At 44.9% G+C, this 141527-nt stretch overlaps 10 protein-coding genes, 1 long non-coding RNA gene and 2 pseudogenes across 27 annotated transcripts; 5 read left to right on the top strand and 8 right to left on the bottom strand.

Annotated features, from left to right (window-relative positions):
• The first annotated feature begins 4931 nt into the window (after positions 1-4931).
• LOC123405910 lies at positions 4932-5866 on the top strand (annotated as a pseudogene).
• Positions 5867-14823: 8957 nt separating this feature from the next.
• On the bottom strand, positions 14824-18921 carry LOC123402686 (annotated as a pseudogene).
• Positions 18922-25866: 6945 nt separating this feature from the next.
• On the bottom strand, positions 25867-30886 carry LOC123404524 (putative disease resistance protein RGA3). Of its 3 annotated transcripts, XR_006611831.1 has the most exons (5): positions 30512-30886; positions 30337-30406; positions 27547-30180; positions 27223-27312; positions 25867-27128 (listed from the first exon to the last, which is right to left on the bottom strand). XR_006611831.1 is itself a non-coding variant. In XM_045098451.1 (3 exons), the coding sequence occupies exons 1-3, from the start codon at positions 30813-30815 to the stop codon at positions 27612-27614; spliced, it is 2943 nt and encodes a 980-aa protein (XP_044954386.1). In that variant the 5' UTR covers positions 30816-30886; the 3' UTR covers positions 27401-27611. The 3 variants fall into 3 exon arrangements, 1 of the variants encoding a protein (XP_044954386.1); XR_006611832.1 differs by lacking the exon at positions 27223-27312; XM_045098451.1 differs by lacking the exons at positions 25867-27128; positions 27223-27312 and having other exon boundaries at positions 27401-30180.
• Positions 30887-37139: 6253 nt separating this feature from the next.
• Positions 37140-42900, top strand: LOC123404052 (putative disease resistance protein RGA1). 2 transcript variants are annotated; one of them, XM_045097970.1, is made up of 7 exons: positions 37140-37566; positions 37659-37944; positions 38041-39097; positions 39185-41798; positions 41977-42046; positions 42127-42227; positions 42304-42900. In XM_045097970.1, the coding sequence occupies exons 1-4, from the start codon at positions 37275-37277 to the stop codon at positions 41771-41773; spliced, it is 4224 nt and encodes a 1407-aa protein (XP_044953905.1). In that variant the 5' UTR covers positions 37140-37274; the 3' UTR covers positions 41774-41798; positions 41977-42046; positions 42127-42227; positions 42304-42900. The 2 variants fall into 2 exon arrangements, with proteins under 2 accessions (XP_044953905.1, XP_044953904.1); XM_045097969.1 differs by having other exon boundaries at positions 38041-41798.
• A 1128-nt stretch (positions 42901-44028) lies between these two features.
• On the bottom strand, positions 44029-45351 carry LOC123401777. Its single transcript, XM_045095630.1, has 5 exons — positions 45241-45351; positions 44944-45065; positions 44754-44807; positions 44514-44583; positions 44029-44368 (listed from the first exon to the last, which is right to left on the bottom strand). The coding sequence occupies exons 2-5, from the start codon at positions 44998-45000 to the stop codon at positions 44319-44321; spliced, it is 231 nt and encodes a 76-aa protein (XP_044951565.1). The 5' UTR covers positions 45001-45065; positions 45241-45351; the 3' UTR covers positions 44029-44318.
• A 12215-nt stretch (positions 45352-57566) lies between these two features.
• Positions 57567-63053, bottom strand: LOC123401254 (splicing factor 3B subunit 2-like). The gene is given in 20 exon segments (XM_045095004.1): positions 57567-57911; positions 58004-58073; positions 58158-58249; positions 58346-58385; positions 58543-58601; positions 58713-58806; positions 58895-59040; positions 59123-59185; positions 59294-59413; positions 59521-59622; positions 59756-59842; positions 60134-60226; positions 60386-60463; positions 60716-60750; positions 61256-61301; positions 61304-61363; positions 62150-62212; positions 62343-62468; positions 62591-62704; positions 62793-63053. Coding segments are annotated over 20 exon segments (1770 nt in total). The 5' UTR covers positions 63003-63053; the 3' UTR covers positions 57567-57839.
• Positions 63054-68267: 5214 nt separating this feature from the next.
• Positions 68268-69704, top strand: LOC123406151 (cilia- and flagella-associated protein 91-like). Its single transcript, XM_045099629.1, has one exon. It carries the CDS (start codon positions 68339-68341, stop codon positions 69527-69529), a length of 1191 nt encoding a protein of 396 aa, XP_044955564.1. The 5' UTR covers positions 68268-68338; the 3' UTR covers positions 69530-69704.
• A 260-nt stretch (positions 69705-69964) lies between these two features.
• Positions 69965-74566, bottom strand: LOC123406150 (sucrose transport protein SUT4). 2 transcript variants are annotated; one of them, XM_045099627.1, is made up of 14 exons: positions 74051-74566; positions 73388-73453; positions 73195-73293; positions 73042-73106; positions 72865-72949; positions 72708-72741; positions 72517-72616; positions 71998-72073; positions 71532-71888; positions 71283-71426; positions 70828-71061; positions 70679-70742; positions 70546-70589; positions 69965-70449 (listed from the first exon to the last, which is right to left on the bottom strand). In XM_045099627.1, the coding sequence occupies exons 1-14, from the start codon at positions 74276-74278 to the stop codon at positions 70282-70284; spliced, it is 1764 nt and encodes a 587-aa protein (XP_044955562.1). In that variant the 5' UTR covers positions 74279-74566; the 3' UTR covers positions 69965-70281. The 2 variants fall into 2 exon arrangements, with proteins under 2 accessions (XP_044955562.1, XP_044955563.1); XM_045099628.1 differs by having other exon boundaries at positions 73042-73081.
• A 1460-nt stretch (positions 74567-76026) lies between these two features.
• On the bottom strand, positions 76027-80183 carry LOC123406152 (probable prolyl 4-hydroxylase 3). Its single transcript, XM_045099630.1, has 7 exons — positions 79657-80183; positions 79467-79548; positions 77884-78079; positions 77435-77564; positions 77152-77339; positions 76830-76925; positions 76027-76419 (listed from the first exon to the last, which is right to left on the bottom strand). The coding sequence occupies exons 1-6, from the start codon at positions 79932-79934 to the stop codon at positions 76852-76854; spliced, it is 948 nt and encodes a 315-aa protein (XP_044955565.1). The 5' UTR covers positions 79935-80183; the 3' UTR covers positions 76027-76419; positions 76830-76851.
• A 19458-nt stretch (positions 80184-99641) lies between these two features.
• Positions 99642-101460, top strand: LOC123404049 (putative ALA-interacting subunit 4). Of its 3 annotated transcripts, none has more exons than XM_045097963.1 (3): positions 99642-99989; positions 100104-100484; positions 100591-101460. In XM_045097963.1, exons 2-3 carry the CDS (start codon positions 100116-100118, stop codon positions 101077-101079), a joined length of 858 nt encoding a protein of 285 aa, XP_044953898.1. In that variant the 5' UTR covers positions 99642-99989; positions 100104-100115; the 3' UTR covers positions 101080-101460. The 3 variants fall into 3 exon arrangements, with proteins under 3 accessions (XP_044953898.1, XP_044953899.1, XP_044953897.1); XM_045097964.1 differs by lacking the exon at positions 99642-99989 and having other exon boundaries at positions 99998-100484; positions 100591-100880; positions 100966-101399; XM_045097962.1 differs by lacking the exon at positions 99642-99989 and having other exon boundaries at positions 99998-100484.
• A 4055-nt stretch (positions 101461-105515) lies between these two features.
• Positions 105516-111015, bottom strand: LOC123404391. 11 transcript variants are annotated; one of them, XR_006611776.1, is made up of 8 exons: positions 110863-111014; positions 110654-110690; positions 109733-110523; positions 108846-109000; positions 107945-108155; positions 107541-107664; positions 106542-106624; positions 105516-106442 (listed from the first exon to the last, which is right to left on the bottom strand). It is a non-coding gene; the product is annotated as an uncharacterized LOC123404391 (long non-coding RNA). The 11 variants fall into 11 exon arrangements; XR_006611772.1 differs by having other exon boundaries at positions 109733-110690; positions 110863-111015; XR_006611774.1 differs by having other exon boundaries at positions 110654-111014.
• Positions 111016-125646: 14631 nt separating this feature from the next.
• Positions 125647-127095, bottom strand: LOC123405909 (AAA-ATPase At3g28510-like). Its single transcript, XM_045099423.1, has one exon. The coding sequence runs from the start codon at positions 127093-127095 to the stop codon at positions 125647-125649; it is 1449 nt and encodes a 482-aa protein (XP_044955358.1).
• A 2626-nt stretch (positions 127096-129721) lies between these two features.
• Positions 129722-140905, top strand: LOC123401746 (plant intracellular Ras-group-related LRR protein 6). The gene is made up of 21 exons (XM_045095600.1): positions 129722-129888; positions 130463-130526; positions 130606-130742; positions 130829-130915; positions 131264-131339; positions 131482-131556; positions 131651-131720; positions 131807-131884; positions 131970-132030; positions 132131-132209; positions 132697-132787; positions 133069-133129; positions 133223-133293; positions 133452-133525; positions 138814-138951; positions 139068-139172; positions 139697-139821; positions 139897-139993; positions 140079-140153; positions 140415-140470; positions 140617-140905. Exons 1-21 carry the CDS (start codon positions 129824-129826, stop codon positions 140690-140692), a joined length of 1761 nt encoding a protein of 586 aa, XP_044951535.1. The 5' UTR covers positions 129722-129823; the 3' UTR covers positions 140693-140905.
• Positions 140906-141527: the final 622 nt, after the last annotated feature.

Raw genomic sequence — 141527 nt, 5'->3', positions numbered from 1 at the left:
AGGCATCGTGAGACAGGTGCAACTCACGGCTGAAGACATCATTACTTAACATAATAAAGGAGGCATTAATTCTTCCCGACATAAAAAATGGTAATCCAGCAACGTTTATAAGTTACAAGGAGACATTCTTCTGAAATGGTAGCACACCAACATCTAACAAGTTGATGAGGTTCATGAACAGCATTTCACAGAAAAAGAAAGACTGACAAGAAACGCGCTTTTGCCACCGACCATGCTGCTGAAAATAAACTCGGGACGACAAACCACCATCAATACTTGCCCCTGGATCCTCCTTTGTTGCATAGAAGGTTCATAAAATGGTCAAGCAAGCAGTGTGTGGACATAGCTCATCCATTGCGCCTTCAAAATGGGGTTGTTTGTATTACCAGTGAGCATGCAGCCGGGTTTGCTTGGCTTGCCTGAACCCTGAACATGAAACGGAGATGACCAGGAACTCTTCCGGTCGGAGGAGTCAGGTTCAGAAAGTACGTCTTCTGGCAAGGCCATCCCAAATTTCTGACTAAGTGTGATACGAGTTCGATCAAGCATATTGGTCTGGTCTGATTATCAAATTCCTATCCCAGCATGTCTGGATCTGTCTCCTGAGTGCAGTCAAGGAACTGAAAATAACCATCTTGTTTTTAGTTCAGAACATGTGGTGAATAATAAACAGAGACGGAAAAAAAGCAGGTCTACCTGTTGAAGATTTCAGATTTCTGATATGGCAGCACAATAGTAGGTAGGCTTCTCCGACATGGCGGCATAAATCTCCAGTTTGTTTTCTGAAATCCCAGCAACTGGAGCAGAGAGGTATTGATTATCGAGACATCAAAATCAAGATGGCCACATGGGTATGAGGTTCTGGTTATCAACTGACCTCCCAGCGTTCATCTATCTTCACCGTTCTCATGACCGCGTGAGGACGATGTTCTCAAATGAAACCGAACCTGTTCACATCACAAAAAAATAAGTTAAGCATTTTCCCTCCCAATCAAATATACAACTAATGTAATAGGTGATCCAGGACAGGGATGGCCTGGGTAATCCCTTCAGTAGCATATAATTGTACGATTTTGGTGTTTAGTCCAAAAAAAAAAACTGGGCATGTACGGTAGAAGTATACCTTGTTAAACATATTGTGTATGCGTGCGTGTTGGGTATAGAGATAGAGATAGATGTTCGGTTAGGTAGCTTAAACCTCCTTGTCATCTCTTTAAAACCGATTGTACTCTATCTCTATGTTTCCTTACTCTCCAAGATTGTAATCTCAACAACTTGTACGCATATCCCAGGGATCAGCTCCTGGCTATTTAACACGCAACCGTCGGCCTCAACAGGTACGACGTTCCCACAACTTCCACATACCTTAGAAGGATATACTTGGTAATCAGTCAACATAGTCCCCACCAATTTTGACCTCTAGCTTGCTTGTTGCAAGTGATCTGCATCCTTCTAATTACTCGTCGCTGCAGTAGTAGATCTCCAGTTTCTCCAGCGAAGGTGGGAGGCCCTTCTTCAGAAGACCTGAGATGCAATTACAATTTATGATCTTCAACGTCTTGAGGGAAGGAAGGCCTGGCAACCCCACAGGAAGATCCACGAGATCGTCACAATCCTCAAAGCAGAGCTTTTGCAGGGAACTGAGGAGCAGAAGCGCTCTCTCTTGCTCATCTGTTAGCCTCGTTGCATCCAAATAACTAAGTGTTAGGCTTCGGAGGCCCTTGCAGAATGACGTCTTCAGATGAAACAAGTCACCAGTCTTGAAACTTTCCAGTGCAGGGAATAACTCTTGGCTATGGCTTGAAATCCCCACAATTGGGGAACTGACTATTTCCAAATGCTTGAGGTTCACAAGGGATCGCAAGCCCTCTAGTGTGACGAGCGAACCACAGTCACAAATATTCAAACGTTCCAGCGCCATACATGAATTCAGGTCTAGAGATTGTAACATTGAGTTATTACTTAATACCAAAGACCTGAGGGTTCCAAGCGATTCCATGCCCTCTAATAGGAAGAGGCATTCACACCACTGAATATTCAATTCTTCCAAGGCCGTACATGAATCCAGCTGTAGATATTCCAAACTTCCTATGCTTACTTCTAACTTTTTGAGGCACGTGAGATTACCCATAAAGCAGGGTCGCAGAGTTTTTCGGGAATAATTCCACCAAACAAGTTGTTCAAGTGATTTCGGGAGGAGACATCTCCCATTCTCTTGGCTGTCTTTCTGAACCTCCTCCTCAAGGGAGGTAAATCCAGCAAAGCCTTCCTTAGTCTCGTCAAATATTAGATGAGGGCATCCACAAATTTTTATCTTTCTGAGATCCAATGGAATGTGCACGATTCCATCTACAACTGAGATTGGCCGTGCATCAGCTACATATCCTGATGATGCTCGAACTGAGCTTCGTAATGCATCATCTAGATGCCGCTCTCGCGATCTATCTGATGCAGAGGAGGTTCCTTCTCATCGAAGATGGGCAGCGGTTTTTGAAGATTCTACATCTGCAGTGCGTCTGCAGCGAGTTGGATCCATTCATCTACATCTAGCATCGCGCTGGGTCACAGTTCGGGACGAGGACAACGACATTCTGGCCGGCAGATTTTTGCAGGATGGTGAAGATCCGAAGGTTGGGGATGGTATGGACATTGATGGCTTTCTGTTGATAGTGGGGGATCTGCGGGAAGTAGTTCCAATACATCGAGACATACCAAAGGTTTGTGTTGATCTTACTACTGATTCACCCCGTTTTGGCGGTAGATTTTGGGTTCTTGCAGATAGGGACGATGTTGACGACGAGGCGGAGGTTCATGTTGCCGAGGCATCACAGACCGTTGAAGCATCAGGCTCGTCGCAAGATGGTGTTTCATCACATGTCGAAGAGGAGCATTTGAAGGCGTCAGCACCTTCGTCACCATGCACACCTTCCCCATCCATGGAGGAGCTCCAGGATTGCAAGACGCGACGTGATCCCGTTCTGGCGAGGAAGAAGATGGAGCTTCCTGCTCGGAAGCCTCGGATTGGGCCGCTCCCAAAGGTAGTTCGGAACCCTATTTCGTTATCAGATTTCATCACACCTAAGTGTTGGATCAAAGCTCCCAAGCACGAACACCACGCTCGCAGGGTTCATCAGCGATCGGCAACAACGCTGATCCCGGGTTTCCAGTGGAATTCGCGGCCTACGGGCGCGGAATCAGTGCGTGATTTTCGGGACAACTTTTTAAATGTGCTGAAGGACATTGGGCCTGAGGTGGCCTCGGTTTTCAGGAAGTCTCAAACGCCTATAGCTGGGTATATGGCCCAGGACGTATCGGTTTCGGTTTTACAAGCGGACCTGGACTCGGTTTCGTTGGGGTATTTGGCCCAAGACGCACCCGACCAGGGAGTCCCGTCTGTCCTGACAACAAGCACCGGTAGTGCGGAAGAGTTTTCTCACGCCAGATGCTTCCAGCCGCCACGAACTAGGGTTCGTTCATCAAAACCAGGCTTCCCACCGCTGGGATCAGGCAGAGCAACCAGGATCCCGTCGCCTGTTGCTCCTGCTGGGTCTGCTATGGCGGGTCGGGGCTCCAAGCCATCATCTCTCCAGCGGCACTCGGGGCAGCACATAGGGCAGGGTAACATGCCAGTGGATAAGCCATCGCCGACGGTTGTTGCGCAGCCAGGGAAGGCTGTCCCAGTGACGGCTTCGACTCAGCAGGGAAAGGCCCATGTCCCTGCGAACAATGGGAGAATACCCAGTGGTGCAGCACTGCAGGAGAGGGAGTCGTTTCACAAGAACAAACAGCACAGTAGTTGGGGCGATGATGGAGTCGGTGGCTATGGTGAGGGGTACCATCGAGGGGGTGCTTCTGCTAGAGGCGGTCGAGGACAGACCTGGCAAAACAATGGGAATGCAGGCTATGGGTTTAATGCACCTTCGGGGCAGTTCGTTCTGGGACCTTCGGGACCTACGCATCCGAAGAGAGGAGGCTTTAGGCAAAATTGGATTGGCAGAGGCGATGGTAGGAAGCCACGACCACCTATGGCTGCTCCTGAGCAGTCTGCTGACCCTATTTCTTCCTTGGGGACCCAGATGGAAACGATCAAGGAAGTGACGGATTGCTCAGTGGCTGATCAGAGCTTGGTGGGTGCTAAGGGAGATGGGCCTGAGAGACCGTCTAAGTGGGCACGTAAAAAAGAGAAGATGGTGTGTTACCGATGCAGTGAGGCAGGACACTTCGTCTCGGAGTGTAAGGCGGAGTTATGCGTGTACTGCTCGAAGCCTACGCATGGTGCCGCTAAGTGTCCTCTTACGATTGGGCCTATGCCAGTCGTCACTATTTATGGAGTGTCTAGTCAAGACTTGATGTTTTTTGAGTCACCGGCGGCTTCTGCAAACATTCATGCCCCTGATGTTGGCTTCACGGGTACGGTCACAGTGACTAGGGGGGTGCTAACTGTGGAGCAGATTGTACAGCAACTTAAGGAGCTAGTCTCTTCAACCTTCCGGTGGGAACCGGTTTTGATAGCGGATAATGTCTTCAAGGTTGTCTTTCCTACAAAGGAGGATCTAGCCCGCCTGCTTAAGTTTGGGATGTGCAGGGTTGCTAGTACGAGTATTGTGCTTGAGTTTGATGCTTGGAAAGGCGAAGAACCTAAGGGGAGACCGCTACCCCAGATCTGGGTGCACTTTGCAGGAGCTCCATCCAGAGCGACCAACGATTTTCAGGTGACATGGAGTTTGGGCTCGCTCATTGGTAAAACGGAAGAGGTGGATATGGTTTATACTAGAGCCAAAGGTGTTGCCAGGATGCTGGTTAATGTACTAGATATTGAACTAGTTCCAGATGAGGTTGTTTGGACCTTTGAAGGGATGAGATACACCCTCCAATTGGAGATTGAGAGTCCTACTCTTTTTTATGTCCCCGACTCCGATAAATATACTCATATGACTGATGGTGATGATGCAAGTGGTTCCAAAGATAATGCAGAGGGATCAAAGGACACAGGTTCCAAGGATTTCCATAAACGCACTGCTACTCCACAGCAAAACCAGCCTCATCCTGGTAATGATACTGGTCCAAACAACACTATTGGGCACATGGAGTTGCGGTTTGGTGCTTTTGATCCCGCCTCCGCGCCAGCAAAATTTGGTTCTCGGGCGGAGTCGCCTAGACTGCCGAGATTTGTGGGGAAGACTTCCAGGATTTCCAAGGGAAGTGTGCAGTCTAACTCTACGCTGAAACCGCTGTCGTTGGGGGAGTATCTGCTAGGCGTCAAGGCCACGTCGTCTACGCTTCCTATTGTGCCTGGTGCACCTGTTACGTCGGCTAACGATGGACTTATGGAGGTATGCACTGCTGATGGGCTCGGTCACCCAAACGGACAGCCGCAGGTTGCCGATTTGTGTTCACAGCGGCTTGTGGACAAAGCAGCCGCCTTTATTGGCCATGCAGCTGCCCCTGCTCGAGTCGAGGAGTCGGCACATGAAGGTCTGCAATGCGGTGTAGTACCAGCGTTTGAACTGCCATCTTCGGTTGCAAGTATGGGAGGAGTATCAGTACATGAACCGACTCATGTTGAGGCTGGGGCGCTGGCTTGTGGCGGTGCGGTGGCTACCGCACGGACTGTCGAGACAACTCCCAAGTTGGCCATGGAGGTTTGTAATGTTGGGGAGGGCTGCGTTGCTGTTGTACCTCAGCATGCTATAGCGGCGGCCCAGGTTGTTACTGTCGACACGCTTGCCAGCGCAGGAGGGGCAGGTGCAGCCCTTCTTGCTGCTCAGCCTGACGACGCGGTGGATGTCTATACGGAGGGTACGCACATGGCGGGAACGGAGGTACCTACTGCCGTTGCACCAGAGTCGGGACCGATCTCAGTTGATGATGTCATAGCATTTGGAGGCGTTCCCAAACCGATGGGTCCGGATAGACGCTCTAGTCAACGGGTTCAGTCTCAGCCATATGTGGATGACTTGCAGATTGGACGGGCGATGCGTATGGCCAAAATGAAGGAGGTTCATAATTCGACAGGTATGACTTTTAATACTGAACACTCTATTCTTCATTTTACTCCGCAAGAGATTCTAGATAATGCGAAGGCAGTGGGGGTGACTTTGGGTGAGACTAGCCAACAAGTTTCAAAATCCATCAATGACTTATTAGACTTAGAAGTTGATAGGGCTTTGAATATTATTCGAAACTTAGCAGCTGTTCGACCTATGAATGATACGGAGATATCAACTATGGGGGGATTGAATTTATTATGTCAAAACTTAATCCCTGAGGAGGAGTCTAAACAGTCGCATGTACCGTTTGATGATTCCAATATTAGTAATTCACATCTTACTGATACGGCCAAAGATATTCATGGTTATATGTGTTGGAAATATGCCCTAGAGGCAATAATAAATTAGTTATTATTATATTTCTTAGTTCATGATAATCGTTTATTATCCATGCTATAATTGTATTGATTGGAAACACAGTGCATGTGTGGATACATACACAAAACACTGTCCCTAGTAAGCCTCTAGTTGACTAGCTCGTTGATCAAAGATGGTCAAGGTTTCCTGACCATAGGCAAGTGTTGTCACTTGATAACGGGATCACATTATTAGGAGAATCATGTATGGACTAGACCCAAACTAATAGACGTAGCATGTTGATCGTGTCATTTTGTTGCTACTGTTTTCTGCGTGTCAAGTATTTGTTCCTATGACCATGAGATCATATAACTCACTAACACCGGAGGAATGCTTTATGTGTATCAAACGTCGCAACGTAACTGGGTGACTATAAAGATGCTCTACAGGTATCTCCGAAGGTGTTCGTTGAGTTAGTATGGATCGAGACTGGGATCTTGTATTACGGAACGAGTAAAGAGACTTGCCGGTAAACGAGATTGAAATAGGTATACGGATACTGACGATCGAATCTCGGGCAAGTAACATACCGAAGGACAAAGGGAATGACATACGGGATTATATGAATCCTTGGCACTGAGGTTCAAACGATAAGATCTTCGTAGAATATGTAGGATCCAATATGGGCATCCAGGTCCCGCTATTGTATATTGACCGAGGAGTCTCTCGGGTCATGTCTACATAGTTCTCGAACCCGCAGGGTCTGCACACTTAAGGTTCGACGTTGTTTTATGCGTATTTGAGTTATATGGTTGGTTACCGAATGTTGTTCGGAGTCCCGGATGAGATCACGGACGTCACGAGGGTCTCCGGAATGGTCCGGAAATGAAGATTGGTATATAGGATGACCTCATTTGGTTACCGGAAAGTTTTCGGGCATACCGGGAATGTACTGGGAATGACGAATGTGTTCCGGGAGTTCACCGGGGGGGCAACCCACCCTGGGGGAGCCCATAGGCTTTGGGGAGACACACCAGCCCTTAGTGGGCTGGTGGGACAGCCCCAAGGGGGCCTATGCGCCAAGGAAAGGAAATCAAAGGAAAAGAAAAAAAAAGAGGGAGGAAGTGGGAAGGGAGGGGGACTCCTCCCACCAAACCAAGTCCAACTCGGTTTGGGGGGGGGAGTCCTCCCCCCCTTGGCTCGGCCGACCCCTTGAGGGTCCCTTGGACCCCAAGGCAAGGTCCCCCTCCCTCCTCCTATATATATGGGGCTTTTAGGGCAGATTTGAGACGACTTTCTCACGGCTGCCCGACCACATACCTCCATAGTTTTTCCTCTAGATCGCGTTTCTGCGGAGATCGGGCGGAGCCCTGCTGAGACAAGATCATCACCAACCTCCGGAGCGCCGTCACGCTGCCGGAGAACTCTTCTACCTCTCCGTCTCTCTTGCTGGATCAAGAAGGCCGAGATCATCGTCGAGCTGTACGTGTGCTGAACGCGGAGGTGCCGTCCGTTCGGTACTAGATCGTGGGACTGATCGCGGGATTGTTCGCGGGGCGGATCGAGGGACGTGAGGACGTTCCACTACATCAACCACGTTCCCTAACGCTTCTGCTGTACGATCTACAAGGGTACGTAGATCACTCATCCCCTCTCGTAGATGGACATCACCATGATAGGTCTTCGTGCGCGTAGGAAAATTTTTGTTTCCCATGCGACGTTTTCCCAACACGCGTACTACAGAGTGGTACGGTAACCCTGTCTTGGAGGTCATGTTGTTGAGCAACAGTGAACTTACGAGTTATGGAGAAAGCGATGGTGGGCACAGATTCCGAAAAATGGCTGGAAGCCATGAAATCCGAGAGAGGATCCATGTATGAAAACAAAGTGTAGACTTTGAAAGAATTACTTGATGGTCATAGGACTATTGAGTAAAGATGGATCTTTAAAAGGAAGACAGACGATGATGGTGATAAGTCACTATTAAGAAAAGCTCGACTTGTCGCAAAGATGTTTCCAACAAGATCAAACAGTTGACTATGATGAGACTTTCTCACTCGTAGCGATGCTAAAAGTCTGTTAGAATTATGTTAGTAGTTGCTGCATTATTTATGAAATATTGCACGTAGGATGTCAAAACATTGTTTCCTCGACGGTTTCCTTGAGCAAACATTGTATGTGATACAACCAGGAGGTTTTGTCGATCCTAAAGATACTAGCAAGTATGCAAGCTCCAATGATCCTTCAATGGACTGGTGCAAGCATCTCGGAGTTGGAATATACACTTTGATGAGATGATCAAAGATTTTGGGTTTGTACAAGGTTTATGAGAAACTTGTATTTCCAAAGAAGTGAGTGGGAGCACTGTAGAATTTCTGATAAGTATATGTGGTTGACATATTGTGGATCAGAAGTAATGTAGAATTTATGTAAAGCATACAAGGTTGTTTGAAATGAGTTTTCAAAGGAATACCTGGATTGCGCTACTGGAACGTTGAGCATCAAAGATCTATGGAGATAGATCAAAAGCGCTTAATGAAAGTTTCAATAAGATGCATGCCTTGACAAGTTTTTGAAGGAGTTCAAAATAGATCAGCAAAGAAGGAGTTCTTGGTTGCGTTGTAAGGTGTGAATTTGAGTAAGACTCAAAACCCGACCACGGCAGAATAAAGAGAATAGACGAAGGTCGTCTTCTATGCCTTAGCTGTAGACTCTAAAGTATGTCATGCTGAGTACCGCACCTGATGTGTGCCTTGACTCAAAGTCTGTTGAGAGGTACAGAAAGTGATCCATGATTGAATCACTGATCAGCGGTCAAAGTTATTCTTAGTAACTAAATAGACTAAGGAATTTTTCTCGATTATGGAGGTGGTTAAAGAGTTCTCGTAAAGGGTTACGTCGATGCAAGCTTTGACACTAATCCGAATAACTATGAGTAGTGAAACAGATTCGTATAGTAGAGTAGATATTTGGAGCATTTTCGAATAGCACGTAGTAGCAACATCTATAAGATGACATAAAGATTTGTAAAGAACGCACGAATCTAAAAGTTTCAGAACCGTTGACTAAAAACCTCTCTCACGAGCAAGACGTGATCAGACCCCATAACTATATGGGTGTTGGATTCGTTGGAATCACATGGTGATGTGAACTAGATTATTGACTCTAGTGCAAGTGGGAGATTGTTGGAAATATGCCCTAGAGGCAATAATAAATTAGTTATTATTATATTTCTTAGTTCATGATAATCGTTTATTATCCATGCTATAATTGTATTGATTGGAAACACAGTGCATGTGTGGATACATAGACAAAACACTGTCCCTAGTAAGCCTCTAGTTGACTAGCTCGTTGATCAAAGATGGTCAAGGTTTCCTGACCATAGGCAAGTGTTGTCACTTGATAACGGGATCACATTATTAGGAGAATCATGTGATGGACTAGACCCAAACTAATAGACGTAGCATGTTGATCGTGTCATTTTGTTGCTACTGTTTTCTGCGTGTCAAGTATTTGTTCCTATGACCATGAGATCATATAACTCACTAACACCGGAGGAATGCTTTGTGCGTATCAAACGTCGCAACGTAACTGGGTGACTATAAAGATGCTCTATAGGTATCTCCGAAGGTGTTCGCTGAGTTAGTATGGATCGAGACTGGGATTTGTCACTCCGTGTGACGGAGAGGTATCTCGGGGCCCACTCGGTAATACAACATCACACACAAGCCTTGCAAGCAATGTGACTTAGTGTAAGTTGCGGGATCTTGTATTACGGAATGAGTAAAGAGACTTGCCGGTAAACGAGATTGAAATAGGTATACGGATACTGACGATCGAATCTCGGGCAAGTAACATACCGAAGGACAAAGGGAATGACATACGGGATTATATGAATCCTTGGCACTGAGGTTCAAACGATAAGATCTTCGTAGAATATGTAGGATCCAATATGGGCATCCAGGTCCCGCTATTGGATATTGACCGAGGAGTCTCTCGGGTCATGTCTACATAGTTCTCGAACCCGCAGGGTCTGCACACTTAAGGTTCGACGTTGTTTTATGCGTATTTGAGTTATATGGTTGGTTACCGAATGTTGTTCGTAGTCCCGGATGAGATCACGGACGTCACGAGGGTCTCCGGAATGGTCCGGAAATGAAGATTGATATATAGGATGACCTCATTTGGTTACCGGAAAGTTTTCGGGCATTACCGGAAAAGTTTCGGGCTCATCGGTAGTGTACCGGGAGTGCCGGGAGGGGTGACGGGGACCATCGAGAGGGGTGTCACGCCCCAAGGGGTCTCATGGGCTATGGGAAGAGATAAACCAGCCCCTAGTGGGCTGGAATAAGTTCCCACTAAGGCCCATAAGGTTTGAGAAGGAAAAAACACAAGGTGGAAAGAGTTTCCAAGTGGGAAGGTGGAATCCTACTCCAATTGGATTGGAGTAGGACTCCTCCACCTCCAATTTCGGCCAAACCTTTAGGTTTTGAGGCTGCCTCCTTCCCTCCCTCCCTCCTATATATAGTGGGGTTTTAGGGCTGATTTGAGACAACTTTGCCACGGCAGCCCGACCACATATCTCCACGGTTTCACCTCTAGATCGCGTTTCTGCGGAGCTCGGGCGGAGCCCTCCTGAGACAAGATCATCACCAACCTCCGGAGCACCGTCACGCTGCCGGAGAACTCTTCTACCTCTCCGTCTCTCTTGCTGGATCAAGAAGGCCGGGATCATCGTCGAGCTGTACGTGTGCTGAACGCGGAGGTGCCGTCCGTTCGGCACTAGATCGTGGGACTGTTCGCGGGATAGTTCGCGGGGCGGATCGAGGGACGTGAAGACGTTCCACTACATCAACCGCGTTCACTAACGCTTCTGCTGTACGGTCTACAAGGGTACGTAGATCACACATCCCCTCTCGTAGATGGACATCACCATGATAGGTCTTCGTGCGCGTAGGAAAAATTTTGTTTCCCATGCGACGTTCCCCAACAATATGGACCTGGAGTATGCTTCGGATAAGCCAAAGAGGCGAAGAGTTTATCCAGTTTCGGTTGTTCGCAGGAGTGCCAGATTCAGGACTGCTAAAAAAATTTATGATGAAATATGAAAGGACTTTTTTGGAACAGCAGAGGTCTGAGAGACTTGGCTAAAATTAGGTTCCTTGCAGATTCAACGTTACAGCATCGTCTTGACTTCATCGCGTTGATGGAGACGGGGCGGGACAACTTCACATCACATTTCCTAAACTCCCTTTCCGGGGGAGTGGATTTTGAATGGCACTGTCTTCCTCCAAGAGGAAGGTCTGGAGGGATCTTACTTGGGGTTAGATGCAATACACTTCAACTGCGAGAAGTTATATTAGGTGACTTCACGGTAAAATTTAGAATTAGGAACAAGGAAGATGGGTTTCAATGGGCTCTAGTAGCGGTCTATGGTGCCGCACAAGCGGAGCACAAACCAGCTTTCTTGGCTGATCTGGTTAGAATTTGCGATGAAAATCTACCACTTGTGGTGGGTGGGGATTTCAATATCATCACGAGAGCTGCTGAGAAAAGTAATGATAATTTCGATGCTAGATGGCCTTTTATGTTTAACACGATTATAGAGAGTCTGAATCTACGGGAGCTTGAACTCTCCGGTAGAAAATATACTTGGGCCAATTCTCTACATAACCAGACTTTTGAAAAATTGGATAGAGTATTAACGAGTGTTGACTGGGAGCAGAAGTTCCCTTTGGTCACGGTTTGTGCTATGCAGAGGGCGATATCTGACCATACTCCACTATTGTTAGACTCTGGAAATGCCACTCACAAAGGAAAAAAAGATGCTTCCTCCTTTGAGGCTAGTTGGTTCACCCGTGAGGGTTTTTTAGACATTATTGCTAGAGAATGGAACAAACATACGGATGGGACATCTAGTGTTGACATCTGGCAACGCAAAATCCGACACCTTAGACAATTCCTGAGAGGATGGGCTAAGAATATGTCCGGACAGTATAAAGATGAGCAAGACCGTCTGCTTCACTTTATAGATGCCTTGGATCGGAAGGCTGAGACCGACATGTTGGATGAACATGAACGGTTGTTAAAATATGAGGCAGAACAGAGGGTGTGTGTTCTCCTCAGGGAGGAGGAAATGAAATGGGCTGTCAGAGCCAAGGTCAGGGCAATTGTCCAGGGGGACAACAACACAAAGTTTTTCCACTTGATTGCAAATGGCAAACATAGGAAAAAGAAAATCGTACAACTAGAGCAAGATGAGGGGACCATAGTAGGACATGAGAACCTAAAACTTTATGTCTCAGATTATTATAAACGGTTGTTTGGTGCTCCAAGACATAGCTTTGTGTCTATGGACGAGCATCAGACTGCGGATATTCCTCAAGTTGGACAGGCCGACAATGAGAGTCTCTCCGCACCATTTCTAGAGAAAGAGGTGTTTCAGGCAATTGAGGGTATGAAAAATGGTAAAGCTCCTGGTCCAGACGGGTTTCCAACTGAGTTTTATATTATTAAGACGGATCTTATGTCTATGTTCAACGATCTGTATTCTGGCCACCTTCAACTCTTTCATCTCAATTTCGGTACGATTACGCTTTTACCGAAGAAAGAGGGTGCTTCCAGAATTGAACAATTCTGTCCCATTTGTCTGCTCAATGTTAGCTTTAAAATTTTCACAAAGGTGGAAACGGATAGGCTAACTAAGATGGCACATTCGGTCATGCAATCTTCGCAGACAGCTTTTATGCCTGGTAGGAATATCCTTGAAGGGGTTGTCGTACTGCATGAGGTCCTTCATGAGTTACACTCCAAGAAACTCAATGGAGTTTTATTTAAGGTAGATTTCGAGAAGGCATATGACAAAGTAAAATGGTCTTTCCTACAACAAACTCTACGCATGAAAGGGTTCGGTGAAATTTGGCGCAAACATGTAGATTGTTTTATAAAAAAAGGAAGTGTCGGTGTTAAAGTTAATGATGATGTCGGTCATTTCTTTCAGACGCTTAAGGGACTTAGGCAAGGAGACCCTATGTAACCTATTTTATTTAACATTGTTGCTGATATGTTGGCGCTGATGATTAGGAGGGCAAATGACAAAGACTTGGTGGGAGGGCTTGTACCTCATCTAGTTGATGGGGGAGTCTCGATCCTACAGTATGCGGACGACACGATCCTTTTCATGGATCATGATCTCAATAAGGCCAGAAACCTGAAACTCATATTATGCTTATTTGAACAGCTATCTGGGTTGAAGATAAATTTCCACAAAAGTGAGCTCTTCTGCTTTGGGGATGCACAAGCAGAACAGCAAACGTACTATCAACTTTTTGGATGTCAGGGCGGTACGCTTCCGTTCTCATATTTAGGAATCCCAATTCATTACCGAAAGTTGACCATCAAGGAGTGGAGATGTATCGAAGATCGTTTTGATAAAAAATTAAGCTGCTGGAAGGGCAAGCTATTATCCTATGGAGGACGATTGGTTCTTGTTAACTCTGTGTTGACAAGTATGCCAATGTTCCTACTATCCTTTTTCCAAGTGCCTGCTGGGGTGCGGAAAAGGTTGGATTTCTTTCGATCTAGATTTTTTTGGCAGAGCGACGAGGTCAAGACTAAATATAGACTGGCTAGATGGGGATGTTATTTGTAGACCAAAGGATCAGGGAGGTTTGGGGATTGAAAATTTAGAGGTCAAGAACAGATGTCTGCTTAGCAAGTGGCTATTCAGATTGTCTGTCGAATCGCAAGGGATGTGGGTACAAATTCTAAAGAACAAGTACCTACAGAACAAAACATTAGCCCAAGTCACTGCGAGACCGGCCGATTCACCTTTTTGGAAAGGTTTAATGAGGACAAAGGCTGCTTTTTTTAACAGAACTAGATTCGTCATTGGTAATGGTGAAAGTACTAGATTTTGGGAAGATACGTGGTTAGGCGCGCTTCCTTTGGCTCTACAATATCCGCAACTATATAATATTGCACAACGAAAACAGACTTCCGTTGCTGCAGTGTTACGACACACTCCTCTTAACATTCAATTCCGTAGAGCCTTAATCGGAAATAGATGGGTTAGTTGGTTACATCTAGTCAGAAGATTGATGGATATCTCCCTGGCTGATTTCCCAGATAGTATTCGTTGGAGGCTGACTACCAATGGTACTTTCTCAGTGAAATCGATGTACGACCATATTATTGATACGTCGCCTATTCCAAAGTCTATGCATATTTGGAAGGTCAAGGTTCCCCTTAAGATAAAAATCTTCATGTGGTTTGTTCACAAGGGAGTTGTTTAACTAAGGATAACTTGGCTAAAAGACAATGGAAAGGAAATAAAAGATGTAGCTTCTGTCAGACGCTTGAGACGATTAAACACCTCTTTCTCGATTGCCCCATGGCTAAATTATTACGGCGCTCCTTACAGATTTCTTTCAACATTACTCCACCTACTAGCATTCACATGTTATTTGGGACGTGGCTAAACGGGGTTAATGTACTTTATGCCAAACTAATTCGGATTGGTACTTGTGCCATGTTATGGGCGATATGGAACTGCAGAAATGATCTAGTTTTTAACAAATTACATCACATTAACTTTTTGCAGGTCATCTTCAGGGTTACTGTCTTGATCCGCACGTGGTCCTTACTCACTCCTGTGGAAATCAGGGAGCCTTTGGTTACTGGGTGTGTCTGATGGGAGATGGCGGCATGCTAATAGGATTGGACTTTAGTCTAGCTTATCCGTGGGATATAGTCGGTCTTTCGGCGATCTGAGCGCCATGTAACTCTTTTTTTTGTGTCTTGAATTACCTCGCTTTTTTGTACTGCTCCAGACTATTTCGTATCGCAATAAAATGGTTGTATGCATCACTCGATGCAGAGGCCGGGGCTTAGCCTCCTTTTCGAAAAAAAAAAGATATCCTGATGACGAAGCCTCGGAAGCCGGGAGAAGGTTTTGCTGTATCTTTCCTTTCAGCTGTGGGCAGTTATATAACTCTAGATCCTTCAGGGTTGGCGAATGTTGCAATATCAGAGATAGCCACTTCCCCGTTATTCTACAATAACTAATACTGAGACTTTCAAGAGCCGGGAGAGCAGCATCATTTGCAGTTATCATGTCTTGATGGGTGTGTTCTGGCACATCATCTGAAGTGAAAAGTTCACTGCAGCTGCATATTGCCAAACTCTTTAAAGAGATGAGCTGACTTAATCCTTTGAATGAAATAGATGTTAGTTTTGTGCACGATGATATATCCAGTATTTGATATCCTTAAGATTATGGAATGCTAAAATGTTGTCGTCCAGTGCCATCATCTCATGAGAACACACACGCAAACGTATATTTTTGCCAACCTTAAATGTTTTCATGGAAGTTTCCTCCATTGTCATAATTGTTGAAACGCTGCTGATTGACAGTTCAGAAAATATGGCCGAAGGCGGAAGGGCGATCTGTACTTGCAAATGAGGACAATCACACATGATGAGTTTCTTCAGACCAGGCAACCATGCCGTATGCTCAATTTCATAGTTATGACCTTTCTGCAACAGATCAAACACCTCAAGTGCAGGGCAACTCTGGATCTCCAGCACCCTTAAACTAGACTTCATATCCCTCACAGAAGTACAGAAACATCTCTGTAAATCTGGCATTCCATCTAAAACCAGCTCCTCCAATGGCGGAACCAATACTTCTCTTACTCTCCGCATGTTGCTCAACTTCAACCTTTTAAGAAACTGAAGCATTTCCAGAGATGGAAGTATTCTCCATTCTCTGCAATCGTCTAGATGAAGCTTATGCAATGACTTAAAAAAGCAACATCCAACACTTGAAGATGGTAAAACTTGCTCAAAACGTGAGGCAAGGCTTTCTGCTTAGTATGAACATCATGAAATTTTAGATACCAAAGACATGTAGGATTTACCAATATGGGTATAGGCCCCTCCCGAGTATGAAGATCATGAAGTTTTAGATACCGAAGATGTGTAGGACTTACCAAGCTGGGTATAGGCCACTCCAGAGTATGAACATCATGAAGTTTTAGATACCGAAGACGTGTAGGATTTACCAAGCTACAAAGGAAGGAATTAAAATGAGCAGATGTTGCAGACATATGCAGCTGGCGCAGATTATGTGCTTTTCCAAATACATCTTGGAATGCTTTGAAGAAAAAGGAGTCATATTCCCCAATTAAGACCAATGTCCTCAACTTTCTCACTGATGTGACTATATTTTGCAAGAAAAATTCAAACTTTTCATTACGAGGTATGTTCCCAGTCTGATCATCCATCCGGTATACAGAATTGGTCACTATAGACAAATGATGTATAGCTGGAAAAACTTCAGTGCATTGAAAACCATCTAAAGTTGCGCACTCAGTTCTTGAGACTAGCCTTGCAAAATCATGCATCAGGCCACACATAGCATAAAAAGTTAGAGGTCGACCAGATAATCTTATAATTTCAACCTGCTCAAACATGCCTAGGTTCACCAAGCCAGACAGATACTGTTGTCCAATCTCCTCCAAACTCTTACTTGAATAGTCATGCTTCACAAATCCCTGTGAGATCCAGAGGCTGACTAGCTCCTCGGCAAGAAATTGATAGTTGTATGGGAATATAGAACAATATGAGAAGCATTGTTGTAGATGGTAGGGAAGCTCATCATAGGAAAGCTCCAAAGCAGACATGATACCACCAGTCTGTTGTAGGGATTTCCAATCCTCAGTCTTCAGAATGTTACTCCAATGATCAACAGTAAGATGATCTCTTAATAGTGCTCCAACAGTTTGTGCTGCTAATGGGTTTCCTTTCAACTTTTGTGCTATTTTCTGTCCTAATTCACTTAGACTAGCTTGCTCTTCGTAATTCTCATCACCAAATGCACATGATTTAAACAATAGCCAGAAATGATCACTTGTGAAACCATCTAAGTTAATTGGTTCAATTGTACCTCTCTTTTTGGCAACAGACGGTTTTCTAGTTGTAAGAATTATCATATTGCCATTTGCACCATCATCACACTTGAAAAGAGCCAACAATTTGTTCCACCGGCAGTCATCCATGACTTCCCAGACATCATCTAAAATAAGTAGAACCCTCTTTGATTTAATATGACCCTTCAAAACCTCCTGAAGCTTCGTAAAACTGCATAGACCATCATAAGTTTCTTGGGAGACACAATCTAACATCTCTCTTGTTAGTCTCATTTCATCAAAGTCTTTAGCCACCCAGATCCATATCTTGTGAACAAAATGACTTTCCACAGCTGGATCATTGTACACAAGCTGAGCGAGAGCCGTCTTTCCAACTCCTCCAATGCCTACAATAGGCAGAACAGTTACACCGGCAGTTGATTTGTGTTCTTTTATCAAAGTCTTGATGGATCCCCTCTCTTGAGCTCTCCCATAGACTTTTCCTTGAAAAAGACCTGATGTTCTTCGGCGTGGATCTGAGATTGTAGTCCGACAGTTACTTGAATTTGCACCAACAGAGTCGGACGGAAGTATCTTGAGAAGCCTTGTGATAACCCCGTGTTTCCCTTGCAGCTGACTAGTGATTTCTTGTATCCTTTCAGAAAATGCGTCCTTGTTCCACCGGCCGTTTGGGTTAGCTGCAGTGATGTGTGATGACTCCTGACCGGTTCGCATCCTTTTTCTGCTGCCAGTTACAACAGGGGTAGGAGTTGTAGTAGCATCGGCGGTGCTGCAATAAGAAACAAATAATGGATTGGCAGTGAGAACCTTAATAATACGCTCTTAACCAGATGTATAAAAGAAGGCTCCCCAAAATGTTTTGGTGCAAGGCATTAAATAATTTTGGTACCTTGAAGAAGGTTCAGTTGCTCCACGTTTCTTGGCACAACCTTTGCTCTTGAGATGATTGCGCAATACGGATGTCCCCTTATTGGTTGTGCACATAACCTCTGTTTTACAGTACTTACACCTTGCTCTGGCAGGCCCTCCGTTTTCTTCAAACACCGTGATGTCAAAGTGAATCCATTCCTTTGACCGTAACCTGCTACTCTGTACATCATCAGCATTTTCACCAGATCTCTCAACTTGTTGTGTCCCATGCCCGTCCGTTTCCAACAGTGTCTCTACGGCACAAGAAGTGGACCAGATATTTAGCAATTTGCAAGCAAATACTTGGACCAGATACTCAGCAGATACCTGGGTTTAAAATCGAAATGCATCACAAAAAATTACCTGGTTGGAGCTCCTGCTGGAGCCGGTGGCAGTCCAGCTCGTCGACCACGTCGTCGGCGTCGTAGAGCAGCTCCTTGACGAGAGCGAGAGATTTTCCCAGCGGCTTGTTCCTGGCCGCCCTCCCCTGCACAGCAGAGACCGCCATCTCCATCGCCTCGACCTCAGACTTGAGCTTCTCGACGTCGTTGCCAAGGCCAGCTTGGCGGATCCAGGAATCCAGCTTGCCTCCGGCTGGGAGATTTGCAAGGATGGTATCTGCAAGCCACCCAATCGCGGCCTCCAACGTGGTGTCCTCCACAGCCTCCATTTGGTATCTGCAAAGCAGCAGTGGGAGATGGCTAGGTGCGGAGTTCGATTTGGTAGCTCAGATGCAACAGCAGTGAGCGAGACTGAGAGAAGGCAGAGTGGGGTTTAGAGGAAGAGGAAGGTTGACTTGAGACACGTTCAGATTACTACTTTTTTTTTTTTTTTGAGGCAACGTTCAGATTAGTACATGGGCCATCATCTCAACGAGCCCACTCTGCCCCCATCAAATCTGCTTTCCACCACTGCAAAAAAACTCCTCCGCTTTTAATCTAAAAAAAATGGTTCCTCTGCTTTTGGAAATGATTTCGATTGAGCAGCGAAAAAGAAAAGTTGACCAAAATGTAGCTGATATTTGTGAACACAAAATATAGGAATAGGCACGGTAAATTAACCAGATTAATTACTCCATTACTCTTTAAGATATACTCCCTCCGTTCCTAAATACTCCCTCCTTTTCTAAATATAAGTCTTTTAAGCGATTTCACTAAGGGTCTACATACGAAGCAAAATGGTTGAATCTATACTCTAAAGTATGTCTATATACATCTGTATGTAGTCCATTAGTGAAATCTCTACAAAGACTTATATTTAGGAACGGAGGGAGTATAAGTCTTTTAAGAGCTTTCACTAAGAGGACTACATACGGACGTATATAGACATACTTTAGAGTATAGATTCATTCATTTTGCTCTGTAGGTAGTCCTCTAGTGAAATTCCTAAAAAGACTTATATTTAGGAACGGAGGGAGTAATTTAATACACTGATTTCACATCTATTCCGTTTCAAAAAAAGTAAGATCCCATCGATCGAAAGCCACATCTGAACCAATATCATGGTAATTAATCATAAGCTCGTACTTTGTAACTAATAACCAAAGCTTACTGACAAAGTAGATTAGTACTACTATATGGTAGAGTAAAGACTAAAGAATAACCAAAGCTCATCGAATGACACACTAATTAGGATTCACACACTCAGACAACACACACACACACACACACACACAGTTCGATCACGTTCTATACAGAATGCCGAAGCCACCAAGCGCAGCCACGAAAACCAAAGGGAGGATGGACACCCAAAGCACCGTCTTCCCAACGGCATGCCGCCCGTCCAGCTCGCCGGACACCCAAACACCGACCAGCGCCTCCATGATCCCGAAGACCACCACGGCGATGAGCACGGCAAAGTAGAGGTAGAGAAGCCCCCTGCCATGGTGGAGGAAGATACCTCCGGGCGCCTTGAACAGGAGGAGGCAGAGCGCTGCCGCGGCCTTGAGTACGCCGCAGGAGATGAGCGCCCGCGGGAGGTTCTTCCGATCGGTGCAAGCGCCGGAGATCAGGCCCACAATGTCGCTGAGGATGGCCATGGTGGAGAGGTGGTTTTGCTTGAACCGTGCTTCTTTGGTCTTGCAGAATGGAAGAGCCAGGTTGAGGGCATGGGTATTTATAGAGAAGGGCATGGACAGTGACAACCCAGGGAACCCGATGGAGCAGAACCCGAATGGCCGGCCATTGGCAGCGATGTGGAGAAAAGACAAAGCTAGGATGAAAAGTGTGTCCGTGTGGTCAGCAAGTCCTGCTTCCATGCTGGAAGCTGCCGCAGAATTTCGTTGGTAGCTGAAGAACCCGAACCGAACGAACCCGAACCGAACAAACCCGATCGGTGCAGTCGCCGTCGCCGTCGCCCTCTGCCGTGCTGGGACACTAAGCTTACTTAGTCCTTGAGTCCCCAACTTCTCTGTTACCGGCCAGCCAGTCTTTTTAAGCAAAGGGTAGGTCACATCTCAAATATTAGAATTCCAAAATGCAACAAGGGTCTCTACTCTGTTCTCTAAAATGTACTGATATCACATTTGACCCGGCCTATTTATCACTTTGGTAAACAGGATTTGGATTTTTCCCATTCTACAGTCTAATTTGTCCACACCCCTGCTTACCATCCCACAAATAACTTTACTCAAGAAATGAGATGTTCGGGTCGGGTTCGGGTTGGATTCATGGATTAGGTCAATGCGTCACATCTATGTCTTAATCGAAACGGCAAAGTGATGTGGGGTTTCCTTTCGGGTTCGGTTTGTGTTTGCAACTTTCCTGTTCGGGTTGGACTGTATAAAGCGCCAATATATGAAGTTTTTTTATTCTAAGCAGCTATTATCCAAGCTCAATACTATCTCAAACACCAGCCAATGGATTTGCTTGTCAGCATTTTGGACTTGATAATGCACAAACAACAGTAGCCGTCAAATGCACATCCAGTTTGCTAAAAAAAACTAGGCAATCGAGTGTTCATCACTACTTGTTTATTGTACAAGACAAAAAAAGGGGTCCAGTTTAAATGAAATAACACTATGATGATATCACTATTTAAAGGGCATTTCTGAGTCTGATGAGGAGTGAAAACTAATTGCAGCGCTAAGTATGCTTAGCATTCTACAAATAATCAGTTTGTCCAGCCAATAGGCCTGCGTGGTGTCCTTCGGGTTCGGTTCGGATTCAAGTGGCGGGGCATCACAGATATATAAAAGGTGCATTGACGAAAAGGACAAGCTGTGTCCCCATGCCATGTGTGACAAAGCTCAGTCCATGATACTTGATTACCTCAGGAATTTAGGAGTGAACCCGATCGGGTTCCATTCGGGTTCGAAACTCTGTGATGGCTTGTGAATGGTTTTCGTGTTTTGCCCCTTATTATTCTTGAATCAAGATGATGTTTGTGATGTCTGAATCAGCTTTGCGCTATTTCTTGTGAACGGTTTTCACGTTTTGCTCTTATTGCCTGATATACTTATATCCTTCGATTGTGTAAGGAAGATGTGTGTGGATTATGCGAATTTGCTATGCCAGTAAATCCTTAAGTATTTTGCAAAACCAGTCTGAGTAGTGCTTTCACCATTGAATCGTTACTCGTTGGTTGGTTGCCTCTTATTCTCAGTTATTTGCTCTGTTTTCAAACAGCTTAATGAAAATTGAACCTACATGAGTTCAGAGAACTGATTGTATTCTTGACTCATGTATGTCCAGCTGTTTGAATCATTTTTGAATCTCAGTTAATCATAATTTATTCTATTCTGTAGAATCTGAATAAATTAACAAGATTTTCTCTAGTCCTTGAATCTATTGTGTAATTATTGATCTTCTCACTGATTGTCTGATATTCAGAGAAATGGACTTTGTCTAGCTATACTTAGAATAATGGACCAAAAGAGATGAGAGAAGTCCATTTCTCTTTTGATCAAATGAGATCAAATGATGGATGTCACACGACACAACTGCATTGATTATTCTTGCACCAACTTTGCCAAAATAACACACGTGACATTCATATGCAGGATGTACCCTGTTCGGATGGCACAGCCGACTCAGCTACCTATCTAGTTCATCTTCCTCAGAACGACGAAGCCGCCAAACGCCGCCACGCAGATCAAAGGAAGGATCGACACGCAGAGGACCGCCTTCCCAGCGGCATGGCGATCATCCAGTCTCCCGGAAACCCAGCCTCCCACGGACGCCTCCACGAGCCCGAAGACGGCAATGGTGACGAGGATGCCGTAGTAGATGTAGTAGGCGCCCTTCCCGTGGTGGAGGAACACGCCTCCCGGTCCCTGGAAGAAGACGAGGCACAGAGCCGCCGCGGCCTTCAAGATCCCACCGGAGATGAGCGCCTTGGGCAGGTTCTTCCTGTCGGAGCACGCGGCAGCAATGGAGGCCAGAATGGTGAAGATGATGTCCATGGCTGGCCTTTCTGTACAGATGCGCGTGGCAAGGCAGCACAGCAGAGAGTGGTTCAGGCTGGGGCTTTGAGAGCTTTAGAAGAGAATGGCGCAAGAAGGCTTGCTTTTGCAGGCAGGTTGAGGAGCTATTTATACACATGCACACATGGCCGGTTTGAATGGACGTCTCGCAGTGCTGTGAAGGCAGAGAGAGGGGGGGGGGGGGGGGGGGCAACCCGATCCGATCCGAAGTTCCAAACCGAACCGAAAACCCGAAAGTTGACAGCCATGTGAAGGCAAAGGCAAGGAGGAAGGCGTGTCTAGCCAACCATTCCCATCGATGCAATCCCACAACTCCTACCTGACAGCGACCTCGGGCACACGCATGCATATGCGAATGGAGCCATCTCTTGCTCAAGACTTTTTTCCCTGCCAGCCCGATCGCAGAACCCGATCCGAACGGCGATTGCAGAACCCGAACTTTGGCAGCTATGTTAATGGTGGCCCACTGTTAGGAATAAGCCGCGGCTGGGCTCGGCGCGAGCGTGTGCGTGCACGCTGGACGCGTCGGGTGCGAGCCGGGGACAGCACCCGAGTGTGTGTGTGCGTCGGGTGCAGGCGTGCGTGTGTGTGTTAGTTGGTAGCCGCGATAGGGGCGGAGGGGTGACCGCGTCCAGAGCGGGAGTCTCGGCCGTGCGGGCGCGTGCGTGCGCGCCGGGCGCGCGAACTGGGAGCGTGGCGCGTGGGATCGTGGGAGGCTCGCGGCGTGTCTGTGCATAAGAGCTCCCCTTCCCTCCCGTGTATGGTGGCGGTGAGTGGAGTCCGTGCTCCGTTGAGAATATAGAAAAGCCGTCCGGACGGCGGAGGTGTTTGTGCGCCACCAAAGTCTCTGCGTTCATTCTCCTCCCCTCCGGTCTTGTCTCCGGCGATCACCGTCGACGAGGGGTTCCATTTTTCTGTCACTTGGTATCAAAGCCTCGGTTCGAGAACTCGCCGGCGGCGATGGCGATGGTGCCGCACGGTGGAGGCGGGGGTGGGTCGGTGTCGTTGTCGATGCCGATGCTCACGACGGATAACTACACAGTGTGGGCCATCCGGGCGCAGGCGGTCCTTGACGTCCACACTGTGTGGGAGGCGGTGGCGTCGGGCGATGCGGCGGTGGAGGCGCGGAAGGACAAGGCGGCGCGGGCACGGCTCCTCGGGGCGCTGCCGGAGGATGTACTGCTGCAGGTGGCGACGAAGCTCGCCGCCAGGGAGGTATGGGACTCCCTGAAGGTGAGGTTCGTCAGCTCCGATCGGGTGCGCGCGGCGAGGCTGGCGACGCTGCGGGGACACTTCGATCGCGTGAAGATGGCGGACGGCGAAGCTCTGGAGGTGTACGCCGGAAGGCTTGCTGGGATGGCGGCGCGCTACGCGAGTCTCGGGGAGACACTGGACGACGAGGCGCTGGCGAAAAAGCTACTGGACACCGTGCCGGATCGCCTCTTCCCCGTCGTCACCGGCATCGAACAGTTCTGCGACACGGCGACCATGGCGTTCGACGAGGCGGTCGGACGGCTGCGTGCGTTCGAGGAGCGAGTCCAGCGTCGGGGACAGGACGGCGGCGAGCGTGGCGGTGAACATCTCATGCTCACCATGGAGCAGTGGCGTGCACGGGACCAAGGGCGACGCGGTGCTCGCGACGACGACGACGACCAGCGGAGCGAGGCGTCGGGCGGCGGAAGAGGACGGCGTGGACGCTGCTACAACTGCGGGCAGAGGGGACACTTCAAGCGCGACTGCACCAGGCCAAGGAAGGAGGCAGCGGTGGCGGATCAAGCACTGCTGGCGAACGCCGTTGACGACCTCGACGGCCCTGCACTCCTCTGAGCCTCGGCTTAGGGGATGAATGTTAGGAATAAGCCGCGGCTGGGCTCGGCGCGAGCGTGTGCGTGCACGCTGGACGCGTCGGGTGCGAGCCGGGGACAGCACCCGAGTGTGTGTGTGCGTCGGGTGCAGGCGTGCGTGTGTGTGTTAGTTGGTAGCCGCGATAGGGGCGGAGGGGTGACCGCGTCCAGAGCGGGAGTCTCGGCCGTGCGGGCGCGTGCGTGCTGGGAGCGTGGCGCGTGGGATCGTGGGAGGCTCACGGCGTGTCTGTGCGCACGTATAAGAGCTCCCCTTCCCTCCTGTGTATGGTGGCGGTGAGTGGAGTCCGTGCTCCGTTCAGAATACAGAAAAGCCGTTCGGGCGGCAGAGGTGTTTGTGCGCCACCAAAGTCTCTGTGTTCATTCTCCTCCCCTCCGGTCTTGTCTCCGGCGATCACCGTCGACGAGGGGTTCCATTTTTCTATCACCCACGTAGTCGTAGTCACCCAATCCCAAGGGAGGAGGAAGCTGAAGTGCCGCCCATCTTCGGCCGAACCCAAACCTTCCATTTTAGTTTTTGGCTTCAATATATGAGTTTGAGAAATGAACAAAAGTCTGAAACATCACATAGTTGACTGTAGAAATACTCGATGGTTTCAGGCTTTTGGTTTACTCCCCTTTTCAAATGAAGGACGTGTCTAATTATCAGTCAACTGATTTTCATTTGAGTCTAGGTCGACTTTTTTTTACCAATTATGTGTTGACAGGTATGTGCTCTTTGTTTTCAATCCGTTTTGTGGAAAATTTTCATTGGCATCTGAAGCAACCCGAACCGAATGAACCCGATTGGTGTAGTCGCCGTCGCTGTCGCCATCGATGTTGCCCTCTGCTGTGCTAACAACCTAATACTAGTATACTACTTCAAGTGGTGGAGCATCACAGATGGAGGAAAGGTGCATTGACGAAAAGGACAAGATGTGGCCCATGCCATGTGTGACAAAGCCACCAACCAGGTCAAGACATGCGTCCATGATACTTAATTAATTACCTCGGGAATATAGGAGCGAACCCGATCGGTTTACCCTCGGGTTCTAAGTTCTGTGATGGTTTGTGAACGGTTTTCGTGTTTTCTCTTGGTATTTTTGAATCATGATGATGTTTGTGATGCCAGTATCATTCTTTGTGCTATTTCTTGTGAATGGTTTTCGTGTTGTGCTCTTATTGCCTGAAATACTTCTATCATTCCATTGTGCAAGGAAGATGTGTGTGGATTATGGAATTAGCAAAACCAGTCTCAGTAGTGCTTCGCCATTCAATCACTACTTGTTTGGTTGGTTGGTTGCCTTTGATTATCAGTTTTTTGTTCTGTTTTCAAACAGCTCAATGAAAATTGAAAATACATGAGTCCAACCCGAATTGAACCCGAGCGATGCAATCGCCTTACACCGACAAACTAAATCTGTCGTCATCCGCACACACGCAGACAACTGACTTTATCTATCTACTATGTCGATCCGAACTGAACCCGAACAGTGTAGCATTGTGGAGCCAAAGGCAAAGGATAGAGACACTTCTGGTCAATGATGTTTCCCCTGCTTAATGACACAGCAACCCAAACCAAACCCAATTGGAGCTATAAAAAATAATTAAACATACTTACTGATGGCCGCTATTTTTGCTGAAGCATCTTTCCTCCCAAATCCATCCCAGCACCCAAACTGGTACAACTTGTACGTCGGCACTCCTTGCTAATCCTACCCGGTCCGAACGTCTGTCCTTCCCATGTGACTCTATGATCTGGACCACCACAAAGCTCTGCTATGTGCTTCCCTTCTCCTACTGAAGACAGTTGTATTTCTGCACCATGTAAAGAAAAGATTAAATGTGCAATTATTTTTGGAATGTATCTTTACAGCAGCAATTTAGTTGCAAGAACAAGTAGCCATATAAATGCAAGAAAAAAGTTACAGCGTATGTACAGGAGCTCCACAATACATACCACTGAGGTGAAGACGCTCTTTTGTTCTTTTGATGCCATCGACATACAACAGCAACAGACTTTGCTGATACAGTTAACAGTCTTTTTTTTATATAAACGATGAATACTTGTTGCACTTCATCATCGTGCTCTTTTCATTGTTTTATGCTTAGATGATGGCTTCTGAAAATGAATTATTTTGTGTTTTTACAAAATAAAGTAGTTCATGTTCTAGGATATTTTAAAATGAAAATAACTTGAGCTAGGAAGACAATGGCTTGGTGAGGTAGTCGGCAGCCATAGGTTTAACTTTGGTCAGAAGATTTCAACTTCAGAAGACCGATCAAGTCTCAGACGGATCAAACTTTGAACTCCTCAGAACGTGACATTGCCATTGTTCACACCCAGGTCAGATCACAAAAGAAAACTATAACAATCAGAGACGGAACAACAAACGTCATCTTGAACATATGACAGGATGGAGATAAGAGTTCTGTGTACCGGTGAGTCCATCCTGATTTATTTTCTTTTCCTTTTCAAACCATTGTCCATCCTGTTTTTTTTCTTTTTTCAACCACTGTCCATCCTGATTTCTGAAGAAGCAAAACGTGAACTCCATCTATCCGAGCCTATGGATCTGGTATGCCTAACATTTGTGCATGGCGTAGCAAGGGGATTTTCTGACAGGCTTCTTTGTGTCGACGTGTGAACGGTCTGCAGAACGAGGTGCTCCATCTTCTGCATGCGGTGATGGGAATGGAAAATAATCATCTTCCTTAGCTTGGAACATCATATAAATAAAATAAGCAACAATGAAAGCACGCAGGTTTACCATTCACTGCTTTGGCTGATATGGCAGCGAAACAGCAGCCTTTTACAACATGGCAGTGACAGCATTACATTTAAATACTGGGTTTGCTTTCTGAAATCGCAACAGGTTGAGACTAAAATTAAGATTACGAGACACCATAATCACCAACTTGACAACATGAAGATGGGATCCTGAAGCATAATCAGACAAACGAAAGCCAAGTGTATTATATCATAACAGAAGGAATGTACATTTAGCTTCCTTTTTCTTTTCTTGAAACAGAGATGGCCTGAGCATTCCATACAATTCCTTATAATTGTAACCTGATACATAGAATGAGAATACCTTAGAAAGCAACACGCCGGTAATACGTTGCAGGTAGTAACATGTGCCTAGCAAGCCACCCAGTTTCAGTTCACATAGTCATCATCAATTTTGACCTTTAGCTTGCTTGTTGCTAGCAATCTGCATTGTTCTGACAACTCAACGCTGCAATCCTCGATTACCAGTTCCTCTAGTGAAGGTGGGACTTCCTCCTTCGGAATCCTTAATATGCTGCTACAGCTTTTGATCGTCAATTTCTTGAGGGCAGGAAGGCTATGCAGTCCTGCAGGAAGATGCATAAGATACCCACAACCCTCAAACAGTAGCTCTTGCAGGGACTTGTGGAGCAGAAGCACGCGCTCTTGATCATCTGTTAGTCTCCTGGCCTCGCAGTTCAAAAATTGAATTATTAGGCTCTGGAGACAGGTGAGCCCCTTGCAGATTGATGTGGTAAGGAGGGACAAGTCACTAATTATAAATAGATCCAGTTGAGATCCTAGGTGATAGCCCTCCCCTGATATACCACGAAATATTGAATTTTTGCATACATTCAAATGCCTGAGTTTCACGAGGTGAAGGCCCTCTATTGCGATGATCCCTCGGCAGTCTTCAATTCTCAAATCTTCCAGAGATGTGCAGGAATGCAGCTGTAGCCGAGTTTCCGAGTTGTGAGCTTTCTCAAACAGATCAAACACCTTAAGTGCTTCGCACTTCCGGATCTCCAGTACCCTTAAACTAGAGACCAGACCCGCCACGGAAGTGCAGGAACATCTCTCCAATTCGGGCATGTTAACTAAGACCAGTTCCTCCAATGACGGAACCAATACTTCTCTTACTCCCCGCATGTTGGTTAACTTCAACGTTGTAAGGAATGGAAGCTTTTCCAGCGATAGAATTGCTTGCTTTTCTCCGCAATTCCCTATACGGACCTTCTGCAAGGCAGGTAAAGTAGCATTCTCCTGAAGAGCAGAATCATCGTGCAAGTGAAGTTGAAGTGAGCCCCCCTGCTCAACATGGCCATCGAGTTTCAGATATCGAAGATGTATAAGATTCACAAAACTATACCGGAATGAATGGAAATCAGCAGATGTTGCAGAAATTTGCAATACACGCAAATTATATGCATTTTGGAATACTTCTTCGGAGAAGGAAGATTCATACTGCCCAATCAACACCAATGTCCTCAGTTTTGCCACTGATGTAAATATGCTCTGTATTTTTTCTTCAAACTTCTCACTACCAGGTATGTTCCCAGTCTGACCATCCCTTAGTATTGACAAATGATGTATGGTTGGCAACACTTCATTGTACTGAAGACCATCCATAGCTGCACACTCAGTTTTTGAAACTACCCTAGACAAATCATGCATAAGACCACACATAGCATAGTAGGTTTGAGTACGGCCTGAAGGGAGTTCTTTTCTTTCAACTTTCTCAAAGAAACCCAGGTTCACCAAGTCACACAGATAGTACCGTGCTCCTTCCAGTATCATACTTGAATGGTTACACATCACAAATCCCTGTGAGATCCACATACGTACCAGCTCCTCGGCAAGAAATAGATACCCGTAGGGGAATACTGAGCAATATGAGAAGCATTGCTGTAAATTGTAGGGCAGCTGATCAAAGCAAAGCTTCAAAGCAGACATTATGCCACCACTGAGTTGCAGAGATTTCCAGTCTTCGTCCTTCAGAATATTATTCCAATGATCAATGGTAAGATGCTCTCTTAACAATGTCCCTGCAGTTTCTGCAGCTAATGGGTTTCCCTGTAACCTTTTTGCTATCTGCCGTCCAAGCTCACCCAGACTAACTTGCTCTTCATAGTTCTCATCACCAAATGCACACGCTTTGAACATTAGCCAGAAATCAGCATTTTTCAAACCATCTAAGTTAATCGGTCCAGTTGTACCTCTCTTTTTGGCAACAGATGGTATTCTAGTTGTCACGAGTACCACGCTGCCCTTTGCATTGTTAGGCTTAAACGGTGCTAATAGATTATTCCATTGGCAATCACTTATGTCATCCCAAATATCATCCAAAATAAGTAGAACCCTCTTTGATTTAACACGATCCATCAAGACTTCCGGAAGCTTGGGAAACCTGCATTTGCCTTCATGTGCTCCCAGGGGGACAAAGTCTAACATCTCTCTTGTGACTCTCGTTTCATCAAAGCTGCTAGAGACCCAGATCCATATCCAGAGGTCAAATTGACTTTTCAAATCTTGATGATTGTATACAAGTTGAGCCAGAGTTGTCTTCCCAACTCCTGCAATGCCTACAATTGGCAGAACAGTTAGTCCAGCATCTGATTTGCACTCTTTTATCAACTCTATGATGTAACTCTGCTCTTCAGCTCTCCCATACACTTTCCGTTGAAGAAGACCTGATGTGCCCCGGCGTGGGTCTGAGGTGGTTGTACTCTGGCAGTGGTTTGGACCTGCGCGAGACCTTGGCCCAAGCATCTTGAGAACACGTCGCACGTTTCCTCGGATATCTCGCAACTGACCAGTTATGTCTTGTATCCTTTCCGAAATTCGGTCCTTGTTCCAAGGGCCTGCGTTGGCTGCGGTGACATCTGTTGAATCCTCGCCCCTTCTCCTTTTTCTTCTGGATGAACTATCAGCAGTTGCATTTTGAGTGGAGTCACCGGTGCTGCGACAAAAGTGCGTAGTGGATTGGCTATTAGAAATTTAGAATCGCTTTGGACTGTTTAGACAGATGAATAAAAACAGAGTCTTATAAATGTGCAAGGTCTTAAAAACAGAGTCACATTGGCTATTTAGAGTCTTGTATAAAGCATTTAGTTACCTTGAAGAACTTGGCGGCTGGTTGCTTGGTCCATCAATTTGGTTGGGATGATGGTGCCAATGCCATGGGCCTGCACCAGAAGAAATCATGGACACGAAATTAGCATGATGATGCTCGACAATTTTTTGTTTTGTTTTGGAAGTGGGGTAGTAATTAACACAAACAGATGGCGTGCCTCCGTGGAGCTTGTGCTGAAGCCTGTAGCAGTCGAGCTCGTCGACCACGTCGTCGGCGGCGTAGAGCAGCTCCTTGAGGGCTGCGAGGGATCTGGCCAGCGACCTGTTTCTCATCTCAGACCTGGCGTTCACGGCGCAGACGACCCCGTCGACTTGCTCGACCTCGTCCCTCAGCCCCTCCACCTCGCTGCCGAGCCCTGCCTGGCGAATCCACCCGTCCAGCTTGCCGAGGGTGGGAAGGATGGTGTGCAGCAGCCATCGAATCGCCGCCTGCAGGGATGTGGTGTCTTGTACCGCATCCATTCCGATTCCGTCGGCAGATTCCGGTAGCAGCGGACGGCCAGGGGAGAAGCCGGGGGCGGAAGGGCTAACAGTACTACCTTCGGCTTATAAGGCCCAGATCTATAATTTAACCAGCATAAAAATGAGTTGTATACTCTAAATATTATTAAAAAAACTCTTTAAATCAAACGGGCACCGCTTTGCGTCGGCGCACCGGCGCGAACGCTTCCGCCGGTCGGACAGCAGCCGTTCGATCCGACTTCAATAGCCATTAGATCTGGCATCTCGTCTCCCTTGTGTGTCGGTGCACCGCCCCGCGCGCCTCCGATCTCTTGTCACACCCCATCTTCTCCCCTCGTCGTCGTCGCTCGTCCCAGCACCCTCATGCCCTCTCCCTCCCCCCTCCGTCGCTCGCTGCTCGTCGCCGTCGACGCTCGTGCGTGCACAGGCTAAAGGATTTTCTTTTGCAAATTCGCCACAGGCTAAAGACATCCCCATCTGGTTGAACCAAACCACTTCGCTTTTCTAGACCTGACTACCTCGCACTCTCTTCCTCAAACCCATGTTCCAAAACCCCCCTCGTCGCCCGCCATAGTCATTGTCGTCGCTCCTGGCTTGTCCTTAGACACAAACTCAAGTTCACACACGATTTTTTCTTAATAATAATAAAGAGATGTGTCAATTGGTGTCACTAGAATCCCTGATCATATCGACTATCTTGCACTCACATGGGCTGGAGTGGCTTGACCCAAGAAAAGAATCTTCTTTCAATGGAATATTTTATACAATGTTTTTAGATTATGATTTCATTTTCCTTATCTATTTTAAAAACCAAAATATTAATATAAAATTCAAGCTTTTTTAGTATAAAATGTTCTTATGTTAGGAGATTATGGTAGATTCCGGTAGGAGCGGACGGCCAGGGGAGAAGCCGGGGGTGGAGAGCTAACAGTACTACCTTCGGTTTATAAGGACCTGTTTGTTTGAGAAGTCCCAGAATTTTTTTTAATCCCAACTAAAAAGTTCCTAACCCCTATCCGTTTGTTTTCAGGGATTAAACAGAAACTAGAGGTTATTAAATGACATGCAAAAGGATCATGATACCCCTAGTAATGTACAACAAGTTATTAAATGATATGTTAAAAGTAGGGGCACTGTTGGAAAAATGTCAAAAAAGTCTCAAAAAACTCTACCATAGGGACTTCTTACTTTAGTCCCAAATACCCCCTTTTAGTCCCTAAAAGTCCCCCCGTTTGTTTCACATGGGACTAAAAGTGACTTTTTTAGTACCTACACCAAAAAGTCCCTGAAAACAAACACCCCCTAATTTGACCACCATAAAATGAGCCGTATAGTCTACAAATTATACGAGTAGAAAAACTCTTTAAATCAATCGGTGTTGATCATGGAGAGACTCCCAGCATTGACCATCATCTCCGCTGATTTTTTTGTGACGGTTTGATGTTTCTAACGGTATATGTTTTGTGATATACTTTCTTCATTCCTAAATTTAAGTTTTTTAAGAGGTTCCATTAAAGAGGCTACACATGGATGTATATAGACATATTTTAGAGTATAGATTCACTCGTTTTACTCTCTATATGACTCTCTAGTAAAATCTTTATAAAGACTTATATTTAAAAACGAAGGGAGTATAACTTTATTACGTTGATCTATTTGTTAACCTAGATATACGTGTAAAATTTATAAATTGAAAAGAAGGTAGTGGTATCAAGGGGTTTAGAACTTTAGATACACCAGACCTGTGAGTGGTCGAGCAAGTGAGGGGTTCTGAGGAAGGAAAAGGTTTCATTGAATATTTTGTTTTTTCACCTCTACTACACATGAAGAAAAATTCATCTGAGATTATTGAATTTGTTCTGAAACTCACTTTGGTCACTCTAGTTTAAAATACCCAAAATACAATCAGCAAACTTGCTAAAGGGCTTCATATACTATTCCGGATATGTTTTGTGTACGTATTGGCTGGGCTTAGGTGCCACTGGTCAAGTGGTACGATGTGGCACTTGACTGGACATGTGATCAAAACAGCGTAAATATGCACAGACTAAAGGTTTATTTTCTTTTACAAATTTACCACAGTCTAAAGACACCCACATCTGGTTGAACCAAACCAGTTTGCTTGCCTGGACCTGAGTACCTCGCACTCTCCTCCTCAAACCCTAGTTCCCAAAACCACCTCGCCGCCCGCCATAGTCATTGTCGTCGTTGGCTGCCCAGACATTGTCGTCGCATGCCAGCCATTAACGCCGAGTGGTCAATGCTGCAAGTGCTACCACTCTTGGCTTGTCCTTAGACACAAACTCAAGTTCAAGGACACATTTTTCTTAATAATAATAAAGAGATGTGTCAATTGAGGTCACTGGAATCCCTGATCGTATCAACCATTTTGCACTCACATGGGCTGGACTGGTTTGACCCAAGAAAAAGCTTTTCATTCCATGGAATATTTTATACAATATTTTTTAATTATGATTTTATTTTACTTATCTATTTTTGAAATCAAAATATTAATATAAAATTCATGGTTTTAAATAAAATGTTCATTTATGCCGCAGCTCGCTACCCTTGCTCGTGAGGTCCTAGCTTGGCCTCGTCGTTCTCACTGCTCACATCGTCTCCGCCTCCGACCTCATACAAAGCAGAAATCAACTAACGACAAGAAAAAAAACCACGCGCCTAACGTTAAGAAAACGTGGAAAAAAGGATTAGCCCAACTTTTCTTGTTCAATGCTCAATTGAAATAATTTCCTAAAGTAAAGGAACACTTTGTGTTTAATGTTATTGAGATTAAAAGCAGAGAAGCATGGTGGGACCTCCTATGCGCCGCTCGTTGCGGTCAACTGCCGAGCAGGGGAACTCCTACCTGCCGCTCATTACGGCAGGCAGCCCTGCGCCGCACAGGGGGCGCCCTGACTGGGCCAGCCCAGTTTTGTTTCTTTTTTTCTGTTACTTTTTTCTTTCTGAGTTTATTTTATTTTTCGGTTCGTTTTTTCTTTCCGTTTTCCTTTTCTTTTTTAATGTGAAGAATTTTATTTTACAATTTGAATAAAAAATTTAAAATGTTTGAACAAATTTCGAAGGATGGACAATTTTTTAAAGCACGAACATTATTTGAATCTCGAGACCAAAATTTAGAAAAGGATTTTTTTTAAAACCCCCGAACAAATTTCAAAGTGCGACCATTTTTGTAACCGAGTACAATTTTAAAAATCGTGAACAAATTTGGGACCACGGACAATTTTTTAAAGCATGAGCATTTTTTGAATCTTGAGAACAAACATTTTAAAAGGAGAATAATATAAAAAAACCAAACAAATTTGAAAGCATGAACATTTTTTGAATCTTGAGAACAAACATTTTTAGGATTTGAAGAATAATATTTGAAAATCTCGAAGATTTATTGAAACTAGAAAAGAGGTTTTGAATTTTTAACAAATATTGAAATATGAACTAATGTCAAATTCACGAACAAAATTATAAAAACATCACCATTTTTTGAATCTGCAAAAATATTTTGAAACCATGAACAGTTTTCAAATTGTGAACAAAATTTGAAACACGAATTAATTTCGAAACATGAATAAATTTCAAATTGTGAACAAAACTATAACATTCTGAACATTGTTTCAAATTCCGGAAGATTTTTTTGAAAAATCTGACACATTTTGATAATAATTCTAGAACAGTTTTTTAAAATTCTGAAACATGTTTTCAAATTCCTGAACATTTTTTCAAAATTCTGGAACATTTTTAAAATTTTGAAACATTTTTTCAAATCCAGGACCATTTTTCAAATTGCAGTACACTTTTTAAAATTCAGGTACATTTTTCAAATTGCGGTACACTTTTTCAAATTGCAGTACACTTTTTAAAATTCAGGTACATTTTTCAAATTGCGGTACACTTTTTCAAATTCAGGTACATTTTGAGTACATGATGGCCATGAAAACTTTAACAGGCCGGCCCAGACCCATCGTTCGCTAGCACCTTCTGTGCGAAGCCTCTACAATCTGCCGCAGAATGCGGCAGATAGGATTGTCCGAGCATGGTACTAGGATAGGCGATTTAATGGGCCAGAGTGGGCTCGTTTGAGTAGATGATGGCCCATGTAAGAAGCTAGATCTAGTGTAAAAAGAAAGGTCATGATCAGAATTGCTTGAGACGACCTTGTTACTTTTGTTTGTTTTTCACCTAGGGAATTTTGCCCAGTTCTGGCAATTTTCTTGCCCACGTCTCTTCATATTTTCTGCCTGATCAGTGTAAAGAGTTGCAGAGAAGGTTGTGTTCTTCACGATTTGTTGCCCACAATCTTTTTCAACCTCTTGATTTCCCTACACCTTTTTTCCTACCGTGTGTTTTATTGTGGGAAGAGGAGCTTCCCAGTGCTAGGACATGGCATGCAGCGGCGGGTGGAGGAAGAAAGAGAGTTGCCGAGAGGGGGATGGGTGGGAGATCACGTGAGGGGTGGGGAGTTTTTTTTTTTACTAGCAAAATGGCCCGTGCGTTGCCACGGAAAAAAAATATAATCTTCAATGATGGTGACCACATTATGTTCATATATCATCGCTTGATTTTGAAATTTTATGCACAAATGCAAGAAAATGTTTCTTCTTTTAAATTTATTGACAAGTTGAAGCAATCTTTACATTTTCAAAACATATATATCATGGTTGTCAAAAATCTTGATAACTCAATGATTTATTCTGAATTTTAATAAAAATTTTAGAAAACATACAATAATAATTCGATCCATCCAACAGTTAATTCTTCAAAATTCACACAGTTATACTGTCACAAAGATTTAGAAGCATTAATGTTTAACTACATACATTAGATCTTTCGTGAATAATTTTATAAATACGGGAACAATTTTAAAATTGAGAACATTTTTTACAATTTACAAACATTTACTACAAATCGTGAATATTTTTTATTTTTCGAACGGGTTTAAATATTTTCTTTTGAATTGGCGACCAATTCAAGAAAAGGCCAACATAATTCTTTATGTTGGAGGATTTTATTTTAAATTCACAAACATTTTTTGAAACACATGAAGTTTTTCTAAATAAACAAATATTTTTATAAATCAGTAATATATTTATTAAATTCATGGACATTGTTATAAATTAGTAATATATTTATTAAATTCATGGACATTATGTTTTCGTCAGTATTTTATTTCAAAATTCCTATTTTTTAATATGCAAAAGTTTATGTAATTCTAAATTATTTAAATTAGAAATAAACAAAAATGGAATGGAAAATTTTAAATAAAAAAGAAACTATCAAAACAGGCATTAGCTATTTTTGAAATTTTAGGACATTTCTTAAATGCATTAACATATTTTCAATTAGAAAGCATTTTGTTAAATGCCTTTAATAATTTTTAATACATGGAATTGTATTTGAAATCATGGACTTTTCTTATTGTATAAATATGTTTCTAAAATTGCAACATTTTTATTGTATATGCGAGCATTTTATACAAAACTCCGGCCAGTTTTTGAAGTCATAGACATTTTATTTTTTAAATATGTTGATTTATAATTATCAGTTTATTGAAAATTTAAAGATTATTTGAAGTTCTAAATTATTTAAAATAAAAAAAATAAAACGAAACTGAAAATAAATAAATAAACGGAACTAAAAGCAGACGCCTGTGCGTGGGCCGGTCCATACGGTGTGCTGGATATTCTCCCAACGTGCAGAGCGTAATATAGGAGGTTTTTACATGGGCCGGCCCAGTCCAAGATTTTTTGTTTTGTGAAACGTTTTCTATTATTTACCGGTGGCATGGTGGGTAATTTATGCAAACTTTAAGGGTAATTTCTATGACGGACGACCAGAAACGCTATTTGCTTTATTATTAGGGAGAGATTTTGGCGGGAGATGTCGGCACACGAGGGGGATGGCAACTGCCTTTTTGGCACATGCGGGACTGGGGAAAACTTTCCTAAATAGTCAGCCGCGAGATCCTTCCTCATAGCGCGCGGGCGTTAGGTAGCAGCGTCCTTTGCTACCACGCATCATCAACGTCATTTTTTGCTACGACCACGTTGATATTTTTTGCTATAACTATATTTTTACGGCATTCGTGGTCGAAATTTGCTATATCACTGCTTATTTTTGCTTTCGTTGGTGATTTTTACTGTATGCATAGATTTAAACCAGATTCGATCAAGTGAATCGGGCACAACAAAGGTGAACGGGAAGCATCCAGTGGTGATGCCTTTTAACTTTTGGACGGCACGACAAAGAAAGGTGAACGGGCAGGGAAAAGCAGCGGCCAGGACAAATGCGAGTACTGTTCTGAACCTTTCCTCTTCCTCTCAAGACACTGAACCCCTCTCTCTGCCTTTTCCCACTCTCACTCACTCACTCGCTCACTCACTGCTGGTGCATCTGCCCATCTCCTGATAGTTTCTTCCGCGGTTCCGCCGGGATCCAGATCTGACGATGGAGGCGGTGGAAGACGACACAACCCTGGAGGCCGCGATTGGTTGGCTTGCCGACACCATCCTTGCAAATCTCCCAAGGATCCACCAAGCAGCTGGCCTCGGCAACGACATCGGGAAGCTCAAGTGTGAGGTGGAGGCGGTGGAGATGGTGGTTTCTGCTGTGCAGGGTAGGTCGGCCGGGAACAAGCCGCTGGCCCGATCTCTCGCGGCCGTCAAGGAGCTGCTCTACGATGCCGACGATGTGATCGACGAGCTCGACGGCTACAGGCTGCAGCAGGAGTTCCAACCTGGTAATTTTAGTAGTATCTGCTGAATTGCTTGCTAATTTTGGTATCTCTTTTTTATTTACGCTATGCTGAATATCTGGCCCACTTTTTCTTAGAGACACTGCTCCAAACGGATGGACATGGCACGCTGCAAACTCATGAGAATTCCAGAGTAAATGCTGATCATGTGCAGAGTAGCAGTAATAGCAGGTTACGGTCCAAAGAATGGGTTCACTTTGACATCATAGAGTCTGAACAAAACGGAGGGCCTTCCAGAGCAAGATGCAACTACTGTGAAAAAGAGATTATGTGCACAACCAAAATGGGGACATCAGTTTTGAGCAATCACCTCAAGAGCAAAGCTTGTAGCCGCAAACGTGAAGAAACTGAACCTTCTTCAAGGTACCTAAATTATTTAGTGTCTTGCACCAAAACATCTGGTTAAGAGCGTATTATTAAGGTTCTCGCTGCCAATCCATTATTTGTTTCTTATTGCAGCACCGCCGATGCTACTACAACTCCTGCCCCTGTTGTAACTGGCAGCAGAAAAAGGATGAGAACCGGTCAGGAGTCATCACACATCACCGCAGCTAACCCAAATGGCCGGTGGAACAAGGACGCATTTTCGGAAAGGATACAAGAAATCACTAGTCAGCTGCAAGGGAAACACGGGGTTATCACAAGGCTTCTCAAGATACTTCCGTCCGACTCTGTTGGTGCAAATTCAAGTAACTGTCGGACTACAATCTCAGATCCACGCCGAAGAACATCAGGTCTTTTTCAAGGAAAAGTCTATGGGAGAGCTCAAGAGAGGGGATCCATCAAGACTTTGATAGAAGAACACACATCAACTGCCGGTGTAACTGTTCTGCCTATTGTAGGCATTGGAGGAGTTGGAAAGACGGCTCTCGCTCAGCTTGTATACAATGATCCAGCTGTGGAAAGTCATTTTGTTCACAAGATATGGATCTGGGTGTCTAAAGACTTTGATGAAATGAGACTAACAAGAGAGATGTTAGATTGCGTCTCTCAAGAAACTTATGATGGCCTATGCAGTTTTACCAAGCTTCAGGAGGTTTTGAAGGGTCATATTAAATCAAAGAGGGTTCTACTTATTTTAGATGATATCTGGGAAGTCATGGATGACTGCCGGTGGAACAAATTGTTGGCTCCTTTCAAGTGTGATGATGGTGCAAATGGCAATATGATAATTCTTACAACCAGAAAACCGTCTGTTGCCAAAAAAAGAGGTACAATTGAACCAATTAACTTAGATGGTTTGACAAGTGGTCATTTCTGGCTATTGTTTAAATCATGTGCATTTGGTGATGAGAAGTATGAAGCACAAGCAAGTCTAACTGACTTAGGACAAGAAATATCACAAAGGTTAAAAGGAAACCCATTAGCAGCGCAAACCGCTGGGGCACTATTAAGAGATAATCCTACTGTTGATCATTGGAGTAACATTCTGAAGACCGAGGATTGGAAATCTCTACAACACACTGGTGGTATCATGTCTGCTTTGAAGCTTTCCTATGATGAGCTGCCCTATCATGTACAGCGATGCTACTCATATTGTTCTATATTTCCCTACGGTTATATTTTTTTGGCTGAGGAGCTGGTTCGCCTTTGGATTTCACAGGGATTTGTGAAGCATGATCATTCAAATAAGAGTTTGGAGGAGATAGGGCGGTGCTATCTGACTGACTTGCTGAACCTAGGCTTGTTTGAGCAGGTTGAAAGAAAAACATCCTATTTTGTTAGTCAGACTTTCTATGTTATGTCTGGCCTGATGCACGATTTTGCAACGCTAGTCTCAAGAACTGAGTGTGCAACTTTGGATGGTTTTCAATGCACTGATGTTTTTCCAACTGTACATCATTTGTCTATAGTGACCAGTTCTGTATATCAAAGGGATAATCAGACTAAGAACATACCTCGTAATGAGAAAATTGAGTTTTTCTTGCAAAATATATGCATATCAATAAGAAAGTTGAGGACATTAGTCTTAATTGGGGAATATGACTCCTTTTTTTTCAAAGCATTCAAAGATGTGTTTGAAAAAGCACATAATCTGCGTCTGCTACAAATGTCTGCAACACCTGCTGACTTTAATTCCTTCTTGGGTAGCTTGGTAAATCCTACATGTCTTCGGTATCTAAGACTTCATGAGGCTAAGCAAAGGGGTTTACAAAGCTTGGCATATAGTACACATGTTCATACTGAGCAAAAGGCTTTGCCTCATGTTTTGAGCAAGTTTTTCCATCTTCAAGTAATAGATGTTGCTTTTTTGATGCCATTGCATATGCTTCATGTAGAGGATTGCGGAGAATGGAGAATACTTCCATCTTTGGAAATGCTTCGGTTTCTTAAAAGGTTGAAGTTGAGCGACATGCTGGGAGTAAGAGAAGTATTGGTTCCACCATTGGAGGAGCTGGTTTTAGATGGAATGCCAGATTTACAGAGATGTTTCTGCACTTCTGTGGGGGATATGAAGTCTAGTATAAGGGTGCTCGAGATCCAGAGATGCCCTATACTTGAGGTGTTCGATCTGTTTCAGAAAGGTCATAACTATGAAATTGAGCATACGGCATGGTTTCCCGGTCTGAAGAAACTCACCATGCATGATTGCCCTCATTTGCAAGTACAGATCGCCCTTCCGCCTTCGGCCACATTTTCTGAGATATTTATCATGGGAGTTTCAAAAAATATGACAATGCAAGGATCTTCCATGGAAACATTCAAAATTGACGGAAATCTACTTCCGTATGACCTTTTTGGTGAGAGGATAGCACTTGATGACCAAAATTTGGCATTCCATAATCTTAAGGATATCAAATACTTGAAGATATCAATGTGCACAAAACTAACATCTATTTCATTCAAAGGATTAAGTCAGCTCAGCAGCTTAAAGAGTTTGGAAATATGGAGCTGCGGAGAACTTTTCACTTCAGATGATGTGCCAGAACACACCCATCAAGACATGATAACTGCAAATGATGCTGCTCTCCCGGCTCTTGAAAGTCTCAGTATTCGTTCTTGTGGAATAACGGGGAAGTGGCTATCTCTGATATTGCAACATTCGCCAACCCTGAAGGAACTAGAGTTATATTACTGCCCACAGCTGAAAGGAAAGATACAGTCAAACCTTCTCCCGGCTTCCGAGGCTTTGTCATCAGGATATCTAGATGATGCATTACGAAGCTCAATTCGAGCATTATCAGGATATGTAGCTGATGCACGGCCAATCTCAGTTGTAGATGGAGTCGTGCACATTCCATTGAATCTCAGAAAGATAAAAATTTGTGGATGCCCTCATCTAATATTTGACGGGACTAAGGAAGGCTTTGCTGGATTTACCTCCCTTGTGGAGGAGGTTGAGGAAGACGGTCAAGAGAATGGGAGATGTCTCCTCCCGCAATCACTTGAACAACTTGTTTGGCGTCATTATTCCCGAAAATCTCTGCGACCCTGCTTTATGGGTAATCTCACGTGCCTCAAAAAGTTAGAAGTAGGCATAGGAAGTTTGGAATATCTACAGCTGGATTCATGTACGGCCTTGGAAGAATTGAATATTCAGTGCTGTGAATGCCTCTTCCTATTGGAGGGCATGGAATCGCTTGGAACCCTCAGGTCTTTGGTATTAAGTAATAACTCAATGTTACAATCTCTAGACCTGAATTCATGCACGGCGCTGGAACGTTTGGAAATTTATTACTGTGGTTCGCTCTTCACAGTAGAGGGCTTGCGATCCCTCGTGAACCTCAAGCATTTGGAAATAGTCGATTCCCCAACTGAGGGGATTTCAAGCCATAGCCAAGAGTTATTCCCTGCGCTGGAAAATCTCAAGACTGATGACGTGTCTCATCTTAAGACGTCATTCTGCAAGGGCCTCACCTGCCTCCGAAGCCTAACACTTTTTTATTTGGATGCAACGAGGCAAACGGATGATCAAGAGAGAGCGCTTCTGCTCCTCAGGTCCCTGCAAAAGCTCTGCTTTGAAGGTTGTGAGGATCTCGTGGATCTCCCCGCGGGGCTGGGGGGCCTCCTTTCCCTCAAGACGTTGATGATCAAGATTTGTGATCGCATCTCAGGTCTTCCGAAGAAGGGCCTCCCACCTTCCCTGGAAAAGCTGGATATCTGGTGCTGCAGCGACGAGTTATCAGAAGGATGCAGATCACTTGCAACAAGCAAGCTAGAGGTCAAAATTGATGGGGACTATGTTGACTGATTACCAAGTAGTATATCTTTCTAAGGTATACTTCTACCATACATGCCCATTTTTTTTTTTTTTGGACTAAACACCAAAATCGTACAATTATATGCTACTGAAGGGATTACCCAGGCCATCCCTGTCCTGGATCACCTATTACATTAGTTGTATATTTGATTGGGAGGGAAAATGCTTAACTTATTTTTTTGTGATGTGAACAGGTTCGGTTTCACTTCAGAACCTTGTCCTCAGGCGGTCATCATAACGTTGAAGATAGACGAACGCTGGGAGGTCAGTTGATAACCAGAACCTCATACCCATATGGCCATCTTGATTTTGATGTCTCGATAATCAATACCTCTCTGCTCCAGTTGCTGGGATTTCAGAAAACAAACTGGGGATTTATGCCGTCATGTCGGAGAAGCCTACCTACTATTGTGCTGCCATATCAGAAATCTGAAATCTTCAACAGGTAGACCTGCTTTTTTTCCGTCTCTGTTTATTATTCACCACATGTTCTGAACTAAAAACAAGATGGTTATTTTCAGTTCCTTGACTGCACTCAGGAGACAGATCCAGACATGCTGGGATAGGAATTTGATAATCAGACCAGACCAATATGCTTGATCGAACTCGTATCACACTTAGTCAGAAATTTGGGATGGCCTTGCCAGAAGACGTACTTTCTGAACCTGACTCCTCCGACCTGAAGAGTTCCTGGTCATCTCTGTTTCATGTTCAGGGTTCAGGCAAGCCAAGCAAACCCGGCTGCATGCTCACTGGTAATACAAACAACCCCATTTTGAAGGCGCAATGGATGAGCTATGTCGACACACTGCTTGCTTGACCATTTTATGAACCTTCTATGCAACAAAGGAGGATCCAGGGGCAAGTATTGACGGTGGTTGTCGTCCCGAGTTTATTTTCAGCAGCATGGTCTGCGGCAAAAGCACGTTTCTTGACAGCCTTATTTTTTTCTCTGAGATGCTGTTCATGAACCTCATCAACTTGTTAGATGTTGGTGTGCTACCATTTCAGAAGAATGCCTCCTTGTAACTTATAAACGTTGCTGGATTACCATTTTTATGTTATAAGTAACTAGCAAAAGAGCCCGTGCGTTGCACCGGGAGCATATACAAATAAAACATCGGACCCTAATACTCCTAGTGTGTCGGCATATCGGGTATGAGGAGTCTAGAAATCACAAGCTCCTCCTCGTCCTAGGAAACAGTGAGTTCCTCCGCGTCCGTTGGAACATCCCCGGTGTACGCATCTGAAATTCAATCCCACGAGACAGGGGATAATTTTCCGTTTATCCTTTAAATGCACCTTCCCGCTGTAGTTATTTAGGCTTCTTGTTGATATTTCAGAAAACATGTGATCCTATATATACTGGTCGAAATCTGTATAAAAGAGCGAGGTGGGATTGTGTAACTTGAAAAAAAGAGGTGCATCCTTGCTGCTAATAAAGAGAGAAAAGGTTCCTAAAAGAAGAGGGAGAAAAAAAGTGTTAGACTGGAGGTTCGAACCTAGTTCTTCTTGGTATGATGTCTTCAGCCGTAAGTGGCACCTGTAATTGATAGTTTAGCTGACAAGGCATGTTTTTTCGAGAGTTTTGCGAAGTTGCCCTGGCAGCACTTGTCTCATGATGCCTTTGATTTGATACATTTAAAGATGCTGTTAATTTAACACTACAAAGTTCAGTATGTTAATACTATTGAAACAGCGCCTACCTGAATGTGTGTTCCCTGCTTACTGGCATACATCAGAACTGACCTTTCAAAGAAACACAACACAGAACTGCAAGTTGGTCGGGCCAGTTTGCAGACAGACAAATGTACGATTTCGTCTCTCTGGGCAGAACTCCGAGGAGCTTCTCGTCGATGCGTCCTTCATCTCTCATGTGACACGTTAGCCCGAAAAAATCCTGCACTAAGACGCTAAAGCTCATCAGATCTTATTCTTCCCCAGCCCTGATGCCTCTTCTTAGGTGAGTACAACACAATAATTTGCCGATACAGCTTCACTCACATGTTTCAGACTGACACTACCAGCTTAATTTGCAGTTCACAACTCTTACAGACAGCACCAACATTTAACATCGGATTCACAATAATCCAAGGACACCATCCAGAACATTAAAAGGAGAATTAAATGTTGCTTTGGTTCATCACATCCATCAGTAGCAGTGCACCGGCAATCGGATGATGGAATGAAAGATCAGTTAACAGCACTAAACCGAATGACAAGTCACACACAAGACTCCACCTGAATTTAGTAATCCACCTGACCACTTTGATAACAGAGCAATTGTCAAAGCACAGCAAGATGGCACTATAGTCTCATATCCATTCTCCATGTTCATAAAGAAATGATTCGCCTCGCACTCATAAACTAGCAACCAGCTTGTAACAACACCATTATTACACAGAAAGCTATATATATATATATAAGTTGCACGTTGTCTGGTACTCCTAAGACACTTGATTAGAGAGGATTGATCCGCAGAGGTGGATGAATGAAGTAGCACAAGTCACAGTTTCAAATTTGTTGTGGTGAACCTTCATGCCTGATCCAGCTTCTGCAGCTTCGCCTTAGCAGTATCAAGTTGCTCTGAATAAGAAATTGGAGAAAGCAGAATCATGTTATCACCATGAATGATGCACACATAAATAAAAGAAGACAACAATTAACACCACCAATTTCAACAACAACAACAACCACAACAAGAAAAGCGAGTGATGAGCATCGACCGTACTCTGTTGGGACGCCACGGCGGATTTGATGTCCTTGCGGAAGAAGATGTTGCAGGTCTTCTGGTACGCGGCCTGGGTGCAATCAGACAGGTGGTAAGTTGTCAGTTGTTACTACCTAGCAAGTATCAAGCCATCACACTAAAACAGCCCAATCGAGCATCGCCCAAATTCACGCAGAAATTTATCGTAAAAATAGCTCACCCGGGTCCGGGAGGAGGAGGAGGGATAATATATATACTTACCCTGGATGGAGGCAGGTTGTTGAGCTCCCCAATCGCCACTTGGTGCGCTCTTACCTGAACCGAATAACACACACATGCAGGTTATATAAGTACATCTCTTACTGTCGTCGAAGAAATCGAAAGAACAAGGACTGCATCAATGTAATGTAGAGAAACATCCATCAGGGGAGGGTACAGATGGCCCTAATACCTCCTTCATAAGCTCCATCTTCTTCATGTCCACCTCCTTCGCCTCCGCCGCCGCCATGTCTCGCCAGGTGCCGGAGGCGGAGGTCCGATTCAGCTTCAGGACACCTCAGTCACTACCGACGCCTGAACGAAAGGAACAAATCTGGTTCATACTCAATGAGAAGGACACTTAGATTAAGGAGAAGCAGAAGCAAGCGAGGATTCCAGGAGCTGCGGCTACGAGAAGGGAGAGGGGCGGGAGTTGGAGAGGGTTCTAGCACGAGGTTCCAGAGAGGGGGAGAGGGAGAGGAAGAGAGACCTGACGGAGTGGCGGCGGTGCGGAGGGGAGGGCGGAGGACGACGGCGCTGCGGGGACGAGTGCGGCGACCGGGCAAACAAGGGACGACGGGACCAAGAGACGGGCCGTGTCGGCTCCCATCAGGCCCTGCCTACCGGCCCACTACGGCCTGCCCTAAATGTCTCCAAACGAACATGAGTTCGGATATAATCCAGAGAGATTCAGGTCCGTTCATGAGTTCGGATATAATCCTGGAACACATAAAAATGTACACCATTATTCTAAAAAAAAGGGTCCATGAATATGAAGAAGTTCACGAATTTGAAAAGGCATTCATTAATTTGAAAAATACTAACGAATCTGAAAGAGAAAAAAAAACATGGATTTGAGAAAACAAAACCCGAACCAAACCTGTCTTGCCAAGACAAGAGAAAAACTGTCGAAAACTGGTGAGAAAAAAACCCTACATGATCTTAACCCACACTTTACTTTTCACTTTGATCATTTGCCACCCCCCGTAAGATTGACGGATGGGGTCGGGTCCACTTGCCATTGACATAATCGTATGGTAAATCATCAAATCCCTGATAAAATGTGATAAAAGATCAAAATCCCCCCTATTTGCCTCAAATAGACAGGCTGCACTTGGAGCGGGGTGCAAACGGCCAACCCTGTAATGTGCCAACATATGCCTATGCAGGGGTTATTTTAGATTTATAAATTTTGCTTTGTTTTTCTATTGTTATCTGCCTTTTGTATATTCTAGAAATTACAAATACATAAAAATGAATGTCTACTTGGAAAATATTCAGCATGGATGAAAAAATGTTTAGTATATTTCATAATGTTCAACAATTACTTAAAAGTGATACAGCATATACTAAAAATATCAACGTATTAGATAATGTTCACTGTCAATTTAAAATGGTTGCCGTGTTTAATGAAAATATTTCACATGCATTAAAAATAAATGCTTAAAAAAGGTTCCTGGTGTAGAAAAAAATAAGGGCAAAATAACTGGAAGGAACTAAACAAAAATAAAACTAATAAAAAGGAAGCAAAATACGCAACAGAAAAACTGAAGAAAAGAACACCGGAGTGGCACGCAAACGAAACAATAGAAAATAAACCAAAACAAAAGCAAAACAAATAAGACATTGCAGCAATGCAACAAATGAAATAGTAGGGAAAAAATAAAAGCTAAAAACCGACAAAGAACGCTTCAACAGGTTTTTTAGGGATCCCCACACTTTATTAATTCGAAGCATAGATCAAAGGGATACAACCAGTGGCATGCGGGTATAAAAGCCACAACTGGTGACCCGGATTAAATAAAATATATATTTTTTACAAGTTTTTGTGCCTTCTAGTTTGCTGCTCGGCCTTCAAATATGAAATCGCATCTAGCAAAACTTCCCCTCCTTTTATCTATTTCCTTGAAGATTGTGATATGCAGACATTCCAGACCTTGTTTGATATCATCCACGGTTGGTTTGCAGTCACAAGCGATCACTAGATTATTCATAGACTAATCAACAGCTAGTGCTAAGCCCCCGCAGCAAGCTAGGGCCCCAGGTGTTGTTGTAAACGATCGCTGAAGCTTCAACAGGTTAGCAAAAAAACAAGTGGAAAACGTCAAAGTGGATCAACCCAACTTGAATCACACTTGGGGGGAGTCACGACGAGACCTCCTAGTCGGCGCCTTAAGCGACGGCTAGCAGAACAGATGCTCACATACCTGCCTTTTCGCACGGCCCAGTATCACGGCTTCATTAAGAAAAACTAAGGGATGCTCGTCCCAAGGTCAAACGAAGCTGAGGAATGGCATCCACTGAAAACAAAAAGGCGACGACGATGCTTTCTTAGAAAAAGCAAAAGAAAATCCGAGAAATCGCAAAAAGGTAAAGGTTTGTGATTTTGAAAAACTTCATGGATTCAAAAGACACAAAGTAAAAAAGTTCACGAATTTTGGCAAAATATCAGGGATTTCAAAGGTAAACGATAATTTTGGCAAAAATCATGGATTTAAAAAAAATTGATTTTGGCAAAAATCATGGATATATATATATATAGCAAAAGGGCCCGTGCGTTACAACGAAAAAAAACACCATTTTTTATGATGATGACCACATTATGTTCATATCTCATCGCATGATTTCGAAAATTTGTTCACAAATGCAAGAAAATATTTCTTATTTTAATTTTATTCACAATTCACAAGTTGAAACAATGTTCATATTTTTTTTAAAATATCATAGTTGTCAAAAAACGTGGTAACTCAAAGATTAATTCTGAATATTAAGAAACATTTTTTTAAATATAATATAATATTCCGATCCACCCCGATAATTTATTCTTCAAAATTCACCCTGGTATATAATCGGAAAGACTCACAAGCATTACTGTTAAACTACATACATTCGATCAATCGTGAACATTTTTACAAATTTGGGAACCTTTTTAAAATCAAGGACATGTTTTACTATTTATAAACATTTTTTTAAAATTCCAAACAATATTTGATATTACGAACTATTTTCAAGTATTTTCTTGCGAATTGGCAAATAATTCACTTTTTGAATTATCAAACATTTTTTAATTGCATTAAAGAAATTTGTCAAAATGATGGACTTCTTATTTATTCACGAATGTTTTCTCGCAAATTACGATTTTTTTTAATATACAAACATTTTTACAGAAATCTCGAACAATTTTTGAATTCGCAAACATTTTATGTTTTATCAGAAATTTATATATATACTCCCTCCATTTCAAAATATAAAACATTTTATAGATTTCACTAGAAGACTACATGATTTTAGTGAATCTATACTCTAAAATATGTCTATGTACATCCGTATGTAATTCATAGTGCAATCTCTAAAAGGTCTTATATTTAGCAACGGAGGGAGTATAATTTTTTGAATTTAAAAAGTTTTTTGATTTATTTTAAATAGAAAAAATAAAAAGGGACAGATAAAAAATAATAATAATAAAAATAAATAGGCCCCCGCCCATGGGCTGGCCCAAATGGGCGTTCTGTTTCTTCTCCAGCTGGCAGAGCGTAGTATAGCTGGTCCCTATGCTTGGGCCGACCCATGCGACGATTCCCTGTAAAATGTTTTTTATAATTTATAGGTGGCATTGCTGAGTAATTTAAAACAATTTAAAAAGAAATTTTAATGACGTACCACAGAAGCAATAGGTGTTTTATCTCCCCCTATAATAATAAAGAAAATATGGTTTTTGGTCGTCCATCTTGAAAATTATCCGTAAAGTTTGCATAAATTACCCACCGTGCCACCGGTAAGTAATAAAAATGTTTCACAAAGCGAAAAATCCTGGACTGTGCCTGCCCATGTAAAAACGTCCTATATTACGCTGGGAGAATATCCATTTCTTTATTTGCAACATGTAAAAACGCTGGGAGAATATCCAGACTGTGCCTGCCCATGTAAAAACGTCCTATATAAATTTAAAATAAGAAACATTTTCTTGCATTTGTGTATAAAATTTCTAAATCAAGCGATGATATGTGAACATAACATGGTCACCATCATTGGAGATTATGTTTTTTTCCTTATGTGACAACGCACGGGCCATTTTGCTAGTATATATATATATATATACACACGTCCGTTTGGGACACCTAGGTGCCCAAGCATCTTGCCTACAGAATATTGGATTACATTGAGATGTGTGCATGTGTAATTAGTATTAGCAATAATGGGTCAACTCATTAGCTCCTTATTAGGAAATAACTATCACTAATTATTGATTGATATGGACACTTAATGCATAGATTAAACAAGGTGAAGAAAAAAATCAGCAATTAATGATCGTGCCATGCATGTTCCATGTAGGTTCCCAACTTTATTTCTTATATGTACACTTCTTTTTTCTTATATAAAATAGGAAGTCATATACATAATTAAATACTTAGGTATATCATCATTTTAGGTATAAAAGGTATAGTTTACTTTTGTCCCAATAGAAAAATACTTTTGTACGGATATGGTTACATAGCCAGGTATATATTTAGGGAAATTTTAGGTAGCCGGGTATATATGTATCCGTGTATGTACATAATTTCGTTAGTAGGTAGGTACCGAATACCAGTATTAGATAGTTAGGAAATAAATTATTGAGCATATACCTACCCACATATGTACGTAATCTTTTTGTCGGTGTGTCTTCAAGGCATATACTTGTATTAATAAATAATTTTTGTGCGTACAACATCTTAGGTATTTGCACATACTGAGTCACGTAAATCATATACCTAGCTAGTCACATACTAATTTATATATGCCTATACAAACAGTATACCTAGTCACGTACTAATGTTTTCATATACCTAATCAATATCTTATGTATATGTAAATTATACTCCCCCCGTCAGGAAATACTTGTCCTAAAAATGAATGTATCTAGACTTATTTTAGTTATAGATGTATCCATTTTATTCATTTCTAGGACGAGTATTTCCGGACGGAGGGAGTACTATTTTTGGGTGTATCTCCAATATGATTTATGGGTACGTCTCAAAATAATTTACGTGTATTCAAAAATATTATATCATTTCTTGGGTTATGTATTGTTCAAAGTATATCAACTTTGTGTACATCTCCAAATCATGCATGTATTGGAAAAGGGTATGGGGGAATGATGTCTTAGGTCCATTAACGAACAAAAAAATCATGTGTGAGTATAGGCATGCAACGCACATACGTAAAATTAAAAAGAATTATGTGTGGGTATATGTACGTAGGAAAAAAATCATGCATGGATATCAACATGCATCATATATATACCTAAAAGTAAAGAATAATTATGATGACATTTTGTATTATTTTGTCACCTTATTTTGTCTAGAAATATTAGTGTTAAAATGTGTGACCCTGCCTTAATTTTTTTAATACTAGATACCTTGAAAATTAAAACTTCAGAAAATGCATAATATACATTGTAAATATACATGCAAACATTTGCAACGATGTTTTGTATTATTTGGTCATATCTAATACCTGAAAAAAATCAGAACGTATATACAAACACTTTTTATTCAGAAAGGAATCATTGCTAGCAAATCAGTAGTATAGTTTTTTAGAAAGCAATCATTGCCTTTAGTCATAGTGCATGCAAGTAAAATTTGGAAAGTTATGTATCGTGGATTGTACGTCATGCATCATGAATATCATCTGCTATATATATATATATATATATATATATATATATATATATATATATATATATATATATATATATATATATATATATATATATATATCAGACATTTATTACGTAATTTATTTAAAGTGTTAAATGTTTATGCAGTGTAAAAAATTCTTCACATAACTTTTATGAAATGTTCATGGAGTTAAATTAGGAGTGTTGTAACCTGTTGTCCTTACAATAAGAATGGGATGCCTTGGTATGTTTGTTATGCATGATCCCCATTCTCGTGCAATCACCTCAACTTCGCTTAACAGTGTGACCATCCTATGTCTCAAAAAAACTCCATATAAAACATTTTGGAGTGGGTGTCAACCAACTCCATATAAACTCATCAAGAGCCAAATGTCCTTAGATAAACTTCATAACATACATTAGTCTCGCTAACCACATTGTCATTAACACCAAAATACCATCAAGGACTAAACGCACTTTCAATTTAATATGTGGTTTCTTATTAAAATAAATCTCATTTCAATAACAAGCTCAATTCAAACACAACTTGCCCAACATTTTATTGAACCAACATAAACATGTAAACTACATTTGACCAAAGCTAAAGCATCATGCGAGCTATTAAATGATAATTTTCACATAAAATCATTATATATTATATTATATCTATATATAGCTATTAGTAGAAACCACGTCTGGGATATTTGTAAAATTGTATGCTTTATGTATCTATCTTGAGATATTTAAGAATATTAAAATATGCACCACAACGCACATACATACACTATAATTTGGCGTGATTTTTATTTAATAATCTATGGCGCTATGAGATAACATCATTTTTTTCATTTTCTAATGTTTAAAGGGTCCAACATGTTTTTAAGAAACATTATTTGAGGACAAAATAAAAAATTTGTGGCTACATGATACAGTTTACTTTGAGTATGGTGTGTGTGTGTGTGTGGTGTAGCTTCCAAAAATAGGTCTTACAAATTTTATAATGTTATAAAATAAGTATGAAAGTTTAGTACAAATGTTATATGTTTCAGCTCGCTTCAAGTCTAATATTTGGATTGTAAGTACAGATAAACTGCCAACCTATTGGTCTTGAAATTGCGTTATATCGATTAGAGGGGGGGTGAATAGCCGATTTTTATGAATTCGTCACTGATGAATTTTCCTCTCAGGAAATTGCTAAGTAATGAACTACTTGCAGCGGAATAAGTACTCAGGCGTATGCATAACATGACAAAAGTATGTTCATCATGATGGAATGAAACAAACACTTAGCATGAGTAGCATGACCAGGATAAGCATGTGAAGAACAAGTGATGTGAAGAATTTGAGATGAGAAAATTGTGAAAGTTATCAACAAAATTCTTCAAACAGTAACGATCAATTTCATCAACACGTAAATGATGAAATACAATGGTTGAGGAAATAGAACCATGTACTCGGTGAAGACAATGATTTGATGACCCAGTTCCAACTGTTGTGACAGTCGTACGTTTGGTTTGGAGCGGCTTGGTATTTAAATCAAAGGACACACAGTCCCAGAACATTTAGTCCTTACCGTATTCTCCTTGAGCTAAGGACACAGGGTCCTCGCCCAACACTCGTGGTAAGTCTTCAGGGCAGGGTTCCAAACCCTCACAAACTTGGTCACTCGACAATCCATAATTTACTGTTGGATGCTCTAGGCTAGTGACGCCTAACCGCCTGAAAGATGCACAGTCTTCAAAGGTAACAAGCTCGGTTCCACACATGAACAATCTCTTCAATGACGCTCAATCACTTTGGGTTTTTGGGTTTTGTTTGGGTATTTGGGTTTTTTCCTTATTGATGATTTCTCTCAAAGTCTTCACACGATGGGATGCTCTCAAATGACAAGTGTCAAGTTCTTTCTCGGAGCAGCCAACCAGCTAGTGGTTAGGGGGCGGCTATTTATAGTCGGGGAGCAATTCCGACAAGATTTGACATAAATGCGCCAATGATATGGTTCTTATGTGGATAAGGTTTGGGGACAGCTGGCGCGCGACGCAGCAACGGTAGGAACTTTCAAGCTGTGAAAGTCCTCATGTCTCTCATGTTCCTCACTTGTAGGCAATTCGCACTGGCGAAATCCTAACTTCTCATCTAGAGCAATTTCCTCACAGACCAGAAGATCTTCGTATCTGTCAATGAAAAAATTGACTAAACTGTAAAAGAGTTCCAAAGGCTTCACTCGAAGGATTGGGCATGTGTAGGCTTTGAGATGAGCATCACTTCGAAACTTTTACTTAGTTTTACCTCGACCCCCTTTAACAGTACGGTGTTCCTATGACTCAAAAGAAAGAAAATGAAACTACGAAAACAAAAGTCTTCACACTTCAAAGTCCTCGCATCAATATCTTTAAGGACACACCAATTTCCTCACTTTCAAAATCTTCAGGAAAGTATCAAAGTCTTCAGTTGAAGACATTCATTTCTAGGGGTCGATATTCTTCGAATAACTCAAACTCCTCGACGACTTATAGAGATTGTCTTGAAGAATTTCGCTAAGTGTTCTTGACTTAGGTTCCACAGTTGTGTAGATCCAAAAATTCACACAGTTGAGGAATTTTTTGAAGAAAAATATGAAGTGAAATAAATCAAGCGAACTAAGCGTAGGAGGTGTTCATATGATGAATCTGTTGAGGAATAAGCACTTTTTGAAGATTTTATGAAAACACAAAGATCTACAAGGGCATCAAAATTAGATTTTAATTACCCTTGCTGAAGAACACGACGAACACGAAGAAGTGGAGGAGAAGTTCGTTAGTTTAGATCTTCTGCTCCCTAACTCGGTGACAGAAGACACCTATGGCGGCGGAGGAGTGAAGATGCACGCGACCAGCGGGAGTACGACGACAGGGAGGTCGAGGCAATGAAATTCTTCCTCTCCGGTGGCAATGATTTCTAGCATCGGCGCTAGGTTTGAGCTTCGAGCGGTGAAGAATGAGATCGAGAGGAAGAGAGTTAATGTAAGGGGGTGAAGACGTATTTATAGCCGAGGTGAAAACGGTCCCGTCTGAAGTTTTTGGACCAAATTTCCCCTGAATCTTCTTCTCCATGCGACATCTGTCATGCACGTATAAAGATGTGGAGTTAGTGAGGGATCGTGGGTTATCGAGTCATGGAAAGTGGGAGCGGTTTGAGCGGCAATGGCCGAAAAAAATTGATAATATATTTTTAAAGATCTTGTCCGCAAATTCTTCAGCTGACAAGGACTCGGTGAAGACTTTGAACGAGTTCAATTAGAATGCATATGAAGAATTTGAGAGGGGGAACGGGTCCGATCACATTCACTTGGAAGAAAACCCAGTTTGAAGACTTATAGCAATAAGTGAATGTTGTGGACTTTGAAAGCTCACATATAAACATATATAAGTATATAGTCAATGAAGAACACATGTTGAAAAAGTTTGAAGAATTTGAACTTCTGAGAAATTTGCAAACTTTGAGGAATTTGAAAATTCGAAGAATTTCTAACAATTTCAACTTTCAAGAATTTCAACTGTGATTGGTGGCGTAACCCACCATAAACATCCTATAGTATGGAACAATAAAAAATTATAGAAATGTTGGAGACATATCAGAGTGTTAGGACCGAGAGTATATCGATCGGAGGGGTGAATGGGACAGTTAAAAAATAATCCGAAACTTTAGACCTGACCCAAGCAATGCAGCCGAAAAGATATATGAGTACTACCGAAGGAGAATATATAGGATTATGCACGAGGAAGCTCGTGGAGGCGAAGATCAATCAAGCCTTTCAAAAAAGGAAATGATAATCTTCCGAGTATAATAGCACACATCTTTCAAAATAAAAATAGTAGTACAGAAGGAAAGCACGATGAACAACATATAAGGACAATGAATAACCATACTTTGACACGACACAGATAGACTAACAGATAGGCAATAACAGATAGATAGCTGATCAAAGAAAACTATGAGAACGCAGAGCACGAAAGTAAATTACTGAAGGAAATGCAGTTGAATAAAATGAACCGGTGGTGCTCGATGGCGACACATGATTTTGTGGACCAATTCACTCTTCTGTGAAGGAGCTACGTCTAGTTGGAGGCTCTTATGATTGAACACGGGAGAAAACCTATCTCTGTCCTATTCTCCTTCAACATGAATTAGTTGATTAGACTTGGGTTGATTTCACTCGGGATAGATACTTATCGTGATCTCCAAACCTTCGACAGACTTTTTCGTGAACCTCGATTACTCTTAGTTGTTTAAGACTTTCTTGGTGAAGATAATTACTCTTCGACACTCAAGTCGACACATATCTGTCTAGAGAGTTTGTAACTCTCAAGAGTAATAAGTACAAGAACACTAACTTAGATCTATGGTGATTCTCAACCACTATCTAAGTTTAGGCTTTTGATTTTCTCTCGGTGAATCTTAAACTCAAACCTCTCGAGAGGGGTTATCAATCAATCTTCTTAGAATCTTAAGCGAAGCAGCCAACAAAAGCGGGATGGCTATTTATAGCCGCGACCTTCCTAGATGGGAAATGATCATTTAGGACACGCGGTCCGGCCAATGGCTAACCGACACATTTCCAACATTCGGAATTTGAGCGCAACGATAACATTTCTTGAGGAACACAGAATGTTAACTCCTCGGTCTGAGAGATGTCTCTCACGGCCCAGAAGAACATTGTCCATGGTTATCGAGTAATCTTTCGGAGCACAAAGAAATTTTTCTCAAACTTTCATAGGTTTTGGCTAAGCATCACAACAAATTTAAGCATCGAGAACCAATACCCCCTCTTAACATTACAATGATCCTATGACTTAAAAATAGGAAAGAACAGTGAAACCAATGCCACACCTCTGCTTCGTCTCAAATCTCCTCGATTGCAATCATTCTTCTTCGGACATCGGAATGAATATTGCTTTGCATCAGCAATAATTTGAAGGGGTTAACTCTTCGAAACATTATTCTTGGTACAATTTCTTTTTAAATTGTATATCTTTCTTCTTTGCAACGTGGATATAAGTTGGTGAAGTCTTTCGAACTTCATGATAGGATATAGCATTCTTCTTTGTACTCTAGGAACTATTTCTCTCTGTGTGCACTAGCAAACAAACGAGTCCCTTACTATTATTGTCAATAATCTCCAAAACACAAGGGGGCAAGATATTGCACCAATAATCTCCCCCTTTCGGATGATTGTTGAAAAAATAGAAAGCGCCAAGGAGTAGATAAAGGGTAACCGATAGAATGTGGAAGATAAAGTCTAATATCATAACCGAAGATTAATTACGCAGTCCCCTGAGTGTATGCATTAAACTGATGAATTTGTAAGTCCTAATATCCTGCATGTGTTAGTGTAAAAAAGTGGGGTGAAATAAATCTTCAGGAGAGAGAGATTTTCACTGATATATTATTCGATCGAAGAAAAATGATAAAGAAGACTCAGTGAATTCTAAGGAGTTTGGTTCCTGCAAGTTAGCCTTTGAAAGAGTTGAAATAAGAACAACGAAGACAATGAAATGATTTGTCGCAAAACCATAGAATGAATTCTTTCTCAGAATTTCACACATGTATTTCATGCACATCTCCGGAAGAGTTTCTCCTGGAAGGATGACAACAGATGGCATAGCAAAAGAATATTATAGAAACATTTCAGAGTTGATAGTTACGACCACTGAATTTTGACTCACCTTTAAAATAGGTAGACGAGAGTAGCGGTACTATTGCGGGGAGGAGAATTACTAACATTACATGACAAAAAATTTACCAATACCACATGTGGTAAAGAATCTATCGGGCCAGTACCAATCCAGGTCATCGTCCTAAGCAAGCTACCATCTAGTCTAACAAATTTAGCTAAGCTATCGCCAACCTTATTTTGATTGTGATTTACATGGGTAACACAGGAATCATGAAGAGACATAAAAGTGTCTAATCTCTCTAACTATAGAAGAATAAATTGATCTATCAAGATCCGAAGCTTGAATCGACTTGACAGCGACGATAGAGTGCATTTCAACTATAGTTGACAAGTCACTCCTTCGAATGGCAATAGACCGTTTCAGCGACAGCGATGACTAGTCACCACTAAAAGCATTCGATTTAAGCATGAGATTGGTGGAGGCACAAAGGAGATGAAAATAGCTTAGTTGCACCGTTTTCATTATCAGCAAGAAATAACTATCTCTAAGCCGACATAGCGGTAGTTTGACTTGTCCATGCTAGAAAGATACTTCCACCGTTCCTAAATATATGTTTTTTTAGATATTTTATACTAAGGGCTACATACGAAGCAAAATAAGTGAATCTATACTTCAAAGTATATCTATATACATTCGTATGTAATCCCCTTGTAAAAGCTTTTAAAAGACTTATATTTAAAAATGGAGGGAGTACAAATGTATCCAGCCAGTTACACACGTTAGACAAGAGTGGATTTATTGCCCCCAAGCTCCATGGAGCATCGTTTTTCTAAATGAAGAATGAAAAAAATAAATCATATTATGATGTTTCAAAAAACTCTAGGAAAATATACATGAAATTGAGATGTACACTACATTTATCTAAAGTTTCATGATCAAATATGCTTTGGTGTGAACTGTAAAAAATATAAAATGACATGAATCCTTTTTGTCATTTTACATGCAAATTTACGGAGATGTAATATACATCCCTAGATTCTTGTGTCAGTTTTTAGAACTTGGAAATATGATAATTGTATTTATTTTTTTAAATCAGGGCTCCATGGATCCTGAAATCCGAAAGCAATTTCCAATGTTAGTCTAGCAAGGTAGACTTGGCCCAAACCCAGCCTTTTTCGACCCAACTATTATGGGCAACTCAACTCATTTTTTTCCATGTCAAACATTATTTGAGCCAAGACGGAATCGAACTTGATCTCAAGCATTTTTTACAGCCTAGCCATACAAGCAATATTATTTAGACACATCAGAACATATCAATTATAGCATTTTCTTGTGAGCGCTTAAAAATATGATGGCACCTTCATCTCTCACAACAAGAGCCTCATTTGTCCAGGAAAACTATGCCCTAAAGCATCTTATTCCCCAACACTCATAGCTCTCTTCTCAGATGAGTACTAGTACAAAACAGTGATTCAATGATACAGCTTCACCTGCAGGTTTCAGAATGTGCAATTCAGCACTTAACTTATCATTACTCTTCATGACAGCAAAGGATTAATGCTAGCTGTTACATTTAACATCACAAGTTGTTCTCATGCATGGACCACAGCTTCACTTCCTTTTTCATCTGGTCTTCTCATCCAGCACTTCAACATTTGCCAGAGGCTAAGTATACATACACAGCTTAATTTAGAGTACAGGCTACAGGAAGAAATGGAAACATCCTCCTCCTGGGAAAACGGAAGAGTAACCGTAACAAAACGAGGCCGTCTAGAACTTGAAGTCCTTCTTTTTGGAAGATTTCCCGTCCTTCTCGTGCTTCCTCTTCCTCTTGCTCGCGTTCTGCAGAAATGGGAGGAAAACAGGGTTCAGCTCGATGAAAGTTGGTATTTGCTTCTAGCTCAACAGACACAGAAGACTGCTCGTTAACGTACCTCCGCCACCATGTCGCTGAAATCTTCCTTCTGGTTCCGTAGCTTCTCCTCCTCACGGGCTTCTTCGTACCTGTTTCATCATTTTAAAGGGAAGGCGTTAACGTTTGCTACTGACAGGCAAAGCTTGGAAGACGCGAGGGAGAAGTGATCTTACTTGGCTGCCAGAACATCGTCCATAACTTCGAGCTCTTCGGGATGTATGGTGACGTCCACTTTGTCAGACTTTTGATTCTTGAGAAGATCAACCTGCAAACGAGGACCACAGAGGTGTGTCAATGAATCATCGAGCATGCACGGTATGGAAATGCTTGTATACTTGGTGCAAGGAATGTAAAAGCTCACCCTTTTAACCCCAGCTTTATCCTGTGCCCCAACCACATACCTGCAAAAATAGCAACATACAAAATGAGTTCCACATATGATTGAAACAGGAATCCATCAGAAATTATTGATATAAAATGAGTTCTCCGTATGGCTGAAACAGGAATCCATTGCAAAAAATATTGTAGAGGTGACTATGTTGTATTATAGTTGCATACGTATGGCTTGATCCATAGAGGGTTCCTGGTGCGATTTTCTCCTCCTTCTGCTCAAGAACCTTCAGATGAAAAAGAACAAATTGTTGGTTATGAACTGCAATAAGACAAACTAAAGATCCACATAACAATACTTGGCCTGAAATGCCACAAAACTGAAGCTAAGCCCTTACCTGGTATAACTGCTTATCTGTTGGCCTTTCAGACTCTTTCCTCTGTTGCTTCCGGAGATCAATGACATCAGGTGTTTCCACGCCAGTGGGAGTGCTATCAACAGAAAAAGAAGAGGAGTCATAAAATAGTTCTTTTAGAGAAGAACCTAAGCTAGTCATCAAATAATTATTATAGAAAGAACCTTGACATGGTGTCGACAGACTGCATGCCAGCTTCCATGTCTTCATCTTCCATTAGCTCCTCTTCCTCTTCCTCGTCGTCATCTTCCTCCTCTTCCTCTTCCTCCTCCAAGTCTCCCCAATGCTTGCTGCGGTCAACAGGCTCCTCCTAGAATACAATGAAACACAACAGTTAACTAACTGGTAGAGCTGCAGTTCAATTTCAAGGAAAATTAGGTGATCAAACATACATCATAATTAGGTTCATCCAGCTGTAGGATACCAAAAACATCTCCGTAGAGGGGGCGTCCATGCTGTTAGCCAAAACAAATAAATTAGATCAGGAAAGAAATTTATCTTCATCACAGAAGCCGCATTTAACTACAGCCAAGCCCATGGAAAGCATATTTGTTGTAAATTACCTCATCCACAGGAGGCTTTCCCCATTCCCCGGGCCGGTAACCAAAAGTAGCACCAGGAGGAATTGGGGCATTCAGACCAGGAATCTTTAGCGAAGGGTAGGAGGGTGGAGGACCATATCTCTGCCAAAAATTATTTGATGTCAGTTGATACAGTTGGCCAACAACAAGAGATCAATCAAGCAGAAGACCAGCTGCCTGTAGTTTTTTCTTCTTAAAAAGAACAATACCTGCATGTTTATAAGCCATGGAGGCGGTGCACCTTCTGGCATACCAAGAGCTTCTTTAAGTTCTCGGGATAGCATACCTGGTTTCATTTCCCTAAGCTTGACCTGTTGAGTTCATACATGTATTATTCTTGGTGAGCGAGGTTTGAGAACAGACATATGGATGTCCCAGACAATTATCAATTATCAATTATCTCTGTTTCTGACATTAAGAATAGAACGAAGCAAAAAAAAATACCTCAAACTCTTTCCCTTCGTAGTAAAGGTCACCATGACTAGTCAATTTGGGTTTTGTTTGATATTTGAAGAAGGCGTCATGTAAAACCTGCACACAAGAAAATTACAGTGAGACTTGCATTCCTGCACATTCAGAAGTTAACTCATGTCTAAAATTTGAACATATGGAAGAAACACATCGTATTTATCAGCTATGATATTTTCACGTGTACACTATCAATATTAGTGCCTAAGTGGCAGTTAATAAAGCACCTGGCAAACCAGATATGCATGTAGAGAAGTGCTCTGTATCCATCTTGCACATTATGTAGAAAACACAAATATATATGCGTGTGCTTCTACGTGCAACTCAGATTGGCCTCAACAGAAATTAACTGACCTGATAATCTATATCCATCTTGCCCATTTTTGGCTGCATACGCTCCCGCTGCTTCTGCTTCAACTTTTTGCTATCCTCTTTCTCGATATATGCCTGAAAATGCATTTGGAAAGTTACTTACGGTTGGTCCATCTTGCCCATTTGCGGAATAAAAATTATAGTGCCAACAAAACTAACTCCCAAAGTTACCAAGTTGACAACGGAGATACAATGTCCATATCATTGCTACAAAGGACCAAGATATTAAGATACCTGTCTTATTTTTTCTATTCCAGTCGCAGCAATGAAGTCAGGAAGTTGGAACGGTTGTTTTTCAATACCTCTCTTGCCCTGAAAGAAACAGCATGGTGATGTCAAATCTATTCGACAAGATATAGATAATATGAAGCAAAGCATAATTTCATGTATTGGAGATATAAAAAAACTGCAAGGCAAGTGATATACTTGTATACGCAAACAAAGGAGGACCAAAGTCAAAGATCCTAGATAGACCAAAATCTCCTTCAAGGAGATGCCTAGCATGAATCAACTAGATGAAATAACTTTAGCATTTATACTACAGTAGTCACTCAAGTTCGGTACCACCAAGACCTTGCTCCCAGGAAGTTGCAGCATCCCTGCAAGAATTAATTATCTGTATAAGAGGGAGGGGAAAAACCTTATCGACTTTATGCTCCCTCCCCTCTCCTAATAAGACCCACCCCATGGTACTGCCATGGCACTTTGCAATGAGTTACACTAGCATATCCGTGCTGGCCCGAACAGTTGCAGTTATGGGCTTACACTTTTCGATGATGCAAGGATAAACCCCAAGTGTGCTCGACATTAAGTGAATTCGGGCCTGGCATATTAAGTCTGTCCCTTTGCCCTTATGTTTGTTTGGAAAAAAAAATCTGTAACAAGACATGAAATCATGCAGTGTTTGTTCAATGACAGATATTAATTGAGGGAGATGCTCCAACACTTTTATTCGCAGAAAACTGATGGTCTGTTTGCATCTGCCTACCACTCCACTACTAACAACACTATTATGATTGTGTGGTTTATTTCTCAGAGGTGCATCCAAGTACTCATTACGAAATTATGCAGAACAAGATTATTCATGGTACATGTATTACAAACCTGCAAGAATTTCCTCTTTTGAGACCAGTGCCTTGGGACAGGTACTGTGTTCCTGTAAGACTTCAGATAGACAAGTAACTTGGGGTCTGATGCAGTCGCATCCCAAACCTGGCAGGAGGAGCATAATTGCATCAGTTGAAGCTAATCCATAAACAATTTAACACTGCTAATGGCAATGAGTTAAAGAATATTGCACACAACAAATAGTTTAGTGACATTATCTCATCTTATGTTCACACCACCAACACAAGCTGTCATGGCCTTTAATAAGAGAAATACTCCCTCAATATTTCTTTACAGTGTAAGAGTAATACTTTATAGTGACCTAAACGCTCTTATATTTCTTTACAGAGGGAGTACATTGCTGGCACATTTTTCTAGCAACCAAGCCTAAGATAAAGTTCCTAAGTTGCCGTGAACCTTACTACGGATTATTTACTCGGATAAAACAGGAAGCTTACATAATTTCAAACACATCCTCGCTAACAAAGTGCTGCAGCCAATGGAAACTGCATGACCAGAACAGAATGATACATGACTTGAAACAAATTCTTCAATGTAATTTTAGTTATATCAATATAAGGTAATGGTATAAGTTGCTAGAGCAGTTCTCTAGGAATCCAGCCTAACATAACCTTTTAGAGTTGCATGACCAGATAACAATGGTACGCGACTTTAAACAAGTTCCGAGTGCAATTTGAGTTATATCAACTAGAGATCATTGGTAGTGGTCAGATCACATTAGCATTGCCAACCTATGGCAATGCAAAACACTAGACGGGCAAGTGCGGTGGGATAGGATGCTGTGCAATACATCCTTTCAAAGTAATCCGGGGACACCAGACTGCCAGCACACCTGGTTCACAACAAAAGAAAAGGAGGGGGGTGGCTTACTTCGACAACGTCGGGCCTGTTGCATATCTGCTTCAGCTCCGCAATCTTCATCCTTTGCTCCAGCTACAAAGCACAAACCAAAACAGCAAAATTCACGCTTAGCGCCTTGTACGAAACCACAACAACAGCTCATGAAAGAACAGGTAATTCAACAATCACGCAGAGACACATAGAGAGAGAGAGAGAGGCAAACCTTTTTCTTCTTGTTGGAGATGCCCCCTTCCTTCTTCTTCTGCTGGGTCTCCTGCTCGTCGTCGTCCGAGTCAGACCCCGACCCCTTCTTCGCCGCATCGGCGGCCTCGTCCTTCTTCTCCCCATCCTGCCAGCACAACACCAGCAACCCTACTCGTCAGAATAATTCAGATTGCACTGTGGAGCGCCTAGAACTAGAGAGAGATACATAGGTAGGGTTTTGCTTTGCTAATCGACGGGCTCCCGTACCTCGGCGGCGGGGGGCTCCTTGAAGGTGAACTTGTCGAAGATGCTCTTGAAGTCGGCGAGGAGGCCGTCGGCGAGGTCCGGCTCCTCCGGCACGTACTCCACCTCGATCTCCACCTGCGCGCACAACCAAGCGAGCGTCAGAGAGACCGTCGCCAGCCCCACCCGAAGAAATCCTAGGGGCGCCAGGCGCGCGTCCACTTACCGGGGGCTTGGAGTCGGGCTTCTCCTCGTCGGCATCTGCGGCCGCGTCGGCGTCCGAGGCAGCAGCGTCGGACGCGGGCGCCTTATTCTTCTTCTGCTTCCGGCGGCGGCGGCGGCGGTCGCTCTCGCGCGACTTCTTCTTGTCGGCGGCGGGGGCGGGGGCCGGGGCCGGGGCCCCGTTGGCGTGGTCGGAGCTAGGGTCGGCGGCCATGGCGGTCGGCGATGGGGAGGGGAGGAGGAGGGCTCCGAGGTCAAGTAAAGTTAGCCAGAGCGGTTCTGGGTCGTTCTGCTGGCCTGTGAAGGCCCAAACTTCTTGGGGCCAGTTCGTCGCGGATGATGGGTCTGGCCCAATTAGCAAGGCTCCTCGCCCTTCCGGTTTTCGGAGGTATCTGAACCTTCCTAAAAAAGTTTTATCATTTTTCCTGTATTTTTTCGATTCTTTCTTCTTCTTTTTTTCCTTTTTCTTTCCATATTTCGTTATATATTTTTCCTTTGTCTTCACTTCTTTAGCCAACATTTTTAAAATGAATTAACATTTTTTAAATGGTTTTTGAATCGCAAACCACTTTTGATTTCATGAAGATTTCTTCATATCACGTTTTTTTTTGAATATGTGGTCGTTTGCTAAAATTCGGAGACATTTTTTCAAATTCAGGAACATGTTTTGAAAATCCATGGACATTTTTTAAATCATGACTTTCTTTCAAAATAAAATGTGAACATTTTTTGAAATATGGGGATGTGGAGTATTTGAGCTCAAGCTCAAATGAACCTACATGAACAGTGAAAGCAAGAAAAAACAAAATATTCTGAAAAACAGTTGGTGAACTTTGACAAATGTTTTTAATGCTTCGAAATTTTCATCATGAGCTCACATTCGAGGAAGACTTGGCAAAAAAAACGATGCTCTGAAAATGATACTTTCGAAAGCATTTTGGAACACCTACTATGTTTTCTTGTTTTGCCGTGCCTTTAACAAATGTGATCTCATGATGAAAATTTACAAGCATTTAAAACATTTGTCAAAGTTCGGCACAAAAAATAATTCAAAACTCTTTGATTTTTTTTGTTTTTTGTTTTTTACTTTTCATGCGGGTTCAAATGAGCTTGAGCTCAAAAGGGTTTTTTCCATATATTTTCAAATTTGTGAACATTTTTTGAAAACTGATCGACATACATTAGAGTTTTGCAACCAATTATAAGATGACGGGCACTAAGGCCCTGTATGAGTATGGCTGATGTCTATGTGAACTATCGCCCTGCAAAAAGACATTTTTGGTTATCCATTGAGTTGATGTATAGGTTAAAAACAAAATAATATTTGACCAATGGACAAAATTTGGTTATTACCAGCCTGAATTTGCTCGGGATAACCATGTAAACAGCAAGCTAGGGCTTGGAGCCTGCTTCTTTACTTTTCTCCGCTATTAATAAACAAGCCAACAAAAACTTTTCTACGCGCATCCCATTAAATGCCCCACAACACACACCAACCAATCAACATCTCATGATTAAGTCCAAAAAACTCAATCTAACAGCCATCATTCATCTAACACCTCCACGGTGTGGTCTTAGCAAATTTCAATGACTGGTCGTACTCCATCATCTCACAATCTTTCAATCAAAAACCAAAACGACGTCCCCTACATTCACGGCATTGTAATCGCAAACAAATAAGAAAATCCAAAGGAATCGGCTCCCGTCACCCAATCACGCAGCAGCCTGTCTACCTTGGGTCACCACCACGCCAGGCCTCGTCCTTCAAGATTGTAGCATCCCTGCACAGATCGACCTAGCATCCCTACATAGATCGACCTAGCATCCCTGCATAGATCGACCTAGCGGGCGTCCAGGAGCCTGACATGCCCTAGCAGCGGGGCAACATTATTCAACATTAGAATTTTCAGAACAGTTATCCGCTAGCCTATTCAGTCAGAAGTTATAAGAAGCGGTGTGCTTATCTGCCTGTCAGTAATAAAAAAACATGCGTCTCATGTTCATGCTCACAATTATATGCATAACATCCGAAGAGGCAACATCAAGCCTACCGTGGGAGACAAATGGTTGTTGTTTCTGTCGATAACATTGTCCAGGAAAATGAAACACATGCACCAGTGTCCATGTCCATTGGTAATGACGACCAACAAAGCACATACAACCATATGTATAAATTGTCAACAATACTAACTCATGATCATATATATTCAACTCGATATATATGCTTGGATCTTTCCCCATCTCATGTTGCTTACCAAGTGGAGAATAATTGAGGTTGGAATAGCAGATATTTTGACTCTTGCATAAAAATAAACTTGAAGAATAAAAGATAGACCCTTCGCAGATGGAAGCAGAGACTGTCATGCACTTTTGATTTCGGATGTGCAAACTTTATTGCAAAGAAACGTCACTTTATACTGTCCCTTACGATGGTAACATTTATTAAGTAGTATGTCGCTTTTATTTCATCACCATCATAAGATCATACAAATATTATTTTTCTTTCCAATTAAAGATCATACATACTTAGAAACAATTTTTATTACTTGCACTGATGACAACTTATTTGAAGGATCATGTTCAGTTCATAGGTAGATATAATGGACTCTCATGATAAAAAGTTGGGTTTAAGTGTATTTGGATGCATAAATAGTATTTCTACTTGGTTATAAAAAAATATTATCAAAAAATATAGTATTTCTACTTAGTGCGGATTCTTTTGGTTAGCAAAAGATTATAAACAAACACCACATGTTGGAGAATCCATGGCAGTATACCTTCTACGTAAATATACATAAGCATAACTCATTACGTCGTCTTCCTTGTTCAATATCAACTATTTGATCAAATTTGAAAATAATTAATGAATGTTCACAATCATAAAAATGTCCAACATAGTTTATTTTCATGTGAAATATCTCTCCCTTATTTATTATTTTATGAATTGTTTGAATGACAAATGTTATGTTTGTTAACTCCCAACAGATTTTCTTACATATATCCCTTTATGTGAAGTCAATATTTCTCATGGGATAAACATATGAAATTATTATTGCAAAGTTTGGTGCAAGAAAGTAAAGTAAGAAAGAAAGATACTCATACTACAGCTTATTAAATAAACTCTCATCGCCGGTTACATAAATAGCGCTGACACGAAACAGACACTCAAAACTACTTCATATTATACTTTTTTCAGATCATGAAATAACTAAAGATCGAACTAAGATAGATAGTAATGGTTAAAAGATGATGATACGGTACCGGGGTACATCCCCCAAACTTGTAACAAGGCAAGGATGATGCCCATACCTGAGTACTCAAGTTTCCTTCTTCGGTAATGATGGTGAAACTCTTTTTGCAATGATCCCTTCAAGAAGATGATGGATAGTTGGTTGAGGTCATTGTTTATTTTTTTCTTATAATTATTTTTTTTTCTGATTTTTCTATTCTTTTCAGATTTAAAAATTTGTTTCATATTTTAATTCATAAATAATAATAAAATGAATGAATATTTTTAAAATTCATGATTTTTTTAACTCAAGAACATTTTAAAATTTGCAAATAATTTTGAAATCCATAAATATTTGAAATCCCTAAATATTTAAAATATTCATGCTTTTTTAGTTTGCTTTTTTTTTCAAAATTCCAAGATATCAAAAATCATGACACATTTTGATTTAACATATTGTTTCAAATAAAAATTGATAGCCGACTTTTCATAAGATACCAGCAGAGCGAGTGGAAGAAATGCTAAGCAAGCGAGCGGAGAAGGGGATCGAGCTGAGCGAGAAAGAGGTTCGTGGGTTGTCCCATATGAACGCCATAGCAATAATTTCACAAGTTGAGACCAAGGCCGGGAATTACAAGGACACCACAACCACGCACCGAAGATCCATCTCTCAGAACAAATGTCTTCTCTATCGGCACCCTGTCACGAACGGAAAAAAAAACAATAACATCAGAACATAAACTATGCTAAACGAAACAACCGACTACAACTATCCGTTGGTGAACACCGGTGGAACGCTTTAGCCTCTAGTATATTTGATTGATTGATTGATGTGACCACATCTTAAGATTTCTTTTTCGTACTTTTTACAACACTAGCAAAAGAGCCCGTGTGTTGCAGCGGGAGAATGCAAGGCCTTAGAATCATGCTCGAAAACATAGATATTCTAATGGTGCAGTATTATCAAACATGTCAAATATGTACCCTTAGGATCCTTGTGCACGTCAGATAGCATTGCGGATTTTTGTTAACGTTTAACTCACTTTCTTCTCTTACTGCACCCATTATCTTTGTTCCCAAATTCAAGATTGTCTCTATAAGCAATGGCACATCTGACATGCAATACCGACGGGTATTGAGGAGGAAATATAGAAAATATAAAAAATAAAGCATTCTAAGAGCGATTGGAGTCGAGAAAGTCGATATAATCCTAATGATAAGATGTTATTTTGCAAAAACGAAATGTTTTCAAAGAAACCCATTTAAAATGAGACTGCGGGTTGAATACTCAAGAACGCGGGGACTTTTGTGCAAAATAGCCATGACGTATGGGGCAGAAGTTATTCATCTTTATTATGTGATTAGATATGATTTAAGTAGCAATTATCTTTTCCTACCTGCATCTTTTAGTGTGTCTGATCATGTTTTTGTCGGCTTTGCAATATTGTTGTTATTTTCGATTTAGCCCGTATCGGCATCAATTGAATTTGACCGATTCAATTCAATTCATCAAAATGTTATATATTTGTTGCACTATTATTAAATTAATAGAAAAAAGCTTACCATCATCCAGCGGATAGCAGTGATCGCGTCTGCCACCTTCTTTGTGTGACACGTGTCCAAATAAGGGTTGTATCTTTGTCAAACACGTTACTGCAACCAGGATTGTGTTTCTGAAACATATGCGATGTTGCAATGATTTACGACGGGTTTGTGCTTTGCAACAGAATCTATTTTTAGAAATTTTCTGCAACAAGACCCTTGTTGAGAAAAAAATGCAACCAAATCTGAGTTACAGATATTTTTTGCAACAAGCCAAAAATTTACAAAAAAATCTGCAACAAGACCTTCTGCAACAGGGTGTATGTTGCGGCTGATCTTTTAAAAAGGTGAGCCGGTGAAAGTATAGCATGCCCCAAATTAATAACCGTACGCACGCACGAACGAGTGCTTTTGCTAGTTTTAAAGAAGAAATTAGATTGGATAGATTTTTTTTAGGAAAAACGAACTTAGTATAGTATCGAACCTGGCCCACACATCATCGTGTACCGCATACCCACGTCCCGTCCCAGCCTCAATCTTCGGGACTGTTCCAGAAACCACCTGTGGGCTCTCCCCCGCCCCAAGCAAACCGGACTCCCTCCTAAAAACAAAAAGGAAACCGGCCTTCGCACGGCTTCTGGAACCTTCCCTCGCCCCTCGTATTCGTATATATATACCTTCCCCCCTCTCCTCTCCTCTCCCGTCGCAACAACAAGAAACCAAATCGTGCGAAAAAACAGTCAACCACACCGACCTCGACAACAGATCGTCCGTCCTCGATGTCGTCCTTCTTCGGCTACGACCCCTACGACTACTACTACCCCGCATCCTCCACCTACGGCGGATACGACGCCTACCCCTCCGCCGCCGACGCCTACTTCCAGGACGGCGAGCGCCTGTATCGACACGCCCGCCGGAGGGCCCCGGCGTGGAACGACTACGCCTCCTACTTCCCTGGCGTCCACGCCACCCAGCCGGCCGCGCGGAAGTCCACCACGCCGCGTCCCAGCCCGCCCGCTTGCGGGCCGGACAGTTTCGAGATCGAGGTCACCGGCCCCGACTCCGACCCGCCGAAACCGGCGGTTCCCAAGAAGCCGGCGCCGTCGGCGGAGGAGGCCGCCGTGAGGGTGCAGGCGGCGGCCCGCGGGCACATGGCCAGGAGGATGGTGCGTGAGGTGCGCAAGGTGGAGCGGCAGGCGGACGCCGTGGCCGCGAGGATGGCGGCCGAGGCCGACGCGCTGCGCGCGGATGCCAGAAAGCGGGTCGGACTCGGGGAGGAGCTCATGCGCCTGTTGCTGCGCCTCGACGGGGTGCGCGGCGCCCGGGAGTACCGCAGGCGGGTCGCCAAGCGGGTGCTCGCGCTCCAGGACGCCGTCGACGCGCTCGAGTCCTCGCCCGCGCCCGCGGTAGTTGTGGCCGCCGATGCGCCTGAGGGTCAAGATGCACAGGAAGAAGCGATGGCGCCGCAGTTGCCGGTTGAGGATGACACTGCGGCTGCGGATCCTCTGGCTACCGCCGTGGCAACTGAAACCGCGGCGATGGAGGTCGACGTGGCGAGTCCCGTCGTCCTCGACAAGGCCGTCCAGACCGAGACCGAGCTGGTGGCGGACGTGGACAAGGCCTCGGAGGCGGAGGGCGAGTGGGAGATGGTGGCAACAGGGGACGGCGACGTCTCCACCGTCGAGGAGGACCCTACACCGCCCAAGCCGCGGCAGCAAGAACCGGCAGAGGAGGAGGAGAAGAAGACGGTGTCCACCGACGGGCTGGACGCGAGGAAGCTGATGGAGATGGTGGCGGCGCTGTGCGAGCGGAGCGCGCAGCAGTGCGCTCTGATCGGAGCCCTGGCGGAGCGGGTGGACACGCTGGAGCGCTCTGTCCGGCGGGTGGAGGAGGCCGACCGGCGCCGCCGGAGGAACAAGAAGCTCAACAAGGAGGCCAAGAAGAGCACAAAAGGATTCTACAGCGACTAGTAGTAGTTATATAAATAGATAAAAACAATCTATCTTCGATTTGAATTTTTCATGCGTTTTAGTAGTTCGTTTTTGTAGTCTTACATCTGCTTCGATTCCATTAGTTGATTGTGTGAACAAACTTGGATCATGTCACCGAATTTCGTCAGTTTCAATTGAATTGTCTGATGCTTCAGTTCAAGCTTTCAAAATTTGTCTGCGACTGGATATATAAATAGATGGAACAATATGTAATTGATTTGATTTTTTTTCAGGAGTTCCAGATCAGTTTTGCAATCTTAGATTTGTGGAAAGATCGATTAAGTTAAGAATATTCTGCAACCAATTTTTATCAGCTTCAATTGCATCCTGTAATGCTTCAGTTCAAATTTTCATCATGATCGGCACAAGTGCACAACACCAACCAAGACTGCATGCTAATTTCATCCCAAAACAGACCAAAAAACAAGAGAAATTATCAGACCACAAAACCATGTTTTACATCCGGCCATCTGTGGAACTTCACCTACATATACAGTACCCAAAAATAAAACAGTGTACATCTTTTACAACTTTGCATATGCACACATGCCTAACTACCTCTCTATCCTAAACTCTCTATCTTATCTTTAGTCTTATTGTGTATCTGACAAAATGAATCATTTCCCATATAAACGAATGACAAAATGGGGATGAGGGTTTAGTTGTGTTCAGGCTGAGTATCTGTAGATGTTACACACAGCAGCCGGCTTCCGGCTCTGGGTTCTGTGTTTTCAGCCCATGTGGAATCCGGCGGATTGGTAGTTGTTCGACAGCTTGGGTAGCTTGATCACCGCGAGAACTCCGGCTGCCAGTGAGAAGACCGAGGCCAAGGCGAATGCCGGGATGTTCCCTCCCCCGAAGAGCAGGTCCCATGGGCCTGCTCCGAGCGACACTACTATCTGCAAAGTAGAATGCGGGTCACGGTGGTAAGGGTCAGGACATGTTCGGCAACGACGTGTATATAGAAAGAAGAAAATGCTGAAGATAAGGTTAACCTGAGGAGCGACGATGGCAAGATTCAGGACTCCAGTAGCCAAACCTGGACATGGGCACAGACATTCTCAGTCCAGAAGAACAGCTGAAACATATATATACTGTAATGAAGAAGCAAACACCAGCGACACAAACCTTGTCCGCCTCCTGTTCCGGCAGTCAGCTCAGCAGTCACCGAGAACGGAACGCTGTAAGTGATCTGTAGCATGGCACATCAGAGAGTATAAGATATCTTCCGATGCAGCAAGGAGGAAAGTGTACACTGTTCAGGATCTTGTACTAACCGAAAGTGGCAATCCAAGAAGAGAGAAGAGAATCAGCGCTGAAGTCTTGACTGTTTTATCTGCTCCGACAATGTGTTGAAGCTTGCTTGAGTACAGGTCATAGGAGATCCAACTTAGTATTGTTGTAGCCAACATGCAGACAAACACTATGAAGTTGCTGATTGCCCAAACCAATCTTGCACCAATCATCCGGCATAATGGATCGACAAGGAAAGAGCCAATCCCAAGGACAACCTACATGAACGGACCAAAATATTACCACCCCCACTGACTAAAAATACCTCGGCGGTTACAAACCATGCAACTAAGTTTTTAAAGTATTTGTAGTATCTAGTATGACCTACGAAGCTGCAGTGTTTGTTCAAGTATACCTTACCAAGACTGGCAGAAATGCAAATGCATCTACCCTAGACGCACAAAAATTACAGCAAGCAAAATTGATCACAGGCTCTTACTGAATTCAATAGCAAACCAAATGCACCTTCTCGGACACCGTCATCATAAGCTTTCCTTTCACTCGCGTTTCCTTTTGGGTCACCGTGATAAACTTCACGCCCCATCCAGTCGGTGTCAAAAAGGAAAAAGGGAAACCATGACAGCTGCAAAACAGATAAAATGTGATTAACATCATCAGTTTCAGCAGAAGAGACAGTCAGCAAGCAGCTGATGTGCATCTATCCATGTAATCCATTTTTGTGGCATACCCATGTTAGGGCCATAACCAGAAGCACTGAATACATTCCAGGAGGTAGATGCCTCATGCTAGTCAAAATTTTAACCAAAACTGCTCCTGGTCCATCATTGAAAGCCTCAACATTGTCTTTGTTCGAGTTGGAGCCTGCATCTGTAAGATCCTCAGCACTGGAGTTAGCTGAGACATGGTTTACGTCGGCATGACCGTTAGAAAGTCCTCCATTAGTCTGTTCACTTGAGGCGTCATGATCATCTCTAGAACCGTTCAGTAGAGGAGCAGAGTCAGATAATCGCTGTGCATCATTTGCTTCCAGTGGTATCTCTTCAGCAAAGTAAAGGGTAACAGCCATACAAAACAAAAGGAATACCTGCACGATAGATAATTAGTCAGCTTTTGCCATCAGTACACTTGTACAATTATATTGAGGACCCTAACTTCGAACAGCTAGGTCAATTGCAGAATCTCTGAGAACTTACAACTGCAATCAAGAAAGCTGCTTTCAAGTTACCACAAGCTTCACAGCAGGCTCTTGTCATTAGAAAAGGAAACCACCTGCATAAATAACAAAAAGTAGGAAGCTCAGCTTTTGACAGGGAAATCAACTGTGGTTGACAAGAGAATTCTCAGGATTAAACTAGACATGAATAAAAAGTTGGAATCAGCCGGCTATCCTTGTCAAAAAAAAAAGCAGGGATGTGGGAAAACAAATTATGGGGTTACAAGTTCCCTATGCTACCGAAGCACCATACCTCGAGTAAAGCATATCATCAAGGCAGGTAGAGCAGGCATACTATCTACAGATAAATTCTTGACCAACATAAGTTGGTAGGATTATTTCTAGATACATGGGTATAGGTTTCAGATATTATCAACTGCGCAACTAAAATTTTATGTCAACTAGCATAAGTTTGATACTTTCCGTATAACAGGAATCTACACTTGAGCAATAAGCCCAAAGCTAATGTAAGCACAGAATAACACCAAGCATGACATACTTGTGCCAATTCCCACTCGCACCAGCTGAAAAACCAAGTACATTTCCGACAGCCATCCATGAGCAGAATATCGCATTTGCTGAATTACATTGATCAGGACCTGCAGAATATAAGGTATCACTGAAAAACTGATGAAATTTCAATGGTGGATCCAGCAGTAGAAGATATTTCAAACTGAAACTATTAATCACCTGAAAGATCGGCTAGAAGGGCACGGGCAGGTCCCTAGATGTACCAAATAGGAACAAAATGTTAGGGGGTACCGTAATGCAACTTTTCAGCAACATCGAAAAAGATATGGTGCAAACACATAATATCATATTCAATTAAAGTTTCAAACAGGCTTACTTGCACTGTATTGTTTGCCAGGTCCAACATCCAGAATCCAAGAATGAAGATAATAGCAGCTCGATATCTTAGACCTTTGTACGTACTGTAAAAAACAATCACTAGCATTTTAGTAACGACACACTTGGTGTTACATTGTTAATAAAACGACGACAAAGCAGCAGAATGGATGATCACCTGCAGTGCTCGGTGGTATCTCCTAACATGTAACCAAGGTCTGCAGAAAACCCGACTAAAGTTACCTACGAGTATGAAGTCTGCCTATTAGAGAGCAAAAGGGAAAGAATGGGGGGAAATACTGTAAACTATGAAACGCGATTATATACTCACAGCTGCACATATCAGCACGCATCCAGCGAGAATGAAGGGTCGTCTCCTCCCGTACTTGGAGCGGCATTTGTCGCTCCAGACTCCAACACAAGGTTGAACCTGGTGACAGGGCATAAGCAACCGTTTAGAGACGCGAGGCCTCATACTAGTAACTCTGAACAAAATCAGCAACTGTGTCGTGGCAGAAACTTACGACAAAACCAGTAATAGGCCCACAAAGCCAAATGAAGGACGCCATGGCATGGTCTATTCCTAGAGTCTGCATATACAAGACAAGAGGAACAAGCAGCAGGTGAGTGAATACATAGGACAAGAAAGATAGATGCCATGTAGGACACATTGAGAAGATGAAGTTGTTGCAGTAGAAATTTAGCATTTATGGGAATCTGTATGCATACATAGACACGATCAAGCGATAAAAATAGCACGCCTGCCATCTTGTATATCTACCAGGACAATTAATTCCAGACAAATGCGGCCAGGCCAGAATCGCATTGTGCTTGTTTACTGGAGATAAACCCTCAACAAAGCAGTGCATTCTATTGTATTATTCACCTGTACATCCGTATGTATGTGAGTTGGGGAATGCTGAATCTAGACGGGCTGCTCCGTTCTTCTGTATCCAGCAATGAATGAATTACTACTATACTAGTATTAATTAATGTCGGCCTGCCTTATCGGGTAATGAGTTACGAGCTTATATATGCTGTAGCCAGCATTTGCGCATGCTGAGGCGTCTCCTTGTGTAAATGAGGGAAGCAGGCGTACTATGTAGAGTAGAGGCTTGAGCATGTATCCCGAGTCAGAGTGGTTTGGGGGGAGCGAGCGAGCGAGATCCGGCGAGGCGGGGAGTTACCTGGATGTATGGGGTGAGGAGGGAGAGCTGCAGCGCCCAGCCGAACTGCACGCCGGCGGCGACCATGCATGCCAGCACGACCCGGTACTTGGGCGCGCCCGCCACCGCGCTGGGCTGCTCCTCCTTGGGCCGCTGGGCGTCGCTGTTGAGGCGGACGAGCTCCGTCTCGGCGTCGCGGATGTGGCGGTAGGGCACGCGGATGGCGGTGGCCCCGCCGCCGGAGTCCATGGCCGGCGGGCGGGGGCAGATCCGGGGCGCGGAGGAGGTAGGCCGGGGATTAGGTCAGGGTTCGGGGCCGCAGTGGCGGGCGGCGAGATCTGGTCGCAGGTGAGAGACGGGCAGAAAGCGGAGGGAGTAGAAAATTGGCAAGAGGAGAGGAGAGGAGGGAGCGCGTCGGTGTGCGTGTGCGTGTGCAAATGCTGTCGAGGGAGGGAGGGAGGAAGGCTCAGGCCGACGCCTGTCTCCCGCCCCGACGACTCAACTCACTCCTTTTTTTTCTTTCTTCCCTTCTCTTCCCCTTCTTCTTCTTCTTCTTCGCCTCTTCCATGTGACCACGCGATTGGCGCTGCCGTTGCCTGCCTGCCTGCCTTTTTTCTTTTTTCTTTTTTACTGAACGATCACACCTGCGTATATTACTAAAAAAAACCCGCAAATAACACCAAGGTTATATCGAGAGAAATGGTACAGGCGCCAACGCACGACAGCCTCCCTACTTACGGGGCCCTTCAATCCGTAGGTCGAAAGCATAAAATCCAACATGATGTGTGCGGAGAGTATCTAGGGCTATACCTGTCCATACTCCGGTCTTTAGGCCAGGCCTAACAACGCCCGTGGCCCGAGCCATCGGGCCTAGATTTTAGGCCTAAGCCCGACCCGTCAGGGAAAAAGGGCCGGGCCTTTTCCCTTAATTGCGAAAAGCACAAGCCTGAGTCCGGCCATCGGGCTCAAAATCTAAACGTGAGACCGGTCCGTGTTCAAGGTCGGGCTTTTTCGAACCGGGACGATCGGGTTCCCGTGACCATGGCTATCTAGGGTTTACTGTTGCTCCTTGAGAAAGGCACGAGCATTCCTGGAGGCCTAGAGGATGGCAAGAGGCGACCACGAGCCAAATGTTAATGTTGAGGCCGAACAACGTTGTAGTCTCCCAAATGAGGTCGATGGAGTGAGGGGGTTGCGTCCCCAAGAGGGACCAGACATGGACCGCGCTAGAATGAGGTCGCGTCGAGGACAAGCCGGAGCTGAGGAGATGGTCTTGCAATGTAAGTTCGACATCGTGCTCGGCATGTCAGGACAGAGAAGCCAACCGAAGATCTTAACCGGTTAACCTTGATAGGTGACGTAGAGCTGCACATATACCCGAAGTTGAGATCTATCTCATGGTCGGAGGAGAACAGCGAGTAGGCACACATCGAAGAGAACTAGAAGCAGCAGGTGAGGAACCTGTTGTTGGGCACTCCACAGCACACGCGGCACCACACCACACCACACCCCCGAGCGAAAGTTGATTTTTTCTTTCTTCAGAATAGTATCATCTTCTGGTCGATCTGTTTTTTAGACGACCTTCATGGTCCATCTGGTGGAGATGAGAGCGACAGCGTCTCATTTCGGCGCCAGGTGGAGGTGGGCGAGCCTGCACCAACACCCAACTTCAGTTCCACCGTCGCCTCAGGTTTCCATCACCATCATCCACCACCCAACGCCAAACTCATGCTGTGCTGATTTCCCCTTCACAACACTCGGAGCTGATCAAACCTGGATTCAGACATATTCTCCTTGTTCCCTCCTGGACTCCGAAACCACGAGTTTCAACCAACAGCATCGAGATCCGACCCATCCCAAGTCGACAGGCGCCGTCTGCGAGCCACAACAACATATCTGAATGTTTGACAGGTTTTCAGGCTGGTTTACAGCAATGCCGGTTCAGCACACACGAGCCACATAGGCATAGCCTGGTATACAATGTATGTACAAAATGCTGAGACAATCAAAATCCTCCTTGTTATTTTTCAGTAACAACTCCAGATCAACACTGCTACATCAGTATTATGGTACTAGCAATTGCTACAAACAGGACAAGAATGACATGCAAAAATGGAGCTCCACATCCTATCTATAGCCGGACTATAATAGCCCCCAACACTAGATACATCATACCATATTCATTCCTCTATAATAACTTGTCGGGGGCACTGCGACGCGAGAGAAGACGAAGAAAAATGCCGAGTCAGTATTCCAACATGAAGCACCCTGCTTGTTGCCTGCCTTGTATATATTATCCTCCACAAGCAATGCACACAATAGGGGTGGATCTGTAACTGTAAAGCCATCCTGTAAAGAGACCAGCTCACATGCCGCTCAAATCGTGTCATCTGCAAGCACAAAGTGGTGGTAGACTGGCATTAGCTTAAACAAGAGTTCGCTTTTGAGCAGCAACTTGAGATGCTCAAGCCTACCAGGAGCACAAATAAAAGTAGATAATCATGTTTGGCCTCATCCCAATCATCGGTTACATGCACACGTGTCTCGGTACAAGAATAACAGTCGCACTTAGCAATCGTAAATTCGAAATTCGTTTTGCTGCGGCGTACAGACAAAGAACATGCCTAGGGGGAGTAACTGTAGATGGAGAAATCTTGGTGCTGAGGATGGACTAACGGAAACTTCTTCCAAGAGGACCAAGTTTAATTTATATTTGATGACGATAAACCAACAATAGTATCATCACCGGCTTTACATCTTATAATACAAGATCCACTGGGGCTGGGGTAGCAGAAATTACCTTTAAAATGTGTTCAGAAGGCCTAAGCTTTGTACTCGCCAACATGCAGCCACTTGGTTGATGACCATTTGTTCCCTTTGATAACCGGACAGCCCCCTGCAAGAATAACACGACCTAAAGAAATCTGTCCACACATTGCTCAAGAATATATGCATATAAGCAGAGCTTCAAGTCTAACAGCAGGTAGCTTCCCCAAGGAAAATGAAACAAGTGCTTCAGAAGTTAAAGGTCCATGTAAATCAGGTCTCATAAATATTCTACTTTCTGCAACAAAAAAAGTGTAACCAACAAGGGCAGCGAGCAGGCCACCAAACTAACTAACCGTGCAAACTTAGTGGATCTAGAGTGGCATCTGGTTTCATGCTCCAGAAAAGCAGCGCATCTCCCATCTTTGGCTTCACAGCAAGACCTTTTCTGGCACACTCTGAAAGTTCGTTGTACCATGGCAAGGAACTGCTGTTCACATTTGCATCCGGGAAAATAGTCTCACCCCCTTCTTCAACATCTGACCTGTTACAGTTGCGAATATGTTTTGGATAAGTTAGCAACTCAGTTGACATCACACATAACATAATCGTTAGGACATAGGGTACTACTTTACTTACAGGTACATGAGAATAGTTGCCATCCTCTGGCCACCATTCTTGGTGTTGAACTCGTCAAGAAAATAGTCAAAGTGGGGTTCGTACTTCTGCCCAACCTCATAGTGCAGGACTTGGAGTCCCTCTCCATGTTCTGTAAGCCATCATGAAAGAACACTATTAAACAAACCTAATACAATATATATGCTAAAAGGATAAAAGCATCATATGCTAAGAGCTGCATTGTTGAAGAGTCGAAAAAATGTCACACCACTTGCATACTGAACAAAGCTACATGCACCATAACTAAGAACGAGGGAGTTAGGGTGACACATATAACCATCAGATTTCCTATGCATTTTAGGGGTCACACTTGTCTGTATATACCTTAATTTTAATCTATCAACTGAGAGATCTCACCGAGAATCTGGCCTGACCATGAAATGAAATAAGGTCTTTACATAGGTACAAACCTGCAGGTATGAAGGTGTAATCTGCTATCCTCCTTTCAATGGCCCGGATAACCTTGTCCCGTCCTCTTTGAAGAAACATGCCTGAACTTGTACGAACCCTGCTGTCCTTGCTTTTACCAGTCTCACTGTCGACCACTGTTGATTTCACCATGCGAGGCTTCGCCAATTCAATTAAGTACTCACACTCTTCCTTAGACTGATGAAAAGAATAAACTATCAGCCATCCATCCAGCATAGTAAAATCACCAGAAAATTACAAGCTAAACTAACAAGCAACGAAAATATCTTACAGAAAAAACAAGGAATGCAAATATGTGGAAAGGAAAAAAATGGTAAGTAAACTGTAAACACACTAAACTCAGAAGTCTGAACACATAAGTATGCACAACATATGAAGAATTGAAAACAAGAGAAATTTGAGGTAACAGAGCAAAGAAATGTGCCAACATAATCTCACAATCAAGGAGGCTTACTTACAAGATATACATTTTCTAAGCGCTAAGTCGTATTTGCATAAGGCATTTGCTTGCACTGAAGTATGGTAATGTGTGTAGTACTCCGTCCGTTAGTGATCTAAACACTCTTATATTTCTTTACGGATGGAGTACAAATTTTAACAGACATCATGCATGTGATTCGTCTGTCCAGAGGCATTTGCTTAGTTCATAGTAATGGTGTGTAGTGAAGTACAGTAACGTGTAGCACAAATGTTAACACAAATGATGCATGTGAGTCTTCTGTCCAGAAGGCAACTCGATGGAGTACATACAACAACCAGCTTACCACACCACTACAACACCCCCCCCCCCCCTCTTCTTCATTTACCCCGTTCGCTAATTCGACGAGTACTACTTCCCACTGTACATCCCCATTTCTTCAGAGTAGATCAGGTAAGAATGCAGTGTAAACAGAGCTCCACTGAAGGCAAAGTGAAAGCCAATAAAAGAGTGGCCGCAACCGTGTCATTCCAGGAGGCAATGTCATGCAGTTCAGGCAAGATCCCAAGGAACAGAAGAAAACAGAAACCCATACATCACCGATTGGACCACCTAACGAAACTGCAAACTCGTCCTCTTCATTTTATCATGTTTGCGGATCCAACGAGTACTTGTTCACACCATCTACATTCACATGCTTCCATAATAGATCAGGTAATAACCTATGTAATCGAACATACACGGAGCTCCACCAAAAGCAAAACCAAAGCCAGTAAACGAATCACTACAACCTTTCCTTTCCCAGAAAGCAATGGCATGCGGTGGATGCTCCAGCCAAGACCCGAAAGAACATAAGGAAAGAGAAATGCATCGCAAACGGCATGCTTCCTTCAGTCACTGTCAACCCCAATTCCACTAAGTGTGAGTTGAGCACCGCATCATTTCCAGACGAAAGCGCAGCTCGGAAAGCCGGCATGCATTGCACCGCAAAGGACAGACGTAATTCACCCAAAAAGTTGAGGCGACACAGGATGGATCCCACAAGAATCTACTCGGAACATCGCGCATGCGGGAGCAGGTGCAGGAACGGATGAGCCATGGCGGCAGCAGTGGTTATGAATGTTGAAGGGCAGCAGTGGTGGTTACCAGGAAGTTGTGGTAGACGAACGCCCTGGGCTCCCAGGAGATGACCTCCGTCCACTGCGCGCCGCGCTCCCCCAGCCCCTCGCTGCACCCACCCGACGAACGAGCAAGGGATCAGATCAGCTGGCGCCGGATCGAAGCGAATCTGGAGAGAGAATACAGGAGCATCGGAACCACTCACTCACTCACTCACCTGAGGTCGCGGCGGCCGCGGTTGCGCGCGGGGCGGGATGATTCGGATGCGGCCTCTCCGCCGCCGCCGGACGACTCGGTCTCGGCGCCGGTGGTGGGGACGGTGGGGGAGGAGACGGGGAGCGAGAAGACGCCGAAGGCGATGAGGGCGAGGAGGCAGGCGGAGGCGAGGAGCAGCGCGGCGAGCGCGAGCGCGTACGGCGAGGCCCGGCCGGTGCGCCCGGACGCGAAGACCCTCGGCGGGCGGATCCCGCGCATCAGCGGCCGCGACGGCGCCATCGGACGGAGGGGCGAAACGGGGCGGCGGGGCAGGTCGGCGGGTGGCGGATCTCCCCCCTGCCTGCGCGCGGGGGAGGAATGCGGCGCGGCGGCTCCCGGTCGATCGGCTGCGGCTCGCCGGGGCGGTGGGTGGGAGTGTGGGCGTGGGTGGTGGCGGGGAATGGAAGCGAGGGGAAGACGACGGGTGGTCGTGTCGTCGTGGCCGTGCACGCTGACGCCGCGCTGTCGCCGCGGGTTCGCGCTCACATACCAAACCGTGTGCCGCGTCCGTTTCGCTCGTTGTTTCGCCGGGCGGCAGCAGGGTTCGGCGTTGGGCCCCACCCGTCAGCGAGCCCCGGTTGTGTAGACAGTACTCACCCAATCCACTCATAAAAGAGGAGGAATTTAAGTGAAATCAAGTGATACACATCCATATTTGATTTGTCCAAATCAGATGGTTGATTCGTAAATCTTTGTGGGCCGGGTCGGTTTCGAGGCCGAAATGACCCTCTTCGAATCGAGGAGCATGAAAAATGTATTTGGTCACGATAAACTCATCGGAGGAGCAACGCGGCGATTTCCTTTTTTGTTTGGAGAAAACTTTCGATCTATTCATCGACTATCATGGTAGTACAAAGAACACGAGAAGTAAAAAAATACATCTGGGTCTGTAGATCACCTAACGATGACTACAAGCACTGAAGGGAGTTAAAGGCGTGTCATCCTCATCGCACTTCCATCACCGGAATTGGGCAAACCTTGTTGTCGTGGACAGTCGGGAAGTCAACGTGTTAAGCCTCATAGGACCAACACATTAGAACAGCAATCGCCGCTAATGAATAGAAGCGCAAACCAGAAAGATCAAACCTATAGACACACGAAGAAAGACAAACGAAAATCGGATCACGTGGATCACCCACATGAGTGGTGTCTTGTGTGTTCTAGAGAGTTCAATCTAACTGTATCGCACATAAGATCCTCTAACACTAAGCTCTCTAGTTTTAAAGAGACCATATTTAATTGAGGTCTCCAATTGAACCCGAGTCGTCGATTTTGATCGGTTTAATAATTTCTCAAAACTCTCTAATTCAATTCTTTTACAGTTCTCAAAACTCTCTAGTTCAATCTAACTGGATCGCATATAAGATCCTAATATATGGGAGGTGGCCCATGTTAGCTGTGGCGGGTGACAAGTATTGACCGCCAGAGCTTATTCTCTAGTAGTGGTGGGTGCTGCATACGACCCGCCACAAATCAGCGCCGCTGAGTATGGACACGTGTTGAATGTTATCAGTGGCGGTGCATAGCAGCACTCGCCATTGATCAGGAAGGTAGCATTGGCGAGCGTGCCCTATTGCTTGCCATAACTCAGTGTATGTGTATGGTTGCACACTTTATAGATAGGGATTGGAAGATGCAAACATGTGTCCTTTCTTTCATAGATTTGGATCCTCCTCACTCCGGGCATGTCATTTGAGATGCTATCTATGAGTGTGTGACTGAATGAAAGATAGAGAAGAAAATTATATCCATCACACTAGACAATGATTCAAACAATAATGTTGCGTTAGAGGTTTAAAGGCAAAGTTTGATGTTCGGAGAGGTATATACTTGCTGTTTTTGTAGTACTTCAAATATATTTAATGTTCTTGTAGTACATATGCTTTAAATATCCATCACACTAGATAATGCTTCAAATATATGGTCGTATACTTGTTGTTTTTGTGGTACATATGTTCATATACTTGTTGTTTTGGTTGAATATATGGTCATATTCTTGTTGTTTTCGTAGTACATATGCTTTGTTTGTCCAAATAATGATATCTTGGTTGAATACATAGTCAAATTCTTGCTTTTTTGTAGGTATGGACTTTGAAGCCAAATATTTCCATGTCCATTGTTGTGCACACATTATCAACTTGATGGTGCACGATGGGACAACTATCATGGCCCCCTTTGATAGAGAATTTGAGAGAGACGGTTAAGTATTTCAAGAAGTCACCGAGTCACCTCCACAAGTTTGTTGAGACTTGCAAAATATTGGGGGTTGAGGTTGGCGACCATTTGCATCTTGATTGTGTCACACGGTGGAGTTCAACTTACAAGATACTTGAGACCGCGTGCTTGTATAGGGAAGCTTTGTCCTCTGATGTAGCCGCAAATGCCAACTATCAATGGGAACTAGAAAAAGAAGAATGGGATAAGTTTGAAGTTATTAAGCCATTGCTCCTCTCTTTATATCGTGTGACCACTACATTTTCAGGGCAATTATATCCCACCTCCAACATATTCTACACCCACATTGTGAGCATCAATATTGCTTTGCGAAAAGCCATGGCTCATGATGATGTAGGGGAACGTCGCATGGGAAACAAAAAATTTCCTACGCGCACGAAGACCTATCATGGTGATGTCCATCTACGAGAGGGGATGAGTGATCTACGTACCCTTGTAGATCGTACAGCAGAAGCGTTAGAGAACGCGGTTGATGTAGTGGAACGTCCTCACGTCCCTCGATCCGCCCCACGAACAATCCCGCGATCAGTCCCACGATCTAGTACCGAACGGACGGCACCTCCGCGTTCAGCACACGTACAGCTCGACGATGATCTCGACCTTCTTGATCCAGCAAGAGAGACGGAGAGGTAGAAGAGTTCTCCGGCAGCGTGACGGCGCTCCGGAGGTTGGTGATGACCTTGTCTCAGCAGGGCTCCGCCCGAGCTCCGCAGAAACGCGATCTAGAGGAAAAACCGTGGAGGTATGTGGTCGGGCAGCCGTGAGAAAGTCGTCTCAAATCAGCCCTAAAACCTCCGTATATATAGGTGGGAGGGAGGGGGGCCTTGCCTTGGGGTCCAAGGACCCCCACGGAGTCGGCCGAGCCAAAGGGGGGAGGACTCCCCCCCAAACCGAGTTGGACTTGGTTTGGTGGGAGGAGTCCCCCTTCCTTCCCACCTCCTTCCTTTTTTTTCCTCTTGATTTTTCTTCTCTTGGCGCATTGGGCACTTGTGGGCTGTCCCACCAGCCCACTAAGGGCTGGTGTGGCTCCCCCAATGCTTATGGGCTTCCCCGGGGTGGGTTGCCCCCCCCCCCCGGTGAACTCCCGGAACCCATTCGTCATTCCCGGTACATTCCCGGTAACTCCGAAAACCTTCCGGTAATCAAATGAGGTCATCCTATATATCAATCTTCGTTTCCGGACCATTCCGGAAACCCTCGTGACGTCCGTGATATCATCCGGGACTCCGAACAACATTCGGTAACCAACCATATAACTCAAATACGCATAAAACAACGTCGAACCTTAAGTGTGCAGACCCTGCGGGTTCGAGAACTATGTAGACATGACCCGAGAGACTCCTCGGTCAATATCCAATAGCGGGACCTGGATGCCCATATTGGATCCTACATATTCTACGAAGATCTTATCGTTTGAACCTCAGTGCCAAGGATTCGTATAATCCCGTATGTCATTCCCTTTGTCCTTCGGTATGTTACTTGCCCGAGATTCGATCGTCAGTATCCGCATACCTATTTCAATCCCGTTTACCGGCAAGTCTCTTTACTCGTTCCGTAATACAAGATCCCGCAACTTACACTAAGTTACATTGCTTGCAAGGCTTGTGTGTGATGTTGTATTACCGAGTGGGCCCCGAGATACCTCTCCGTCACACGGAGTGACAAATCCCAGTCTTGATCCATACTAACTCAACTAACACCTTCGGAGATACCTGTAGAGCATCTTTATAGTCACCCAGTTACGTTGCGACGTTTGATACACACAAAGCATTCCTCCGGTGTCAGTGAGTTATATGATCTCATGGTCATAGGAACAAATACTTGACACGCAGAAAACAGTAGCAACAAAATGACACGATCAACATGCTACGTCTATTAGTTTGGGTCTAGTCCATCACGTGATTCTCCCAATGACGTGATCCAGTTATCAAGCAACAACACCTTGTTCATAATCAGAAGACACTGACTATCTTTGATCAACTGGCTAGCCAGCTAGAGGCATGCTAGGGACGGTGTTTTGTCTATGTATCCACACATGTAAATGAGTCTTCATTCAATACAATTATAGCATGGATAATAAACTATTATCTTGATACAGGAATTATAATAATAACTATATTTATTATTGCCTCTAGGGCATAATTCCAACAGTCTCCCACTTGCACTAGAGTCAATAATCTAGCCCTCACATCACCATGTGAATTACATTGTAATAAATCTAACACCCATACAGTTCTGGTGTTGATCATGCTTTGGCCGTGGAAGAGGTTTAGTCAGCGGGTCTGCTACATTCAGATCCGTGTGCACTTTGCATATATTCACGTCCTCTCCCTCGACGTAGTCGCGGATGAGGTTGAAGCGTCGTTTGATGTGTCTGGTTTTCTTGTGAAACCGTGGTTCCTTTGCTAAGGCAATGGCACCAGTGTTGTCACAGAACAAGGTTATTGGATTCAGTGCGCTTGGCACCACTCCAAGATCCGTCATGAACTGCTTCATCCAGACACCCTCCTTAGCCGCCTCCGAGGCAGCCATGTACTCTGCTTCACATGTAGAATCTGCTACGACGCTTTGCTTGGAACTGCACCAGCTTACTGCATCCCCATTAAGAATAAATACGTATCCGGTTTGCGACTTAGAGTCGTCCGGATCTGTGTCAAAGCTTGCATCGACGTAACCTTTTACGGCGAGCTCTTCGTCACCTCCATACACGAGAAACATCTCCTTAGTCCTTTTCAGGTACTTCAGGATACTCTTGACCGCTGTCCAGTGATCCACTCCTGGATTACTCTGGAACCTACCTGCCATACTTATGGCTAGGCTAACATCCGGTCTTGTGCACAACATCGCATACATGATAGAACCTCTGGCTGAAGCATAGGGGACGGAGCGCATATGCTCTCTATCTTCATCAGTTGCTGGGCACTGAGTCTTACTCAATCTCGTACCTTGTAGAACTGGCAAGAACCCTTTCTTGGACTGTTCCATTTTGAACCTCTTCAAAACTTTATCAAGGTATGTGCTTTGTGAAAGTCCTATCAGGCGTTTTGATCTATCCCGATAGATCTTAATGCCTAGAATGTAAGCAGCTTCTCCTAGGTCCTTCATAGAGAAACTTTTATTCAAGTAACCTTTTATGCTCTCCAAAAGCTCTATGTTGTTTCCAATCAGTAATATGTCATCCACATATAATATTAGAAACGCCACAGAACTCCCACTCACTTTCTTGTAAATACAAGATTCTCCAACCACTTGTATAAACCCAAATGCTTTGATCACCTCATCAAAGTGTTTGTTCCAACTCCGAGATGCTTGCACCAGTCCATAAATGGATCGCTGGAGCTTGCACACTTTGTCAGCATTTTTAGGATCGACAAAACCTTCGGGTTGTATCATATACAACTCTTCCTTAAGGAAACCGTTAAGGAACACCGTTTTGACATCCATCTGCCAGATTTCATAATCGAAAAATGCAGCTATTGCTAACATGATTCTGACGGACTTAAGCATCGCCACGGGTGAGAAAGTCTCATCGTAGTCAACTCCTTGAACTTGTGAAAAACCCTTTGCCACAAGTCGAGCTTTATAAACGGTCACATTACCGTCAGCGTCCGTCTTCCTCTTAAAGATCCATTTGTTCTGAATAGCCTTGCGGCCCTCAGGCAGTACCTCCAAAGTCCACACTTTGTTCTTATACATGGATCCTATCTCGGACTTCATGGCTTCTAGCCATTTGTTGGAATCTAGGCCCACCATTGCTTCTTCATAATTCGCAGGTTCATTGTTGTCTAACAACATGATTGACAAGACGGGATTACTGTACCACTCTGGAGCAGCACGTGGTCTCTTCGACCTGCGTGGTTCGACAGAAACTTGAACTGGAGTTTCATGATCATCATCATCAACTTCCTCCTCAATCGGCGTTGCAATGACAGGGGTTTCCCCTTGCCCTGCGCCACCATCCAGAGGGATGAGAGGTTCGACAACCTCGTCAAGTTCTATCTTCCTCCCACTCAATTCTCTCGAGAGAAACTCCTTCTCGAGAAAAGCTCCGTTTTTAGCAACAAACACTTTGCCCTCGGATTTGAGATAGAAGGTGTACCCAACTGTCTCTTTTGGGTAACCTATGAAGACGCACTTTTCCGCTTTGGGTTCCAGCTTTTCAGGCTGAAGCTTTTTGACATAAGCATCACATCCCCAAACTTTAAGAAACGACAACTATGGCCTTTTGCCATACCACAGTTCGTATGGTGTCGTCTCAACGGATTTAGATGGTGCCCTATTTAAAGTGAATGCAGCTGTTTCTAATGCATAGCCCCAAAATGATAACGGCAAATCAGTAAGAGACATCATAGATCGCACCATCTCTAATAAAGTACGATTACGACGTTCGGACACACCATTACGCTGTGGTGTTCCAGGCGGTGTTAACTGCGAAACAATTCCACATTGTCTTAAGTGAGCACCAAACTCGAAACTCAGATATTCACCTCCACGATCAGACCGTAGGAACTTGATCTTCTTGTTACGATGATTTTCCACTTCACTCTGAAATTGCTTGAACTTTTCAAATGTTTCAGACTTGTGCTTCATCAAGTAGACATAACCATATCTACTTAAATCGTCAGTGAAGGTGAGAAAATAACGATATCCGCCGCGTGCCTCTACGCTCATTGGACCACACACATCGGTATGTATGATTTCCACCAAGTCACTTGCACGCTCCATTGTTTCGGAGAACGGAGTTTTAGTCATCTTGCCCATGAGGCATGGTTCGCACGCGTCAAGTGAATCAAAGTCAAGTGACTCCAAAAGTCCATCAACATGGAGTTTCTTCATGCGCTTTACACCAATATGACCTAAACGGCAGTGCCACAAAAATATGGCGCTATCATTGCTTACTCTAACTCTTTTGGTCTCAATGTTATGTATATGCGTATCGCTATCAAGATTCAATATGAACAATCCTCTCACATTCGGTGCATGACCATAAAAGATATTACTCATAGAAATAGAACAACCATTATTCTCAGACTTAAAAGAGTAACCGTCTCGCAATAAACAAGATCCAGATATAATGTTCATGCTCAACGCAGGCACTAAGTAACAATGATTTAAGTTCATCACTAATCCTGATGGTAGCTGAAGTGACACTGTGCCGACGGCGATTGCATCAACCTTGGAACCATTTCCTACGCGCATCGTCACTTCGTCTTTCGCCAGCCTCCGTCTATTCCGCAGTTCCTGTTTCGAGTTGCAAATGTGAGCAACAGAACCGGTATCGAATACCCAGGCACTACTACGAGAGCCGGTTAAGTACACATAAATAACATGTATATCAAATATACCTGATTTTTCTTTGCCCGCCTTCTTATCTGCCAGATACTTGGGGCAATTGCGCTTCCAGTGACCCATACCCTTGCAATAGAAGCACTCCGTTTCAGGCTTAGGTCCAGCCTTGGGTTTCTTCGGCGGATTGGCAACAGGCTTGCCGCTCTTCTTCGAATTGCCCTTCTTGCCTTTGCCGTTTCTCTTGAAACTAGTGGTCTTGCTCACCCTCAACACTTGATGCTCTTTACGGAGTTCAGACTCTGCGACTTTCAGCATCGCAAACAACTCGCCGGGAGACTTGTTCATCCCTTGCATGTTGTAGTTCAACACAAAGCCTTTATAGCTTGGCGGCAGTGATTGAAGGATTCTGTCAGTGATAGCTTCTTGCGGGAGTTCAATCCCCAGCTCAGCTAGACGGTTCGAGTACCCAGACATTTTGAGCACATGTTCACTGACATACGAGTTTTCCTCCATCTTGCAAGCATAGAATTTATCGGAGGTCTCATACCTCTCGATCCGGGCGTTCTTCTGAAAGATAAACTTCAACTCCTGGAACATCTCAAATGCTCCATGACGCTCAAAGCGACGTTGAAGTCCCGGTTCTAAGCCATACAAGACTGCACATTGAACTATTGAGCAGTCCTCCTTACGCGCTAACCAAGCGTTCTTAACATCCTGATCAGCCGTAGCGGATGGTTCATCTCCTAACGCAGCATTAAGGACATAATCCTTCTTCCCAACTTGTAAGATTAGCTTAAGATTACGAGCCCAGTCTACAAAGTTGCTTCCATCATCTTTCAACTTAGCTTTCTCTAGGAACGTATTAAAATTCAGGATGACAGTCGCGTGAGCCATGATCTACAACCCAAATATATTCAAAGTGGACTTAGACTATGTTCAAGATAATTAGAGTTTAACTTAGTCAAATTATTCGCTAAACTCCCACTCAAAAAGTAAATCACTCTAGTCATTTGAGTGGTTCATGATCCACTTACACTAGCTCAAGTCCGATCATCACGTGAGTTGAGTATAGTTTCAGTGGTAAGCATTCCTATGCTAATCATATCATCTATATGATTCATGATCGACCTTTCGGTCTCATGTGTTCCGAGGCCATGTCTGCACATGCTAGGCTCGTCAAGCTTAACCCGAGTGTTCCGCGTGCGCAACTGTTTTGCACCCGTTGTATGTGAACGTTGAGTCTATCACACCCGATCATCACGTGGTGTCTCGAAACGACGAACTGTAGCAACGGTGCACAGTCGGGGAGAACACAATTTCGTCTTGAAATTTTAGTGAGAGATCACCTCATAATGCTACTGTCGTTCTAAGCAAAATAAGGTGCATAAAAGGATTAACATCACATGCAATTCATAAGTGACATGATATGGCCATCATCACGTGCTTCTTGATCTCCATCACCAAAGCACCGGCACGATCTTCTTGTCACCGGCGCCACACCATGATCATCCATCAACGTGTTGCCATCGGGGTTGTCGTGCTACTCATGCTACTACTACTAAAGCTACATCCTAGCAAAATAGTAAACGCATCTGCAAGCACAAACGTTAGTATAAAGACAACCCTATGGCTCCTGCCGGTTGCCGTACCATCGACGTGCAAGTCGATATTTCTATTACAACATGATCAGCTCATACATCCAATATATCACATCACATCGTTGGCCATATCACATCACAATCATACCCTGCAAAAACAAGTTAGACGTCCTCTAATTTTGTTGTTGCATGTTTTACGTGGTGACCAAGGGTATCTAGTAGGATCGCATCTTACTTACGCAAACACCACAACTGAGATATATGAGTTGCTATTTAACCTCATCCAAGGACCTCCTCGGTCAAATCCGATTCAACTAAAGTTGGAGAAACCGTCACTTGCCAGTCATCTTTGAGCAAAGGGGGTTACTCGTAACGATGAAACCAGTCTCTCGTAAGCGTACGAGTAATGTCGGTCCAAGCCGCTTCAATCCAACAATACCGCGGAATCAAGAAAAGACTAAGGACGGCAGCAAAATGCACATCACCGCCCACAAAAACTTTTGTGTTCTACTTGAGAAGACATCTACGCACGAACCTAGCTCATGATGCCACTGTAGGGGAACGTCGCATGGGAAACAAAAAATTTCCTACGCGCACGAAGACCTATCATGGTGATGTCCATCTACGAGAGGGGATGAGTGATCTACGTACCCTTGTAGATCGTACAGCAGAAGCGTTAGAGAACGCGGTTGATGTAGTGGAACGTCCTCACGTCCCTCGATCCGCCCCGCGAACAATCCCGCGATCAGTCCCACGATCTAGTACCGAACGGACGGCACCTCCGCGTTCAGCACACGTACAGCTCGACGATGATCTCGGCCTTCTTGATCCAGCAAGAGAGACGGAGATGTAGAAGAGTTCTCCGGCAGCGTGACGACGCTCCGGAGGTTGGTGATGACCTTGTCTCAGCAGGGCTCCGCCCGAGCTCCGCAGAAACGCGATCTAGAGGAAAAACCGTGGAGGTATGTGGTCGGGCAGCCGTGAGAAAGTCGTCTCAAATCAGCCCTAAAACCTCCGTATATATAGGTGGGAGGGAGGGGGCTTTGCCTTGGGGTCCAAGGACCCCCAAGGAGTCGGCCGAGCCAAAGGGGGGAGGACTCCCCCCCCCCAAACCGAGTTGGACTTGGTTTGGTGGGAGGAGTCCCCCTTCCTTCCCACCTCCTTCCTTTTTTTTTCTTTCCTCTTGATTTTTCTTCTCTTGGCGCATTGGGCACTTGTGGGCTGTCCCACCAGCCCACTAAGGGCTGGTGTGGCTCCCCCAATGCTTATGGGCTTCCCCGGGGTGGGTTGCCCCCCCCCCCCCCCGGTGAACTCCCGGAACCCATTCGTCATTCCCGGTACATTCCCGGTAACTCCGAAAACCTTCCGGTAATCAAATGAGGTCATCCTATATATCAATCTTCGTTTCTGGACCATTCCGGAAACCCTCGTGACGTCCGTGATCTCATCCGGGACTCCGAACAACATTCGGTAACCAACCATATAACTCAAATACGCATAAAACAACGTCGAACCTTAAGTGTGCAGACCCTACGGGTTCGAGAACTATGTAGACATGACCCGAGAGACTCCTCGGTCAATATCCAATAGCGGGACCTGGATGCCCATATTGGATCCTATATATTCTACGAAGATCTTATCGTTTGAACCTCAGTGCCAAGGATTCGTATAATCCCGTATGTCATTCCCTTTGTCCTTCGGTATGTTACTTGCCCGAGATTCGATCGTCAGTATCCGCATACCTATTTCAATCTCGTTTACCGGCAAGTCTCTTTACTCGTTCCGTAATACAAGATCCCGCAACTTACACTAAGTTACATTGCTTGCAAGGCTTGTGTGTGATGTTGTATTACCGAGTGGGCCCCGAGATACCTCTCCGTCACACGGAGTGACAAATCCCAGTCTTGATCCATACTAACTCAACTAACACCTTCGGAGATACATGTAGAGCATCTTTATAGTCACCCAGTTACGTTGCGACGTTTGATACACACAAAGCATTCCTCCGGTGTCAGTGAGTTATATGATCTCATGGTCATAGGAACAAATACTTGACACGCAGAAAACAGTAGCAACAAAATGACACGATCAACATGCTACGTCTATTAGTTTGGGTCTAGTCCATCACGTGATTCTCCCAATGACGTGATCCATTTATCAAGCAACAACACCTTGTTCATAATCAGAAGACACTGACTATCTTTGATCAACTGGCTAGCCAGCTAGAGGCATGCTAGGGACGGTGTTTTGTCTATGTATCCACACATGTAAATGAGTCTTCATTCAATACAATTATAGCATGGATAATAAACTATTATCTTGATACAGGAATTATAATAATAACTATATTTATTATTGTCTCTAGGGCATAATTCCAACAGATGATGAATGCTACAAGAAAGTGGGTGATGCAATGATGGATAAATTTGAAAAGTATTGGGATGAGCCGAACAATGTCATGATGCTTGATACCATCTTGGATCCAAGGTACAAGATGAGGTATGTGGAGTGGTGCTATCACCAAATGTATGCTGTGGGGAAAGCAAATACCGAGAAGAATATTGTGCGCGAAGAGTTGGACACATTGTATGAGAAGTTTGTTGCGAAAAATAAGCAAGTTGAAGAAAAAGCTAGTGGATCATCAGCCAAGAACAATTGCAACACAAGTACCTCAATGTCACTTATGGATTGTGAGTTTCAGTTCTTCTTATCAGCCACTTCATCAACACCATCAAAGAGGTTCTTGACTGTCCCGGCTACCTCTGTTTCTTCAAAATCAACGTTTAGCACGGGCGGAATAGTTTTAGGTATGTGTACTTGTTACTTTGGATTTTAACTTGTCAACTTGTCATCCTATCCTCGAACTTAGATATGTCTATTTGTGTAGTTTTAGATGACTGCATGAGTTATTTGAAACCGGGAATGGTGGAAGCCTTGGTGTGCGGTGCTAGTTATATCAAAGGTTCTCACAAGGACTTCAATGTGGTGGTATGATTCCTATATTTTTTTCTTCTATGATTTTTGTCTATTTCTTGTATGTGGCTAACTTCCAAATAATTAGGAGAGGGGTGAAGATGAGGAGGACGATGTTGAGAATGTCAAGTTGCCCAAGATTGTTGATGTGGGGGATAAAAACAATTGGTAACTATTCTTATGACTTGTTTCAGTTTTCATATCTTTACATGGTCCCAATATATTTACAAATCCGTGTTACATGTAGACATTCGTCATGTGAGTGTTGCTCTTGCTATTTTGAAGATAGATGTCTACATGATCTTGTCATGTGGAATGTTGAGGTCAATGTGATGGTCTCGTGCCATTTGGTTTGTTGTGATGAACTTCAAATTATGTATTTGTTGTGATGAACTATGGACCTTGAATGACGTTGTGATGAACCATGGACTTTCATGATGTTGTTGTGAACTTGTGATGAAGCATGAACTTTGTATTATGTGGTCTTCACTAATCATTGTTTCGGTGTCATCATTTTTCTCATTTTTATGTGAAAGTGGTAAGTGTTATGGTATGCAAATTTTCTTTGTTTGACTGTCAATATTTGATGTCTTGCTTTGTAAAGTTGAAAGTAATCGCTGTCCAAAATTTAATAGAAATGTTGTCCAATTCTTTCTGTAAGATCTGACCCATCATTACGATTTTTGTACAAGAATCCATAGAAGAAAGCATATTTTTCATTACCATGGCCATTTCTTAAAACAATAGACTACTGGATATTTCATATTTAGCAATATAAACTGTTTATTTTTTAAAATATGAGTTTATTTTCTGCCAAAAAATCAAGACTGGACTATATACAGAGGTTTGTAATTCCAGCTCCATCTGGCTTACAAGCCAACTCGGTGTGAGCCGAGTCATACCTGAAGCGAGCCGAGCTGCCTGAACTATGCTCGTTGGCTGAGCGAGCCTAGCCGAGCTGAGCCACTCCTGAGCGAGCTAACGCCAGGCTAGGATCAAGCTCGGCTCGTGTCTAGCCCTATTTGTGGCGGTGTTGTCATGCATCATGAGAGCATCTTCAACAGCCGTCCAACGCACGACGCGTTAAAATTGAGTTTTGCAGCGCGCCCTTCGTTTGTTTTGGCGCGGCGGCCGTCGCTGGCTCCAGCATGCACCGTAAAATGCAGCGTGTGCGCCTAGCTTCAGCGGGCGCTGTAAAATACAGCGCGCGCTACCGCTCAAACAACATATGCACTCAAAATAAAAGAAAAAAGATCAAACACAAACAAAATAAATCAACATAAATAGTTCAATTTCATTACAACTCAAATAGTTTCTTACTATTCAAATAAATAGTTTCTTACAACTCAAACAAATAGTTTATCTTTCAATACAACAAATAGTTCAACAATACAACATCAAATGCACAAATCATGATGCTTTTTGTCGGCCATTCCATGCCCACCATTCCTTGATGAGATCCTTCTGAAGATCAACATGCGTTTCGGGACGCCGAATGACATGATAAGAGGCAACAAAACGGGCCACCCTTTCAGCCCTCCGCCGCACTCGCACGGGATGTCCCAAGAGCTCATATTGAAAGTAGTCTAAATCTTGGCCATGCTCATTCTCGATGATCATGTTGTGCATGATCGCACAAGCATACATGATGTATCAAAGCATCTTTTGATCTCAAAATCTAGCCGGTCCTCTCACAATAGCAAATTGGGCTTGCAAAATCCGAAAAGCTCTCTCCACATCTTTTCTAGCCGTCGCCTGAGCATTGTGGAAAAATCAAGTTTTTTCTTACCTTCGGGTTTATTCAACGGCTTCACAAATGTTTGCCACTTTGGATAAATGTCATCCGCAAGATAGTAGCCATAGTTGTATGTAGGGTCATTTGCTACAAAATGTACTGGTGACAGTTCCCCATTTGCAATCTTATTCATCAGTGGTGTCCGGTTGACAACGTTGATGTCATTTAAAGATCCAGACATTCAAAAAAAGCATGCCAAATCCATGTCTCTTGATCGGCCACCGCTTCAAGGATTATAGTGAAACCCGTTTTTTGGCCGTGGAATTGCCCATGCCATGCCTTAGGACAATTATTCCAACTCCAATGCATGCAATGTATTGAGCCAAGCATACCTGGGAAGCCACGCGCTTTGTTCATCTCCAATAGCCTTGCGGCGTCTTCAGCATTGGGAGATCTCAAATACTCCTGACCAAACACTTGCACAATTCCGACTGCTGTAACACCCTGAATTTTGCCCATTTCTTTTTTCCTTTGATTTTGATGTGGTTTTGCTTTTTGTGGCTTGATAGTTTTGAAACCTAAAGGGATTACCCTTGATTTCTTTTTCTTAGTGGCTTGCCAACCTTCAAATCATCCCAAGACCTAGCCATTTCCATCTTAAGCCAATCTCAATATTCTTTTCCCTGGGGATATTCCTTCTTCTTTCAAAGGAATAACCTCTGTTGCCTTGAGTTGTGAAGCAACCCCCGTTTCTATCTCTTCAAAAATTCCTAAATAATTCTCATAAATCTATTGGGTCATATATTCCTCAGATATGACAAAATGTTTCCTTGCCATGTCCAAAAATATTCCTCAAAAATTCCTTTTCCGATTTTGCCCTATCTGTCAAGTTGTGAAGCAAGTACCCTTTTTATTTGCTTTATTTCTCTCAAAATTTGTGGGCACTATTTCCTATCCATATCATTGCCTCACGCTAAAACTCAACTCAATTTAGCCAGTAAATATTTCTTGGCAAATTTCCAAAATTCCTAATCTAGAGGAAGCTTTGTGAAGCAAGTGCTAGCTAAGAGTGTTCACATGAGTTGTAACTTTGCCATCATCCCAATATGCTCAAATAGTGCCTCTCCACCAAATTTGAGCATCACTCCTTCAACCATGTGACCATAGCATCAAATCTCTGTCTCTGGTCATTATTTTGGATTATGAAGCAACTATATTTTATCTTGCTCCATAAATTCTGAAATTTTATGAGGACATTCTCCTATCTATAAAACCTTGCTGGACCAATTTTGAGCTAATTTTAGTTAGCGGATTATTCCAAGTAAGTCTCCTAAGTTTCTGTCCAGTAGGATATTGTGTGAAAGAAGTGCCACTTTGGCTGATCAAGATGGCATGAAATTTATACAACATCTTCATAACCCTAAAACATTCATATCCTTCAAGTTTCAGCTCCATCCAAGCCAGTATGTGAGTGCCACATCAAAATCCCTATTCTGGACCAGATTAGCTAGTTCCAAAGCAACCCTATCAAATATTGATCCTGTGTTCCTCAAATTTCACAGGATCGTAGTCCTTCCTACCCTAAACCTCCCAGACATGGTGCTTTGCACTTATCACTTATCTGTTGACCATAGTGATCAGGTCAAGTCTGCTGCACGAAACTTCCAGTGAAGCCTCCCATCAACCCTTAGCTCCTTTTGGTGATTTATCAGCTCAGTTGGACTCCCCTTTGGATGGTATATTTGCTAGACATAGTGTGTCAGCCTCTCTTGTCCTCTCAGTGCCAGTGCACGTGGTGACCATGCCTTTGGCATGCAATAACCATGCTCTATGCAATGGATCCCTTGGTTTTGTCGATTCCCCCTCTCCCTTGATCTCTAGTCATGTCTAGCAGCTCCGCCTCATTGTTCCCTTCCTCCTGGAGCCCTCTCCCCCTCCGGATTCTGCCTTGTCATGCCGCGACGAGCTCTGCCCTGTTGCTCCAGTTGCATCCATGTCGTTTTCCTCCCCGAGCCTTCCCCAGCTTGCCTGAGCCGTCCCATCCCCTCCTCGAAGCCTCTCGTCGCCGCAAGCGTCCAACCATGTCGCCCTGGAGCACCAGTGCGTGGCTAAGGACGCCACGGCGGCTGTCCTCATCGCCTCCCCTTGGCCGGATGTTTATAGCCTCCCCGGAGCCCTTTGAGCTCACCTCGAGCCTCCTCTCTCTCTTCTACCCCTTCCCAGCCTCCTGCCCGAGCTCGAGGAGCTCTCTTGTTCCCCAATGATCGCCCTGGCCGCCGCTCCCCCTCGCCAAAATTCGCTCTCATCCCGCCCCCATTTCTTCGCCAGTCGCCACGGCCGACCTTCACCACGCCAGTCGCCACGGCCGACCTTCCCCGTCGGCGCCCAGGACTGACGCGACCTCTTGTCGCCGGCACCGACGAGGTTGTCGCCTCTGCTGCTTTTGGTCGGGACAGATGGGGGAGGGGGAAGAAGGAGACGAGAGGAGAGAGAAAGGGACCCGACAGGTGGGCCCCAACCCCACCTGTCGGTGAGAGGAGGCGCCGCCAGCTGGTTTAAGTGGAAACGCCTCGGGAGCGTTTACGCTTTCCTCAAGGGAAAGCGTATTCTCCCTGAGTGCGCGACCAACTTAGCTACCAAGGACCCCGTTGTGAATATCTTTTATTGCAGAATAGTCCTTGACTCCAAAACCCTTATATCTTTTTGCTCGGGACTCCGATTCCAGTGATTCCAAAGCCAACATCTTCGTCTCGTCGAGCCCAACAAGATGGTATCATTTCCACCATGTGATCACACAGTGGAAATGACCATGTTGCCCTTGCCGTAAACAGCCCTCCTTCGAGAGAGAACTATTTCTGGCATTTCTTTCCGCGAGCTTCTCGCGCTTCTTCCCGATGGTTCCATCATCCCAGGCAAGCCACAACTTACATTTGCTTCATTGCATTGCAATACCATAGTCTAATTAACTATTTTAATAATAAATATATTTGTTTATAGTCTGGAATGTGAGTATGCACTGTTGAATAAATTATTACTGAGATGAGTACGTGATCGTTAGTGACTAGTGTCTTACACACTAGTCGATAATATGAGGTTGAGATTAGTGTCTATGATTACTTTGTGAATATGGATCAAAAGTAGTGGCTTGAGCTTATTATTTACCAGATTACTGTGACGTCGGAGCGTCAGCTATAACAGACATATTATTCAGGATAAGATACCTAGTTGGTTGATCAGAGTCACCTGTCCGGGCTCATCAGTGCAACCACATTTGCCGATATGGGACGACATTAACTTGGTCTAATCGCGCGCTCTTTCACCGGTACCTCCAAAGAGGGAGGGTTATGCACGCGTGCTACCTTGGACCGGTAGGCGGTGATAACCCTGTGAGCCAGTTGAGTATTGTGCCGGCGTCCCCGGTTGGGACAATTTAGTTTGGCCACGATGGTGGCAGGTGTCATGAGGACACATGGCCACCCAGGGCAGGACTCCGGGGGAGGATGAATGCCGGTGGTACGATGAAAGAGTCATGGGTCAGACAAGTTTCGTTGGAGCAACACTAGTCCATCCAAATGGGATCACGAGGTCGGTGCTCCATGGTGTGGGTAAAGTGTGCAACCTCTGCAGAGTGTCAAACCTATCCGAATAGCCGAGTCCACGGTATTGGACAGCCCGACCAGACGTCAGTAGGTGGTCAACCGTAACTATGATAGTAATGATGGAAGAACTCGTCGGAGTATGATAACAGTTGGGCATCGTGCCGATGATAAGTCTTGGTATCCGTCTTGAGGATACTCGCTAAAGGATCTTGGTAAGATCACATGAGTCAGTATCACCCGAGTACGGTGAGAGTAGCCTGGTATAGTTAGTTCTCTGCTACTCCTTTAGTAATAACAGATTTTTTCCTAATCTTGATTGCTATGATGTTGTCTTGCCTTAATGGTGATGTTTGTTGTGAGCTTGCGAGTACATTAAAAGTACTCATCTCGCTTGTCATGCCAGTTTGCAGGTCATGCCTTGATTGCTTGCTTGTCGAGGATTCCAAGTTGCGAGCTAGGATGCGCGTTCCAGCCAGAGTCCCTGCGGAGTGGAGTTCATCACATCGGTCACTGTTCCACTGCTAGCGTAGGATTTACCGTAGGCAGGAGTAGTATCGCCAAGGCGATGTAATTCATGTATCCTTGTAATCTTTTCCATAGTAATAAAAGAGCTGATTTGTTCTGTGCCAACGGTTCCGTATTCCAGAAGACTAGTCCTTGGGCTGGAATATGGGGTGTTCCGGTTTCCTCTGAGCCGGGGTGCCACAACTGCGAAGCGCTTGACACACATGATGACTTGACTCTTACCCATAGCCAAGTGATCATCAACTAGATCAACGGGGATACCGTATGCCAACATACGCAAAGCGGTTGTCACCTTCTGAAAGGTGCTATGCCCGAGCTCTCCGACGACACTTCTTCTTTGCTGAAAAAAACGATCATGGCTCGCTAGTTTCTCTGCAATGCGCCTGAACAACTCGGTGCTCATCCTAAACCGACGCCGAAAGTACGACTCGGGATAGACGGGATTATCCGCAAAATAGTGCCTGATCAATCTATTGTGGGCATCGATCCTATCCCTCCAATTTTTCTGCCGACCCATAACCGAACCACCGTGATTTGGTTTTTTTATTTATGTGCATAACTAGGATCGTTGCAAGATCCTCCTCCTCTTGCATATCAAATTCTTCTTCGGAAGAATCATACGAGGAACTCATCTACAATGTTTAATTTAAACTAAGCTATAAAACTACAAACAACATGAATCAAATTCATGTAAAAAATGTGTAGTTGAATCCCGTACATACCTTGTGGGCGTTTTGTCGAACACCTTGCGGGCGCCGAGCGGCAGTGGGCGCCCGGGCGCTGTTAGTCGGACGACTGCCGCGCGCGAGGGGCGGCTGTGACTAGGGAGACAAGGAGGAAGCAGCGGCGGCGCGGGGATAGGCCGGGTAAGCGCCGGGACGGTCGCCGAAAGAAATGTGGTGGCGTAGGCGACGGTGACGCCACGGTTCGATGGGTAGGTGGAGTTGCGAGCGAGCGCTCGAGTATGCAGCGCGTGGGAGCGGATGCAGCAAATAAACGACGCACGATGACATTTTCATCCTTGCGCTGAACTGGTTTTGCCACATGCGCGGTTTTTGAGCTTTCGTTGAAGCGCCCCCACCGGTAGCGCGCCAAAAAAACTTATTCTGCAGGGCGGCGTTTGTTTAACGTGTCTGTTGTTGGAGATGGTGTGAAGACAAAGCCCTCGTCGTCGCCAGCGCGAGCCAAAAATAGCACCTGCGCGCGCACGGTAGCCACTCGCGGCCTGCCCCGGTATGCGCAACATGGCGGGTGGCTAGCGCGCGGGGAGGTTTCAAGTCCCGTTCCGCCATTCGAGCCAGCTCCCACGGCGCGTACGAGGTAGCCAACCAAAAACATCCTTCCCAACCAGCCAAACCACGCGGAGGAAACGACGATCGATCGGAACCCGGACCACCCTCCTCCTCCGGCGGCCCCGCGGGAATCGACCACCATCGCCTGCGCGCGCGAGAGCGTCGCTAGCTCTGCTGCCAGGATTGATCTGGTAATCCACTGATTTGATCTCTCTCTCTCTCTCTCTTTGATATTGATCATCGCTCGCGGCCTCCGATCGATCCATCCATCCATCCATCCAGTTAATTAATTTGCTCCTGTGCGTGCGTACGTACGCAGATGAGTGTGTCAGGGTCGGAGAGCGAGACCTCGGGGCGGTCGGCCAACAAGCCCAAATGTATGCATGATTGTGCCGCACTCTTAATTTGAATCCCCCTTTCTCCTGTTTACAGTTTGGTATATATATACATTTGTTAGGCCTTTTAGCTTCTCGATCAAACATCGATTTGTCCCTGTTTTCTTATGAAATTCAGACGCATGCTCTTGTGACTAAATGCATTCCCCTCCATTGTGCCAGATTCTAAATTCACGCAGCAGGAGCTCCCAGCATGCAAGCCACTGCTAACTCCTGGAATCGTACGATTTACTTACTCCATGCACCATCTATATATTGCTCTAGCTAATTGGTCCCAAATGTGACATCAAGGACTACATCCTTTTCGGCCTGAATCCCTGTAACACGAAACCATGCATCAATTGATAGGTCATCGGCGCCTTCTCGCTCATCGGTATCATCTTCGTCCCCATAGGCCTCGCGTCGCTTTCAGCGTCGCAGGAGGTAAAAAAAAAATCCAGACAAGCGCAGTTGCACTACTAGCACATGATATGCATTTCATGTGCAAAAGTTAGTATGAATGCACATCTTTACCGTTCCCTAACCTGACACTATTGCAAAATACAGATTGTTGAACTGATAGATCGATATGACGAGGAGTGCGTTACCGCCAGCGATAAGGTAGGGTTCATCCAGGACTCCAAGGTCGACAAGGCGTGCACCAGAAAGATTACGGTGAAGACTCTTGTCATTCAGAAATGTGTCTCTACTACTTACTCTAGCTACAAGAAAAACTTGAGAAGAGAGGCCGGCCGTGGAGATGATGACATGGTGGCATCTTTCTTTCAGGTGCCCAAGCCTATGAAAGGCCCGATACACGTCTACTACCAGCTGGAGAACTACTACCAGAACCACCGGCGGTACGTCAAGAGCCGGAGCGACCAGCAGCTGCGCGACAAGGACTACAAGGACACCAGCGCCGTCACCAAGAGCTGCGACCCGGAGGCTACCACCGGCGACGGCTCCCTCATCGTGCCATGCGGGCTCATCGCCTGGAGCCTCTTCAACGACACCTACGCCTTCTCCGTCAACAAGAAGTCGGTGACGGTGAACAAGAAGGACATCGCCTGGCCCAGCGACAAGAACAGCAAGTTCGGAAGCAACGTCTTCCCCGTCAACTTTCAGAAGGGCGGCCTCATCGGCGGCGGCAACCTCAACGACAAACTACCTGTATGATCGAGAGAAAGGCTTGACTTGTGAAGAATTAATTATCTCCAATGCAGCATTTCCTACGTACTGAACTTAACTGGGCTGCTTTGTTTGTGATTTTTATCAGCTGAGCGAGCAGGAGGACCTGATCGTGTGGATGCGGACGGCGGCGCTGCCGACGTTCCGGAAGCTGTACGGGAGGATCGAGGCGGACATCATGGCGAGCGACGAGATCACGGTGGTGATCCAGAACAACTACAACACGTACAGCTTCGGGGGCAGCAAGGCGGTGGTGCTGTCGACGGCGTCGTGGATGGGCGGGAAGAACAACTTCATCGGCGTCGCCTACGTGGCCGTCGGCGGCATCTGCCTCCTCCTCGCCATGGGCTTCGTCGTCCTCTACGTCGTCAAGCCCCGGTACATGTTATTCTCAAACAAATGCATCATGTGGAGATCATTCATTGTAAAGCAGCAAATCAATGTGTGGATGGATTTTCTTCAGGACCCTCGGAGACCCCGCGTACCTGTCGTGGAACAAGGAGTCCGCCGAGTACTCGCACTGAATGGGACGCTGAATTTACAAGGCCCGTTTTGTAGATGCAGATGCAGGCAGTAGGGATAAAACGTTCACGTTTCAGTAGCTGCTGTGCTCTTTGGTTGTTGTATTAGCTGGGTTTGGTAGTTGATACAGGCAACGTTGTTTTCTAATTCACCTTCCTGAGCATATTCTGATGATGCATGCTCTGAGGATGCGGTTTCTGGCTCTTCCAGATCATGATCAGCCTGCGCGAGATGATCTAGGATATCTAGGTGCGGCTCAGCTTTTCTTTCTGTTCAGTAGCTGTAAAACACATTATGATTTCCGATATATGAAATCGGAGAGAGAGCTCTGTTTTTTCTTTTCAAAAAGGAAAAAATATGCACCAGGGATGCGTATGCCTGTTAGAGCATCTCTAGTAGAACCCTCAAACCCTTAAATGTAAAATTAGTTTTAAGGGTTGAGAATTGCCCATTTTTGACACTTTTAAGGGTTGAAAAACAGGGACAAAGACTAGAACCCTCAAACCCAACCCTTATAACGGGTTTGAGGGTTCTAGTCTTTGCCCCAACCCCAAAGTCATATGATTCACAGAAAAGAGTACTCGAGGAGTACATGGAGTTGATACACTGAATTTTGTTTGCAGTAGATGCACTGTGATGATCTCTGCATCACCACAAAAGTGCAGATACAAAGCCAGATGATTTGCTTATTATACTAAACTTTTCCTGAGTAAGTCATATGATTTGCTTTTGCTATCTTGTTAAGTGAGTAAACACTAAACCAGTGTTCAGTAAATGGCTGCTCCAAATGTTCAGTAAATGGTTCTCAAAATGTTCAGTAAATGGCTGCTCCAAATGTCCAGTATTTGTGTTAACACTAAATCAGTGTAAACTGAATTACTGTCAAAGAAATTTTACTGAACATTTGTTAAACCTTTTTACTCCAGTACAACTAAATGATTTTTTTCAGTGCTGTGTATTTAAATGAATCTTTTGCTGTTACTTTTTGGAGTATTTAAATGAAAGGGGGGGTATAAATACTGTTTAGTTAAAACTTAAACAAATCTTTTGCATTAATTAAATCTGAATGAGACCTTTTCAGTTCATTTTAAGAGAAATATTGCAGTAGCTTAAAATGGAACTTTGCTGTTTTGGATTTTCCAGTAGCTTAAAATTCTTGTTATGTGCTTTGCTGAATTTAAATGGAGTAAATCAGTGTAAACTGAAGATCTTCTTGTTATGTGTTCTGGAATTTTCAGAATTTGAGTACACCAGTGCATATTTACTGGTTAATTAGTCATATTTGGATGCATGATGGAAAATGTTGGTTGCAGGCTGCACACTGGACCTGTGGTTGGGCATGCGGTTGTGCAGCCCAACGACCCGAGTTCAATTCCACAGGGAGTTTTTTCCCATTTGTTAAGGATCAAGTTTGACGTGTGGTAAAACCACTCATCAAAAAAATCTTGATACTCATTTAAAAAAAATTCTGAGGACCATGTTTATCTTGGTACTCATACTAAAATGGTCGTATGCATCCCTTGTTGGTGCAGAGGCCGGGAAGTGAAAATCTCTCCCATTTAAAAAAAAAGGATTTCCTACCGATGTCTCCCTCCCTCCCTCCCAACCCTAGCCGCCTCCCCCTCCCCCTCCCTTCCTCGTCGTCGCCTGAGGCAGCCGCCGGGCAAGCCCGGGGCGCCAAGGATGGTGGCGGCGGGGCCTAGGCTGCCCTGCATCTGCATGCGGAGACCCGGATCTGGAGCGGTGGCTCCATTGGCGAGGCACAACAGGCTAGCAGCCGTGCAGGGGGTGGATCTGGCGTCTCGGCCGCGCGGGCGGCGAGATCCAGTGGTCGTTGGCGTCCTGCAGCGGCTTTTGCGGTGGCCGGTGCGCACGATCTGGCGCCTCTCCCCTCCTCCCCTGTTTGGCGTGCGGGGCAGCCTGGTCGGGCCGCGCTTTCTTGGATTGCCGGTTTTGTACAGGAGGTGCTGCTGGTGGTGGGGATCTAGTTCGGGCGAAATCCCTGGTCGGCCATGGCCGGCCGCGTCGATGGCGATGCCTGAGGGTGCCGTTCCCCTCCTTGGAGGCGTCGGTATGGACTGATCCCCTCACTTCCCCTTCCCCTAGGTCTCCCGGACGAAAGCCTTAACTTTGTTGGGCGGCGGCGGCGCTCACGGCGCCGTTCCCTTCTTGAAGGCGCCGCTTTGGAAACCTTGGGGCTGGGTGGCGCTTGTGGGTGGTGGGCGACGGCGGTGGTGCGGCCCTATCCTAGCATGGATCTACGTCCGTTGCTTGGAGATGGACTCGCGTAGGTGGATGTCGTCGTTTGGCGTCATGATGGCGTCGATGGCGGAGGCACTTGCCAAGGCTGGTACCTCAATCTGTTCTGAAGATGGACCAGTGGAAGATGGCGGCGACGACACATGTGAGTGCATCGGATCGGTTTGTGCCCCGGACCCGGTATATGGCTCGGTCAGGGTCTCCGGCTTTAGATGTTAGGCTTAGGTGAGAAGTCTGGGTATTTGGTCCAGCTTGCACCCCTTCATACTATGAATAGGAATAGCGACAAATGTTGCCAAGATGGCGGATTCAGACATATTGTTGTACTGCTTTGTAAGGTACTCGAGAATAATCAATAAAATGCTCGCATGCATCTCCCAGATGCAGAGGCCGGGGGTCATCCTCCTTTTCTAAAAAAAAAACACTGGACCTGTTGCACCACATACACTTGCCTCCTTTATTTCAGTTAACTCCTGAATTTCAAATTCTAGTGATTCCTCAAATTCTGCTGTACTGTTTAACTGAATCAATCTTGTGTTGTTAATTCCTGTAATTTGAGGCGAGGAGTACCTGCCTGGATTGCTATGATTTGCGATGACCAGATGGGGGCGCAACGACAATCAGGCTGGGCAGGGCCGGCCGGCGGCGGCGGAGGGGAGGCCGGGGCTGCGGAGAGCCGGCCGGGGCGGCGGCGCTGCGGAGGGACGACCGGGGCGGGGCGGGGCGGCGGAGGGCGGCCGGGGCGGGGCGGCGGCGGCGGAGGGACGGCCGGGGCGGGGCGGCGGCGGCGGAGGGCGGCCGGGGCGGCGGATGAGCGGCCGGGGCGGCCGGAGTGGAGCGGCGGCGGCGGCGGATCGAGGGGAGGGAGCTGAAACTTCCCTCCCGCGCTGGAGAGGAAGAGGAGTGCAGGTTGGGGGGAGTTTCTCCCCCCAACCCTCACTTCTACAGGCTGCGATGGCGTTTGAGGGTTGGACCTCTAATTTTTTTTACGGGTTTAAGGGTTTAAGGGTTCTAGTCTACGCCGTTTTTTCGACGAAAACTGTAAAAAAGCGGTTATTTTTAAGGGTTTGGGGGCTCTACTAGACTTGCTCTTAGTTTTGTGTTTTTGTTGTTTGTTTCCGGAGGAGGATCATGGCCTCCAGTCGTGTCCTTTCTTCCACTAGTAAGTTTGCACGTGCAATGCACGTTTCAATCAAGGCAGACTATAAAATTTATGTGGGTATTGTATTCTGAGTTCATATTGAGATTAATTAACTTTCATGTCAGTTACCGCACAAAAAGTACATCTCACTTTAGTTCAAGTGTTTCGGTGCACGACAATTGAAATGTGCATGTGCCCAATAACACCATCAACGATTATATACCCAAACTAATCTAGGATTCATATAAGTAAAACAATCTATTGCAACCTTTAATGTTGCGAGGAACACCATCCTATGTCATCACACCATTGAACTACAAATTTGGAGATTGAGAAACAATGCTTCTACTGCATTTATTTCACCATCTCCTAAAAGAAGGAGCTGGAAAATTCCAAGTAACTTCTTTCACGGTTTAAGCCAAGAAACTATAAGCAAATCTTTCAATTTATCATAGATTTAAGGGAAAATGAATTATATACCCAAACTAATCTATGATTCATATAAATAAAACAATCTACTGCAACCTTTCATGTTGCAAGAACACCATCATATGTCATCACACCATTGTACTACAACTCTGGAGCTAAAAGATTCCAAGTAACTTCTTTCGCAGTTTCAGCCAAGAAACTGTAAGGAAAATTTTCATCTTATCCCAGATTTGAAGGGAAAATGCAATGTCATTCTTTTCTTGACACACACCCCATCAATGAAAAGGCCCATGCTATCTTATTATGAGTTACATCGTAGCTAAATCAAGTAAGGTTTCATAGGATCAGCCTACTTAAGCCTCATTTACTTTTACACCTATTTCTTTGCCATGAGAGTATGGTGAATGTAGGATCCCCGAGTGCTATGCCTATGCTTAGAGTGGGTAAACAAAATGCAAGGATGAGCTCCAGCGAAATGACACTTGAATGCACCTCACACATGATGTTGAAATGCAAAGAAAATAACGCTTGGATTGTACAATTGAACGTTTTGCTGAAATATTAAGCATCCATAAGCTAGTCCTTAGTAACCACCATAACAGTTACTAAATTAAAATAGCAACCGAGATATAATAGGACACTATTAGGGAAAGATCGCAAACTGCAAAACACTAAATACTCGATTAACAAACGTAAACATAGTGACTGGTCTCATGTTACACAAACTTCAGATGTGTTCTTTAGAATGAAACTTCTTCTGAATTTTCTGAAACCCAAAGGCCAATCTAAATAAATTTCTTCTGATCTAGAAAGCCCGACCAATCTAAAAAGAGATAATTAAAAGAACAAGAACACATATCTATTAGTACAGAGAAAGTTCTGTTTACAACAACACATAAAAAATAGTGAGAAATCCCTCTAATAGCATATATGACGACCATATAGAGATTTAAATAAAAAAGATGAATGATAAAAAGTGCATGCATGAAGCAATACACTGCTATATGACCATGGAGCAAAGTAAACATATCTGTGATCTTCAATCTTGCCACATAGTGTTGGCTTTGTTTCACAGGAGTTGTGCGGGTCACCTTCATGATTAGCAGCATTTGATGCAGGCCTTTCAACTCTTCACCCCAAACCATTTTCTTTAGTAAATAATCTGCAAAAGGAAGATTGGATTAGGTTGATAAAATCAAATAACATAAAATAGAATACCAGAACAATCAAATGTACTATGTCACAATCAAAGAGTGAATAAATCAATTATGATTTCTATGTCACTAAATTCTGATGTAATCCAGATGGAACTCACATATAATACAAATGAGAACTGGTTTACATAGTAGGTTTAAGATTTTAAGAAAAAGAGCAATCTACGTTTTAGCAGGTGTGTTTGCAAACCAAATGGTTTATATTGCAAATAAACTTTCCAAGAGCATCCATCCTTGGTTCAGTTGCTACCACAAAATATATTATGAACACATGATGATCTCAATTATACAACAATTTTCTCTATTGCAACTTCACGAGGCAACCCATTTAGTGGCTTGTTGGTTGGGAGATCGTCATATGCATCCAAGGAAGACCTTCAAGAATGTTTTGATGCAGGAAAAGATATAAGTTACACATAGAAAAGAATCTCTGTTGCTTTGAAATGAAGAACATAGGAGTAGCAGCTCGCTCACACATGATTTGGTGGTTGATGCACGGTGAGCAAAATCTTGGATTGCCTAATGACCACCTTCCAAAGCATGTACTCCCTTCGTTCCTAGATATAAGTCTTTTTAGAGATTCCGATACGGACTACAAACGGATATATATAGACATACTTTAGAAGGTAGGTTCATTCATTTTTCTTCGTATGTAGTCCGTAGTGAAATCTCTAGAAAGACTTGTATTTAGAAACAGAGGGAGTACTTTGAAAGCAAGCATACAATGAAATAACATGACCTAGCAATGGCGCTTACAGTGTCGTGGAGCTAGGGTTGTCCGCCCGTTCAAATTTAACAAATAATTATTTGTGCAATACAAGTATGAAGTGGTAACTTTTTTATGGGGACGTATGAACCGGTATCAAAACTTCAGCTTACATGTGTGTTTTCATGTATTCATTATGCATGAAAAGCCACACTATGAGCTCAACATAGAATTAAATGGAATGTAACAAAAGGAAAAAAAAAGTAAATGCGAACTGACCATCAATTCAAATCAAATTCTATAGCTGAGAATGGACATGGTAAAGACCCTCTGTATTCTTCTGTTAAAAATTGTATATGGGGTGCATTTTATCAAGACCGTTAAATCAAATCAAATTCTAGACGGAGAATTTCCTTTGTCTTCGAAAACATGTATTCTAAGTTGAAACCGGGACCAAGACTATTCCAGAATACAAAGGACCATTGGTCAGCATGTACAGTTAAGAGGTAGAAAATACATCAGGATACTCTCAGTTAATTGGTGGAGTGGCATGAATGGGGAGTAGCAACTTCCCGTGAGGAAAGGAACAACAAATAGAGCGGGATGAATCCACTGGAGGGATGCCGGCTCGGTATACAATCTTAGCTACGTTATGAAGGAAAGGAAAGAAAACACTCTAAGTATATCAGACAACAAATAGGCAAAATTACTGTATTGAAGGAGAGAAGTTGGAAAAAAAACTATGAGCATGGTTGTGAGAGACATACCTGGAGATAAGTTATTTATTGTAGAGAAGCTTGCCGCCTTTCGTCATCTCGTCGAAGAGCCCATTGATGGCTCCGTACTTCCTTGCTTCCTCACAAGCTCAATCCGCAGAGGCCATGTCTTGTCCTGAGATTTCCGATGCCGGGACAAAACAAAAATCCAAGCACTTATTATGAATATCAAAATAATGAGCGGTGTAGGCATATATAAGCACTATATTCATATCAAAAATCTAAGCACTTATTATGTTGCTATTTGTGACGCCTTTCTTATTTTAGCAAGAAAATAATGGTCCCCTCAGATTAGTAAGTTGTAACTTTCGCAACCATTAAAAACATAGATAATTAAAGATATCAACTAATTTGCTGTTAACATGAAATAAACAATGCTCCAAATCAATGTGTACCTGTCTTATACCTTGTCAACAAATTGAACTCGTTGACATGTCCCCATTTTTATCTCCGTTGCTGCAGCTGTTTGGTCCAATATCTCCATGTATCGCACTTACTAATCAAAAGAGAAAGTTTGTCCATCTTCATAGTTCATACCGAGTATCAATCAAAAGAGAAAGCATGCACTGGAGGACTCAACGTCGTTGTTCTTGAGGGCACATATATCTGCATAGCCAAATTTCTAGCTAGTTATCTAAGATAGTAAAGTGACACTTGTACAAGGTAACAAAAATCAAGCAGACAAGGAGACTCAAAAGAAAGCTCTGGCCAACCAGTGGTCCGTACATTTTGTGGTCTCATGCCGGTTAGTATTTTACTGTTTAGATGGTTGATGCTCTTGTCATCCTGTTTTGGAATAGCTTTGTGTTAAGATTTCTTCTATTCATAGTTTGGTACGTAGTTGCTTACCCAACTTCTTATAGAAAAACGAAGCTATTATTTCAACCATATAACTAAGGGGAACACACCTACGAAATTCATTGATAACAGGAACAACAAATATTTTAAAAAATGTCATCAAAGAAATAAAAAAGTGTAGCCAGGTAATTCAAGCATGGTAAAAATACAAATGCTTTATTAATGTAATATTTTCTAATAAATTCACAAAGGCATCATGATTCTAAACAACAATATATCTCCCGTTTCTGCTTTCATTGATCATTGCCAAGTGACAGCAACACAAGCGTTGAAGCGACTTTCAGCCTCCAATCAAACATGAACATGGGTTGAGATTCTTTCTGAATCAATATGATTGTTCATATCAGTACAAAATAATCTTGCATTCAGTAGAAGCGTGTATGTTAATGGTAAAAAGAACCACAAAGATTAATTAGCGGATATGGATGAATAAAGTACCTGGAGCCGAGGTTGACCGCGACATGGTGTGGGAAGAGCATGAATCTAGTGAATCATCCATCAACTTGCATTCAGACATGACCGAAGCTAAATGTAATGAACCAGGAACGCTAAATTTGACTAATCTTGTTCGTACAAATCCACAAAAAGAAGCACTACAAAATAGAAGAAATGAAAATATCAAGGGTGGATAAAATGGTAGGATCACATCATAGAAAGGAAAATCCAAGAATAGACATCACTCAAAATCCCTGACTTGCAAGACTTAAAAGATATGGATGAATCTTCCAGAATGTTATGAATTGATGTTTTCTACCTAGGAAAGAAACTTGCAATGGGGACGAAAGCACAAGACAACGAGAGTAAAAAAACTTCTTGTGACGGCGGGATGCTTAATTCTGTATAGATATTGGACTTAAAGATCGAAGAATCATATTGGAAGATTTAACCTCACACGCCTGACGCCACTGGCCATGTATGCCTCGGTCACTCTCTGTGCTCTCCCGACATGAGGAGGCAATGGCTGTCTCACTCTGAGCATATTGCCTTCATACGATTCTCATATATTTTGAGATTTCTCACTGCTAATTAACCTATTTCGTAATGCTTCCCATTGTTCCCGATAAATATTTATAGCATATTAAAGCATGCAATATCTACACACATATCTTTTGAACAGAATCAAACTGCATTGGTACTACGGTAGGATGAAGCTATCAACATCGAGAATGGATAAGTAATTTCAAGAACGTGTCTATAGAATAAACAAAACAAGGAAAGAAGATCACGTGAATGAAGAGATAATTATTGTTCTCTCGTGATTCCTCTCGAAGCAATGGCGGTAGCAAGCACGAGCAGAACAAAACATTCTGAAGTGCAAATTATACCTGTCCCTTCTTCGAACAATAGCAACAACAGCTAGGAAAGCATTACTGAGCCTTGCTCTCTCCCTCCTCTCCGATTTCTGTAACTGCCACCGCCGCCAGCACCTCATCCAGCAATGATCTGAATCCCTTTTCTCTCCTCACGTCCTCATCCCCTGTAAGATATGGTGACGGCTGTGTCAGGGTATATTTCAGCAACGGCTATGTCACTGAGCACAGCAACAACGAACAAGAACACCCAGCAGCGCGGCGACGGAAGCAGGATGGGCAAAAGAACATCCGATAGGGAGCATACCTTTATGATAAGAATGGTAAACAAGGAAGGGGGGATAATACCCCAAATAGTGAAATATCAATAGAATATAGGAGTAATGTTTGGTAAGTGTCATACAGATTTTCGCCATAGATATCTGTGATGAATTCTAAACTCATAGAAGCTCCAAATTTCCAATTTGTAAAAAGAATCCACAAAATTCTTAAATAAATACAAAAATGGCCAAGAAAATCACAAATAATTATGAAAATTATAGATTAACAGAACAAATAAATTACATACTACATAATTCCAAGAAAAACCAAACACTCACCAATAATTCGTAGCAAGATTCACGTTATGTTTGTGTGATTACTACACCCATGTGATCGGAGAAATGATAATACATAGACAACCATGTGCTTCTTCTACGACTATTCACGTACTGTATTTGTTTGTGTGGACTGGGGACTGACTGAAAAATGCACTCAGCATTTAGTCAGTGGAACAACAACCACGTCGAACTTGTCCAAGAATCACGCTGCAAGTAATTAAACGGGTGCCAAATGAATGATGGCAGCCGAGTTCAGTTAGTCTCACAATGAACCGACTATATACTTGATGATCAAAAGTTCCGTCAGAGTCCCCTTCTTGCTTTCTTCATCTTATACCTTGTAAAATTGACGCTGGCTCTCTCGCATTCAAGATCTGCAAAAACTCATGTCATGCATAAATCTGATGCATCGATCCAGTGATCAAAGAAACCATTTTAGCTCGAAATCCAATTGGATCATTCCAGAGAAAGGGAGTAGCGCGAGATCCACAGTGGCTTGGGGATGGCAACGCCTTGGGGAGAGAGAGGAAGTAGCACGCGCCACACCTCATCTTCATGCCGCCTCCTTCTATGATGCGAGCGAAGCGGCGGGAGGGGCGGGACGTGGCGGTAGAGCAGAGCGACGGGAGGGGCGGGGCAGAGCGAAGCGGCGGGCAGCGTCGGGAGGGGCCGAGCAAGGCAGAGCGGAGCGGCTGGGAGCGACATGAAGGGCGGGCGGGGCCGGGCGCAGGGGTGGCGTGGCTGGGCGCACGGGCCGGCGGCATGGTGGGGCGGTAGTGCCTGGACAGCGACGTGGCGAGCGGGGCAAGCGGAGGGAGGCAGGGCGAGCGCGGCGAGCGGCGGGGCGACTGTGGGTTGGGGGGGGGGGGGGGGGGGGAGGCGAGCGCGGCGGCCTGGCGAGCGGGGAGGGGGGCTGCGGCGCGGCGCGACGTGACGTCGACCGCGAGAGGTTACGACCGGGATTGACCGCGAGACGACGTGGGGAAAATTAGCGCAAACTGTCAAGTTTCGTTAATGAGTATCCAGTCTGTTGATTAAGTGTTTAGACGGTCCAGATGCAAAGTTGGATCTGTCTTCTCTTGCTTTTTTAAGCATCTTCAACGGGAGCTATACAAGCACCGCGCCGTAAAAAAAGCAGTTTTTAGCGCCCGCGTAACGCGACGGCAGCTCCAGCGGACGCGCAAAAACGGCGCGCGCGCCATTTCCAATTCAGTGCGCTGGCCGAAACGCAATCCCGCGTCCATTATTTGCTGCGCCGGCTCCCGCGCGCGCGACTCTTCCACGCTCGCTCCTGCTCTCTCCTGCGCTCGCTCTGCACTCTCCTGCGCTCGCTCTACACTCTCCTGCGCTCGCTCCGCCGCCCCCATCCGACCGCGCCGCCGCCGCCGCTCGAGCCACCGTTCGGCGCTTCCCCGGCCTATCCCCGCGCCGCCGTCGCCGCCCGCGCCCGCCGGCGACCACTCAAGCGCTTCCCCGGCCTGTCTCCGCTGCGGCCGCCGCCCGCGCCCCCCGGCGACCGTTCAGGCGCTTCCCCGGCCTCCCCGCGACGCCGCGCTTCCGCCCCACCCCCTCCTAGTCCGGCCGGCCCTCGCGCGCCTCCGACGTCCGAGGAACAGCGCCCGAGCGCTCGCTGCCGCGCCGCGCCCGCAAGGTGTTCGACAAAACGCCTATAAGGTATGTATTGCTTCAAACTTATGAATTTGGTGCCTGTTTTGAATTGTAGTTTTTATAGTATAGTATTAAACATTGTAGATGAGTTCGTCGTATGCTTCTTCCGAAGAAGAATTTGATATGGAAGAGGAGGAGGATCTTGCAATGATCATAGCTATGCATATCAATAAAAAACCGAAACACGGTGGTTCGGTTATGGGTCGGGAAATTTTTTGGAGAGATAGGATTGATGCCCATAACAGATTGATGAAGAACTATTTCGTGGAGAATCCCACATACCCGGAGTCGTATTTTCGTTGCCGGTTTAGGATAAGCACAAACTTGTTCAAGCGCATTGCAGAGAAACTAGCGAGCCATGACCGGTTTTTCCAGCAAAGGAGGAATGCCGCCGGAGAGCTCGGGCATAGCACCTTTCTGAAGGTGACAGCCGCTTTGCGTATGTTGGCATACGGTATCCCGGCTGATTTAGTTGATGATCACTTGGCTATGGGTGAGAGCCAAGCCATCATGTGTGTCAAGCGCTTTGCAGTGGGAATTGTGCAAGTGTTTGGCGAGGAGTATTTGAGATCTCCCACTGCTGAAGACGCCGCAAGGCTATTGGCGATGAACAAATCTCGCGGCTTTCCTGGCATGCTTGGCTCAATAGATTGCATGCATTGGAGTTGGAAGAATTGTCCAAAGGCATGGCATGGGCAATTCCACGGCCAAAAAAAGGGTTCCACTATAATCCTTGAAGCGGTGGCCGATCATGAGACTTGGATTTGGCATGCATTCTTTGGAATGCCTGAATCTTTGAATGACATCAATGTTGTCAACCGGTCACCACTGATGAATAAGATTGCGAATGGTGAGTTGCCACCGGTGCAATTTGTAGCAAATGGCCGTACGTACAACTATGGCTATTATCTAGCGGATGACATCTATCCAAAGTGGCAAACCTTCGTGAAGCCGTTGAAAAAGCCAGAAGGTAAGAAAAATCTTGATTTTTACAATGCTCAGGCGGCTGCTAGAAAAGATGTGGAGAGAGCATTTGGGATTTTGCAAGCCTAATTTGCTATTGTGAGAGGACCGGCTAGATTTTGGGATCAAAAAATGCTTTGGTACATCATGCACGCTTGTGTGATCATGCACAACATGATCATCGAGAATGAGCGTGGCCAAGATGTAGACTACTCACAGTATGAGCTCTTGGGACATCCCGTGCGAGTGCGACGGAGGGCTGAAAGGGTAGCCCGTTTTGTTGCCTCGTATCATGCCATTCGGCGTCCCGCAACACACAATGATCTTCAGAAGGATCTGATTGAAGAGTGGTGGGCATGGCATGGACGACAAAGAGCATGATTTGATTGCATTATTTGTATTGTATTGTTCATGAACTATTGGTTGTGTTTATTGCATTATTTGTTGTACTGAACGATAAACTATTTGTTTGAGTTGTAATAACTATTTATTGTTGATTTATTTAGATAGTAGATGAACGCAGCCTTCTTCATCCTGCCTGAGCTAGGCGGGCGCTTGTACATGTTGGATTAGAATATAGCTGATGTTGCTTGAACTTGTCATAAATGTTTTAAAATTTGGTACAAATGTGCAAATACAGTACTAATCTCATTTATATAGATGTAAAGTATGTTGATGTGGCATTGTATTTGGCTGACGTGGCGTGAAGCCCACTATGTCTCCATGACTAGTGGATCCTGCTTAATTGCTTATCAAACAGATGACACTCCACGTCTCCACCCAACATGTTTTGACATCAAATGTGGCCCCTCAGTGTTGATGTATTGTCAAGGAAGAAGTTTGTGCTACTTAAATGGGTTGCACCTAGTGGCCCATTTTGCACATATTGTTTATAAACAATGTTAAAATTATGTAAATTGTAAGCATAAAAATAGAGCTTAGATCTGAATATTCATGTGTTATGAATAATTACCTCGTGGTATATTATATTAGTGCATGTGAATTATTAAAAAGAACTATAAACCAGGCCCCATGCCATGTTGCGGATTATAAATATTGGTGGTACATAAATAATAATCTCATGGTACACATATATTCGTGTGCACAACAAATATATAGAGAGAGATATACAATAAATTAATTTATTAAAAAATCATGTAATTTTTATAAATATTCACTTATTATTTAGAAAATATTATTAAAGACAACCCATGAGTGTTAAAAAATATATAGTAAATACAAAAATTTAAAATATAAATTCATGGCTCTTTATTAAATAAATAAATGTATTTTTTAGTGAATGCACACATTTTTATGCATGCATAGCTTATATTTAAAGTATAAAAAATTATAGATAAAAACATTTACTAAATATTTATCAATAGTCGCTGGTGTATAATTTCACTCATGGCTTATATTCATAATCTCTCCCTAATAATAAAGCAAATAGGGTTTCTGGTCGTCCGTCGTGGCATTTTTGCAAAAACACCCCTCTGTTTCTTCGTAATCAACCCACGGTCCTTCATTAAGTGGAAAAAACGTTTTGTTTTTTCAAATAAACCCCTGCATCGGGGCGGGCCAAGGCAGCAGCCAGCCACCGACTCCTCCCGAGCCCCTGATCTGCTCACCGCGCCGCCGCCCCGCTCCTCCCGACGGTCGCCGGCCCCGATCCACGCCGGATCCCGCCGCCGACGAGCTGCCGAAGCCTTCGCCCCCAGCCCTGCCTCCTCTGGAGCTCCGCCCAGATCCGGAGCGCGGGCGGAGCATCTGGTGGTGGTGGAGATCCTCACCGACGGGGGTCACCGACGTCGAGGTGGGTCTCTCCCGGCCATGTCTGTGACCACCCTCTCCTTCACCATCCCGCGACCATGCTGGTGGTTGCAAAATACCCAATGGTGTACTAGCAAAATCCGAGAATCCATGGGCGTAGAGAAGACGAGAGAATTCAGTTCTTTCACGCCAAGGCAAGTAACCGGCCGACCGCCCGCCGCCCGGCATCACCAATTCACCACCGTCCTCCCCACGGTACTCCGATTCCAAGTTCCATATCCGCCCCTGCATGGCCTGAATCGCTATCCCTCCACGCCTCGCTTAGTGAGCCCTTTCTTACCATACATACATGCCGATGAGCTCCTCGCCGGCGGTCGAGGTCTGGTCTACGGCCGTAGTAGCGCTAGCTGTCGCTAACCGCATGCTCTATAAGCTCTCGTTGGTGCCCCTCAAGTCCTACCCCTTCTTCCTCGCCCAGCTCACTGTTGGGGAACGTCGCATGGGAAACAAAAATTTTCCTACGCGCACGAAGACCTATCATGGTGATGTCCATTTACGAGAGGGGATTTCCGATCTATGTACCCTTGTAGATCGCACAGCAGAAGCGTTAAGAAACGCGGTTGATGTAGTGGAACGTCCTCACGTCCCTCGATCCGCCCCGCGAACCGTCCCACGAACCGTCCCGCGATCCGTCCCACGATCCGCTCCGATCTAGTGCCGAACGGACGGCACCTCCGCGTTCAGCACACGTACAGCTCGACGATGATCTTGGCCTTCTTGATCCAGCAAGAGAGACGGAGAGGTAGATGAGTTCTCCGGCAGCGTGACGGCGCTCCGGAGGTTGGTGGTGATCTAATCTCAGCAGGGCTCCGCCCGAGCTCCGCAGAAACGCGATCTAGAGGTAAAACCGTGGAGGTATGTGGTCGGGCTGCCGTGGCAAAAGTTGTCACAAATCAGCCCTAAAACCCCACTATATATAGGAGGGAGGGAGGGGAGGAGGCAGCCTCAAACCCTCAAGGTTTGGCCGAAATTTGAGGTGGAGGAGTCCTACTCCAATCCTACTTGGAGTAGGATTCCACCTTCCCACTTGGAAACTCTTTCCACCTTGTGTTTTTCCCTTCTCAAACCTTATGGGCCTTAGTGGGAACTTATTCCAGCCCACTAGGGGCTGGTTTATCTCTTCCCATAGCCCATGAGACCCCTTGGGGCGTGACACCCCTCTCGATGGTCCCCGTCACCCCTCCCGGCACTCCCAGTACACTACCGATGAGCCCGAAACTTTTCCAGTAATGCACGAAAACCTTCCGGTAACCAAATGAGGTCATCCTATATATCAATCTTCGTTTCCGGACCAATCCGGAAACCCTCGTGACGTCCGTGATCTCATCCGGGACTCCGAACAACATTCGGTAACCAACCATATAACTCAAATACGCATAAAACAACGTCGAACCTTAAGTGTGCAGACCCTGCGGGTTCGAGAACTATGTAGACATGACCCGAGAGACTCCTCGGTCAATATCCAATAGCGGGACCTGGATGCCCATATTGGATCCTACATATTCTACGAAGATCTTATCGTTTGAACCTCAGTGCCAAGGATTCATATAATCCCGTATGTCATTCCCTTTGTCCTTCGGTATGTTACTTGCCTGAGATTCGATCGTCAGTATCCGCATACCTATTTCAATCTCGTTTACCGGCAAGTCTCTTTACTCGTTCCGTAATACAAGATGCCGCAACTTACACTAAGTCACATTGCTTGCAAGGCTTGTGTGTGATGTTGTATTACCGAGTGGGCCTCGAGATACCTCTCCGTCATACGGAGTGACAAATCCCAGTCTTGATCCATACTAACTCAATGAACACCTTCGGAGATACCTGTAGAGCATCTTTATAGTCACCCAGTTACGTTGCGACGTTTGATACGCACAAAGCATTCCTCCGGTGTCAGTGAGTTATATGATCTCATGGTCATAGTAACAAATACTTGACACGCAGAAAACAGTAGCAACAAAATGACACGATCAACATGCTACGTCTATTAGTTTGGGTCTAGTCCATCACATGATTCTCCTAATGATGTGATCCCGTTATCAAGTAACAACACTTGCCTATGGCCAGGAAACCTTGACCATCTTTGATCAACGAGCTAGTCAACTAGAGGCTTACTAGGGACAGTGTTTTGTCTATGTATCCACACAAGTATTGTGTTTCCAATCAATACAATTATAGCATGGATAATAAACGATTATCATGAACAAAGAAATATAATAATAACTAATTTATTATTGCCTCTAGGGCATATTTCCAACACTCACCACGTTTGGGTAAGCCTTTTTTGTATGTCCGAGGTGTTCGACGAAATGCGCACCAGTTTTTGGGCTCTTACTTCTTATATGTGCGGTTTGAACGTTGCAGGTACGTCGCCGTGTACTTTTTAATACTCTATGCAAGGTACCGCGCGGGGGTGGTGACGCGGGAAATGCTGGCACTGCCAAAGATCCGGTTCGCTGTCATCGGGTTGCTGGAGGCTCTTGGGGTCGCCGCTGGAATGTCTGCGGGGGGTATATTTTGCATCTTCTTTTGGTCATCGGATGCTCTTAGTGTGATGCATGCATATGCAATTCATACTGTGTCTTTCTTGTAAATATTTGTGCTAATTGATTGTTTTTCGTGGAACTTCCAGCTATGCTGCCCGGCCCTGCTATTCCTATACTATCTCAGGTATGAGGTTTTGTTGATTTCCAGCTGTGTCATATTCTTTGATAGTGTTTCCACATACTTCCTGCATCATTCTCCAGACAAAAACATATTACCTGCATGCCCTTTTGTCTCTGTCATCATTAATGGTTCCAGATATTTCCTTTTGTACTAGGTAATTGCCTATGCATTGCAACAGGGGCATACATATTCTAATGCTTCAGCATCAGTCACTTACATATATATTTAGAATCATCATGCACATAGATGGTATTGTGAACAATTTTTTATACCATTCTTCTTTTTCTTCTTCTTTTCTCCACCTCCCTATACCACTCAACCACCCTGAGTGGTGCATCTGATTCACAATCAATGTTGATGCAAACATGTAGCCAAGGGGCAAACATGCAAGTGACCAGAAAAACAACTGATCTTGTAGCATTTACAGTGTACTTCGTACAAACTACCAACAATATCACATCATATGCTTCAAATATCTAAAAAACAAAGAGAAAGAAATTAAAAAAATGCAACAACAGCATCAAATCTTGCTGAAATACTCCACTAAGAGGTATTACATTCCCTCAAACAAATTGCAGTAATGTAGGAGCTACCGAGCTAGCGTAAATAATTTAGTGTTACTGTCAACTTATGCTCATGATTAGGTAACGATTACCGCTCCGTGTGTTATTGCCTCATAAACATTACAAGCATAAAAACCAGTAGTCTTCTCCCCATCATCTGACCATTGAGCATAAAAACCATCACTGAAAAATTTCTAAATCAAGCGATGATACGTGAACATAATGTGGTCACCATCACTGGAGATTATGTTTTTTTTTTCTTCCGTGGCAACGCACGGGTCCTTTTGCTAGTATTATGTAATGTAAATATAATGCACAAGTGAATTTCATATACATATTTTTAATTTTAATTATGAATCTTATTTTGTTATACAAACATTTTCTTAAACATCATACTTATGAATTATGAAAATGTGTATACTTATTCAAATAGTTTTTAAAAGTTATGTGGCTACCTGGCAAAAAGTACTTCGCGTCAAAGTATATGTATGAAAAAGAATGATCAAAAGAATAAAAGTAACGAAGGCTACTACAGGTTACGAACTGAAGAAGGTGGCTAGCTACGTTTGTGTGGAGGACACAAAGTCGCTCTGCGCTACATGATCAAGTTGGATCAGACGGCGTTGGACGCGGTTGATGGTGGCAGGAAATCATCCGGCTATTCTAGAACGATTTTCTTATATTAATGAAAATCTTACTATAGAACAATTGTTCTACGGTGTGCGGCTCAAAAAAAAAGAAGCCAAAGAGAAATATTCTAAATACAATCATAATACTTGTGCTGGATAGTACTTGTCATTATGGTAAAGCAAGTTTGTGCGATATTATCCCAGCACGTTCAGATCGAGTTTATTCTTCTTCTCTAGAATACGCACAATATGAAGCTAATTTAAGACAACATAAACAGCTAAAACTAAGATGATCATAAAACAGAATTGCAAATATATGTATAACAACGTTTAACCAAACTCGATCTAGTAAATCTGTAACGCATCTTGACGGCTGGTCTTGAGCAAATGGATTTTAACTTGAAGGACACGACATGCATCCTCGGTCATGATCTACATAACAAATGATTGAGCAGAGATGTGTTTTGTGGGCGAGTTGAGCGAAGGGACCCTTCTGTGGTCCGGGTCAGGGCACAACCACACCCCATCGCATGCGATCTTCAACTCAGCGTCGGCGTCGCCGCCGCCGACCCGCCTGCCGCCGCACGACCTCACCCTTCGATTGACGTAGAAGGCGTCAGACTGTTTGATGGTGACGTCGAACACATGCACCCCGTTGCGCACATCGCCGGCGAGGTTGTCCATCATGTACCCCGGCACGCGCACGCCGATGCCCCTAGCGACGAAGGGCACCTCCCTTGACTTGGCCGGCTCGGTGCAGAGAGTCTCCGGTGTGGCGGTGCTAGCGGCGAGCATGACGCAGCGGTAGGACACCTCCACGTACGTGCCGGCCTTCATGCACACGCCCCCGCCGGGGCTCGCCGAGGTGATGCGGACGGTGAGGTTGAACTCCGGATTCAGGGTGAGGTCCGGCGCCGGGGCGTCGAGGAGGCCCGAGGCGGAGTCGATGGCGACGTAGTAGTGCGGAGAGGCAGGCATGTAGTAGAACAACAGCCTAGACCGGCGACGAGTAGAATCGCAGCGGCAACGGCCAGTAGTGTGCATAAGATGAACTCTGTGCTGTTGTAGTTTGGAGCGCCGCCGCGGTTGACGGTGGCAGCCATGGACGTACGCCCTTGTTGTTAGATCTATATATGGATTGATGGTTCCGTGTGCCTGTGTTTGAGTTTTGGTCCGGGGCAGGATTTATAAAGCCGATGGTGTTTTTATTGGAAAGGGGTCCAAAGGAAACCAGCATGTGCTAAAAAATTAGGCAATCCTACAGTTATACGAGTCCAAAGGAAACTAGCGATATACTACACCGGCTTCGTCATCTTGGTGTTAGCAACTTACTACAAAACAGATGACCCGGCTCGGTTTGGACTTTTTTAACATATGAGCATACACACATTCTTAAGAATACACATACATATTTTATTCCTGTGAACATCTACGAAAAACTAAGTTAGCACGTCACAGATGCCTTTCATAGTTGACGAATACGTCTTTTCTCACTAAACTTAATTATCAAATGGTCTGAAATAAATTCAGAAAAATAAGAGCATTAACCATCAATGACAAGTTTAAGACTTGAACCCTGATCAGTTGGTTTCACCACCAGAAACCTAATCGTCTAGCCACGCTCAGTTCGTTCACACTCGGTTGGGAACTTGGGGTCGATTCCATCTCCGGCCTGGACCCGGCCACGGACCTTAGGTTACCAGCCCTAGACTCAACGTTCAACATTATCCTCCGCACTGTCACGGTGAACCATCATACTGATACTAGCACGTGGGTAGCTCGACATGTATGTTGTGACTGTAATGCCCTGATTGGATTGTTGTTTTTTAGAGCTTTAGACCTGTAAAAGATACGGACCTCGCTCCATCGTTTTCTTTTCCAGTTAAAAATCACACACGGCCGGTGAAATACACCGAATCCAAGCAGAGCCTAAGGCTGTTCAGTTTGCAATTCCCCGATGACTTGGTGAGCCACTGCCGACGATCTCTGAACTAGGTGTACCGCGTGGCATTTATGCTTGGACTAAATTCAGTTGGTTGGAATACAGTGCTCGAATTGTTGTCCCCCTCGCGCTAGATCAGCCGTATCCAGTTACAATTATTTTAGGCCTTTCTTTTAGTTGGATTTTAGGTCTTCTAGTTTTTAAACATTGTTGTATATGTCATTTCTTTTCCCGTTCATCCCTTGTTTCAGTGAGCACGGTAAGTATACTGGGTTTTGTTGCTAGTACTTGTTTCCCTATTCATGATTTGATATATTCTTGGGTCTGTGTCCTAATTATTACACATCTAAACTACTCAATCAAACATAAAAAGAGAGAAAAAATACCCATACAAATCCGGTCAAAAAAGCTGATCCAATCGCCCCCTCAATTAACCTTTAAACGTCCGGACTGATTGACACCCTTCAAACCCATCATAAATTTGAGGGCAGTATGAGGGGTTGCCGGCGTGTCCGGGCACGACTCCACACCAGATCATGCTGACCAATGACCCCACCTGCAGCGACTCATAGGCCACCGTCACGAGTGCGTGGCCATGCTTGCTAGCCACCGTCACGAGCGCGAGCTGGCCTGATCGTCGCGGGCCTGGCCGATGTGGGCCCGAGTTGGCCTGGTCGCCGTGGGCACGAGCTGTCCTGGCCACCGTGGCCGCGCGAGCTGGCCGTCGCGGGTGAGATGGCCGCCGTGGTCGTGAGCTGTCCTGGCCACTACGGGCGTGCGTGCTGGCCGCCGGTCCACCTGCGCGTGGCCTGAACCTATAGGATGCCGCCAACTCGTCGAGTGCATGCACACAACCTGTTCGATAAAATGTCACATGCTGAGAGAGGAAATAATAGACCGAAAATGAGGGTTATTTGAGGGAGAAAATAAGGGTGGCGGGCGTTTGAGAATCCAAATTAGATGGACGTGGTTGTAGATGCTCTTAGGATGTCTGGTAGCCACAATCGAATGATGTACGACCCAGAAAAGGGTTTTCCCCGCTTTATATTATAAAGGAACGAAAACCGAACACATGATAATTGCTGGGGCGAACAACACATCAGACCCAAACGAGAAAGAAATAAGAAAAAGGCCAACAACGGTAGCTTGGCGACGCACGGATGAACCACCGCCGCCACGTCCTCTGCATTCATCCCACCTCATACCAGGCTCCGAACAGCCTCGTACCAAGCAACACCTCCAAGAAGGAATGCAACGTCGACGACGCTGCTGTCGGACATGTCCTAGGGTTTCCCCCGACACGCAGAAACAAGTGGGTGGATGGATAACACCGATGCCCTTCAGGAAGGGAAGGCGTCACTCGCAAGCGACACCACATCGAAACCGGATGAACCGACAGGGATTTCTCCCGCAACCCAAACACCACAACCCTCCTGATCCGAGTCAACCAGTCCGTCTTGTGACCCACCAGTATACGCCACCGCGGTCTTGAAATCATCCATGCCGCATTGTTGTAGAGAGAGAGAATGAAACACCACCTTCAGTTTGTCATCTGATCCCACATTCTCTATCCCATGAGTGAAATAAGATAACAATCCATTGATCAATTCACGTAGCCTCTTTATTTTGCTTTGCTTGTCCCGCTTAATTTCTCATCACGGTGAAATTAACAATGGACGGGTTGATTTCTCAACAAAATAGGATAGGACTGACTACATTAGTTAGTTAGCTTATTATTTTAATAAATCAAAATGATTATAAAAATATTAAAAGCGTGTGGTATTTTTTTCTCCCGTTGCAACGTACGGGTCCTTTTGCTAGTACGAATAAGTACGGTGCAAACATAATTTTTATGCTTACAGCATGCAATTGAACTCTAGAGCTGGGTAAAATCAAAGAAACTAAGCGCCATTGTAATACTATCGATTATGAGGAAGGAAAAAATAGGGCATAATTGGCTTGATGCCAACATTTGGCATTGCCAATAACAAGCCAACATTTGGCAAAAACATAAGTTGTCAAAATTGGACAACTTTAATGAGATTGATAAGAAAAGTTGGTAGCCAACCAATCAGTAGCCAACATTTGACATTTTATGAACAGATGCCACTCGGAAGGGGATGACGAAGCCCTGAAGCAGTTTGTTGGGGAAGCCTAGAGGTCTTGGAAGTATGCTGTGGATAGAGAAGGAGATACGGCCGGGATCAACTGGAGGTCTTCATCACGCTGTTGTCGGCGGTGACCGGATGAATCTAGGGCAGTGCCAGTGCGCTTGTACGACGGTCCAGCCTGGCTTGGCCACCGAAGGAGATTTGGCGCATGGCCCTCCATGGTGGCGAGTACATTTTTCCATGTAGTGAACCACTCATGCCAAGCAGTCTCGATGGTGGCAAGTTCGATCGATCTCATGTCCGAAGAACATAAATAAGAAAACAAACAGACCATGGAAATTTTGCTAACGATGATCAAAAGATGCAGAATACGTAATTGATAGTTCTATAAGAAAGCAAAGAAGTTAACACTTTTTTGGCAACTGATCGATGAGTTGATAAAGTTGATAACTAGCTAGATCATCCATATAAATTACGTTTAACTCTACCAAAATAAATCTATTGTGATACAGGGGGAACTAGTATTCTATCCAAGCTAACTAAGAATAAGTATAATAAGGTACAGTCAGCAGGCTGTAAGGATTATAATACTATATTTTTGCTGAGTTGGATGAGAGAGAAGAGGAGAGAGAAGGGAAGCCGGCTCTTCGTGAAGAGCCAGCTCTATCACGTGCTCCTAGGTGCTTTTTGAGAATGAAAGGTGGGTCATATATGATAAAAGTAGTACTCTTTTATACCTAACTATTGTACAAGCTAGCTATAAGATGAGCTATAAAATGACTTAGGGCAAGTACAATAAGGTGACATAAGCAGACTATAAGGATTAGAATATTATATCATTGCTTAGTTGGAGGAGAGAGAGAAGGAGAGAGAAGAGAAGTGGACTCTTGGTGAGTAGCCAGCTGCAACACGAGACCCAAGACACTTTATGAGATTGTAAGGTGGGCCAACTACTACTAAAATAGTACACATCTAAAACTTACTATTGTATATGTCGGCTATTAGGTTGGCTTTATATGACATGACAACTCCTTATAGCCGATTGTTGGCTGTATTATTAACCATGCTCTTATAACCAACAGTTAATCATGCTCTAACAACTATTGGTCGGGAGAATCACACAAGACAGGGCTTGACCGGCCCGCACGCCCTTGCAGTCTGAAACCCACGCGTACGGCGACTCCCCTCCATACGACCCTGCCGGGAGGTGCAATGTGACATGAAACACCGCCGACCCCTTCTTCATGTCCGCCGTGAGACCCTCCAACACGTTCCCCACGGACGTGCTGCTCCGCCACCTTCCGTGGCCTAGCGCAGAGCCACCCTGTGTCGGCCGCGCTAGCGGCAGCAAGCTGGACGCCGCGGTAGGACACCTCCATGGACGTGCCGGAGTAGATGCATGCCTCCGATCCGTAGCTCCCCGAGGCGACGCCGAGGATGATGTTGAAGGAGAGGCCCGCCTTGGGGTCGGCGCCGGAGATGGAACCCACCGCGACGGAATAACGGACGTGCGTCCTGTAGTACTCGGCCAGGACGATTGTGGATGCGATGATGACGCCGGAGAGGAGCAACGAGGGCACCAAGAAACACCAAAGCGGCCACCTTCTGGCACCATTATTCATCTCTTGATGTCCATCGGGATCGGGTATCTGGCTCTCCACGCCGTCCATCTCTGCAGGCTTCTCGTTGGGGTCTCGGTTAGTTTGATTTGAGTTTGGGGTAGCTAGTTTCCTCCTTTTGTACGCGGGCATACGAAAATAACATAGATATTCTTTATCAAAAAAAGAATCACGTAGATGATGTATTGCCAGATTTCTTCAGAGCAACTTTATGCAGTGAGGATCTTTTAGAAAAAACTTTATGCACTGAGAAAAAAATATTGCATGATGTTGATATTGATACCACTAACAAGAATTTTACATGTTGGGTTGTTAGATGGAAATATCAGGACACCATTGTGAATTAAGGACGTAGATAATTACAGAACGTTATGAACATGACAAATCAAAAAAAAAAAATTGTAGCCAATTTATATTTGTTGAGCATTATAGGTTTAGTTGGTAAGCATGACAAATTCGTCCCCAGTTCGATTTATGTCTGGAAATTGTCGTGCTTGCTAACTAAACTTGTCATCCTCGCGTCGGTTAATATTCTCATAAGAAAATGTTTGATTTGTCATGGTCAAAAAACTAGCGTTCATATTTTATCATTTCTGTGAATTGATTGACATGAATATTGCATTTGGATGCACTTATTACTAACATTTCGTAATTATATGTATATTATTTGACCCTGAATTTTATTTCCGCCCCGGGCCTCCGAAAATACCAGCACCGGCCCTGGGCTCAGTATTATCTTCACCTTTGAAATTGCTTCCACCAGAAGTAGATGTCAGAATTTGGTATATAGCAAATTCAGGCAAAGAAGAACAAAAGGCATTGGACACGTAATGGATCCCGAAGCACAATTTATGTGTCCCCCTACCAAAACCTTAAGAAGAAACCGGGATCAGCCCTAGGAAAGCCCCGAAACAAGTGGGGCTATTCATTCCGGTGCCACCTTTGTTCAATCCAGCCAATGCTCTCTAATTCCCCAAAACCCATTCGTTCACTGACCCGAGCTCAATTTGCATGCACTTGTGAGGCCTGTAGTGGTTAGCTGCAAACATCAAAACACGATGGAGAGCATCCAACGCAATATGGCCGGGGCAGCCATGTACTCGATGGGGCGCATCTAAGTGTCATCGACTGATTTGATGGAAAAAGAAATCGAGTGATTCAAATTGGTGTAAGTCAATTCTGAGAGCAAATCGACTTGTCCAAATTACTTTTTAGGCGACTTGTACTTAGCCACTCCCATACTATATATAGTCTGCACGGCACAAAATGGCCTCTAATGCTAGCGTACTACTACTACGTACCGCCAACTCACATAAACCTGTATATGGTATGGTGGCAGGATTAATGATCCTTGTCTTCTTCTTCTTCGTCACTACTGCTACTGTCATTCTCATCTTCATCTTTGTCCCCGGCAGATGCTTTCTCCTTGAGCGCCAAAACCAACTTACCGAGGCACGCGTCCACGTCCTTCTTCTTTGACCTAGGCATCAAGTTCTCGGCTACCTCAGCTGCTGGCATGTTGACCTCGCCTAGAAGCTGCCCAATTTCACCGAACAGATCATGTTCGACCACACCAAGGTAGTTGTTGGCGAGCACCTTGAAGGACTCGAAGCAGCAGTAGGACATCTCGATGTGCATGTCCATCCTGCCCCGCCGGATCAACGCCGGGTCTAGGTTCTCCTTGTGGTTGGTGGTGAGCACAATGACCCGCTCCCCACCGCATGCGGACCACAGCCCGTCGATGATGTTGAGCACCCCGGACAGCGTCACCTTCTTCTCATTCTCCTTGTCCTTGTCTTGATGGTCCTTGTTGTTGTTTTTCTTGCACCTTTTGCCCTTCTTACTGCGCTTGCCTGTGAGATCGATGGAGCAGTCGATGTCCTCAATGACGATGACCGACTTGCCTTTCGTGTCGATGAAGAGCCTCCGCAGCTCGGTGTTGCTCTTGACGGCCGTGAGCTCGAGGTCGTACACATTGTAGCCGAGGAAGTTGGCAATGGCGGCGATCATGCTGGACTTGCCGGTGCCAGGGGGCCCAAACAGCAGGTAACCTCGCTTCCACGCCTTGCCGATGGAGGCGTAGTACTCCTTCCCATCACGGAACATCTCGAGGTCGTCAAGTATCTCCTGCTTCTTGCTAGGGTCCATGGCGAGCGTGGCGAAGGTGGAGGGGTGCTCGAACTTGACGCTGCTCCAGCCGTCGTAGTCCCCGTCCCAGTCGTCCTTGGGCTTGTTGGTGTGGAGGCTCTGCTGTCGGCTCGCGATCACGTCACGGGCCTTGGTGAGGACGTGCGGCAGGTAGGCGTCCTCGACGAGCCGGCGGTGGCGGCGGTGGAAGGTGAGGCGATACATGCGGCGCTCGTCCGTGTGCGCGTTGGTGACGATGGTGTTGGCGCGGGGCAGAACTTTGATCTTGCTCCAGCACATGTTGGCGCCGCGGAAGCCGTCGACGACCTCCTCGTGGTCGTCCATGGCGAGGGTCATGCGGTCGTCGTCGCTGCCGACGGTGGCACGGAGGCAGCGGGCGCGGAAGGCGCAGGTGGCGCTGAGGTAGGCCTCGACGATGGTGTAGGCCTCGCTGGAGCTGAAGGAGTCCGGGTCGTGCTCGTCCATGGTGACGGTGTCGTAGGGGGATATGGCGTCCATGATCCGGGTGATAAGTGTGTCGACGTAGTCCCTGACAAGGTCAGGAACGCACTGCTGCGCCATGGACAGCAGGAAGAGGAGGCTCGTGAACGACGACAGTATCCCGGCGAACCAGCCTCCGGCGACCAGCATGTCCTTCTTCATGGCTCGATCTTTGCTAGTACTTTTTTCCTTTGATATACTTTGATCTCTCCTCTACTTATATTATATTTGTGTGATGATGAAGAACCCCACGGGCGGTTTCTTGTCTCAATTTATGCAACAAGAACGCAAGTCCTAAATTGACTGACTCTGTAAACGGGAACAATACAAACACGTGCATGACCTAATTTCCTTTGGGAGACTGTATATGCACGGGTTACGATGCCGGCCGGATTCCCCAAGGAAACCAGGTAGCGATCCTTTTCTCCATATATATACTGTATATATAGCCTGTTGTGCGGCCACCCCAAAAACAAACCCAAATCCAAGAACCCCAACGAAAAGCTAGCCATGGCTGACGACGTCGAGTGCCAGATACCCGACGGACATCACGAGATCAATGCTGCCAGAAGGTGGCCGCTTTGGTTCATCATGGTGCTCGCGGTAGGCGGCGTCCTCGTGGTCTGTGCATGCACGTACGGCTTGACCGAGTACTACATGCCCAACGCCCGTTACTCGGTCGCGTTAGACTCAATCTCCTCCACCGACGACCCCAAGGCAGGCCTCTCCTTCAACATCACCATCGGTGTCGCCTCCCAAAGCTACGGTTCAAAGGCGTGCATCAACTCCGGCGCATACATGACGGTGGCCTACCGTGGCGTCCGGCTTGCCGCCAGCGGCCCCCTGACGCGGCGGCTCTGCGCTAGGCCACGCAAGGCGGCGGAGCAGCAGATCCTCGCGGTGGCCACCGCCGTTCCGGTAGGGAAAGTGTCGGGCGGTCTTGCGGCGGAGATGAAGAGAGGGGTGGCGGTGTTCCACGCCACATTGCACCTGCCAGCCGGGTCGTTTGAAGGGGAACTGTCACCGTACCCGTGGGGGGTAGGCTGCAAGGGCATGCGAGCCGGCCTCGGCGCCGTTCCGTGTGATTTTGTCGACCAATAGTCGTTTGCTTAGCTAGTACGTAGAATAGTAGTTGATCCCAGAGGTCTTTGTTTTCATATGGTGTATCCAAGTATCATGCATATATATATATTTGAGTGTTAACCACTTTGCTTTATTTCTTACAACTATTCGAGTCTTTTTCTTGCGAGATTTCAAAGAGATGCCCGTTGCATGTCGTACATCTTTCGATCGGGTTTAACATAGCTAGATTGTAAGGTCTGTTTGTTCTCTTATTTATGTTGGCAATATATGTTGCCTTGTTTGGTTATTTGATTTGGTCATGCATGAATGATGTCTTTAATTTCTATTAAATTGATGTGCCCAAGAACTATGCAACATTCTTCACAGGTAGAAGTTTTCGTCTATTTAACTAACACAATGCTCATGCCTTGCAACATGATATAAATATTCTAGTACATTAGCTTGTGATTTACATGTCCACATTAATGTGATTTTATAAAGAAATGTTTATCAAATTCTACCCATTATTTCCCTTTGGGCAGGGGCGGAGACAGGGGGGACGAGCAGGGGCCTGGCCCTCCTAACGATCGACGAAGCCTGAAGTATATAGTGTATATTTGACTGATATGCTCTAGTACATATGTATTTGTCTCCCCCCTATCAACGGCCATATCCAAATCCTGGCTCCGCCACTGTCTTTGAGAAATGCTTACTACCATACGTCTGATATTAGGAAAACGCCAGATCAATTGTGAGTCGTTGATTAGTACTCTATATCCCACGGCCATGGTCTCCTAAATAAGTCCCGGTCTAAGATCCCGTAATCAACACACCCAGCTCCCTGTATCTCTCGTCTTGTTCCTACCTGTAGTGCCCCAGATGTAACTTTGCCTTATTTTGGAACCTATTGCATGTGGGTCCACCTTGTCAGTGATTTGATGTATCCAATTGTGTCATGACCTCATGTGGTGTCCCTTGTTTATTATTTTCCTTCCTTCCCATGCATGCATGCATAGCATATCATTGCATGCTCTTGTCTTGTGGTTGCACCTTGTGATGCCTTGTGATGATGTGCATGTGATGTATAGTTTAATTGGGGTGTGCATGTGTTAGTATAAGCTTGGGTTTCAAAACCATCTCCACCCCTCCTCTCTATTTCTCCTATGTCAATATTCTCTTCTCCCTTCCCTCTTTTAAAAATGCCCATGTATTACTGTATTTTGTGGAGGATGCCAAGATGTGTTTTTGCTGTTTTGTATCTTAGTTTTAAGGGTGCAAATAAATCCAAAACAGTAAATAAATTGCTGTTTTGTATTTAATCAGATTGCTTCAAATATATCTTTTCTATTTTATTATTTTCACGACAATTTTCATAAACAGTAAACAAGTTCACGATTTAAAAAAGTTCATGCGTTATTATTTTCCATGGTTTTCAGAATTTGTTTACAATTTTATAGAAAATAGAATGACAGTGTTTCTCGATGATGCAGCAAAGCATGATCATGACAATTGAAGGTTATGATTTTTCTTCTTCGGTGGCAACGCACCGTTTTGCTAGTAGTAATAGTTAATTAAAAGTCAACCGCTGGACGGTTAAGATAAAGGCGGCGGCCACCACGGACATATCGTGGGCATTGGACGTGGGAGCACGGCCTTTTTCTCTTCTGCATCGTGGGCCTTGTGGGCTGCCTGCTTTCTTTCTTCTTCTTCTTCTGCTGCTGCTGCTGCTACTGTGGAGAGAGACAGACTGGTAGCTGGCTGCAGCAGCAGGGCAATGGCGATCTGAAGGCCGTCACCCGCCGCCCGCCCGCCGGAAAGCTCGACGGGAATGGAGCGGATCCTCAAGTCCGCCAGGGAGTCCGGCTCCCTCAACCTCTCCAACCGCGCCCTCAGGTCCATTCCCCCTCCCTCCCTCCATGTCTCCCCCTCTGGTCAATTCAAATCTAATCAAACCCCCCATCATCCATCCATCTGTTTGTTCGGAAGATCCGTTCAACTCCGCCACTGGTTGTTCTTGGGCTCCGTCGACCGATGGTAAAATGGGCTACTTCCACACAAACCAATGCGTGGCCAGATTCAGATTTGATGCGGCTCATTCCACCAGCGCAATCGTGCCTGATTAACCCCTCGCCGGCGCGCCGTAACCAACGCCGAAATGGCCGTGCAGCCTGACTCCCACCTGCGACCACCATTGTGGCCAGATTCCTTGTTCCTACCTACTACAGTACTAGTTTCTACTTACTACCTTCAGTTTGTATGCCCAACTGATTACTACGCTCTAACGTCACACCATTCTCAGAGACCAAATACGAATGGTGTATCGTAAGTTCGTAACCCATGTTTGGAGCTTGTTCATGGTTTTCCCCTGTTTCGTACACTAGGTGTAAAAATACTTGACCCGTTTTTGCTGCATCCGTTATCGCATCGCTGACGGAACCTCTATATGTATATATTTTTTTTCCTTTAGCGATGTGCCTGGGGAGGTGTACAACAACTTGGACACTGGCAGCTTGGACGACAAATGGTGGGAGGTAAGCTGCGCCCCTTATGCGCAAAAGGCTACATACTGTACAATGAGTTCAAGCTAACCATGCCTTGCTTGAATTTCAGGGAGTGGACCTTCAGAAGCTCATACTGGCCCATAACAATCTCGAAGTCTTGAGAGAAGACTTGAGAAATCTGTCTTCTCTCGTCGTGTTAAACATAAGCCACAACCAGATATCTTCCCTCCCCGCAGCCATTGGAGAGTATGTGGTGGACTTTCCTAATTCATAAGTTTCATTGCTGACCCTTTTATTGTTGTCTCACTTCATCGCATTTGTCTTTCGTGCAGCCTTCCTTTGTTGAAATCGCTGGATGCCTCGTTCAATCAAATAAAACTTATACCTGAAGAAGTTGGCTTGGCTAGTGCTTTAGTCAAGTTAGTCCATTATGTACTCTTCCTTGTTCACTTTACATTTATTGACTTCCATCTATGGTGCGTGTTTTTTTTGCCGTTGGAAAGAACAACTCATCCATCATGTATTATCATGCTCAAAGTTTTATGGGCCCCAGTATAACTCTCTATACTCCAGATTTGTCCATTCTTTGGAATCACAACTACCTAAGAATCAGCATTAATCCTGAATCTTGCCATTCAGTGGCATTAACTATAGGGCTCGCAACAACAATTTTTGTGGGTTTTAAATGTTGCTGATTAGCACGTAATCTAAAACTTTATCTGAGATGCTTAATACTCATGTATTAATGCGCCACTGTTTTTCGGCAGGGCTGACTTCTCAAATAATTGCCTCACTGAGCTGCCAGCTAGCCTTGGCAGATGCTTGAACTTGTCAGAACTCAAGGTAAACTGTAGTCAATGCATTTATTATTTTCGCAATAATTTTTTTGGGCTTCTATCAATCTGCAGTTGATCGTTACTGAATTATATCACTTGATTCATTCTCTAGTCTGGACATACAGAGTAATATATTGCATTGTCTGTAGGCATCGAACAACAACATATCCAGATTGCCAGATGAGCTTGCTGGCTGTTGCAAGCTAAGTAAATTTGATATGGAGGTACAAAATCCTTATGGAACTTAAGTTGAATATTCGTTTTTCTGGTCTGCTTGACCGTTGGTTGCAAAGAACTTAAGTTGCTACAAAATGTCAGGGAAACAAGCTTGTGCTACTTCCAGAAAATATGTTCACATCATGGACACTGCTCACAGAGCTGAATGCCGGTATACAACAATACCATAATACTATTGAATATGAATGTTAGTTCAAGTTTTTTGTTTCCCTAAAACGAACATCTAAATACTGACAGCAAAAAATCAACTTACGACCATTCCGGCTAGTATCGGAGCACTTTCAAAGTTAGTTCGAATGGATCTGCACCAGAACAGTGAGTTAATCTACCCTGTTATGTGTTGTCATGTGCACGAGCATCAATTTATTAACATTGACAGTTTTTAACCTTTTTATATCAGAGATAACTTCGATTCCTTCTTCCATAAAGGGCTGCTCTTCTCTAGCTGAGTTCTACATGGGGTTAGTTATCTACCCTGACTTCAGAATATAGTCGCGCTTTTCCTTATTGTGAACTATGCTTTATGATGTGAATTAATTCTATTTCTTTTTTCTGTTTCAGAAATAATTCATTGTCGACAATACCAGCTGATATTGGCATGCTATCAAAATTAGGAACACTTGATCTTCACTCCAATCAGGTTTTATTCCATTCGTTACATGACAGAATTGTCAATATGGTCTTCTAGTTTTTCCACTGCTTCACATTTATTTTGCATCATTTAACCAATTTTAGTTTGAGTTCTTTTTCAGCTACTGATTATTTATAGTTGCATGTAGTGAATAGAGTGCAGCAGTTATCTGTTCCATGATGCCAAATAATCTTTCCTGACAGTTTGGAAGGATAGCCTTACCTGTATAGTCCTGGTTTTGATCTCTCATTAATTAGCTTACTTACTACATCTCCAAGCGAACTGTGGAAAGTTGTCAATATACGAATAACTGACATAAAGATTGATCTTAACTTAACGTTATGAGAGCATTGAGAACACTGAACATTCATGTGACCAAAACTGCAACTCTTGGCATCCAGTGTGCTAGAATTGACATAACAACAGCATCCATAAAGTAAAGGTCATATTCTGTTGATCTTTTTTATTTTAATAAACGTGCTAATGTTTTTATCAGCTGAAGGAGTATCCTGTGGGAGCTTGCAAACTCAAGCTCAGTTTTCTTGATCTGTCAAACAACGCATTATCCGGCCTGCCACCCGAACTAGGTAGGTTTTTGTGTTGTGCAGCACTATCTCTTGTAGTACCATTCCTGCTGTTTGCTGTTTTGGTTAACAATGTGATCACTCATAAGGATACACTGCACAGCTATGATCTCTATGTGTGCATATGCATGAATACACTTGCGCGTTGGTGTCTTATATATGTGTTGGATGGTTTCTAATGCTCAATTCCTGCATGTGTGTATGTAATAAGAGCTGAGTATATGGTGATGCTCTCACGCCAAATACTATTGTTTTGGACACTAATGTATGCATGCAATTTCAAGGTACAATGACAACCCTAAGAAAGCTTCTGCTTAGCGGAAATCCTATGAGAGCACTTCGTAGGTATGCTACAAGTCATGTACTCTTAACGTTGTAAAACTGTCTGTTAGGCTTCTACATAGTGTTGTCATCATATTAATCCATGTTGGTTGTCAGTTCTTTGGTTTCTGGACCAACGTCAACATTGATGAAGTATCTGCGAAGCCGCCTTTCGTCTGATGAAGAAGGTAACTGAAAGTGCCGAGTCATATTCATTTCTGCTATTATTGTAACGTTTAGTAATTTCAATTGTTTGTTTCGTACATGGAACTGTAACATCGTGCATTTGCATTTAGAACTGCTTCAACATCAGTAAAAATGTATATTAAACACATTTCTCCTGCAGCATCAGGGTCTAGAACCACCCCAACAAAAGATGACCAGATTTCTGCAGCAAGACGATTATCTGCATCTTCAAAGGTACTTAGATTATTTTACTAGCATATTTGCAATACCATAAGGTAGATCACCTCTTCCTATGAACTTCCTCACATGGATCTTGAACCATTCAAGGATCAAATTCAGAGCCATTGTGATAAAAGTAACTAACTCACTGTTGTGTTTTGCGTGCGCCATCCCGGCCGTGCCGATGGCACTGCCACGGCGGCCTCCTGGCCCGGCGCGGCGGCGCCGCCGAAAGGTGCCCGCATGGCCAGGTTGGGCATGCTGGCCTGGCCAAGGCAACAGGGGCCCACCGGGATGCGTCAGCGCGTCAACAAAGGGCCGTCGGACCGCATCATCCGCCTGCAAAAGGGAGCTTCTCCAAGGGCCCACACGCACCCACCCTCGGGCCACGACAGGGCGGTTCATGCTTTGGTGCCAGTAAGGACAAGCTCAGGGACAGCTGGCGAGCAGCGGTTGGCTGCCGAAGCCCACATACCCCCTGCCGATTCAAATCCCAGCGTCCCCACCACTACCGAGGCGGATGCGCCCGGGACCGCACGCCCCCGCGCTCTCCTCGTGCCGGACCAAGATGCGATCGGGGCCACATCGGCATCGGCTGAGCTCGCGCTCGCCAGCCAGGTCCCCGATTCGCAGCCAGGCGGCCCCACCTCGCCAGTCTCGCCTGCCGCCTGGTCGGGGCAAAGCGGCGCTACGCTCATCCCTGCGGCGCGGGACCCGCCTGATGCATCGGATCAGACGCCGCGGTCATGCGCGGAAGCTGCTTTGGCATGCGCGGGAATCACGGAAACGGCTGTTGCCGAACCGGTCCTGGCGCCTGGGCCCCTGGCCAGCGATCAGCCCGCTGCAGAGGCGTCCCTGGCCGAGCGCACCCCCCTTGCGCCAGCAATGCATGGGCCCCCCCTATTGGGCCCCCCCTCGCAGCGTCTGGCGAGGCCACTTGTCACCCCAACACCCAGCAGATTCGCATCCTGCAACGGCCCACGCACAGCGACCCTGATGGCGCCCCGGTTGCAGCACCCCGCTCGGCGGTTACGAGCAGATTCGCCTCGCCCCCAATCACTCTGCGACGGCCACGCAGCCGGCCAGCCACATGCCCCTCCTCCTGGTCGCTGGGTCAGTTTCTGGCAGCCGCCACGAAGCAGCTTAACGCCACTCTGCCGTCCCCCGGGAAGCGTCCGCGGCCACCTCTGAACTTCAGTCCCCGGCGAGGACGATCTGCGGCTACCCTCGCGGCCGCTGCAACGCCGCCCAGGACCGAGAGGCGTGCCCAAGTTCAGATTCTGCGTACCCTCGGCATCGTCGGCATCAACCAGCACATTTTCGCAGCCGAGATGAAGGCCTACGACGACCTGTTCGCCGCGCCGATCCAGCTACCCGTCCTGCAGGCTATGGCCTCCCTCGTGGACAGGGTGATCCCAGAATGCCTGTCTGCTGCGCCAAACGCTGTTGCCTGCGCGCGTTAGCGTCGCCGCTCGTCACCCGTCGATCCCTTGCTCATGGATTACGGCTTGCAAATTGTTGTATGGAATGTTAGAGGCCTTAACTCGCGCGCTCGGCGCTGCGCTATCCGTTCGCTACTCTGTACCACTCGTGCGTCCATTGTATGCCTCCAAGAAACAAAGATGGCTTTGATCTCGTCGTCTGTTGTGCTGGACACGTTGGGGTCCGAATTCGATGGGTCCACTTATCTCCCGGCCGATGGCACGCGCGGCGGCATCCTCCTTGCTTGGAAAACCAGGGTTGTCACGATCTCCGACCTCTAGTTCACGCAGCACGCGGTGACTGCGAAGGTGCGCGTGCCCGGTGGCAACCCCTGGTGGCTCACCACGGTCTATGGACCCCAGAGTGATCAGGACAAGCTGGCGTTCCTGCAGGAGCTGTGCGACATACGCGCCACCAGCCCAGGACCGTGGATGTTGTGCGGGGATTTTAACTTGATATGTCACGCCTCGGACAAGAGCTCGGGCAACGTGAACCATCGCTTGATGGGCAGATTCCGCCGCGTCATCAACGACCTCGCTCTTAAGGAGGTGTATCTCAACGGGCGTCGCTTCACGTGGTCCAATGAGCAGTCTCCCCCTATGCTCGTGCGCCTTGACCGGGTGCTCTGCACCGCGGACTGGGAGGATTGCCATGGCGAGTGCCACCTCCGCAGCCTGGCATCCGTCGTCTCTGACCACCGTCCCCTGCTCCTGGACTGCTTGCCCATGCCCTCGGCTCATAGACGCTTCCACTTTGAGGAGTTCTGGATGCGCCTAGACGGCTTCCACGACACGGTCGCTGCAGCCTGGAGCTCGGTGTCGGACACAGACCCCTTCAAGCGGCTTGTCAGGCGCTTGCAGGCCACGGGCCGCGCCCTCACGAGTTGGAGCGCCAAATCCAAGGGTAACATCAGGGACAAGCTCGCCGTCTCCCGCGAGCTCATCCTGCGCTTCGACCAGGCGATGGAGATGCGCACGCTCACGCCCCCGGAAGATTGGCTGCGCAAACAGCTCAAGATGTCCTACCTCGGCTTGGCCTCACTTGAGCGCACGATCGCCCGACAGCGTGCTCGCCTCGCTTCGCTCAAGGACGGCGACGCGAACACGAGCTTCTTCCACCGGCAATGCTCATACTGTCGGCAGAAGAACCGAGTGCACAGCCTGCTTGTGGATGGGCAGATCCTAGTCGAGCACGACGAGATGGCCCAGGCGGCCTTTGATCACTTTGACGGGCTGCTCGGCACTGCGACTGACCGTGCACACACGCTAGACCTCGAGCACCTCATTGTGCCCGCTGACCTGACGAGCCTCGAGGTGCCCTTCAACCCAGAGGTGATTTGGGAGGCTGTGAGGCGCATGCCCGCGCACAAGGCGCCAGGATCGGATGGCTTCACCGCGGAGTTCGTGCGCGCTTGCTGGAGCATCATTAAGCACGACATTCTTGAGGTCTTCGAGTTGCTATATGCGCTGAGGGGGCGCGGATTCCACAGGCTCAACCAAGCGCTGCTCACCTTACTGCCGAAGAGCGCCGACGCTCACAGGCTTAATGACTATCGGACGATCTGCTTGATACATATCGTGGCTAAGCTCTTCGCGAAGGTCCTATCCTTGCGCCTGGCCCCGAAGCTTGATGCCCTAGTGAGTCGATATCAGAATGCATTCATTGCCGGGCGCACCCTCCACGACAACTTCATCCTAGTCCGGCAATCTCTAAAGCTACTGCATCAGCTGGGAGCTCCGAGAATCATGCTCAAGCTCGACCTCACCCGGGCTTTCGACTCCATATCCTGGCCCTTCCTCTTCGAGACCCTGCGCCAATATGGGTTCGGAGCAAGGTTCCGGGAGTGGCTGGCCATTCTCCTCTCCTCGGCCAGCACCCGGGTCCTGCTCAACGGAGTGCCTGGGCCCCCGATCTGGCACCGCCGCGGGCTGCGCCAAGGTGACTCGACGTCTCCACAGATATTCGTCCTGGTCGTCGACATTCTCAGCCGCCTCATGCAACGAGCGCTCCAGACTGGCATACTCCGGAGCCTCCACCCTCGTCGAGATGTTCCGGCCATCTCGCTATACGCCGACGATGTGATGTTGTTCTGTCACGCCACGACCAACGAGGTCAGGGCCGTGAAGGGCATCTGGCCTACATGTGAACTATGGCAAGAGCTCTGCCACGGCATTACATGGGGACGAGACGACTGCCGCCGTGCTGGAGACCCTGGGTTGCCAGACGGCGGACCTGCCCATCTCATACCTGGGCATCCCCCTCTCCACACGCCGCCTCTCCGCGGCCCAGATGCAACCACTCGTCGACACGGTGGCAGGCCGCCTCCCGACGTGGAAGGCGTGGCTCATGAACAAGGCCGGGCGACTGGCGCTCGTCAAATCTGTGCTAAGCGCCATTCCCACGCACCAAATGCTCGCCCTCGCCCCCCCCCCCCCCCCCCCCCCCGAAGAAAACCCTGAAGCAGCTCGAGAAGATTCAGCGTGGGTTCCTCTGGCCCGGGCGGCAGGCCGCCCACGGAGGGCACTGTCACGTGAACTGGCGCCGGGTATGCCGGCCGATCGAGTATGGTGGCCTGGGAGTCCGAGACCTCAAGCGCACGGGGCTCGCTCTTCGGCTCAGATGGTTATGGCTCTCGCGGACGGACACTAGTCGTGCCTGGCATGGCCTGGACATGCAGTTTACCCCCGAGGAGCACAGCCTTTTCCACGCCTCCACCACCATGCAGCTCGGGGATGGAACGACAACACTCTTTTGGGAGGACCGATGGCTCCTCGGCCTATCCATCCGTGAGCACGCGCCCGCGCTGTACATGTGCATCCCCAAAAATCGCAGGAAATCTCGGACGGTGGCGGAGGGCATCCACGCCAACGCATGGGCGCGGGACATCCGCAGCATCCTTGGCCTCCAGGAGACTGGGCAGTATCTCCAACTCTGGCTGCTGGTGTCTCGCACCACCCTTTCCCCTGAGCCGGACAAGCTTACCTGGAAATGGACGGCCAATGGCAGCTACACAGCTAGGTCCTGCTACCAAGCCACCTTCCACTGATCTATCGTTTGCCGCTCATGGAAGCTGATTTGGAAGAGCTGGGCCCCGCCGAAGGTCAGATTCTTTCACTGGCTCGCCAGCCAGGACCGCTGCTGGACTGCTGAGCGCCTTGCCCGCCATGGCCTCACACACCACCCTCGGTGCCTCCTATGCGATCAAGAGCCGGAATCTATGCAACACTTGCTGCTCACATGCCCTTTCGCAAAGCAGACCTGGCACGGAATCATGTCCTGGCTGCGTCTCCCGACTCCGGTGCCTGACCAGGACGCCACACTCCAGGACTGGTGGCTGCGGGCTCGCGACGCTACGCCACCCCTGCTCCGCAAAGCGATGGCCTCCGTAGCGCTCCTGGTTCCTTGGATGATCTGGAAGCATAGAAATGCGTGTGTATTCGACCATGTAACCCCATCATTAGTCGAGCTAGACGCTGCGATCAAGGACGAGTCCAGGAATTGGGCTAAGGCAGGGGCCAAAGGGCTTAGAGTCACCCTGCCATCCTCCTGGGACGTCCATTGATTCACTTGTAACATCATTGTACTGGCCTCTTAGGAGGATGTTCTCCCCCCTCTTTTCAATGCAATGAAACGCAAAGGCTTTTTGCGTTTTCTCAAAAAAAACTGTTGTGTTTTATGTGATCTGTTCTTTTACATTGCCTATGAATTTGTTATATTTTTTAAAGTGGCTGAGAAAATCAAGTAGTCGAGTTCTGGTATAGTAAATGATCATTTGATTTTCCGACTATAGCCCCTGATTTGATGTCAATTTACTTTGCTAGGAGTTGAATTTGAGTGGTCTTGGTGTGCCCAATGTACCCCCTGCAGCTTGGGAGACAAGTGATGTGGTGAAACTTGATCTTTCTAAGAACTTGATAGAAGATCTGCCAAATGAGTTGTCCCTGTGCTCATCACTTCAAGTGAGTTGAAAACTCTTGTGTTGTCATTAATGATGTTTAACTTAATTGCATGGTCTTTATGTATATGAAGGTTTCAACTTAATTCATGTTCTTATCTTCCATTTCTTTTTTCGCAGGCTTTGATTCTGTCTAATAACAAGATAAAAAAGTGGCCTGGCATGGTTGTTTCCTCCCTTCCCAGTCTCACTTCCTTGAAGCTGGACAATAATCCTCTAGCAGCGGTAATATAATGATCTTGTCTTACTACGCTTACATTCCATCTTATTATTAACGAATAGATCTCCAATGTCTATTTCTCTCTAATTTTGTTGAGAGTATCAGTCTTGCATAGTGCTTGTATTGAAACATGATCCCCTAAAGTGAAAATGAATGAGATAACCAATTTTAGAACTTGATCGACCTTTGTTGAACCTACAAGAGTTGTTGGCTAAATAATTAAAGCTGTTCTGGCCTTCTACTCGTGTCTCATGTTATCAATCATTCTTCATTGCTTTGCGAAATTTCTTACATTATTTCTATGCAATACCCTTCACTTAACTGGAATACAATGTCAAATATCCCTGTAATGGCTGATATTTTTTCTTGGGGCAATTGGCAATGACAAAACATCGATTTATTATGACTATAGATTGTCTAATAGAGCAAAATGGATAGACGAGTGAATATTAAGTTTGACATGAAAGAAATCTAAATGATGTTATACATCTCATTTTGCAGTCTATAACAGTTACAATTCTTCTTGCAGATATCGTCCACTGATGTCGAGTCTCTATCAAAACTTGAAGTTCTTGATTTAAGTGGCAATGCATCCTCATTGACTGAACCTTCTGTGATTTCTTCATTACCACAACTGCATGAACTCTATCTTAGGTTGGAAAACATGCAAAGCATTTAAGCTATAGAAACCATTCTTAGGAAACTTACTATCTTGTTATCTATGAACAGGCGAATGAAACTCCAGGGATTTCCTATTGGGCTCTTCCAGTTAAAACATCTACGGATTCTTAGCCTCAGTCAGAATCATCTCACAACCATACCTGAGGTAACCATCAGGGTTTCAAGAAATCTGTTATTTCTTTTCTAATTTTTACGAACAACACATGATATGCATTTCTGCACTTAAACAGGGTATCAAAGATTTTAGTGCTCTCGTCGAGCTTGATCTTTCAGACAACAATATAACAGCGCTCCCAGCCGAGCTGGTAGGTTTTGGTTTCAATAACTTGTACACTTACAATTGCTTACAAGTCAGAATAATGCGGTTATAGGTTTGCCATTTTTACATCTTATGCCTCACTCAAACTATCGGTATTTGTACAAAATAGCTGCTTGCAGAAATCCTTAAAGATGCCATCATGTCTAAATTTCATAACAAACAGTAGTCCCTACTCCTAAATTATCTATTTCTCCATCTCTCGCTGAAATGCTATAAACCTTTATTTGTTTTGGGATTTTATGAGCAGGGTCTGCTTGAGCCTAGCCTGCAAGTGCTCAAACTTGACGGAAATCCCCTTAGGAGGTAAGCATCTATCCTCATGCTTTTTCTGTGATGGATCTATGATTGACACAAGATGTACGACTACATGACCTTGGCAGTCCTATTCACTCAGTGACAACATATTATTGGTTCATAGTTGAACAACCTCGTTTTGCTTTCTTGTACAGCATAAGGCGGACTGTTCTGGAGCGAGGAACGAAAGCTGTTCTCAGCTATCTCAAAGAAAAGCTTCCATCCAACTGAATAATATCATCATATATTCTGGCTGGAGTTATTCCCTTGGTTTCCCCCCTGCCGTGTTGAATAAGTTTCCTGTGGTTGAAGTGTACTGAATTGTCTTGTGTGTGCGCACGCAAGAGAAAGATGGGTTGCCATATGCATATTACAATATTTATTAGGTTGACACAAGATTATGTGATTTGTATTTTATAATTCGATGGTGTTGGTTGGCTGAAATATCTAGAGATTTTCCTTCTGTTGTGTTAAAACTATATTGCTTTGCTGTTGATCATTCGGAGAAGTTCTCAATGTACACGATCACAAATACAATATTGATTTCAGAGTGGTAGTAGGTCAGACTTTTGAATCATCTGAAAGGTAAGTGAAACAAAAGATGAACCCGAACCAAGTTACATGAGCAAAATGTTTTACTCTTCGTTGTTGGGTGACGTTCTCCTTTTATCGCAGTGGTTGTTCTCCTGCTGGTGCGACCTTCTTCCTCGCAGCCATCTTTTTCCTCTGCCACCGCAGCCATCTGTTCTACTGCCGCCAGGAGCTGTTTCTCAGCCTCTTCTGGTGATAGACTCGTCCAACTTTGCTAATCGGTCATTTGCCTTCTCCCCTGCCGCCGCTGCGCGGTCCATAGCGGATCGGTAGGAATCCAACCAGCCACTCCATCCGTTCTTAAATATTTATCTTTTTAGACACAATTTAAAATGTAAGTTCATCCATTTTGCATTGCTCCGTATGTAGTCCGTAGTTGAATCTTTGAAAAGACAAATATTTAGAAACGGAGGGAGTACTTCGCTAGAGCTTTTCCCCCCTCTCGCATGCAGCGAGGGTTTGCTCTCATTGATTG

The sequence above is a fragment of the Hordeum vulgare genome, chromosome 6H (assembly GCF_904849725.1).
Source record: "Hordeum vulgare subsp. vulgare chromosome 6H, MorexV3_pseudomolecules_assembly, whole genome shotgun sequence".
NCBI lineage: Eukaryota > Viridiplantae > Streptophyta > Magnoliopsida > Poales > Poaceae > Hordeum > Hordeum vulgare.
Note: the sequence above shows the minus strand (reverse complement) of the source record. Positions and strands in the feature narration are given on the sequence as shown.

What these genes read in the sequence shown, in the direction of transcription:
- LOC123406152 (XM_045099630.1), bottom strand. Translation starts at nt 79,934, where the DNA reads ATGGCGCCGTCGCGGCCGCTGATGCGCGGGATCCGCCCGCCGAGGGTC. An exon ending in CGCGGCCGCCGCGACCTCAG is followed by an intron (nt 79,549 to 79,656) that starts GTGAGTGAGTGA and finishes GGGTGGGTGCAG; the next exon opens with CGAGGGGCTGGGGGAGCGCG. An exon ending in TTACACCTTCATACCTGCAG is followed by an intron (nt 77,565 to 77,883) that starts GTTTGTACCTAT and finishes GATGGCTTACAG; the next exon opens with AACATGGAGAGGGACTCCAA.
- LOC123401746 (XM_045095600.1), top strand. Translation starts at nt 129,824, where the DNA reads ATGGAGCGGATCCTCAAGTCCGCCAGGGAGTCCGGCTCCCTCAACCTC. An exon ending in TGAACTTGTCAGAACTCAAG is followed by an intron (nt 131,340 to 131,481) that starts GTAAACTGTAGT and finishes CATTGTCTGTAG; the next exon opens with GCATCGAACAACAACATATC. An exon ending in TTGATCTTCACTCCAATCAG is followed by an intron (nt 132,210 to 132,696) that starts GTTTTATTCCAT and finishes TGTTTTTATCAG; the next exon opens with CTGAAGGAGTATCCTGTGGG.
- LOC123401777 (XM_045095630.1), bottom strand. Translation starts at nt 45,000, where the DNA reads ATGGCGGCGGCGGAGGCGAAGGAGGTGGACATGAAGAAGATGGAGCTT. An exon ending in AGATGGAGCTTATGAAGGAG is followed by an intron (nt 44,808 to 44,943) that starts GTATTAGGGCCA and finishes TATTCGGTTCAG; the next exon opens with GTAAGAGCGCACCAAGTGGC. An exon ending in ACAACCTGCCTCCATCCAGG is followed by an intron (nt 44,584 to 44,753) that starts GTAAGTATATAT and finishes GATTGCACCCAG; the next exon opens with GCCGCGTACCAGAAGACCTG.
- LOC123405909 (XM_045099423.1), bottom strand. Translation starts at nt 127,095, where the DNA reads ATGAAGAAGGACATGCTGGTCGCCGGAGGCTGGTTCGCCGGGATACTG.
- LOC123404049 (XM_045097962.1), top strand. Translation starts at nt 100,083, where the DNA reads ATGGTGGCATCTTTCTTTCAGGTGCCCAAGCCTATGAAAGGCCCGATA. An exon ending in ACCTCAACGACAAACTACCT is followed by an intron (nt 100,485 to 100,590) that starts GTATGATCGAGA and finishes GATTTTTATCAG; the next exon opens with CTGAGCGAGCAGGAGGACCT.
- LOC123406151 (XM_045099629.1), top strand. Translation starts at nt 68,339, where the DNA reads ATGTCGTCCTTCTTCGGCTACGACCCCTACGACTACTACTACCCCGCA.
- LOC123404524 (XM_045098451.1), bottom strand. Translation starts at nt 30,815, where the DNA reads ATGGATGCGGTACAAGACACCACATCCCTGCAGGCGGCGATTCGATGG. An exon ending in TCAGCACAAGCTCCACGGAG is followed by an intron (nt 30,407 to 30,511) that starts GCACGCCATCTG and finishes CTTCTGGTGCAG; the next exon opens with GCCCATGGCATTGGCACCAT. An exon ending in CAGCCGCCAAGTTCTTCAAG is followed by an intron (nt 30,181 to 30,336) that starts GTAACTAAATGC and finishes CTTTTGTCGCAG; the next exon opens with CACCGGTGACTCCACTCAAA.
- LOC123406150 (XM_045099627.1), bottom strand. Translation starts at nt 74,278, where the DNA reads ATGGACTCCGGCGGCGGGGCCACCGCCATCCGCGTGCCCTACCGCCAC. An exon ending in CGGAACAGGAGGCGGACAAG is followed by an intron (nt 70,590 to 70,678) that starts GTTTGTGTCGCT and finishes GCCCATGTCCAG; the next exon opens with GTTTGGCTACTGGAGTCCTG. An exon ending in TTGCCATCGTCGCTCCTCAG is followed by an intron (nt 70,450 to 70,545) that starts GTTAACCTTATC and finishes TCTACTTTGCAG; the next exon opens with ATAGTAGTGTCGCTCGGAGC.
- LOC123404052 (XM_045097969.1), top strand. Translation starts at nt 37,275, where the DNA reads ATGGAGGCGGTGGAAGACGACACAACCCTGGAGGCCGCGATTGGTTGG. An exon ending in GCAGCAGGAGTTCCAACCTG is followed by an intron (nt 37,567 to 37,658) that starts GTAATTTTAGTA and finishes ACTTTTTCTTAG; the next exon opens with AGACACTGCTCCAAACGGAT. An exon ending in GAAACTGAACCTTCTTCAAG is followed by an intron (nt 37,945 to 38,040) that starts GTACCTAAATTA and finishes TTCTTATTGCAG; the next exon opens with CACCGCCGATGCTACTACAA.